At 41.5% G+C, this 144,179-nt stretch overlaps 1 protein-coding gene across 2 annotated transcripts; it reads right to left on the reverse strand.

Moving 5' to 3' along the window:
- Nucleotides 1-1,268: 1,268 nt before the first annotated feature.
- NUDT14 (nudix hydrolase 14) lies at nt 1,269-62,178 on the reverse strand. 2 transcript variants are annotated; one of them, XM_030949953.1, is made up of 5 exons: nt 61,902-62,178; nt 33,334-33,377; nt 18,680-18,744; nt 13,702-13,939; nt 1,269-3,314 (listed from the first exon to the last, which is right to left on the reverse strand). In XM_030949953.1, exons 1-5 carry the CDS (start codon nt 61,980-61,982, stop codon nt 3,074-3,076), a joined length of 669 nt encoding a protein of 222 aa, XP_030805813.1. In that variant the 5' UTR covers nt 61,983-62,178; the 3' UTR covers nt 1,269-3,073. The 2 variants fall into 2 exon arrangements, with proteins under 2 accessions (XP_030805813.1, XP_030805814.1); XM_030949954.1 differs by lacking the exon at nt 61,902-62,178 and adding an exon at nt 33,745-33,812.
- Between the last annotated feature and the right edge of the window lie 82,001 nt (nt 62,179-144,179).

The following is a 144,179-nucleotide window of genomic DNA, read 5'->3' on the forward strand; positions in this document are numbered from 1 at the left end:
AACACTGAGCCCGACAGCGACACTGCATTGAAGATTTTATCATTCCAGGCTTCATTAGAAGTCTGAGTCATAACTTCGGGTTCATTAGATTATTTCTGCATCTCAAAGTCACATCGTAAAGACAGCAGAGATTCTAAGACTTGTGTTATAAATGTGGACCACTCAATTGTACTCAATAAAAGACGCTGATCTCATGGGGATGGTGGGATGAGATCAGCTCAGAGTTCTGCAGGCTGGAGCCAGTATTCATTAGCAGCAAACGGGGACCCTGCTTTATGCTAGCTGTCCACCCTCCATGGATGTATGTGTGGTGGCTCGTCCAAAGGATACATCTAAAACGCAGATGTGATTGTGAGATTCCATTAGAAGAACTTTCTCCCTGCCTGGCTTGGCCAATGTATATTGGATTTGCTCTAATTAGGATCTTTGAAATGAACCCAGATGAGTGAAATGAGATCTGAATTGTTCTGGTTTTATTTTTATAAATATGAATCATCTACTGTATTGAAAAAAATACCCCAACAAGGCCAAGCCCTTTGTCCCACATTTTCAAACCTTCATAATGGCATAAAAATTCTCCCACCAAAATTGACATGGAAAAAGTAAGAGGTGGAAGACACATTTATATTTAATATTGCAGATTCAAACTCCAGATCCCCCATTGCTTCATGCACAGCTTTCAGTATACTGCCGTTTCTGTGGAAAATTCCCAAAATGTGGAAGAAAATGGAAGTAATCCCATGACTGTTTTGTGTGTTTGAGAATTGCAGAATGCAGGGATGGTGAGGCAGAGCACAGCGATGGAGTCCAGCATCCCTTGGGGTGTAAAGGCTTCAGAGCACTGCAGCCCCCAGGAGTTTGTGGGTGTGTGCCCAGTAGAGCCCTGGAGGAGCAGACTGGGAGGGGGGACAATGCTTCTTGTCTGGCTGCCTGCATCATGGAGGAGTGCTGAGGGAATGCCCAGCTCATGCCACTGCCCTCCCTCACCGTTACCCACGAGTAACAACTGCCTAAACACTGGAGCCTGTAGGCTGTGTTGGTGAGGTCAGCTCAGAGCAAGCAGAGCACTGATGCCACCCTGCCACCCCTGTGGCTTCCTCCCCACACCCCTCCACACTGCCACATGTCCCCCTCTTCCCACAGGGTGACCTCCAGCTCTCACCCCACCCCTGAGAAGCAGCAGGACCTGGGGCCAGGTTTTGGCAAGCCTGGCACTGCCTCAGGGAGGTTTGGTACATTAAGAGGCATAGTCACAGCACCTTGGAGGGCAAAATATTTTATTTTTCCCAATTTCTGCATTATACAGAAAAAAGACCTTTGACATGTATGCACACAAGCTGCTCTGTGGCCAGTAATTTTGGTGGAATCAAACAGAAACTTTGGTTACTACAGCTTGGAATAAAAGGCATTATTTATTCTATGGACTGTAGTAATTCATAAAGGCCTCAGCAGCCATCAGGACACAATGTACTAGACAGAGCAGTGGAGACCCCACCTTGAAACACCTTCCAATGTAAATACATCAGACAGACAGAATTTATTTGCTTCTCACAATAACTCAGCCTTTGACTCACCATGGACCAGGCCCAGCTCAACACAGCTGTGTCTGAACTTCCACAGATAGCCTGACTGCACAGGCAGAGGCTGCTCCTTCTTCAGTGGCTTTCCAAGGACCTTTCCTCCCTATCAGGAGGAGAACCAGCAAGCAGCAATTCAAAAAGCTCTTTTTAAAAAAAACCTTTTTTATTTATACACCTATTGAGATAAGCAGTGATTTAAAATCAGCCACTGGACACCATCAGACACCTCTGCTGCATTTATTTCAGCTGTTAAGTTCAAGTTTGCATATTTGCAGTTCTGTTCTAAACACACTTAGCACCTCAGTACTCCTGGAGGCATTTATAATGTGGGCATGTTGATTAAGTCAGTGAATAACATAACCCAGTATATAATTAAATTGCCAGACTTCATTCTGTTTCATTCATGCTCTTAACAGTTTCACATGACAAACAGTCCACATCCAAACTACACTGATAGAACAAGTACTATATGTTCTAATTAGACCACTTTATTAAATCAAATTAAATCAAATTATTAAATCAAGACGTTGATTTAAAAAGCCATTCCTCAGGACGTCTGTGCAGGTTGCACAGGCTTTCATGTAAACTGCACAAATCATGATAAAATCACAATAAAGCACTTCCAATAATTAGATTCCAAGAAGTGTTATCTGAGGGGTAAGTCCCATTCCTCCCATTTGGGTGGTAAGGAAATTGAGACCACAGCAAGCCTCAGAGCAATCCCTTGTGTTAATCACCTCATCATCAAATTAAAAGAATTCGGCCTCTCTGGTCCCGCTCTAGGGGACAAAGTTTGATCTGACTTATCAACTACTGCCCATAAAGCAAACAAAGAAGCATGTGTTCCAGCAGAAGCCCCCATCCTTCACCCCTCCATCACCATCAGTGCTGCCCAGCATTGTGATGGGAACAAACAGGAGCACATCATCTTACAGCTGCTGCATTGTCCAAGTGACACGTCAGCAGGAATTACAGACCTGGTTGCCTATGAAACAAAGGTTTGCATGTTCAGAAATGCAAAGGCCTCCTCTGCACAGGAGCCATACACACAGAGAAAGCTGCTCCCTCAGGAACCTTGTTAAGGTATCTGTGACTATTAAGGTTTGCTGCTTTCTTTAAAAAAATATCAAAACTGACAATGAATACACAGTTGCTATTATGTAGACACGGTGAGAGGCTCCTGAGGCAGCTGTGCTGAGGGCTTGGGCAACTCCTCAAAACAGTGCTGTGAGAAAGGAGATCTGGACACATTCACTTAACCTTTGCACAAAAATCAACATTTGCCTCTCCAAGGCAAATCCTGGCCCCAGTGATTCCAGTTAGTATTTTGCTAATAATGGAAACTGTGTGAAGATTTTAATTCAGATTATACTTCTAAGTTTATTTAAAGAAAAATTTGTCCTGTGAGAAGTTGAGTTGATTGAGGCAGGCAAATTTGCAGCTTTCTGCAGGCACAGCACCAGCAGAAAAGCTTTCCTTAAAATCATGGTGCTTTACTTTTTGGGTAGTTTAGGTGCTATGTTGTTGTGGAACCACATGAAGCTGAAGATGACGCCCATTGTCTTCGGGAAAGTCTCATCATAAGCAAACTTCATGGATTCTCCTAAAGGTATTTCCACAACTTCAATCAGCTCTCCTTCTTCAGGCTGGCCACCTCCTCCACTGGTTCTCATCTGGTCGTTTACTTCTGCATAAAACAAAGTCTGCCTAGAACCTGTCACACCAACTCCAGACCTGCAAAAAAGCAGAGAGGAAACTCTGGTTTAACTAGAAAGAAGGCATCAAGGAGCTGGGAATGCAAACCTGGGTCCTTCACGTGTGAGACACAATTACTGAGACAGAAATTGATTGCAACTTTCAAGCAGAAATACCAACAGCTTTGAATACAGTTCCATATAAAATAGATCCACCTTCAAATGTATTATTTGGAAATATGTGATTTTGGGATAAAATAAAAAAGGAAAAAAAATATTGTATTGGTGAACTGTTGTCCTACACACACTGAAGTCAACAGAAGTTCTTCCAGCTGACCTCAGGGAGAGCAAACTGCAGGATGACTCACAGAGATGCACAAAAACCAGCAAGAAGCTCCCCAGTCTGTCTGTGTGCTGTCGTGCTACATTTGTTTGCTTGTTTTTACACAAATATTTAGATTTTTTACTCTTAAGAGGATTATGTCCATTCACAGCTGGAGTCCTCCACTCGAGGACTGGATAGGTAAAGAAGGGAAAGGCAGTCTGAGAGTCTCTCTCTATCCTTCCTGAACTTTAGCCTTGACCCAAATGGACCACTGTAAGCACGCACATGTCCAAAGTAATTCTGTCTCCCTGCTAAATTTGCTTCAGTGGATTTAGTTGAGGATATTTTAGATTATGTAGTCTTTCTTCAGCTAGACTGCTTGCTGTGTATTATACTTCTTATTTGTTAATCCTCTATTTCCTTAGGACTATTTAATTTAGGTATTATTAAATAAGGGATAAGTAGATAATCCACTCATTTAGTCCTTCCAAGAAAATATTCACATTGTAATTGCAATTTCTTCATTTCACATGATTACAAGCGACTTTTCACACTAAATCTGGATCCAAAGTTCACTGAAACTATGAATGAGGCATTAGGGCAAGATGAAAAATTAGCTTCCATATTATTACACATACAGAGGATTCTCAGATTTGTAGCAGTGTTACGATCTTAAGAGCATATATCCAGATTTACCCAACCATTAGTCAACTAAATCTTTCAGTTAATCCAGCACACATCACACCCCAAAGCAGGAATTAAACATTTGTCTCTCAGTTTTCTAAGAACACTGGCAATTATTTTGTTTGAGGAATTAACAGTGACTAGAGAAGTTGGTTTCTAATAGTGACTATTGGTTTCTTACATCAATACACACTTTTAAAAAATATTGAATAGGGAGTGAATCAGTGAATTCTTTTCCTAAAATTACTTCTGATGCATTCTGTGACTTTGGACAAGATGTGTCACCCCTCCAGGATCATTCCTGTACATCTGTGTAAAGAAACTTGACCATCTTTGGCATTTTCAGGAACTCTGAAGGTTGATATTGAACCTCTTTCATTCTGTGCTCATAATTTTATTCCAGTGTTAGGACTGGGGTTTTTGATTCATGTTTTAACCAACTGTAAAATTTGCAATACAAAGAATGCAGTTTGCTGGTTGCCACAGGTTCCATGAAAAACACAGTACTGTGCATAATATATTTAATGTCCTGTTATTTTTTTTTATAATGAGTATCAAGTCTGACACCTTCCTCTGGGTGCCCCACCTGGAGAATGGAAATTATCCTAACTTGAGTATTTCCATGTACACTTGATATTATATAAAGGTTATATACAAACCCAGCAAATTTATATAAGAAGTACTCTACAAGAACATTCTGGCTTGATTATTTACAGCATAATCTCCTTCTATAGCACCTGTGACCATTTCCTTATGAAATAGCTACAGCTGTGAAATCATTTCACTTTCCACACATCTTTTCTCTAAAGTAAAGGAAAACCAATTTCCAAGGTGCTACACTGCAAGACTCAGCTCTTGCTACCACAGCTCAAATAGCAGGACTGATTTCCATATGGTGTAATTTCTTTGTACTTATTCACGATACTCCCTAGTTATGAACTAAATATATCAAGAGTGGCTACTACACTTAACATACTTGAAAAGATGAAAGTCCTGGACATCAAGGTCCTTCCTTTGTTATGATGCCCAAAGTTATGGTATTTCTTCACATCTATTGGCATATAATTAACCACAGAAATAAACAAAAAATTCTAACAATGCATATTCAAAGGAGGACATACCCACATGGTCATTCCTTCTTACTTGATTACCTAACTTTCTCTTCTCTGCTGCAACTTTGCCACAAGGTATTAGCTAAAAAGTAATAAAAACTTCCAAGTGAGCTATAAATAAAATTAAAGAATGCTGGTATTAATCCTCATTACATTCTGTTCTACTCTTTCTTCCCCAAACCAGCAAGTCTAACATTTCTAAGCCTACCTAGAATTCCTTCACTATTGAGATGGTGACTTTGCAGACTGTTGCAGGATGTTATTTATAAACATATTCACTGCTTTAATTTGTTGTCTAGTCTCCCTCAAGGGAGTTGACAGTTCCTCCCAATTTGATGATACTAAACTGGGAGGAGGTGTTGAGTCCTTCAAGGGCAGAGAGGCCCTGCAGAGAGACCTCAATGAATTAAGAGAGGAGCAATCACCACCCATATGGAGTTCAACAAGGGCACGTGTTGGATTCTGCCTTCAACATCCTCACGAGGTGCAGCAGAGGGACAGACAGCCATCTCCTCACCCCTGTGGCAGCGATAGGAACCAAGGAAACAGCACAAAGCTGAGTCAGGAGAGGTTTAGGTTGGATATTAGAGAAAGGTTCTTCACCCAGAGAGTGTTTGGGCACTGGAAAGGCTCCCCCAGGGCAGTGGTCACAGCACCAAGGCTGACAGAGCTCAAGAAGCCTTTGGACAAGGCTCTCAGGCACAGGGTGTGACCCTTGGAGTGTCCTGTGCACAGTCAGGAGCTGCACCCAATGATCCTCGTGGGTGCCTTCCAACTCAGTATATTCCATTAGTCTCTGATTCTAAAAGACCATTTCAGTTGTTTCAGAAAGAAGTTGAAAGATCTAGAAATATACTCTTTTTTCTTAAAAGAGGCAAATATCTTACCTTTTTTCACTTGCTGTTTCCTTCTCTAAATGCTCTGGTTTACACTGCCAGTTGATCATTTTTGCATAGATCCACATGGACTGCCCTTCACTAAATTAAATATTCTCCAGTATTGCTTACTGCTGTCTTTCACAACATTTCCAGACTGCTAATGTATCTTGCTTGTCCTTAGAAAATTGCACAAAAATCAATGCTATTCACATTTTATCTGTCTTAGTACCTTTGGCTCTTATAGAAATCAAAAGTTAGGTTTGTTGCTTTGAAGCTTTTCAGGTAGAAGTAATAAAGTGATTTTCCATAGAACCTTGCAAAAACATTGTACATTTCAGTGATTTTGGGCACTGGAAGAGAGCAGAGAGGGAGGAAGTGGGTCTGACTGGTGAATAGGCTACAGGAAAAATTATGTTTGCAGTGTGCTTGCAGGTTTATCTGTCACTGGGAATCTTCTCTGCTTTTGCACAATGACCTGCACTTTCTGAGTATGCTGCTTAAGGAATTTTGATGTGCATTTAATCCTGTTTATACTCCTCTTTCTGCTACAATCTTCTTCTGTCCCACATCTGTGACGTACACTTTTCCTCACCCCAGTATTCCCCACTACAAATAAAACACTTTTGCCATGGTCTGAAATGAGTCACCTATTAACAGATTACAGCTATATTCATTAGCTTTGCATCTGTGGAAATCACAGGGGTCAGCACACCCGAACTGCAAGTGATGAGTTTCAGCCTGGGAAAGCCACCTTGCAGATAAAGGTGCCTTCCTGGGACAAGAGAGGCCTGGCTGGGGGAGGGTGGGCAGGTCTGAACCCAGCACCAGCCCATGGTGAGACTTCAGGCTTCACTGTCAGTCCAGGGTTTAGCACCAAACCCAGCAGGTCATGGCTCACACTGACCCAGACCTACTAAGCCTGGCTTGACCTCAGCTGGCTGTTCCAGCTGTATTCTGATGTGTCTGCACAGGGCTTGATTTATTTGCCACTGCGGGACAAAGGCAAATGATCTACACAAAACACAGCTCGGTTTTCTTTGCCTCTTCATCCTGAGGATTGGTTTCCTCTGAGGAGCTGATGGTCGTTCCAATTAACAGCTCCAGGGCTCACAAATATCCTTGTCAAGTCATTAGGGCTTAAGCTCACAAGCCCTGTAATTTCAACAGAGAGATTTTAAACCCCAAAAGTCTATTAGCACTGAACTTTCTGCATTGCTTCAGACAGTTAGAAACCTCCATTACCTTTGACAACAGCAAGTCTAGGAATGTAAGCATGTCAAAGTAAGGATACCAAAGTTGTATGGTTTTTATCACAATAGTAACTTATATATAAAAGTTGAACACATCAAAACAAGATTGTGTGCTGCCTTCCCATATTTCATTTTGAATAAAACACTCAAACAGTGAGCTTAAATCATGCTATGGCTTTTAAAGCCCTGGGCAACACACTTTCAGGCAATGCCACACCAGAGGAGGAACTTCTGCAGAATGACTGCGAAGCACTTCTCCCCTCCTGCCCAGGGTGGGATGGGCTGGCAGCACGAGGCTGTAATTACAGTATTTCCATCTACTTCCTCCTCAGACCAGGGGAAACACAGGAGGCAGATTGTCACTCCAATCTGTTTTTGAAACACAGCAATATCAGCTACCACAAAGCCTTTGTTTAACTGTTCCCTTTTATCAAATGCACGAGGAAATACACAGTGCTCGAAATCCAGCTCACAAAATGGGACTTTTCACTTGTCCTAAGTTCATGAGCATAAAGATACAGTACATACATTTTTTATCAGAAGTGGGAAACAGTATCTTATGGCGTAAAAAAAAAGGTTTAGTAGTGTCTGAAGCCACAAGTGAGACTGAGTTTGCCAACAGTCCATGAGGTTCTTTCTTCACAATAAGTATGCTTATGTGTGCATGTCCACACACAAACACATTGGTAACTGGGGCCAAAATTCAAAGCTTTGGTTCAGATTAGCTTTGCCTTTTTCTTATGTCTGGGTGCTCACCTATTGCAACCAATTGTCTAATTCATAAGTATGATGTTTGTAAATATTACACTTTTAATTTGAAGAAAAAAGCATGTATGAGAATATAAACAGTATTTATACTCTTCTCCTCTGCTACAACATGGGGAACAAACAAATTGATTTATCCTTGTGAAGACATTACTTTAGTTCAGATTTCTGACAGACAGCAATTAAAAGCTAAATTTCTTGTAATGTGTTAATATTAAACAAATACAAAATCTATACACAATCAACATTCTTATCGACATAGAAATTTATCTTTTATTTTGGTTTTAACCTTACATAGTTAATGTCCAAATTCCTCAAAGCAATATATCTTTTTCTAAGACATAAGCCATCTGGATGCAAAATTTGGGTATAGAGTGAATACATAATTCATGTTTACAAATAAATGTGACACAAATCTCTGTTATTTATGCTTAAATCAAGATCCACTTAGGCATGCAACATGTAAACTGATGATCAGTGACATGCAGCTCCTATTGTCACTTCTTAGGGCCTTTGTACAGTTCTGACATTATGAGCGGCAGGTGCAGGAAAAAAGCACAGAGGTAATTAACATAAAATTATATTACATTATTCCATCACCCAACAGGTGTACTAGCAGGTGATCTTTCTAATTATAATGCACTCTAAGATTTTCAATGCTATTATTCTTTCTACATAAAAACCTGTGAATACAAACAATTTTTACCTCATTGCACAGAGGCTAAAAGCCATGGCACAGTAATTGGAACATCTAATATAAATTCTCTGAATGCTCTTCTTGTACACTTTGGGAAAAAAATCAAATGTAGGAAGATTAAAGTGAGTACCTATTTTAATATAGTCAGTCCTTTAAACTAATCCATCTGGTTTCTTTGCTGTGGGGCTGAGAACCTACAGCTCCTATTGTATCCAGGTCAAAGCCAAGAGTTTTTTTACAGCCTCTGGGAGAAAATAAAGATGTATTGAAGGGAAAAGGAAGTTGAACCAGAAGATCTGGTTCAATTCTACCCTGATGTTCTGAGGTGTTACTGAAGTCCAATTAATTTTATAAATATTCTTCAGGACAACCAACATTTTCCAGAACTAAAAGAAAATACTTTGCAATAGCAACAATAACATCAACGACAACAACAACAACTTAATTCCCTGTCCTTGTCTTGTAAGGAAACATGTCTCAAGGCAGATAGCTGGAAGTATTTCAACCTAAGAAACTAACTCCCAGCACATGGGATTCAATCAGAAAACTGCTGGGATGCCATGACAGAAAGAAAAATTGTAATATCTGGTACATGAGTAAGTCCAAAGTAAGACATTCACTTAAAAAATTTTCTATTTGTGAAAAAAAACCCCAAACATTAAGCGAATCTCACAGATTTCTTTTAGAGCTTTTAAGAATGTTGAATTTAACTTCAACCTTCATGAACTCTCAGTGTATAATTATACTACAATAGGATTAGCTTCATTTTGTTATTTTATTATTGAATCAGGTAATTCCTTTACATCCCTACATCAACCACCTATGCTATTTTTGACTGATGCCATACATACAACTGACAAGAACTCAAGACATCAGCAGCCACCAAAACTTCCTGAAGTCTCCAAAAGTGAATTAGCTGCTGCCATAATTTAAACCAACCTTTTTGCAATACCAAAATGAAGTTACTGGATGCCAAGCACAAAAGTGGAAATTTGTGATGATACTAAACTCACCACACAGGCTGCAAACAATACAGATTCTTTTCAGAATGATTCCTCCTCTGTCTACACAGCAACATGAACCATCTGCATTTCAATTCACCTCCTGTCTGGCAATTTTCTATAATAGGAACAGGTATTTCTGATTTTTGAAGTGTGATTCCTCTGTCCTCCTCCAGTCAAGTTCCTCTAAATATGTTTGTGTTTCTTGTTATCTGCCCCCAGCCCAGCCTCCCTCACTCACCCACACCATACTGTCCTCCTGCTGCTGGAACAATTTGTTCCAAAGACTCTTACTGAAATGGCCTAAATTCCCCAACTCCTGGCTTCTTTCCTGATTCCTCATTGACTCCACAGCTCCTCTGTGGATCATTCAAGGTAATTAAGTCTGAGATCTGCTTAATTCACTGTCTGACTTCCATGTGATGAGTATTAAGTCACTGGAGCTTTGACAGAGCTTAATCAGGGGTCCAGTGGGTTACCTGCATGTGTATGAATTACCTGTGGCAGTACTGGGCCCACACTTTCCAGCTTAGCTGAGAAGCACTAAAAAAAAATCCCCCAAAACCACTGCTACAGGCCCTGATAATAAATGAGGAAAATCCCTGCTATCTTCAGATTACCCCTAACCTCTAGTTATAGAACAGAGAACAGAGCAAAGTCAAATACAATCTAAGTACTTTCCTCATTTCTTTACAGAGAATTCTTCTCTACCACAATGAATGTACTTCAGTTCTCTGCCTATGATTTTTCTCTGCTTTGTTCCTTCATCTCTTCTTCTTCTTTTTTCCACTCAAGGTTTTAATTTTCAATTCTTCCCCATAGTCTAAGTTCTCCCTATGGATTGTCCATGCTCCATCTTTCCTAATCCATTAGGCACAGAAATGTATTGACTCCCCTAGCCAAAACCACTTCTCCCTTTACATTTGATGTGTCTTTGGCTCTTCCTGCCCTTCTGTCAGGTCTAACTCAAATCCTGCTTTTATTCCAGGCAGACAATTTCCTTCTGATGCCCATGATTCCAGAAAGGGGTGCCATTAGGAATACAACTCCCTGCTTTCAGATCAAAGGCTGAGACGACACAGAATATGGACAGGAGGTGAATGACAATGCAGAATCATGGAATATTCTGAGTTGGAAGGGACCCACAAGGATCATCAGGTTCAAATCCTAGGTTTGAGACAGGGGAGGCATTGTGGAAGATAAATTACATCAGTAATGTAATGCCTCTGCAAAAAAGGCAAACAACAAACTCCAGTGTATAAAGAATGATCTGTGAGACTAGGGGAGATAATGCTTCCACTCTACCCAGGAAAGCTCCCACTAAAGAACTCTGCTTCACTTTGGGCACTAAATTTTTAAGAAATGTGCAGACCAGATGGAGAGAAGGCAGAGGATAGCAGAAGGAATGATCAGATATCTAGAAAATATGATCTGAAGAGAAAGACTAAATCAACTAAAATAGTTTTGCACAGGCAAAAATAAAATAAAGGGAACATGCTTGAACAAGGAGGTGAAAGGGGCAGAAGTACTTCATGTCCACTGGGGACAGAGTAGTAAGTGTCAATGTTGAAGTAAAGAAAGGGAAATTTAGGCAAGACATGAAGGGAAAGTTGCTTGTGGTACAGACAGACAGGACACTTCAGACAGAATGCCAAAACCCTCCAAGAGAGGCCACAGAATGGTCAGATTTGAGAGAAAGCACAGATGCACATTTGTCACAACTGGTGCCAGCCCAGCTGAGGCTGATCTTTGGAAGAGGAGCCATCTAGAAAGAGCCCCCAAAACTCTGACCTGAGGCACTGGATCAATAAATAATGCAGAGCAGCTATTACACAGATTGCTGGGATGGGAGATAAGAGTACAAGTGCAGGATGCATTGCAATTGTAATGGCATGCATATGCATTAATGCAATGCTTTATGCCTGTGCTTTGTATTGACAGTCACAGCATGAAACAGCAGCAAAAACCACTTGGAAAAACCTGCTGCACTTAGAAAAAGCCCAGGAATTCTTATATGTAGTGTAGCCATTACAGAAAAAATGTCCTTAGGAGACCATAAATGAACTGATTACTTCCTTTCTTTGCATCAAATCCTCAAGGATCAGAAAGATGCCAATCCTTGGCTGGAGGAAAACAGGACACTCCTAATAGGAATACCAAAATATTTGGAATAAAATCATAAAATTAGAGCACGGGAAATCACACAAAAAAACCTGTGAAATACATTCTTTGGGGCTTCAACCTTTCATATTAATTTAAAAATGTAAAAATTATACTGGCCCTTCTGACTTCAGCATGGATCTCCATGGGCAGAAAGCTGTGTTCACATGGACAGTGGAGGATTATGAGCTCTTTGCAAAGGTCTCAACAAAGAAAACCCCAATTGTATACACACTTCACAAGTCAGTGCAATTAAAAAAAAAGCAACTGGATGAACAACCACCTGTAACATATAAAGACATTTATCAACACCAAAACACAGAGAGTTTTAGGCAGATATAAATCATTAATATTGAGTCAAACTTCTGCACTAAATCTCCAACCTTCTACAGGAATTGTATTGTACTTTTCCTCCTTTGCATTTGTATGCACATACATACATACACATACATATGTATATATCTGCATGCAGCAGCCTGTCAGTGTCACCCAACCTGTGAAATTCTATAGACAGCTTTTGCTCATAAATCTGGAAGACACTTTTTCTTTCAGCAGAACAAACCCTTAATCTGGTTTCAATGAGTTGTAAAAGACAGCTCCTGTGATTCACCCCCTCCCCTCAACAGAAGCACTGCTTGTTAATCCAGCAGGAAATAACATTTGCCAGGATTGACAGCTGTGGATTTGTATTCAATTCCCAAATTAAAAACCAATGACAGTGTCTAGTTCAATGGAGTTGTCAAGTAAAATAAAGAAAGTATAAAACCTGCTGCTTTCTCTGTAAAATACAAACATACATACATTTTGGATAACAATACTAAAAGCTGGGAATGAGATATAATAGGATTAAAGCTGTGTGCAAAGTTTCTCTTTGTTTTTTTTTCACCAGCAACTCACATTTTGTATTTTTCCACTTACATATTAATTTTCCCTTTATTCCTAATAAATGTTTTAAAACATGTTAAAAACAATTTCAATAACTATTTGTAACCCTGCAAAAATAAAATGCAATAATTTTGACAGTCAGATCTGCAAAATCTTCATATATAACAATAATTATTGTCCAATTCAAAGAAGCTTTAATTACAGACCAAATATTATGAAGAGATCTAATACCACAGGTTCTCTGCTTCTGCAAAATCATGTTAAAGGTTAATCAGAGAGCATCGTGGGCAGTTTCTATTGTTAATCTGAATAATAAGAATCAGAGATGGAAAACACCCAGTATAGTAAAGATGGGCTGTTTTCTAGTGCTGTAATAAACTATGAAGAGCCCAATGCAACTTCTTCCTGTTCTAATAGTCTTTGAAATAAGTCACAATGGTATGATTCTTCCTGGGAATTCAATCTCATAATTATCATATTGATTATATATTTCTAATTCCTTACATTTCTGTAAATACTCCTCTCACTTGCAAAAAATTACACCTTTCTTGTACCTTCACAAGAAAGGTCCACGTTCCTCCAACACTCTGCTTAAACAAGGCAAGAGGGAACACTCAGGCCACTTCAGCAGTCTGTGAAATGCTGGATGTTGTAACTTGCTGCTATTTACCTGTAAGAAGTGATCCTCCTGAGGTCTGCAATGGAAACACGATAGCCACACTCTTCCAAAACTTCCTCACAAGCAATTTCTTCTAAAGAAAGGCCTGGCTTGTCCACAATGCCAGCACAGAGTTCATAGGTCACTCCAACCACAGCAGGTAAGGGATTTTCAAGGGAAGGGAAGCTCTCCTTATCCTGATTCTCAAAGACTTGAGGCTGATGCCTTTCTATTTCACACATGTAAACAGCTTAAAAAAACCCCAAAAGAGAAAAGAAAAAGAAACAAGGGGCATTATGTTAGTCTCTTCATATTAAATATAAAACAGGGTGGCAGACAAATTTTGCCTGGAAATTAACAACCATGACAGTACTTAACAAGGAATTCAGCTGTGTTATCTGTTAAAATAATGACACACAAAACTGGAATTTTAAAGAACAAAGGTTCACTTGCCATGTCTGCAAAATTATCCTTTAAGCTCTTATTTGTACTTACATCATCTGAAATTAATTCATGCACACCTTAAAATAAATAAAAATTGAAAAAGGAAGCTAGTTCATCCAAGAAATCAAAGTGCCAGAAGCACCATACAGCTCCCACTTGTTGGGCAATGCAGATATTGGGATTTAATTTAAACTGTGCAGTTATCTTGCAGGAAAGTTGGGTTGCACATAAAGTACCATGTGCACAATGATGAGTCTTTCAGCCTGTCAAGTCAGCTGTTATTTAGAAAGGGTATGAAAAGCATGTATGTTTGTTTGAAAAAAAATATCCTCTTTCGAACATACAGTTCCTTGCACAGATTCCTGTGTGGAGTCTGAAAAGGACTTCTTGAACTAATCTACAAACAGCTGCCACTGTAATGCACTCCTAAAGAAAGTGCAAATGTCACATTTTAGTCCTTATTTAAGCAAAACCTCTCACTGATGTCAAAAGAAATTTTGCCTGAGAGAGAACTGCAGGACTGGATCCCTACTGACAGACAACTCCAGGTCACTGCAACTTTAATATACAGGCGTAATTCCACTTGTTTTTTTCCTTGAAATTTCCTTATGTCTATTCCCTTGCTTTTCATGAAAGGTTTCCAAGAGAGTGTTATAAACCACCCTGAATAGAACTATTTTAAACTTTGAACTTATTTTTATTCCATTAAAATATTTTACATACATATTTCACATACACATAACATGGTTTTCAGATTAGTGTCTCTTTTATTTCCCCTTCTAAATCTTGCAGAATTGATATATAACAACTCAGGTTTAATAGGCAACTTTTTGTCCTTCCAGGTAATGTAGCTTGGTGTTTCTTTAAAACGTCTCTGAAGAAATGTTGTTGCATAACAATGAAGTACCACAGTGTCTTCTTAAGCACTTGGTCTCTGAGGCAGAGTCCACAGCCCAGCAATTTGTGCCTGGGCTCTTTCTGCAGTGCTTGTTTTGACACCTCAGGAGTGCAGAATAGCAAGATCTGCACTTGAAAGGGAGATGTCCAGATAAGTCCAAAATCCAAAATCTAATCTTTCTCCAGAAGTTTCAAACTTTCAAAGCTGCTAGTCTTAGGTACATCCAGGTCTTTGAGATTCAAATAGGTATGGATCAGAGTTTCCATTTTTTACTTGAGACACATGAGTTAGAGCTCAGTTTTTTTTTTAAAGTGTAGCATGAAGCCAGAAAAAAAAATATTCTCTGCCAGCTCTAAGGGACAGCTCCTTGAAGGGTGTCTATTGTCATTATTCCAAAAACTTCTAAAAGCTAGGAAAATTATCATAAATGACAGCCACATCCAAGATTTCTCTGAGACAAGCCAAATCCTCTGAAAGTTTAATTTCTTTTTTAGTACTGACAAACCCGTATCAGATAATTAAAAAAGGAACAACACATGCATCCCATTAAAGGTTTAGGCACTAAAACAGGATGCAGGTAAGAGTGTGGGGTACAGACATATGAAGCTGTGACTTTAAAGTATTAAAAGTCTTCTGTATCCCTGTCATTCCATCAGGCACCTGACATTCTCCTTCTCCCTCAGCACAACTGGGTTCCATGTAGATAAAAACCTACATTCCCAGAAGGACCTAATTCAGCAGTCCTCTTCAGAGCAAAGTCCTGTGATATGGCCACACTTCAAGCCCAGGAACAGTTTTTCTCTGTAGATAAGGAAGAAAAGAAGCAGTACCAGCCACTTCTGTAAGAGCCCAAATATTAGAGCATTTACCAAGGAGTCTGATTATGAATTTAGTATCACCTGGCTTCAAAGGTTCAACCTCAACTCTCACAGATAAGCAAAGCCTAGAAAGCCAAGCTGCCTTCTAATGTCAGGGAACAGAGAATCTCCCATAGCTCCCTTGAAGGTGCAAAACTGACCATGCAAGTGATGCACTGAATGATAAAGAACTGGATGGAAAAGTGTGTGACCTACTGGTTAAGGCACACTCTTCACAGGGAAACCTGTGACCCTCCTCTTCCTCACCACAGGTTGCCGTCTTATTGTAAATCCACAAAGAGGTTGGAAAGCAGAATCCAGAAGCCCCAGCACAATCACCCACCCATTTGTCCCATGTCTGTTGTTCCCTTGTCTTACAATGCTTCCTTGGCCAGGAACTGCCTCTGCACCAGGGCTGGGCAGTCTCCTCCAAGGCCAGATGGACACGGCCACGAGCAGCAGCACAGTGAGGAACCAACCTGTGCCAGGGCAGCTTCTGGCTGCTCACCAGGAAGAAAGACAACAGAAAGGGTTGTCAGGCTTTGGAAAAGGCTTCCCAAAGAAGTGATGGAATCCCCAAGGAAGTGATGGAATCCACATCTGGACTAATTACCCTGGAGCCACTCAGCTGTAAGAAAGTTTCCACTCAGAAGGGAAACTCCAGTAGAATTGTTCTCACCTTCCTTTCTGTAATGTGGGACAAAGGATAGATGGTTCAACCAAATGGAGCAAATAAGATCACTGCAGTTATTAAAAGCAGCCTTTGTAGGTGACACATAGAGGGACTTGTTTGCTGACCCTAAACAGAAGAAAACAGTAGGGACTAAGGAGCCAGTGGGAAAGCAGGCTCTGGGAAGGTGCTGGCTCCTCTCTAAACTTCTGACTGTGCTTGTGTTTCCTACGTCCTGAAAGGGAACATGGCTTATGATTCAAATCTTTGATACTGTTTATTGTAAGTCAGTGGAAAAACAAACAACACAATCCATTGAAAGGCCATTACACTTACAGTTAATAAACCAGAGCACATGTTCATAGGTCCCAGCCCTAGCAATGTATCATTTTATTATATTTGAAAATGTGTGGTCAGTTGCCTACCAAAATGAGCACTGACCAATACCTTTGCAAATTAGTCATGGGCGAGGTACATATACAGAGATACATGCTTATCTTTCTTCTCCCTGCTCCTCCCAAATGTGTGATTTCATGATCATTGAAGATGATCTAATCCCAGAGCACACTGTTTGCCTCACTGTTGTGTGCTTCTGCCACCCTCAAGTCAGCATGAACTCCTTCAGCTCCCTGCTCCTCAAAACCTCCTGACTGCAGCCATTCTGCTGTGGCTGCATAAGGGCTGCTGCTGCCAAGCAGAATGGGAGGGATGAGTGCCTTTACAGGCAGCACAGACATCAGCGGGAAAAGCTGCTCCTGCCAGCACAGCCTAGGGAAAGGCAAGCACACATGGCAGCAGCACACGTGCAAGGACGTGCCTGCAGAGCGAGCGGCAGCGGCTCCCTTCCAGCAACGAGGGATCGCCTTCCTGGTGGGACCCTGGTGGGACCCTGGTGGGAGCTGGCAAGGAGAAGAGCCTCAGCCTTTGTCTTGGTTTTGTGGAACAGGCACCAGGGCAGACAATAACCATGGAATGGAGATATAATGATAAATATAGGGATGTGAGTAAGGGCAGGGCATGGTTGTGATCACTGAAGTGCTGTGGGGTGTCTGACTGACCACTGTGCCTATGGCCAGGTGTCTGAGCAGCTCCAGCTTCTGGAATGGTTTCACTCCAATCTTTTCAGGCTGATTTGACACTTTCACAGAGATAATGCAATGAATGTGTCGCTGCTCAGCACATATATATACATGTGTGTGTGTATATATATATCTGCATGCACCCACTTCTCCCTAAGATTGCCTCAAAGAGAGCAAGAGCTGTGGGAGCCATTTATTTGCTGGCAAATAAAAGACAGTGGATTAGTGATGAACAAATAACCAAACACTTTATACAAGTCAATTAGCACTTGATGAGAAGGATGCACTCTCGATGTAACACTGCTGCACAGCACTGGAGAGGCTGTAATCACTGTCAGGAAGAAAGGGCAGTGTGACACTACCCTAGAAAGTTTTCTACAAAGTCTACCATGAGCAGTCTTGAAATGGTCTCTTAGCAACAGTCAGTGAAATACCTTGTCATTTCTTTTAATTAAAATGCAGCGAATACGCATTTCGTTTTTAACTTCCAGAAAGTAAATATTGCTTCAAGTTAAAATAACTGATAAAAAACTCAGAAAAAATATATATTAACCTAAATGCATAATAACTGGTAAAATGAAGCTGTCCACATACTGGTGAAAAAGCATACAGTCCTGAATCTCCCTCATTTCAAATTCCCAACTATACAATGCACAATAAGACAGTACAAATAAAAAGAATATATAAGACAAAACAAAACAAAAAGGAAAATACTATGCTTCTGTACAAGTAGGTCAAGAAGGAACTTCAAATTAAAGCAATTTCTTGCACGATCACTGTAGAGCTGTTTGTAATGTCATCCAAAAAAGGACAATAACCAGCCCAAGAGCAGAATGCAAGACTATCCTGATCATTCGTTTCATCTGTAATGGAAATTTCCCTGGTTAGAAATTCTGACTGACTGAAAAGGATGGGCTATCATACAAAGAAACAGAATATAGAACAAAGATTTTATCACCACAGATGCACCAACTTTTAACTGCTAAACCCTTAAAAGCTTGCTTCAGTCGAGAGCAAAAGTAAATGTAAAAAGGAGGATTACCTGGGCGGAACTGCTTCACCACAACAAAGCACTGTCGAGAAGTGTTAAAGATCAGGATTGACACACTGAGGAGGAAGATAAAAAACACCAAAAGATCAATGCTTTATGAAGGATTAATGCAGAACTATTAAACTTACATCTTGTGAATTTAATTTCAACTACATAAATACATGTAAGATTTATTACCAAAGCCACAACACAGCAAGGTCCTTGTCCAAAATCCATCTAGAGGGATAGATCATGTTCCCAAAGCCCATGACAATTTTGCTCAAAATTAAGTCCCTTTTGTCTCCTGGCATGCAAAAAAAGCACCAATCAATTCCTTTTTCCCAATAGGAACAACACCACCACCCCCTCTTCCAGTCTAAGAACAGTGGTACTAGACAGCAAAAACTCCTTACAAATAAAAACATTTTTTCCCTTTATATCAATCTCAAATTAGGACAGTGAAAACCTCAGGCACAGTCTAGTCTCATTCAGAGACAGTGATTCCTGTAAAAGCACAGAGCATCTCCCATTTGCAGCTACTTGCTGAGCTCAGGTTTCAAAACAGTTCAAGCCCAATTTTGTACAAATTTAATCCAGTAGCTTCACCTGCTACATTCTCTGGTTCTTTGGTTGCTTGCAGAACATGCCATGGGGACACCTGATCAGACATGCTCTGGATGTGTAGAGTACTGATGTTCTCTGCTTGCCTAACACACTCCCAGGTTTTACCAGTTTAAGAAAATGCAGACAAAAGTTTTTCTCCTTAGTTGGTAGCCCACTGCCACCTGAAAAAACAAGTGTATATTTTGCTCATTACCATGGCAGCATTCTCTCATTTGTTCTGCCTCAGTGTATGCAATCGAGACGTTAATTCATTATTCTATGAATTCTACAATGGATTAGACTCACAATGGCATATTTGCAGGGTTGAGTCAAACTTTCAACTTGCCTTGTAAAAGAGCTGTATATTTATTTTCACTATTTGATTTAATAATGAAGTCTCAAGCTGCCAAAGAAAATGCTATCTGATGATTATTAAAAACAATGTTAATATTTATTATAATAATATATAAAAACCAAAACAGAAGGGAGAAGTCCAGATGTTAGTATTTATATTCATGCTTGCTATTCTCAAAAACCTGTACTGCATATTGATGGCTTCCTGCCTGGGGAGATGCCATTTGCAGGCAATTTTAAAGCAAAGGTTTTAGCCTTCAGAGAGGCTGGAGGAGAACATTCACTCTGTCTCCTAGCACTAAGGTCTTTCTGGAATATCTGGGAGTTTGCACTGGAAGAAATGAAGTTAAACCACAGACCATAATATTTTTAAGGTTACTTAAATGTTATTCTTTTATTATTTGATTTTTTCTTCCTTTTCATGACTGATCCTCTCCCCAGAGCAGTACTGTCTGAGGGCAGACACTGCTCTAAATAAAAGGGGAAAAGGAATTACTGCCACTGAACCTTTGTTGTTTTGTCCACAGGCACTGCCTGAAAGTGGAGAGAGCAGCAGCCTAAAGCTGCTGATGGAGAGTGGAAGCTTCCTGAAGCAGATGGTTGCCCTTTACCTTTCTTTACATCCACCACCCCAGGCCCAATCTTTCCTTTGGCTTGCCTTCTTCAGCATGTCTCATTAAATAACTCATACCAACTCATTAAAAATGGCTCAGCTATTAGACATTATTTTTTCCTAGGAGTCAATCACTTGAGATTTTTATGGAACAGATGGGAAAATTAAAAACAATCTGTCAGAATTAAGGAACAAGATCAAATTAGCTGGAAAGGAGTAGCAGCAAGTTATTACAATTGTCTGCTTCTCACACCATCTTGAGATGAGAGGGTACAGAAATGGCACAAATCTGTAGAACTTTCTATTTAATTACTTCTAATTTTCTGAGAGACTGACAAACAATTTTCAACAGAAATTTACATCTTTTAACAAACCACAACACACAAGCTCTAATATTTCCTGTCAGAGTTGGAGAGTCATGGAAGAGAAAGTTCAGAATTACACCTTAGAAGGGGGGGTAACCTGGGGATGCCATTTGCTGTTTCATTGTTCACAAGAAACAACATAACATGAAATATTTCTGCAGGTCACCAGGTCTGTAACTTCTGAAAAACCCACTGAAGGCTGCATTCAGGGCAGTTATCTGAGTATTACACAAAGTTAGAACAAGACAGTTCAACTGAGCTGAGTGGAGGAGCCTCACTCCCATTTTCATTGGGTTTCCTATTAATGACCCAAAATGTGGGTTCACATTTGGGTTCACAATGATTGGTCTGGCCTCTAAGGAAAATATTTATCTGCTGGAGTTTTAAAGCATCATACAAAGAATTCAGTACAAAATCAGTTTAAGATTGCTATTTTTACAGATGATAGAGGCTACCAAAAAGAACTACTACAAATCCATTAGCAGGTCCAAATACATCTTTCAGTGGTGCCATACCATGGAGTATTACAGAGGTATTTGATGCTTCAAGGCAATTCCCTTCAAAATATTACAACCAGATCTATTTTAGAGTATTATATACACAGTTTTTAAGTGAGGAGTAAACATATAAAAATTAAAACATGCACAAGGACTTTTGTGAGCATCTCCACAACTAAAAGATACAGAAAAGAAATGAAGCCAAAGTTGCACATTTGGGAAAAACACACAGAAGCACTAGAAAAGAAAAAAAAAAAAAGCCCAGCCAGATTCCCTAAAAGAAGGCAGTAATACTATACAAGAATTTAATCTAAACTGGGTATCAAAGGTCCTAATGTAGCAACAGGCTTCTTGTCTCAAACAAGAGCACAAGACCATTTTTTTATTATATTTTACAAAGGAAAACAATACTCAGATATAAAAGGATCATGATAAATCCCAAGCTTCCATCCATGCCTTAAAAGAAGCTGTGCCACCTCTGCACTAAGGAAACACTGTCTCAGCTCAGACCTTCTAATCTTTACACTTTGTGTGGCAGATTACTTTTGCCATATTCCAGAGGTGTGGATCCTTGCTGGCTATTCCTCCAGCAGCTGACTCTGGGGGAAATTTAGAGGTGTAAAAGGAGAGCTCAGGAATGCAAATACACTGCCCAGTGAAGGAGACTTGGCTCCTCCACACCACATCTGTCATGGCTGCATTAGGGACTACAACCAAACAGAAAAAGAACTTATTAAGAGATGACAGCGTGTATAAAGTGTTTTCCAGGGCTGGTGAAGACCACAGATTTAGCCTTCAGCTCAACCTTGTCCTCAGCTTCCCACTGCAGTGGCTCCCACTCACTTTATACATAAAACAAATCACTACTCTCATCACAGTAGTTGTCCCCAAAGAAAGCTTGCATGTAAACAGCTTACTGTGCAATGATGTAGAATATTGTTCTTTCTTTAAATATGAGAACAATTAGAGTAACTTTAAAATATTTTAAGAAATATATGTACCTAAAATGTCACATACAAAGAGCATTTAACCTGTACTTGAGCTGGTCTTGTACTCAAGTTTGCAGTTGAAGTGTGTCTGGTCTTGGCACACAATGTTTTCTGAAAGGGATTCCTACTATTCAGCCAAGGCTCTCTTGTAGCATTTAACCATTTAAACTTCAAAAAAGCCCCAAGTGAAATAGGTATTAGGATTCTCTGATGGATATTTGACTTCCCTAAACTAAGTCAATGTGCAGAAATCAGACAGCTGACCCAAAGACACTCGAACATATGAGTGTAGAACCTTAATTCCTCCTCCATCTTTAAGACTCTTATGAAGAGAAAACACCCACCTGAATACAACCTTTACAGCTGAAAGCACTGCCGAGAATAGTTTAGAAAATGACTCTATTGTGTGCCATAGAAAACTACTTCCACAATTTGCCTTCCCCCAACATAGTACAGCTCTGTATTTACTGAAATCACTGTAACTGATGCTTTGTGATATTCCAGCTCAGCAGACATTTAGCTAAAAATACTACAACTTCACACTCTCAAACCTGAGAAAGGAAGGTGGTGTTTCATGGAGCAGCACAAGAGATGCAGCATTTGACCACAGCAGCTCTGAGGTAGGGGGCAGATGAAAACTGACATCCTGTTAAAATGTGCACACACACATATGGACCATGCAGAGTTAATTCATTTGAAATACATCCCAGAAACTGAGATCAGCAAATGAACTTTACCACAGCTTCTTAAATGTGTGTTTCTAGGGCTATAGTTAAGCCACATGCAACTGCTGACACTTACTAATTGCTTTTCATGAGACAAACTTTCAAAATCCTTTAATAAATAAAGATGGATTCAGTCTTTCTTTATTCTTAGATGTGGCCTTAACGCTGACTTTACAAATGTGAATTTGTAAACTAAAAAATAATTTTAGAAAATCCCCACAGTACAGCAATGGCAAAGACAAAGACAAGACCCCTGTACTTCTGTCAGTGAGCTAAGACTGTCAAGGCTGGAGGACTTTAAATGACAATCCTGTATTAATAACCTAAATACTAATACATTAGGTAAATGATGAGGTAACATAGGCAAAGAAATTGACCTTTCTTAAATCCTTGTAAGAGCAACTCAGGAGCTACTTGTGTCAAGCATGGATATGTGTGTGACACACACAAATTGTGATGAGAAATGAATAGTGGAAGATAAAGCACCTAAAAAAAGACTGATATTAACACTGAAAGCCAGGACTTCTGAGCTATTAACCTCAGCCACTTTCACCTACTTTTAAAGGTTAAAAAGTATCTCAAAATTAGTTTAAATCTTGTAATACTGGTAAATGCTGCCTACAAACAATAATCTCAGCTCCATGGGGGAGACTTCAGGAACTAATGATGTACAATTTCTAAAAAACCACAACAAACCAACCAAACCAAACCACCAAAACCCCTCCAATACTACTAATACAGCGCCTGCAGTATTTCAGTTACCATTCTCAATAAAGACAAAGAAAAAGGAATGGCAGATTCCAAAAGGAGACACAAAAATGGCATGCAGGAATAAAAGCAAGTAAGTGATTTAATCAGCCCCCTTGACTCTCAACAGATATTTGGTTTTAAAAATCCCTTTGATACAATCAGAAGAAAATAATCAAATGTACTGTGCAACCACAGAGGTATTTAGAGATGCATTCATCTCTGCTGGAGAGCATGTGAATATAAAACATACATTTCATATTTTTGCCCACATAGCTCATAAAGGAGAAACTGTCAAGATTTACGAATCATACAAGATGAAAAGTTAGTAAGAAATAAATAAATAATTCAGATATCCCATAATTGTTTTAGCTTTAAAGTATAAATATGTTTTTCTTCTTGAACTTACATGAATTTGGCTTTCTTTGTTCATAGAGGGATGACAAATTGATTATTCATAGTTTTCCATGTCAAGCCTATAATTCCATCTAGTCTTTTTAAAATATTGTATTTGAGAAATACCCCAGATCACAAATAAAGTATGTTCATAAAATGCTGAAGGGTTGGAATGGACCTTAAAGATCCTCTACTCCCCCACTGCCACAGGCAAGGACACCTCCCACCTGACCAGGCTGTTCCAGGTGTTATCCAACCTGGCTTTAAACACTTCCAGGCTTGGGGCATCCACAACCTCCCTGGGCAACCTGTTCCAGTGCCTCACACCCTCACAGTAAAAAATTTCTTCCTAATATCTAACCTAAACTTTCCCTCTTTGAATCTGTACCTATTACTCCCTGTCCTGTCACTGCAGCTCCTGACAGAGTCTCTCTCTGTGGGTCCCCTTCAGATCCTGCACGGTGCTCTGAGGTGTCCACATGACCACGTTCATATTTGTGAATGTGTCCTCTCCTTGTTTGAATCTAAAATGACTGTGCTTTCAATTTGAAAGCGATAATCAAAAACCACCTAAACTTGTTTGAGAGCCAACACACAAAAGCAATTCTCTGGGAGGAGTCAACCTTCAGGGGCCCACTTCATCTTATTTCAAAATTATTTTTTGATGTCCATAAGAAAAAATTGTATGTAGCCCCTGTGCCACTTCTGTATTCAAATCAAGCATCAATTTCACAGCTGGACACATCCTGAAAACTTCTTATGTGGTGTCTAAAGTGCTGTCTTCTTCCTTCTTCCAGCACCTTAAACCAGAGAAAACAGCCCCTTCGTTTCCAGAACAGAGATGTAATAAAGCTGTACCCTTTGATTATTCTGCACTGCAATTCCTTTAGTTTCCCAGAGCTTTAGCTATAATGCAGATAGTCCTGAGATTAAATGTGTGTGCTTGCACAGTCTTTACTGGTTCATTTAAGTCTTCCTTCAAAGCATTTTGCATCTTTCAAAGGCCAACACCAATCCAATTGGCTGCTTAAAATGCAGCCCATTACAAAAGCAAAGCTAAAGCTCCTGACAAAAACATTCATTCACCCTTTCATACTAATCACAGATAAAGTGGATTTGGCAATAGATAATTAGAGATGTCTAAAAGACTTCTGTATGCTGTTGAAATTTGAATGCTTTCTCCAACACAATGTAAATATTTAATACTAAATAAACCCAGAATAAAGTGGTGAGCCACGTATGCTTGAGAAAATAAACTTTTCTTTGGAAAAAATCAAAAGGAAGTTTGGTTTCAGTAAACTGAACTGCAGCAGGAAGTTGTTCATGACACCATAAAGCAGGAAGCATATATTTGGTTAATCATCAGACCAGCATAAAAATGAACTAAGCAGTGGTAACAAACCCATAGACATGCACTTTTAAAACACACTTTGTATCTACTCATAAAGTAGCAATTTGTATTGCCAACCAGAGAATATTATCAGGAAAACTTCTTTGGAATAAACAATTCTCTCAGCAACTTATTTTCACACAACAAAGAAAAAATTAGAAAGAAAATTCAACTGCAAAATAAATAAGACATCAAAGCACACTGTTCTCAATAACATTCCTTAAGTGTCATATCTTGGCCAGTATCCCAGGATACCCTTAGAAATGACACATTGCATCTCAATGGGATTCTTTCAACAAAATATTTTAATAAATAAATTCAGGTTTTATGCTAACTTATTTGATTAAATACAGCTTTACGGGAATTATGTGCAACAGATGTCAGAACCTGATGGGCTTTTGTTCCAATTCCTAATTATTTGTGAAACTGCCATTTAAAAATGCTATCACACAGTAAGACCAATAAACAATTCACCTAAATAGCCTAAGTATGTCTCTATTCCATTCTGAAATGGCAGAAGTCAAAGATTTAAAATACCACCAGGTTTCAAGGACAGCTCACAAAAGAAAAAAGTTCAAGTGTTCTGCACTAAGGTAAGGGAAATGAGCAACTTTGTTTATTACCTACCAAAATCCAAGTATGATGTGCATAACACAACCTTTTGCCAAGTATAACTGCAAACTCAGTACCATCAGTGAGAAACTGATAGTTGTTAACATTTTCCTCAATTTTCTAGAATAAGGTTTAAATAATTCCCTCTTTTCCAAGAGATATTTTCAGCTAAAATTCTAAGATATAGGCATTCCAACTACAGAACATTTCCTAGCTTTTCTAAGATTATTTTTACCCATCCCAAATGCGGGCCATGATCATGCTACTGTCTCTAGGCCATGTACAAACTCTTGGCACCCTTCACACACAACAGGTTTATTTCAAAAGCACCTGAAAGCAAAGAGAAGACTCTTTCTGATTTCAGTGATTGTAAGAGAATGAATACATTAATTTATTTTGCATATTGTTGGAAACACTAGAAAATTAAATCCCTAAACTTGTGAAAAACCCAAGATGCTTCTAATCTGGATACCAGAAACCTGTATTCAGAAATTAATGACTAACCAGCCAAAATTCTCATGTACCTGCTTAGTTATAAGAATTTTCATGGATTTTATTCTTGGAATTAGGCAAATATTCAACTTCCCAATGAAGCAATTCCCTCTAGAAAGATTTTATTGCCATTTTATCCTGCTTCAGTAATACAGCAGAGAAGAGATTATATACTACAGGGTGCTTTCATATCACATGCTTAAGAAGATGAAATGAGAATCTGTAAATTTATGACTTCGTGTTTTTCTCTGATAACTTTACAACATCTCATCTCATGTTTCTCTCATTCCTATGCTTTTATTTAAATTGGATCCTAAGGTAACAACATAGTAACTCATTTTAAAAGACAGTAAATACGCCTGCAGAATTCCTAGCACAAAAGCAGAGGATCTGTCAAGTCTTCACTGTAGAAAACCCCAAAAATGAACAACAAAAAACACAGCATTAAGTGCATTTTATTTGCAAATATTGTATGCAAACAAATCATGTAATTACTTGGGTTGAAGGAAACTAATAGGCTACTACATTTTTTCCTTCTAATACCAGGAAAATTATCATTATCCTGATAACATCCTTGATAGACAGATATCAAGCCTAGACCTGAGCATTTTCAAGGACAGTGATTACAAAACATGCCTTCCTGGATTATCTTATTGCTTATTGGTAAAAACAGTTTCTTAGTGCTTAATTTTAAAAATACTTTCCTCACCATACATCATTTCTCATTCTATCATTGATTACTGATGAAATTAAATTATTCTGGCCTGTTCTGTAACGTTCCTCTACATTTTATGATAACTGGTAATTTCTCTCCTCAGTTGTGATATCCTTTGCATGAACATGCCCAGCCCTCATTCCCTTCTCTCAGCTATTATTTCCCTAAACTTTTCATAATTTTTGTTTGTTGAACTATCTCCAGTTGATTTTAAACAGTGCATTATCTTCCACACTATCTTTGAAGATAATCAAGAAAATTCCACATCACTGACACCCCGGAGGAGACATTACAAAGACAGACAAGGTTTACAGAATAACAGCACATCATTGAAAGTAAAAGGCATATGCCACCCAAGAAAAACTTTTTTCTTTTACCTGCAATGATGTTTAAAAGCTCTATTTTAAAGCTACTGTGATAATTCTTGCACAAAGGAAGCATCTGAGTTAAATTTCATGGCGTCTTATAATACACTAGGACAGAAACCAGAAAAATACATACAGGATTAAGTTTCCATAAAGCCCAAATGATCTGGGATATGAAATAGGAGAAGGAATTTAATCCACTCCTATAATGTGGTCAGGGCACATGACTTCCACCCTGTCTCCATAGCTGCCTGCTCCAGCCACTGAGCGAGAATAGCACCCGTGGCTCCTGCAGGCCACTGGCCCAGCTCTGTGACCATCTCCGGCTGCTGCCAGGGCTGGGATGCAGCCACAGCTGCTGGGCTGTGATCCTCAGTGCCCTGGGCAGGACCTCCTGATCTCTGCCCTTGGCCAGGTAATTGCAAAGCACACAGCCTCCACACCTGCACCTCCTCCTGTGGAGTTATGCTTATTCCAAACCTGCCTGGAGAACCTTCTCCTATTTGCCTGGCAGGAGGGAACAATCAGAGGTGGAGGTTGCTCTGGTTTCCTTCACCCTGTAAACTCACTCCTGATGGAAAACTACACTTTTCAGTTGTCTTTGTAATAGATAAAGTGTAAAGTCATTTCTTCCAAGGAAGCAAATTAGATTAGGAATTAATTTGTTTGAAATGTGAAATAAGTTAATCTCTTTATTTAAAAAAAAACCAAAAAGGCTGTGGAAACCCAGGGCACTGGGAATGTTTCCCTGTCTGCTCTGGGGTGCCCTGACCCCCAGGGGAGCACTGACTTTGACCCCCATTCATGGAGAAAGTTTCCTAGACTTCAAGACAGACTGGAATCCACAAAAGTGTGAAATAGATTACAGAGAGTAGTGTAGGTGTATCACTTGGTGAGAAATTGAGGTTTTGGGATTTTTAGTATGTTGAGGATGGAAGCAAGATGGAGGGCACAGGATTTTCTTCATGCTTCTTCTTCCTTCTTCATGGGTTTGGCTGGCATTTTGTAATTGGGCAGAAAAGTCTGCATTTGCAGGCTTTTGGGGATCATTATTGGGTTAAAAGGGAAAATAATTCAGGTGTCAGTTCTTCATTGGACAGTTTAGTCTTAAAAGACCTTGTAACAAAAGATTGTTGGTCATTTTGTGCCTTCTAATGAAAAGCTGCCAAACTCACAGTAATAAGACTATTTTACTGATATGAAATAATAAAACACTTAAGTCCAAACACTAATTACTGTCTCAAGTGCCTTCAATCCAGACCCAGAAAAACTGACGAGTGGTACACCCACAAAAGGCAAATCTTATAAAGCAGGAATATAGCAATAAACTCTCAGCTTTTTTCATTAAGAATTTTTAAGTCAGGAGCTACTGCTGAGTCACTGTGACATGTTTTTGCAGTTAAAAATGCAGCACGAATGGGGTACAATGCACATGTAGAGCTGCAAGTTTTTTAGTCCAAATCCTTTTTATTCATCACATGATAGAGTTGAGAAGAAATCACATAACTGTCTTGCACACAATTCAGTCTCCTCAAATTTGTTCTCTTTTAAATGCAGTGAACCTTACAGTGAATTTTTCATACTTTCACATAGAGAGGTAGACATAATTTTGTTTTGTCAACTAGGAAAAGGTACAGTTGTGTCCCTGTTCTCAGGTGTTATTACTCAAAGCACAGAAGGAGCACATGACTGTAGACTGACCTTCATCTGTTCCCAAATTATGCCTTTTAAAAGCCTTGAATCTGTTTAAGGGGAGCTGATGAAACCTGAAACGAATGTGGTCCATTGCTTTATAAAGTAGATGAATGTAGAACTTAAGTATTACATTTCAGGCTCTTACTGTACTATATATAGCAAAATTAGGATGAGGGAGAATATAACTGTAACCTGAGTCTGGTTTTAGACAATATTTTTTTGTTACAGGTATCGATGGTTACTCTGTAAAATTTAGTATGTTTCTATTTCTAACAGAAAATCACCACAAATTTGCAGAAGGAAAATGTTCTCCAGATAAAGATTTTAATTTTTAAAAGCCGAGTCCTTAAAAAAATTACCAGCCCACAAATCACACCCCCACAAATTGCTAACCAGTTCTGACAGACCCAAGCCTAAAAACAATCTTGAAATAAACCTTGTATCTAAATTTTCATTGCTTTCACTCTGCCTGATTTTCATCAGGATATGTTTAATAATGACCAAACACGTCATCTTGAGTATTAAAGTGACAATTACACTTAATTAGAAAAGTAAGCAGTGCATAACTGCAGAAAGCATCTTTTGCTGTGTGCCTGACACAACAGGCCAAAATTATGTAACTCTTAGGAGCAACCCCTCAATAAACTTGTTCAATAATTACAGTGGAGAAGAGGTCATCAAGGATTTTTACTTCACTCATTTTTAGTAAACTTCATTGTTGTTTCTAATGACATTGTAAAAAACCTTCCAATGAGCTCTGATAATGTTCATCTGTGTGTTTCAAATAAAAATTAACTTAAATCTAACTCCACAGGACAAGAACAATAGTAAGCTCATTATTTTCCAATAGAAAAATGGCTTATGAATTGACAGAGTCCTTGACAAGTTTACAAATTTTTTGACAGTTTTCAGATGGGAATTGTAACACTCATTAAACATTTAATATGCTTGTAAAATCACAGAAACCTTCAGGATGTAAGTGACTTTTGGAAATCATCTGATCCAATCTCCTGTTAAAAGTCACTCTAACTTCTAAGTTAGGCCTGATTTCTAAGAGCCTAGTGCAGTCAAGGTTTGGATTTCTCTAAGGATGGAGATTCTGGACAAAGCATTCCAGGACCAAACTACCATCCATAGGTATGTCCTTGTGTCGTGGATCTCCCTTCTGTTAGAATTTAAACCTAAATATGGTAAGAAATGCTGCTTCTTTTGTCTATGCTGACACACAGTTCACTTCTGACTGCATAAGTTCTGAAGGTTTGACTTAACACAGTTTATTTTGTGACCGGTAATAAATTGCACATAACTATTTTTGTCTTTAAATGGCAGGGAGGGATTGGGAATAAGCAATTATTTGTTCAACATGAATTACAGCAGTGACTTCAGGATGGATGTGTAGTTCTGAATGATCTTGATCTTAAGAGAGCTCATGAACCACACACTGTAGACTCATGCCCAGATGTGCAATAACTAAAGGAAAGAAAAGAAATAAAAGGAAAAAATAGAAAAGTAATACCAATTCTACTATTTTACCTTGTGCTAGAGTTACACCACCAGACTACATATGGTTAAATGATCTTGCCCTACTGCAACATATAGTGAGATTTTAAAAGATGACTCACATCTAAGGCAAATGAAGTGACTACTGCAGCCCTTGTGCTTTTGTCTTTGTATAATTTAATCAGCTGTTCATCTGAACAGTTCGAAAGGATACATTCATACAACAATAACTTCGTCTCTCTTGGTAAATATATTCCTGTATCTTCTGATACAAATCTATTAAATATTGGCTTATATTGACCTAATTGGAAATGAGACAGAATACTGGGGTCCCAAAGGAACCCAGCACACAAGCTCTCAGTTCACTGCCATGCAGCAAGGAAGTCAGTCTTAAGCATGTTTACTTGTGCTGCTGAAAGAGGATGACAAATAAAGACATGGGTTAGGCACAATGTCTGGTTTTATAGGATTACACATTTGTTTTTTTAATTCATCATCACTAAATTCGTAATACATATCAATTCTACGTAAATACATAATACATACATGTGTTCTTTACAGATCTTTACAGAACATGCTCAGTTCAGGTAAACAGCCCAATTACAGACACTTGGAGCATTTAACAGTCTTACAGCACTTCTGTAAGTTGTAAGCTATGAATACTTATGAAAAAGTATTATGGAAAAGGGATCTTAATTCTGGAAAACATCTACAATCTTCTTCAAGCAGACATACACACCAGGAAATCCTGACCAACAGAACTGTGTCCCAGAAACCTCTCCTTTTCAATATTTATCTTTCATTGACAGTAATGAACCTGTAAGAGCTGTCTCAGCATGAAGTTCTTTATAATCTTCAGGAACTAGTTACCATGACTTTTCCATATAATAAGCCTCACAGCTATTAAAATACATCAAAATGCAGAGCTTTAAAGTATTACAAGGGATCTTGAATCTGACTAATGTATTGGGTAATAACTGCCTTCCTATTCACAAAAAAAAATATTTAAACCCATGGATTTCCTATGCAGGAAGTTCACATTACTACCTTTGGTGTCAGAAGCCGCAATGAATTTCCTTGTGAAAGAGTGTTAGACATTCTGCAGTTCCACAGTAGTCACTAGTAAGTTGGGGTGGCAGCTGTTGTGCATCTGAAGCTAACAAATGTTATGTGACCAGAGATGACTGGCATGACATGTGGCTGTAGCCTTTTTACAAAGTTATGTTCTCAACTATTTTAAAAATGTCCACAAAAGTCCTTCAGAAATACTGTTCCCAAGAAGTTCATGGAAAACTGATCCTTTAATACTTACCCCACTCAGTTAGTTGCATATATTCACACATTATCACACAGTGATAAACTAAAGTTTAAACAAAAATAGTCATATAAATTCATCTGGAAGTCATGTTCTCAGCACTGTGACTTGAGGATAGATTCACTTGCTTGAATGGGAATATATTAAATTTCCAGCAATCAATTATCATTTCAGCCTTTGTATCTGCCATCAAAAATTCAGGCACATGCCCATATGGACAGACAAAGTGCAAAGACAGAACTGTCTTCCAGGCAAATTCCAAAAGCAAGTGTGAAGTTCAGTATTGAAATATCACTCCCTTTTCTGTCCTCATTCTCAAGCACTACAGGCATTTTAAATCCAACTAATACTTTCCCAATTCTCCTGAAAATTTTACCTTCATAATCTTTATACAGGTAAAAACTGCTACTAGAATTTTATATCCCTCCCAGGCACCCACATGCATGTAAAGACTCATGTCACAAAAAGAATCATCTAAGGACTTAGAGGGTTCCAACAGAGAAGGATTTCCCAAAATGCAACTGATTTTAGTTATTTAATGCACACAAAAAACACATCTCTTGATGTGGCTCTGGTTATGTCACAATTTATTTTAGTGGTTTGCTACATTTTTACATTTAATAGATTTAGAAAAGCTTTTTCTTGGAAAAAGTTGTTACCCTTGCTTTTTATTTTTATCTTCTAATGTCTGAATTTTCAGCAAACAGATGAAATATTAATACTTTTTGAAAGACATATAAATATTTTAGATTTTAATAACACTGAGACTTGGTCTGTTTTATATACACCTTATTTGTTATAATCTTGTATGAACTGATCTTTGAAGTCAGGAGTTAATTGCTTTTCTCCTCTGATCAGAGAAATACATTTGGAAAGACAGAAGAAACTCCTTCCTTCAGGTAATAAATTCCCACTTCAAAAAGAGGATTTCATACAATCCAGACTTTCAGTTCCATCTTTTATGTAATCATTAAAATGTACAATAATAATGTAATGCGTAAATAATGTGTACAATAATGTGTTAATGCACAGTTTTGTGTTAAAACTCTAATAATGGAACAGTCAAGAAAAGACAAAACTTACTGAAAACATCATAAACCACAAGGAGATTTTAAAATTTCTGGTAATTCTGTCTTAAACAGTAGAGAACCACATGTAAGTATTACACAAGAAGTGAGAATTGAAGAGGAAATTGGAGGAAAAGGAAACATCAACAACACTTGACCAATTAAAGAGAATACCGTACGAAATACAACAGGAAGATAATGGGAAATAATGTGATGCCATTGTTACCTGTCATGTGTCCTCATAAAATCCCAGACCTTCTTTGTGCCATTCTGGGGGGGAAAAAAATTGAAAATCAATCAAATTAACTCCAACTGAAAAATTACTATAATGAAATTTAATATAACTTGAGAGGCATTTCTTTGAAAACTTAGTATATTTAGTTTTATTTATGAGGCCAGTATTCTGGATTTTGACAGTTAGTATTACAGACACTGGAGCTGTCTTAGGACAGTTCAAAATCTTAGACCCACAATAATATGATGACAACTAGCAGACATTTATTGCAGCCTTCAGGCCCAGTTTTGGCCAGAGTATCAACTTCATCTGCCCAACATAACTATTCACAGTGCCAGGAAGCCATAAACAGCTCTGTTTTAACCCACAGGTACATTATTCCATGTCCAGAAATGCTCTTACCCGGAGAACAGCTCAGCCCTTACCTCCTAACTAAACCCATGTGGGACCCAGGAACAAGACACCTTCCCTCTAACCCCTTACAAGGACTCTTTGGTCCCTTACAAGGACCAAAATAGGAGTTTTATCCACACCTCACATGAAGGGGTCACACTCCACTCTGCACAGCAGCTGTTCCTCTGCACTGCTGGTGGTGCTGAGGGCTTGAAATCACAGCACTCAAGAACAGGGAGACATAAAATGGCTGATTTTCTCAGGATGGGCCAATTCCTGTCTTCTGCCAGCTTAAAAAGAACAATATCCATTACAGCATAGCTGACAGTGATCTCTGAAAACAAGTGTTCTTTCACAATTATAATGAACACATATACCTTGCTTACATTTATATTATACCTTCTATAGTTACCTATAGCAATTCATACGCATCAGTTAATGGAGCTGCATATAATCCTTTACTCTGTTTACTGAAGTGTGATGGTGTTTTCAGCTCAAATACAACTCAAGAGATTTCACTCCCAGGTTGGTTTTAAGTCTGTGTAAGGAATCAGTATGAAATCAGAGGAAATTTTTGTGGTTGATACCTTTTTCTTATAAGCAACACAAAATCAAGACCTGCTGAAGACCTACACACCTAAAATATGTTTAATGTGAAAAGCAGCACTTGACTTCTATTATAAAGTATGGTTAAATGGATGATCAAACCCTGAGCAACTGGTTAATGATTTAAAGCAGGTAAATGTGAGCAATGAGAGAAGAATCAAGTTCAGTTGGTGGGTAAAGGTGCCAACCAATATAGACAGGCCCTTCAGCTCTATTACAGATGTCATGGCTACCAAGTACACAACAGCTGGTGAGGATTAGATAACAAGGACTCTGGTTCAGAGATTAAGCCCCTGAGCTTTATGAGTTTACCAAGCTTTTTGGAAGAGGGACTGCCTGCTTGCTAGCTGGGTTTTTCTTCATTCCCACAACTCTAATTATAAACAGTTGTTCACCTCAAGAGAAACTCTAATCCGTGCTTCCATTGGTGTGCGCACATACCTTATGTTAGCACTGACAGGAATCCAATGTGTGCAGTACAGGAGAAGCCCTGTCATTGTTTAAATGCAATGTAATGTTGAAAGGAAAATAAAGACAGCAAATTCTTAGTGTGAACTGAAATATTAAAGCCATTGCTTCCAAATTTGAGTGGATATCCAATTCATTCCACCTGCTGAGAGACACAGGAACAACTCTGATAGGACTATGATAAAATACACAGCTGCAACATGGGCTGTGTTGTATGGTAAGATAATTTAAGGTATTAAATGTGCAAGGTCAGCTCAATTGTTCTGTAGGTTTATTTCTACCTGTAAGCAAGGTATCTGGGGGATTTGTTCCCCCAAATTTGTTCTGCTTTGCAGATTGCGGAGATATTTTTCATTTAACACAAAAGAATTGGAAAACTTTTGGTTTTCCAACAATTGGTAATGTCTTCTGCATGTAACTTCTTATTGGTTCTCTAGTCTAAACCTTCCCCTGCCCCAAATCCCAAGCTGGTGCTACCATCAACAATTCTCCCTTTGTAATGTCTACTTTGGAGAAGTGTGGGTGTCCAGCTGCTGGAGATGCCAAAAAAAGCCTGAATCAAGTCTCTCCTTGCATTAATTTAGACTGTTAGTCCTGTGATACTGCATTCTAACATACAATCCCACCAACAATCTTCCTAGCCCTTTCCTCTTGCCATCATTTTGCAAATTATAGAACCTGATCGCTTTGGAGCACTTATGAGAGAGTTTCAAATAGCTGAGGAAAATTACACCCTAGAGAATCATCCTCATACAGATGGGATCCATCAGAACTGAATGACCTCTTCCCAAGCATGAGCTCTATTACCATTAACAGAGCCTACCTCACAGACGTGCACATAATTTTTAGCAGAAAGTAAAAGAAGGAACTCAGTACCTAAAAAGAAATTAATCAGAAAATAAAATCTGTATTTTCTATTGTCTAGGCCCAGGTAAAAAACTTTCTCCAGAACATGATTTCATTAGACTAAGACCCAGATTCAAAACCAGCCACAGGGTAAATTATTTTGAGTCAAGACATTGGTTAATATCATACACTCTGACTGGACAATGCTTACCAAGCTATTTTCTGCCTACATTTGAATTAAAATTTTTTTCATATGATCAAGTTGCACCTGTCCAAATAAATAAATCAATAAACAAATGAAACATTCCAACATCTCTTTGTTTACAGTGGCAGAAACTCAAATGAGCCCCATTCATGCCCTATTGTCGAAGTCAAATGTAATTTGAACCCAACCGAATGGAGTTGAGTTTCTATTGTACCCAATGCATGGTTCTTTCCTAACAGACTGGTAGGAAGGTTGCTAATTATTAATAGCATGCAAACAGTTACCAATGGTTCTTATGCTGCTTTACATACTTCACAGAACATTAATTCCAGCCAGCTTCTAACCAACTATATCAAGCTGCATGTAGTATCTCTATCTTATCTTTGAGGCAAAAGTATTACTTGCTGAACTGATCAAGATTCATGCTTTTAAAACCCAAGTGGCTATGATTACTTGTTAAACTGTTCCACTCTATATATCCTGGTCTTTGACAAAGCTCTGCTATCACCACAGTTACAGACAGCTGCAATATTAAAGGTATCAGTGGTCAACATCATTCCTGAAAAAGAGAAGTATCTTTGTGAAACACAAAGGATCTCTCAAACTCTTAACATTTTTCATTTTAATAAGCATATGTAATTGCATTATTACAAGTAGTTAATTCTCCAATGTCCAATAAGGAACAATCACAATATCTCTCAATGCAGTGAGAACTGAGTATAAATGATTGCGGGGAGATCTAAGCATTGATGACAGGAAGGATAAAGAATTATTTTATGATATTTGAGAAAGATTTAAAAAATTATGCTTCAAACAGGAAATGTGTCCTGTGATGTTTATAAAGATAAATATGTCAGAAGTATTTTACATTAGTTTTAATCTGTTCAGAATAGCAGTTCTGATACTGTAACAACCTTGTGTAACACATAATCGATTTGGTAAATCTTTAATCACAAAGTAATCACACTCTAGTTCTGTGCTCAGTGATCAGGTTCTGCGATGTTGCAACACTCAACTAGTGCATATAGTATGTGTAAATTAATAAAGCTGTATTCCAGGAGAGGCAGCATGTGAGACAACCTCGTTTCACATTACACAGAAGACAGATCACTTACATAAGTACTAATTGCATAAGAAAGCCATACCAGGTCAGATGAGATGTCCATCTTGCCTGGCAACCTGTGTCTAAAATTGAAGAACAGAGAAAGCACACAGCAGTGCTTCCCCAGAACACTCTTCAAGTCTGGCAAAAGGCATCAAAGGGTGGCAAAAGACAGTGCCTCAAAAAGGCACCCAAATTAAACACAGTCCTCCCTCAACTCTAAATAGCAAGCACCATTTCAGTACTACCTGAATGTGCAAAGTGTGTCACAAGACCATATTGTCTGTAAGACTGACTTGGTAATGGCACTGGTAACTTAATCATAATTAACATAGGCTCGCTCCCAGCTTGACAGTCTGCACAAGGAGACTCACTGCCTTCTGCTTCAAGTGATTGCAGGACAACCAGGCACTGCCAAGTGCTCTCTGCTAGACAAGGGTTGACAGTGACTGCAATATTAGCAGATGTGACTCCTACCTGGGCAGAGCTGTTTATATCACCCATACTTGATCTTCACATTGTCCTGCTATCATCCTTGAAATAATTTTAGACTCTTCCTGCAGCAGTTCAGTACCATAATTACAAGCAGAAGTCTTTTCACACTGTCTGTAATGGATAAGTTGGACTTGTCTGCAGTCTATTAAAATACCATTCTTTTTACCACATGCCCTCTAGCTAAAATGCTTTAAGAACCACTGTACCAGGGATGCTGCTGTCCTTTGCTTTTGTCCACCACCTGAGGCAATAAAATATCTGAACAGCAAGGTCAAATCACTGCCAGAATGCCTAAAGGATAACTCTTGCTTGCTAGAGGAACTCACCTAAGACTTAGCCCAGGCAGGCCAATAAAGAAGAGAAAAAGGACTTGCTGTGCAAATGATGTAGAAAGAAACATTCACTGGCACTGACTGTAGGGTGACACTGGGTATGCTCCACATGTAACACACTCTGACACAAGTCACTGGAAGTTCCTACTCTTCACTTGGGGCAGCTTCAATGCCTTCCTCCTTCTTTTCCCTGAGAGCAGTGCCCATGCACACTCTGTCACCTGAGAAGAACCAGCTCTTGAACCAGCTCTTACATGAGGTAAGGTGTCTGCACAGGTACCAATACTCAGCACTGTTAGACTGATCTGATACCATCCTGGGCTTTCAAAACACCCCCAGCCCAAACAAGCCAATCTCCTCAGTCTTGCTGTGGTGTAGAGCCCTCCAGGCACTCACAATTTCTCTGCAGATGCAGCTTTTTCAAATGGAAGGAATAAGTACTTAAACACAATTTTACAGAGAGAGGTATAGGCCTTTCCTCAAGGATCTTCCCAAAGAATGAGATCTTTTTCATAAGTAATTTAATTGAACTAGAGCTATGGTATTCCAGTTATAAGATGCTACTGAGTATCCAGGTGAGGAAGAGAAAGGACAGGAATGATGTAGTCCATGGCACACAGCTTACAGTAATCTTGGTACAGTGCCACACTAAGGGCTGACACAGCAGAAGTCTGTAAAACCATGAATCACACAGAAATGGTGAATGTGAAAAAAATATTCACTATTTCTCATAATATAGAAGCACTGTGTCATAGCTGGATACCTGAGAAAAAGACTGAGATTTTTCTGGGCACTGATCTCTGATCTGTCTCATCTCAATGAACCAGTGCTCAAGTTCTGCAGGTGCACAGAGAGGTTTGCCTTGCTTATGTATAAAAGAATTAACTGACAGCTTCTGAAACAGCTGCAGACAAACTGCATTACATGTATGTTTTAAACGTGCAATTAAAGGCTTATTCTTAGATTTTGTTAGAAGTTTTATTCTGAAGAGTAAGCCAAAAACATGTTGGTGTAACAAGTGAAAGAACACTCACAAAACTGCTCTAATGCTTCCTTTAACTTTGTGCAATATTTTTTTCACAACATCACAAAAGGGTGTATAAAATAAATCCTCCATACACAGGTTTACAGTAAGAGATTTCCTGTAGTTACTCTGTTGGGAGTTTTATTCAACAAAACAAAATTTACATTGGATTATCACTTATTTATTGACTTCTTGAAATGAGCTCTGGACAGACAACACATAAGGGCAGGAGAAATGATCTTTACCCAAAACTGACTTAAAGCTTCTCCTATATTATTTGCCTTATACAAGTATCTAAAAATTTAAAAAGTGACCAAATCAAAGGCACTGTCTTATGTCATTTCCCAAGTTTATCCACAGACTTCTGCTTGGGCAGAGAAAGTTTAAGTGGCCAAGAACTGTAGAGTTACACCAAAACCACCTCAGTAAAAAGGTTTGTATCTTTTTGTATTACATATTTTTGAAGAGAAAGGTAACAAGCCACGCAGGCAGATGACTTAAAATGCAGGAGACATATGTCCAAAATATGTCCAAAATAAGCAAATTAACATCACATATACCACTAGAAGAGAAAGAAAATAAATCTGTCCATGACAATGATTAACTTCTTTCTGTTTACATTACAGGAGAGACAACATGAGGTTTGGCAACCCATTGTGAAAGGCACCAAACACATATAGTGGGAACAGTTCCTGTTCAATGATCTTACAATTCAGTTAGAGCCCAGACAAAAGTTGATGTAAACAAACAGAGGCAGTTAAGACAAATACATTCTGATTTAGATAAGCTACATGCACTACTTATGAGGGTTAAAATGACAAACAAGTTGTGATCCCCCAGTCTCTACCATTTGGAATGGGTTTAAAGCAGTCACCCAAGAAGTAAATGTTCCATATTTGTGAAAAAATCCAACTGGAGAAGTTGAAGCAATTATAACATAAAAATAACTCTGCCCTCATTGCTCCATTTACTCTGTTTCCACACTCCTAAGACACAAAAGCAGTTAATGTCCTTAATACAAAGGGATAATGAGCATTCTTCATGTAATAAAATAATTATCCTATAGGTGCTGAAAAACAGATAACAGAATTAATTGGCAAATAACGGTCTTAAACCAGAATCAGCAAAGTCAAGCAAGAGTGAGGTCCTTGTTTAACGATTTACATGGACCAAAGCAGTAAACTCCCTAGAGGAATAATCAATGGTTTGCTTTTTTTCTGCTCTCAAAATTTTTTTAAAGGTTTGAGGGTTATGCTTTTCTTTCAAAAAGTATAAAACTTGTTTTTCTATTGCACTTATTTTCACATTCAACCAATGTTCTGAAAATGTATTCACACAGTTTAGTACCAATGTGCAAAGCAATGCCTCTATCTGGAAATTCACCGTGCATTCTCCTGTGGAGGTGTCAACTTGTTGCCCAGACGTTCACAGCAAGAAAACACTGAACTTCTCATTTTATTAGATGGGGTTTTGTGAGGTTATTCCACATGAGCAGTCAAGAAACAGACTCACGAAGACAAAAATCTGCACCAACACAGCCAGCTCCTGCTACTTCCTGCCACCTTTATTTCCTTAAGTGGTCTCAGCATAATGCTTTTCAGCCATATTCACCTTTTTATGACCAGTAAAAGCTGTCAAGAGATAAATTTGCAATAAAAGCAACTCAGTAATTCAGAATTTTTTGGTTTATAAAAGATATGGTCCTACAACAGAAAAGATGTGTGTTAGCTGCTGCTTCTCAAGTCCCAGACGCTGGGTTAAACAGAATGGATTTCCCCTATGGTAAAGCCATAAAAGTTATGTCCTCATTCCTCTGCAAATGAACCTTTCTCTTCCTTTCTCCTCTCACTACTGAAGAAGTGCTGCTACCAGTTGAGGCTTCCTTGTTATGTTTCTTTTTCCAGCCTAATGGAACCTGATGTCACATCTGTAGTGGTTTTCAGTGGCAACATATGAGCATTGATAACCTAATGTAAACAATTTCTTGTCAGCTCAATTATTAATTCTGGAACTCTCTGTTCTATAGAATCAATACAAAATGTTTTCAGTGCCCACAATGATGTGCCTGCAGAAACTGCACTTCTAGGACAAACTCAGGACTTTACTCTTTTCACTTCACTACCAGACACAACTAGTCACCAAATTACCTTGCATTGTCTGAACATTTTTCATAGTATTTTCAGCATATACAAAAGTTATGTGAATGAGAGAAAAATCACTCTCAAAATACAAAGTTTGGAATTCTTTTTTAAGAAATAAAGCATTGGTAGTCATCACAATGCTGTGAAACCTGTATGAATGTCGTGGGTTTACAGGAAGCAGGTTTTCTGGGAATGGAGTGGCCAGAGGCCAATAGGTGTTCAGATTTTAAATTGACACCAGGCTTGGCCACTGAGGGTGGATGCGCCTCTGAGAACACAGGGGTTAGAAGCAGAGCACTGCGTTGGGCTCCCTCTTTGATTTCTGGCCAGCAAAGAGGAGGCCTCCCGCCCGGCTTCGAGCTGGGGGGGAGGAGAACACCTGCGCCCGGCAGAGGTAGGCCTGACCCTCAGGATGGAAGGGTGGTGGGGGCACCAGGAGGTGTTGGGCAGCCCCAGGAGAGACAGAGGAGAGAGGCCCCGAGAGGGATTTGGCAGCCCGCAGGTTTTGTGATATCGGCCTGTGGAGAGGAGGGGAGGGGGGTGCAGCAGGGAGGCCTGGCCGAGTGCAGGAGTTTGTTAACCCCTTTCTGACAATGAAGACCTCACAGAGCATTTGGACCTTTCCCGGAGGGGGATGGAGTGGATGATAAAGAGGAAATGGGCAAGTGAATGACAGTCGGAGCAGTGAGTGAGGCAGAGAAGAAGAGGCGGAAAGGGATGATGGAGTAGCTGGTTGCTGGACTCTTTTTGGTACAGCCATGGAAGAACCGTTCTCTTGAAGGGGGGGTGGGGGGGGAGACTCAGACGGGGGTTTTTGGCCAGGGGGTGACAAGATGGGGGGGGGCCGATGTGTTTTTGCTGGTCAAAGCCCTTAAAAAAAGAGAAAAAAAGAAGTAGTTTTGTTTTTTGTCTTGTGGGGGGGGTGTGGGGGTGAGAAGGAAAGGAGCCACCCGGGCCGGAGAGCTCTCCCTCTTGAGGGAAAAGGAAGGAAAGCCCGTAGGGTTCTTTTCCTTTTGGGGGGGGGGGGGGGTGTGAAGAAAAGGGCACCACGCCCCAAACTGGACTGGATTGAGTAAGGTGATGGGGAGAGATTTGGGGTACTGGGGGGGGGGGAGGAAGCTTTGGGGTTTAGGGTGTGTGTGGTGTGTGTGGTGTGGGTTTTTTTTTGTGTTTGTTTTTTTTCCTAAGGCCTGCTTTGTTTTTCCTGGCCTTACAACAGGTTTGGGTGAAATCAAACTGAGATAGACAGCTGAAGCAATTTTAGACTATTGTCACTTCCAAATGACAATAAAATACCTATTCAATACCTATTCAATACACTTTAAAAGCTTTATTGCTTCCTGTTGGATATTTTCATTGGATTAATGAGTCAGTGGGGTGGATTTTTGTATACAGAAGGTAAAGAATTGCCATGTTGTATCTAAAAATCTTCATCCATTAAAAAAAAAGTGCAAATGAATATTCAAGGACATTTAATATTCAACTTTTTAATTTAAAAGAAAAATCCTGTCTTGAATAGACTACTTTGCATCTGAAATCTGTTTGAAATAATGACTTATAATTTTTTTGTCTACTTGAAAGGTTTGATTTGTAGCAAGCAGGGAGAATGCTGTCTTCTTTTTATATAATTACAGACTTCATAGAAAGTTCTGCATTATCTTTCCAAATGAAAGGAAGCACTTTCAGCTAGAATAAAACCATGAACTCAGTTACAAAAATATTAAAATCAATAAAATAATTTCAATTTGCATTAGTTGAGTGACCTTTTTTTTTCCTTTAGAATGTACACATCAGTATTAGGGAACTGTCTTATGCTGGGCTCTCTTTTAACATAACTGCTAATTCAAATGTGATGCTGAAGTCACTCTCTCCTGGGGTGCAGTCCCAAAACGTGTAAAAACCAGGCTGCCCCTTTTCCTACCTCACCTGCACATCTTTACTCCACCCTTACCCCACCACTGATATTTGTGTAGGCTGGTTCTGGGAACTCACATAATCAAAAAGAAATTTTTTTTTGCTCTAGAAAAAAAAAAAAACTGATGAAAGAATTATTTAGTAGAATGAAAGTGAAAAAGTAATAATGAAAAATTATTAGTCAATGTGAATGCAATGCAATCATACAGACTGCAAGTCTTCAGCAGTGACTGTTAATTAGAACAGCCTTGGTCCTCTCACAACTACTGCAGGAGGACAGAGATGTGTGTGATAGGGAGTGCTCTACAGAGAGACACAGGCACACAAAAAAGCCTAAATTACCATTTCAGTCCACACCCACTAATCCACTCCATCAGACTGCACACGCTGGAGTAAATGAAGCCTCATCTTCAAAAGCAATTTGCAGAATTACTTGCTGATGTTGAAAAACTACTTCAAAAGAGTTTAAGTGTTATGGAATTTTACTGGGTTTTTTAAACAAGCCACTGTTTAAGCTCAAGAGGAAGGGGGGAGAGTGTTTGCTTTTTAAACAAAGCTTGTAATATTTCATTACTAAACTATCCAGAGTGTTTATTTTAAAAGCATCATGATTACAAATAATGGCATTTTTCAGTTTTTAACTTCCCTATTCACATATTTCAGTTGGAAGTTACTCAGTTTAGTGCTCTTGTAGAGTATCCACCCAAAATTACACAAACTGATGACATTTTAACAGAATTAAAAGTGAACATTCTACCTGAAGCTAAATACTAGGGCTGCTAATTGTCTTTAATTGACAATATGAACAGTTTCAGAAGTAAGACTGACCTAGTGAAGTCCATGCAGACAAAACACCCTTTACTCTACAGGACATCATGCCAGATGTCCAGCAGTTCTGGGCAGGGCAGGACAAAGTTGCTGGGGTCTCACTCAGCTCATTTTAAGGCTTGACCAAGAGACTGGAGTGCTCAGCTCTGTGTGACAGGCAACTCTTTGATGCATGGGTTTCTTATCTGAAATTAGCTAGAAGACATAAAGGTACTTCTTGAAGAAACCTTAACATCTACCAGTGGAGACCACACCAGGAATACCTCAAGGGACATAAAACCTAAGGTCAGAGACCGTAATTTTTACAACCCATATCAATTTTCTCTTCAAAGAGGAGGTTATTCTGGTAGGAGTGTGTAATGAAACTGCAAACAGATGGTTATAGCAATAGAGTTTACTGTTCAAAGGTGCAATTTTTTCACACTTTGGGAGGTAAAGTAAACAATGGAGAATGCATTAATTTATTCAACTGTTAATGCAATACTGGGCCAAGCCACTTTGTTCATTTTATGTACATCAACTGCCAGAACAATTACAACTAAGATACCTGATGTGTAAGTAAACTTTCTCCTATAATCCTCTGGAAGTTTACTTTTCAGGTCACAGTTTGTTTTTTTGTGTGTACTTTTCAACAATGGAGTTGTTGCAGTTTACCTTGGCATTCAGCTATCATTAAGATCACTTACCTTTGAATGAAATTTATAAAACATGAGAATTAAGCATATATAAGTACATTAAATACAATCAAATCTCCTTTCTCACCTTGTTTTTCTGTTTTTTAATATACATAATTATCAGGAACAATTGCATGTACAGATCAAACACACTTTATTCCAAGGCAAATCCACAGCAGTGCACTGAAATCTATACTACAAAGAATAAGGACATTAAGAAACACAATATGCACAAAGGTCAAATTTATGACTTTTCTCACATCATTTTACTGCCAAGTCAGCATATAATTTAAGGTTATAAGTTGAGATACAGATGGGGATTTCCTAGTATTAAGTTAAATCCAATTCTGTACAAAGGAACCAAGAGCTAACAGGTAGAGTCTTCAGATTCCTCTCTCATTGTATGCAACTGATAAAATTTAAAGTGAATATTCAACTGTTCTTTTACATGAATTCCTTTTATATTATTGAATTTTGCTGCAAGTATTTCTCCATTTTCACTACTGTGTTTTCCCTTTGAAGTTTGTAACACGCTTTCTTATTTTGCAGGGATAAAAGGAACATACGCCTTCCCTATTTCCAAAATTACTCACACTATTTTTTTAGAACTCTATAGGAAAACATAAAACTTTTAACTTTGACTGGACATAGATAAGAAAAATATTCCTAATAACAAAATAAGTTTTAACAGAGATAATATAATTTGGAAATTGCACTCAGCTGATGTGACAGCAAAATACTTTACTGTAAATAAGTGCTGTACTTTCAAACAGATGTATTACACATCTCACACTTGCACCCATACTTGCTGAAAACCTCCCCACTAAAGGGCTTTTCTCTAATCTTTTACCAATATTTTTTCTGATATTGTTTAAGAAAAAATCTCACACAATTTGCAGTAACTACAATAGGAGGCTGAGAAACAAAGGTCCAGGATGCACATCTGCTGGCTCCAGCTCAGAGAATTAAAAGCCAGGGAAATACCTCAGCCAAAGGCTGCTGAGAACTGCTGGGTGTTCTGTGCCTCAGTACTTTTTCTGGAGTTTTCCTTATTTGTATATATTATTGCATATTGTTGCAGTTGGAAACAAACAGACAAACAAGCATGGCCTTTGTAGTTCAGTAATAAAATTAATCTGGGGAACACAGACATGGGTTCACAGCCCTACTTCAAGTTTATAATAATTAATTAACAACTCCAAAAGATGAGATTTACAAAAGCACTTTTTAGCATTCATTAACCTTCACCTTTAAGACCCTCACTAGAAAGAAGGAAGAATTGAATTTAGACTTTACTGTGGACTACTGCAATTTCAGCCAAATGCCAGAACTCCCCAGTTGCATCTAAACATCTTTATTGAATAATGTAATTTCTGTGGTGGGACTTAGACTGCAATATTTGTCTAGGATTACAAAATTATTTCTGTTCTACTACCTGATGGAGCGTTAGTGAAATTAAGTGAGACCAACTCCTGAAAATTCCTCTGGAAAACGGCACTTAAACTCCTAAGTTAATATAGACAATATTTCCCAAACTTCTAAATTTTACTGAGACTCACATAACTATGAGAAAAATAAATTTTGTTTAATTTTGGTTTTTGTTTTTGTTTCTGTTTTTTTTGAGAGACCAAAAGAATTAAAAACATTTCCAGGAAACCTGTTTTCATCTTTTCTTGTCCACTGGCAGCTGCTCCTTTTGACGAGTTCCCAAGATAAAGGGCCTGACTGAAATTTCAGACTAGTGATATTTAATGACAGGCAGGGGCAATAATTCTGCACTCATCATAACATACCTAGATCAATCATGTCTGTCTGTAGTAGCTGTTTCAAGACAGAGTGAAACTCAATATAAAGTACCCATTGCAAGTTCGAGACCCCACAGTGGATGAGAATTCTCACTGAATATTCTTGAGCTCCTTCCTGTACTCATCCTGTGCACTCATCAGTCAAAATAACCTTTCAGCCCCTTAGGAAGAGGATTCTCCAAATGCTGCACACAGGGCAAACACTGCTTTGGTCCACAGGTTCCTGACTGCCTGGTCAGTTACTGGTACAGCACAGCCTCACGTAGGATCTCTGACTCAGAGAGATTCACCCCCCTGGCTTAGCTGGGATTTAGGGCTTTCACCTCATCCCTGCAGGCACAGCAGGCAGAAAAGCAAACACAAGTATAGTAGGCAGAAGGAGTAAATGAATCTTAAAACCATCAGTCCCAAGGCAACCACTACGCCTACAAGCATAATTTCTTCATCTTTGCTACCCTAGGTCATGACCCTCATCCAAGAGAGGAAGGAAAGAAACTGTCCTTTCATCATTAATTTTGCTATGTCATTCAGGAAAACAACACTGACAACACCATAAAACCACAGTTTAACTTGCCACTGGTACTTCAGCCAAAAGCTAATCACCACCATCAATTGTCTAATATTTCTCATTACCTCTTTAGTCATTCTAACAATTCATGGCAACTTATATAGGATCTGATTAAAATCTTTTCTGGCTGACAAAGAGCCAGCAGGAAAATAAAACTATCCCTCTTCTACCACAATACTGGGCCACTCCACATTTAAACAGATAATAAATCTGCATTCAAAAACAATGCATTTGATGAATCCTGCTCTAATTAAAAAAAAAATTAAACAAAATAGGTGACTGTGTCACCTGAAGCAGAATGCTGCTAAGAAAAATCCTGTCCATAGACTGTTCTATCATTAAAATTGGATTAAAAAACCCTTCAAACAACACAGAAAACAATCCATCATACATAACTGCCAAGTTACTTGGTTTTCCTAATGCACCTGATAAGCAGTATCATGGATCACATGGGTATGATTTTAAAATGGTTCACAAATCTATTCATTTATATATGTAACTTACAAAGGACAAAATACAATTCAATGAACTGTACACCTTGCCTTATACACCAGGCTGGTACCTGCCAACAAAGACCCAGCATTAACAAGCTTGACCAAGGTTAGTAGGCAGCACTTGGGACATCCTGAGTCTTAACAAAGTTGGGAACAAAGCCAGGAGCAGCACTGCTGTGTCTCCATGGTGAAGTAAGAGCTGGGAGGACACATCCTATACAGCAAACCTCACAGGAACTCAAGGCTACCACTTCCCCTAAATATGTTCACAGACACAGTCCCGGGATTTTGCGCATATCTCCTCAGCAGCTCTGAATAGTGTGAGCACATTAAAACTGTTTCTTGGCTGCTTCTGTTGGCTCCTTCAGGAGAACACCAAGAGACTTTAAGCCCTAAGACTTCATTCTGAGCATGCAATGGCACAAACTCAGCATATACAGAAGAGCCTAAATCTTACACAAAGAATGAAGGAAGGTCACAAGTTCACCCCACAGGGTCAGCAGGGCTGGTCTGAGAATGAAGATTCAACATTCCCAACTACTACAGGCAATTCCACACCTTACCTTGCAAGAGCAAGACACACTTTTCTCACTAAAATGTACACATAACATACCACTGCAGAAAGTTGTTTCTTCTTCCTTTCATCCTCTCCTCAAGGCACAACTGTTGAGTGTGGTTTATCATCCCACTTAGGGCAGGACTGGAAGGCCTGGCACTGCTCTATCCCATAGGCTGCAGAAGAGTGTACAGACAGAGGGGAGGGAAAACACAATACCAACTGGCATTCATCTAGGTTTTTTCAGAAATACTTCAAAAGCAAATATCCTGACAATTTTTTTGTTTAATGAAATAGTTTCCCTGACTTTTTCAGCCCCTGGGTGTGATTAAATCTCTACTCTACCACCCCCTAATGTAATTCTTACACTTAAATCTTAACATTCATATTATAACTTTAACAAATTAATCTTTCTCTATGGAGTGTCCCATAATGCTCTCGGGAGGCTCATATGTTCCCATGAGTCCTGTCAGATTTCTGCCAAGAGGTTTGAACTCCTAGACAGATCAAAGAGAAAGAAACGAGATAAAAAGAAAGGTTCTCCAGACTGACAGGTCAACCACCTCTCCTGGTCAAGAAATAAGGGTGGTTTACAGAAACAATAAGGGAGACATTAGCGTTTCAGATTTGGTGGAACTATCCTGCAAAATACTATAGCAGTAATTTCCATACTAATGATTACTGACTGGTTTCACTGAATTGGAAGCCAATATTCATAGAATGATTTGGGCTGGAAGAGACCTTCAAGATCATCAGTCTCCAGACCCTCTGCCATGGGCTGGGACACGTTCCACCAGACCAGGTTGCTCAAAGTACCATCCAGTCTGGCCTTGAACATTCTAGGGCTGGGGCATCCACCCACAACTTCCCTGGGCAACCTGTGCCAGTGATTTACCACTCTCAGCCAAGCGTTTCCTCCTGATAGAAAATCTAAATCTATCTTCTTTCTGTTTAAGGACATTTTCCCTTGTCCTATCACTACATGAAATAATCTCATACTGCTTTTTAATTTATCTGAAGAGTACACATCAGATGAGTTACAGATAAAATTTCAGGCTGTACAAACTGCAGTGCTATGGAAATGTCACTCTGAAGTGCAACACAGCTTTGCAAAGTAAGCCAGAAATTGCCTGTGTCCAATATTTTCAAGTGTCAGAAATGGTACAATGCTGAAAGCTGAGTGCTAAGTGCAGACACACATATGAAATTCTACAGCAGATTTGCCAAAAGATTTGATTTTGAAAGCCAATTTTTCTTCTAATCCTGCTGCTTCAAAAGCTCAACAAGTTTAAGTGGCATAATGATAACCAAAATGAAGCCAAAATGAAATTAAACAAAGTCAACAGTGATAGTTTATTTCAGCAGTTCTGGATAAGAATACATACAAGAGCTATATAGCAACATAGCCTAATTTTTTTTAAAATACTACTTATAATGTTATTGTCAATACATAAATGTACTGTTTGCCCCTATTTTTCCCCATATTGACTTCCAGCTCAGTTTGTCAGATATATAATTTCTGGTTAAAAACCACTGAACTGCTGCTACTCCAACAAGCTTACCAACTAAGTAAAAAAAAAGTTACTCAAATTGCTTTTGAATTTGCTTAAACCAGGACTGAATAGAAATAATGTAAGGGATGGCCTGGCCTTATCAATGAGAAGAGCTAAAATGCCATTTTATTCAGCAAGGCTGGAATTTCACAAAGTTACAAAAATTCATAATGGGGATCTTAATATCTGGCCAGACCCACTTATTGTCTAGAATCTTTTTATGCAGCAAACCAAAATGCTATATCCATTCTAAGTTCACAAATAACTATTACAGCTAATTAAAACATCATCTAAAATGACAAATATCATTGAAAACAATCCTTAAAACAGTAACATCAAGTGACCATATTCTATGTAGTTGATTGGATGCTCAATATTCTTACTCCTTATTTAAATGATCTCGTACAGTATGAAAATCTTACAGATTTCACTCAAATAATGTCATGCTTTTTGGTGAAACATACCATTTCTAAGCCTTATTTGCAGAAAATCCAGTAATTGAAGTCATCACATATTAGGCTCTTTGGAAAAACAATTTTCTGCATTTCATATAATCAGATCTGGAGTCCGAATCATGCATAGATGTAGCTGTTATACTCCAGAAGGAACTTGTGAATTAAAATTGGAATTACAACACTGCATATTTTTGAAATCTGAAGATGGATATTGTACTTTATCAGCTTGCTGAGGAATTATTCTAGTCTTTAAAAAGAACTGTTTGTATTTGCTTACTAAAAGTGCACCTTGATCATATGCAGCATGAGATCAGAAAAAGCATCTGGTTTAAAAAAATGAGGCTCATAGTCTCAGTAGAAATGCTGTTTTCAATGTACACTTCTTTTCTTCACTTTTTCATATTAGATCTAAAACACAACAGTAAAAAACATACTATTTACTGTTTGGGAGGACTGTGGAGGGAATTATCAGTGGGGAGAGGAGAGGAAAATAAGAGGGCAGGTTCCAGAAGAAACATGCAATTACTAGATGATATACAAATGCACTTTGCACACATTGAACACACAGAACAAATATTATGCACTGCAACACAAAGAAAAACAACTATTTCAGAGCTAGATAAGAATTTGAAGCACTAGTTAATTAAAAATACCAGAAAAGGCATCCTTTATGACAGACAGAAAATTAAAAAGCACAGTAACAACCACCTACATATTTTTATGCTTTGGTACTTTTCCATCTATACATGATGAAAAAAAACGCAACACTCGTGGAAAAAAAACATCTTGCAGATATACAGAGGGTCACAAAAGCTATGAAAGAGATACTTAACACAGGTTCCCGAGCAGATGACAAGCCATTAAACTTTCACCTTTAGGTAGTTATGATGATCCGGTGTCTCTTTTATGATATCAGCCATTTTTTAATTAAATCTACAATGTGTTTAACAAGCAATTCTTCCATCAATCTTTGATGTGTTTTACTTATAAAGCAATGACAGTTTTCAGTTCAGACTCCTTAAAGTTCCAGAGAAACCATTTTCCACTCACTTGCTTTGAAAGCCATTAAAACAACTTGATGAAGAACAGCAGCAGGGGGCTAACAGAAGCCAAAGCTTAGGAACAATCTTTGGATTTTTCTTCTAAGACTTTCTCACAGACCCTCCTCACAAAGATCCTCAGGGCTTTTCATCCTCTCCTTCCTCCCCACCCCCTCCCAAAAATCAGTTCAAAGTGACAGATGCAACTAGCTCCAGACTCTGCTCTTTTCTTAATTTCACTTTTACCTCTCAATTTTGATAGACTCAACTGAAATCTGATTCCCCCCTGATAAGAGGCAGTCCTCTTATCATCTTCTCATTGGGAAAAAGTAATGCACAGAAAGATTCAAGTAACTTGTGAACATCTTCTAATCTGTCATCCATTCTAACGGAGTGCACTACTAGTGAGACTCTACCTATTGCTTAAATACTACTGGCATTCAGTAAATTGATTGAATTAGTGATTAACTGATTACTGATTTATCTACAGTTCTATGTGTTACTGCAGGATTTCCGAAACTTGCATGACAGTGACCCTATAAAATATAAACTAAAGAATTTAAAGAACTGTGCAAGCTGGCTATAAATGATCTTTAAAATGGGAATTGCCTGTAACAAATGGTAAATTCCTTGGTTATAGTTTCATGCAAATGCAGAAATCCCAGTTTTATGGAAAATACACCTATTAGGACAGTACTTATGCTAATTAGAATCAGTAGAACAGATTTTTTAATCTCTGTTTGGCTGTGCTCACCATAATTTTATTTCTTTGATTATGGCTGGCTGAAGGACAAATTTCATTGGTTGCTAATTTTGTGGAACATCTGTAACTCCAAAGCTCTACCAACTCTTCAGCTGCTGTATTCAAGTGATGTCACTGCAGTCAAGATACTGAACATGGATTTTCTCAAATGTGAACAGCTATTTCCATGAAGCAGGGCTATGGAACACAGCAATCCCAGATTCTGTTTACAATCCCTTGTTCTTTTACAAATGAGAGCTACAGTTACAGGACACATGGCTGGAGCAAACAGGGACTGAAGGAGGCCAGCCTCATGTCTCCTCAGCTGGAGGACAGGGGCAGCTTATATGAGGGATTTGAGGTCAGGAAGGACAGATGGTGGGCATTCCCATTACAGCTAAGTCACCTCTTGTCCTTACAGCATTGAGCTTTGTATTTGCCAGTTGGTGACTCTCACAGTTTGTGTTTCTACATTATTTTACCAAGCTTGTATTTGTAACTCAAACTGTGAGAATACATTGTGGAATACATTTCTAGATGTCTTGTGAACAAATCTGATTGGTACTTTCTCAGAACATTAACAATTATACTTTCCGCTTGTCCTCCCTTCAGCTAAAGTAATACATTATTAAAATGTTAGTGTGAGATGTTTTTTAATGAGTTTTTCTTTACAGAAATTTGAAAGAAAAAAATCTCATAAGAAATTCCAAGTCAGAAAACTGACATACAACCCTGTAAGAGAACATGCAAAAAGTTTCTGTTTGCTTTCTGACATAACTATACCATAAATATTGGAAAAGGATCCATCAAGAATATAAACTAAGGAAGTCCAAGAAGGAAAGAAACAATACCCTAAGGAACAGGAGGAGTTATGTATGATATTCTACAAGCATTCAATCACTTTACAGAATTGAAAAAATGTTAAGGCTGGAAGGACCTCACAAGATCACTCAGTACAAGTCTCTTAACAGTGGCAGGATCAAACATATGTTATGTGAGTGCTATGTAATACATGCCAGATACAGAATATGCTTCTAAGCATTACCCAGTCAAAGCCTCCATTCCAGGCTGCTCCATCATTCAAACTATTCCACCATTTGTGCAGTCTCATGACTAAAATAAACACTTTCAATCCTATATATGTAATAGCACTTTAAGATTGTTATGCTGGAAGTACATGACTTAGAGTTTATCATGAACTCTCTTGCAGAATAATAATTTAATTAAAATTAGCATTACTTCTTTATATATTAATTTTCAAGAATGTTTACTTCTCTAGCAGGGTAAACTTTTCCCATATTTTCTATTTCAAGAGAAAGACCATATCTCACCTTCAGGAGTTTAGCCTCATTTCCCTATAATGTATTCATCACCACTCAGCACATCTGTCCCAGCAAATCCCATTTCCTGTTCTATTCATGAGGCTCAGCAACCTGGAGCTTTAGTGATTGCCGCCACACTTTTCCCATGGCCTTCTCACCTCTCACCCCCCCACGCACCCCGCTCCCATTGTTTATCATCTGTTCTCCCCTGCTGCAAACTGCTGTCAGATGTTCACTTATCCCTAATCTTACTCACTGCCTTTGATATTCTTTCTAATCCAACAACCTGTCAACTGGGGCATCAGCCCATGTCCACGCCAGCTGCTCTGTCACAGGCTGTAAGATTCCCTCTCTGCTCCAAGAGGTATTTAAAGGATCTTGACACAGCAACCTCAACGTGAAACAAATAATTAATGCTGTTTTGATCAGTGATCAGGGCTTTAGTGTGACATGAGCTGACCACTAAGAAAAACTGAGCTTTACTTTGTTTAAACTTCAGTAAACTTTAGTGTTACTATATTAACAAGATTTTGATCAATGTCTGAAGGACGGTACCAGAAAGCTAAGTTCTTTAACTCTGGTTAAAAATTATGAAGCATAATTAATCTGAGTGCAAGTCAGAGGGGCAGATAACATTATATGCCTGCTGTGTAAAACATGCTCATTTATGCAGTATCAAGTTGTATAGAGTTTTCAAAGCATGGGAGCTGACCTTTTATGAGTTACAGCTGAAAATACAAATGTATTTTAAATACTGCAGCAGTTGAGATAAAATTATTTGAAATACACTTTTTTTCAGAAATAGAGTAGGATAGTTTCATCCCCTATAGATCATCAAACACTGACATTTTAAAGCATACTGCCATTTACAGAAAATCTAATTTCCACAATATTCAGATTTGCTATAAACACTTAAAATTTTACAGTGCTCATCTGCTTTAAAACATATCAAATACACATAATGTCATAGCTGAGATTCTGATTCAGATGACATATTTTTTGTATGAGGAAAAGTTTCTGCTAGTTAAGCAAACACATGAATTTTGATCCAAACTGAAAAACAAATACAGCATTTAGCTTTTGGAAGAACATGAGCACTGTTTTATTTCTCAGATCTAAATGCAATTTCTACAAAAGAGATGGTACCAAACAAGACAAAAAAAGCCTACTTTATACCCTGCAGTAGCTGTATTTCACACATAAAAGTATAATAAAACTTCAGTGATGGATTTTATAACATGGTTCATTCACTTAGAACTAAACCACTTTTATTCCTAGGGCTTGTCTATACCAGGACATCAAGAAAATGAATCTGAAGTAAGTACCTTGATGAACTTGAATTCTGCTACTTAAACTCCATTAAACCCCTGTGTGGACACAGTCATCCAGTTTAGTTTACTGCTCCCTTAGGGCACACACTGGAAAGTTAACGTGGATTAAGGTAGGGTATGAATTCAAAGTGCAATCGTACTTTGAAAATGGTTTAACGTAAACAGAACCAGACTCTTTGTTGTAGAATGAGACATGGAGTTAATCAGGAAAGTCCTGTGCAGACAAGTCCTTGACATGAGGCTACTGGAGTGGTATTGCCAGAGCTGATGGTTTTCAACTTCTTCATTTCAGATCTGGAAACATCTTCCAGGGAAGCTGTAGCACATTAAGCCTGCTAATAATTGACCTGCTTTTCTTAGCTGCCTCATATGGATGACCTGCAAGTATTCCAATGGCCCTCAGTGAGCAGCACATCAGAACTTGAGAAGTACAGCTTAGGCTCACTGCAACTTCTGTACCTCCTCCTACACTCAGTCTTAACTTCACAGTTACTGTGCAGTAACCCAAGTAGTCTGATGGCATTAAATGAGATTTTACTGATCGTTTAAGTAAGTGCAGACACATTTCAGCTACAAAAGGTGCTCAACAAGGCCTTATTCTTTCCATTATGTGACATTTGCTGTCACAAGTGTGTTAAATCATAGTATGACTGACCTAAAAATACGAAGTTTTGTCACTGTGAACTACTTTTCATGCATTTACTTCAAAGCTTACATTCACTTGTCAAAGCATGCTGGATAAAGAAATTAAGACTAACATGACATAATTTTACTGAAACAAAAACAAGTACTAGTGTTCTTTTCAACTACTGCTCTTATTAACTAATGCTTCTCATTTCCCCTTCAGTAATTAATAAATGTCTTATACAAAAATAACTTGTACAAATTTTCAGAGTTGAATTCAAAGCATATGGCAGAGTCAGAAGCAGACATGCCTAGATTCCTGAGTTCCTTTTCTTAAATCTGTGTTCTAATTGCAGAGAACACCATTTCCCTCAAAGGAAATTATGTTCCCTCAGTACTCAGCTCCCTAATGCTGTCTTTGCAAAAACTTTTCTTTCTTTTCTTTCACACATATGAAAGAATTTTACTGCACCTCAACCACATTCACTGTTAACACAGCAGCAGTCAGATCAAAAATCACTCTCATCCAAGATCTACCTCTGACAGAAGCCAAGATGCCCAAGTAAGAATATATTGTTAAAACACTCTCAGACTCCTGCAATTTGCAGCTCAGGGACTCCCTGAGCTGGAAGCAGTATGTTTCCATTTAAGATTAATACTCAACACTGACATAACAGACTTGACAAGCTGAAGAAAATGAGACGAACTTCACAGGGGAAAAATGTCATCTCCTTTCACTGCACTACTGCTTTAAAAAAATGAACTGCAAATAAATGTGCTACTTGGTAACATATTTCCTACTACTGGAACCTTTTGAAGATTCAACAGAAGACTTACTTGTTTGAACAGGTAACTTAAAAATCTGTTTACTCCCTCAACAGCATAATTTTTAACTGTCAAAACAGAAAAGAATGTTTTATGTTTATAAAAAAGCAGACGGAAGTTCCACAGAATATTTCAGGCAGCTGGGCACATTTATGTTGCTATTACCATATACAAAAATTCCTAAATGCAAAATAAGATTGTTAATATTATTGTTACACTGCCCTGCTTTGCTTTTTCATCTTCAAAGTTTTCATGGCATTATTGGTAGAGGGCTCACTTCTTTCTCCATGCATACACATATTCTAATCTTGATGACATCTCCAAGACAGTTAAAATTGTAAGACATGGTGGTTGCTCATGGTCACAAAAGAAAGCAGTAGCAAACTCAGATCAGAAGAAATTCTTTCTTCACTGATGAACTGCACCCTGCTCATGAAGCACATTTTCTACCCATTACAAAGTTCATGAGGTGTTAAAATCTACAGCAGCCTTGAAATTTGCTTTAGAACTACTCAAAACTCAAAGACATAATAATTTAATTCCCTTAACAGTGAATGAAAAATATCATGCACTAAAATGAACTTGAAGGGAGCATTTTTCATGTTTAACTTTAAAATAAATTATTCTTAAGGATTAAATCAATAGAGGAAATGTGATGCTAAGGCACTGACCTACTCTGAAGTGTGGAAGGAATGTGAAGCTCAGAAAACAGCACATAGTTCCAATTTACCATTACTGACTGCATGGTTCAGTCAATATGCATGGAGTTTTTGAGGTTTATCCCACCCACAGCATCGAAACAGATGCCCATTCACCATTCCACAGATTCAAAACACAAACTCACTCACACACAAACACACTGGGAAAATTACTGACAGTTGGTTCTAGTCTGGTGGCAAACTTCTAAAAGTTCCTGGGCAGAAGGCACATATATGTTTATAGAATGCAAGGAAACAGCGGCAAGAGCTGCCCTGCCAGAACAACTTTCAAAAACAAAGGCATATGAGTCTGGGAGAGATCCACAAAGGCTTTGATATGTGAGCTCTGGACAAAAGTTTCTATAACAGCTCAAGGTATTATTCCAGCAGCTAGATGCTTCCCCCCAGCTGACGGATGCTGTGCCTCCCCTTTGAAGGGCGCTGTCCCTAGCACAGAGGTCACCAAAAAGAATATGCAAAGGCAATTCACTTAGTTCTGTGTAAAACTCAGTGATTTGGCTTAAAGGGCTGATGGCAGTGGGTTTGAATTGGAACAACAGAGCAAGAGCTGCAGCAAAGCCACCTTCTGCTGGTTCCCAGGGGGTAAGAACCATTAGCACAGGGAAAACTTGAATGCAGCAACTTTTTAAGTTGCTACAGCAAGATCCACCATAGCTCTGTCAACACCCTGTGTAAGGGTCCAAATCCAACATGCAGAACCACTGAAATCCCTCCCTGCTCAGGTGCTGATTAAGATTTTCTTGTATCCAAATCCCATTTGGATACTTCATGCTGCTCAAGTCATAACTACTCTCCTGAACTGTTGACAACTCAAGAGTTGACTTCATGACTTGGAGTCTCAGCTGAGTTCTTAAAACTGGTTTGGTATTTTTTTTGGTTTTGTTTTGTTTTGGCTTTTTTGGGAGTGTTTTTGGTTTGGTTTTTTTTTTTTTTTTTTGGTTTGGGTTTTTTTTTGGGGGGTTTGTTGTTTTTTTTTTCTTGTCTAATATATAGGCTAGTGCCTGGCTAGCACACACAAAAGAGAGCTGAAGATTTACACACAAATGTGTTTCCCAGCAGTGAGCACACTCTCCTGTGATGTGGGAAGCAATATTAATTGAAGTGAGATCTTGCAGCCTGACTCTACCACATCCCAGGGAAATGCCCTAGCCCTTGGGCATTGAGTTAATCTCTCATTAGCCATCCCTCTGGTCTCTTGAATAAATTATTTATGAAAAGCAGAAAAACTTCAATAGGAAAAAGTGAAAAGAGATTTACCATGGAGTTCCTGGTAAAGAAGCCAATTCTTCAGGAGGTGATGTATGTTTAAAAAAAAGCCAATTTAGATAACAAATCAATTTGCACTTTGGGGGCAAGCACATGTTAAAGCTAGACAGATGCTATCCTCTATGTGAGAAAAATGAATTTTCTTCTCTAACTACCAAGCAGAACCAAAATATATAGGAACACAGGGTTCCTACTGACAAAATGAAGAGAATATTCCTCAGGTGAAGTGAGGTACCTTGTCCATATCTCAACCCCAGGCCACATCACTTCAAACATAGTTGATTTGACTAAGGGCCCCACCTGGAGCAGGGCTGACAGCTGAAAATCCCAAATAGAAGCTGAGGCCCCTTTTGAAATTCTGTCAGATACCCATTTTGAAGAATAGAATCTTAATTTGTACTTTACCCCTCCATACTGGCCCTCACCAAAATCTGACTGCAGTTTGCTGAATTCCACAATTCCTTGGCTGCACTTCCATTTCTACCTCTACACTACACAAAGACAGAACTAATCATTTAAATGAGTGACTGGTACAGTGATTTGTCCAGCAAGCCAGGCTATTCTCCATAGCTTGGATGCCCAACATGAAGCTGCAGGGTGCCTCAATCTGCAAGGTTTGAAACCTGGAAATCTTTCAGAAGGGTATACAACTACTTTTATGCTCTACAGGAAAAATTCAGAGCTCATTGCTTTCATTTAAAATACAGATGGGCAGAAGGAGAGGATGATGAAACACTTCATATGAAAAGCTCTCAGGGGAAGAACAGAATCGACCATGGGCATAAACTGCTATATGATTTTCCACCATTCCTTCTTCAGGAACTGCCATGACTTCTTACAATCCTCACTTCAGTGAAACAGCCAGAAAAGGACATTTTTCTCACAGACTTTTGGAAGAGTATTTCTGTATGGAACCAAATACAGTGTAAAGGATGACTCAAGCTCTTACAACACAGGGGAACTTGGGACTCAAGCACAAACCTACAAGGACAGTGCTGTGGTTTTTTCTAACATGACAGTAATTGCCTGACTGGATTCTATGTAAACACAACTCTGTTCTTGTGTTGGTCCACAGCTCCCAGTCTGAGCATCCGTATGTCCAAGGAAAATACTCAGCCGGCCAAAACATTAATGCAATCCTTGGGCCTGCAACTGTAAATGTGTAAAATGCCTCTGAGAGCAGGCAGACAATGATCTGACTCTGTGGCTGCACTCTTCACCAGGTGTGACCACAGCCTCCTTCAGATGTGTAACCTGTGTGGGTTTACAAAAGTATTTCCAGAATCACAGAATATTCTGAGTTGGAAGGGACTCATGAGGATCACTGACTCAACTCTTGAGTGAATGGCCCATACAGGGACTGAGCCTGTGACCTTGGTGTTATTAGCATCATGCTCTGACCAAGTGAGCTGATTTACTCAGCATTTTGTTTACATTTCACTCCCCAGATGAATCCTCTTCTGGTGTCTTACAGATTTTGAATGGTCTGTAAAGCTGCTAGAACAGTGGTTTGCAACTCAGTGGGGTGCAGGTTGAGTGGATAATATCAGACTAGCAGGGTATACTGAATTATAAATCACCTACCTAATTTACCTTTAAAATAATAAAAAATATGTTTATCTTAAAGACCTTGCTGTATTAGATATAATAGCAGGACTCAAATTATCTCCACACAAGTAGCATAATTTTGATATGAAATGTCTAGAAATCAATACTGTTACTAAAGCATTCATGAATGCTTAGAAATAATCTTAAAATCCTACACTGTATGTAAAGATTATTTCAATTTCCTATTTGCACAGAAAAGCAGTAGTTGTGAAAGAAAACAAATTAATAAAAAAACCTCTCACTCTCTATATGTCCCTGGACAGAAGCTTTATGTTAAATATCAATGCCTATTTTAGGAATATACCTTTTTGAAAACAGATTTAAAATTCTCAGTCTTCAAGGCCCCAATTATCCTTCATTAATATTATATGAACACCAAAAAATGCATCAATGACTCTTTTTCAGACTACAGTGAATTATAGGGGATGTGTCATAGCTCCACAAAATGTACCTATAAGACCACTCCAAGCCTTCCAATTACATCATAATTCCACATATTGCATAATTTAAGTATCCAAATTAGTTTCAGTTTTCACAGTGCAACAAATGCCATTATTCAAGTTTTCCCCATTAGATTATTCTGTTATCCAGAAAGACTTTTTTATTAGATTTGGGTCAAGTTCAGCAAGCAAGTGCAGGGAATTCATGGATGGGGGAAATTAATGTTACTTAGGAACAATTAGGAACTAGGAAGAAGAAAAGTTTCTTTTCTTTTTCCAGATAGTGAATTAAAATAGTTGGACAAGGGAAGACCTACTCAGTATAAAAGCATTAAGATCAAGGGCTAGATTTTGGAAATAATTGTCAGTTTTAGAGGAGTGGTGGAATTTTCAAAATTCTTAAGCACAACAAGCATTTAACTCTCTTGGATTTTAGACACTTGACTGTTTAATGGGGTTTTGAGCAGACCTAAATGCTTTTGAAACAATTAGTCAAATGAGTGAAAATATTTAGTATTTCCTCTGGTTAGTAAGTCAGTTTTAAATGCAAAATGGGTTTCAGTAAACCTAGGGCCTGTTTCTCAGGCCAGGTACAGACAGTTGTGCTCACACTGAGCTCATGCTCTCAGTGGGCTGGACCCAAGCCAGCCTCTGCACAGATGCCATAGAAACTACATTTTCAAGTTCATTTTAAGACAGTGCTGCAGCCAAGAGAAACAATCTCTCACCAGGCCCCAAACACTCATCCCTAACTACCACATTACCACCTCCCCTCTGCCAGCATAATGAACTGAATCACTGATCTTGTCTAGCTTAAAACTGACTTCTTTTTTTGGCTAGATTAGGATTTACCCTGGTCCAGCTCACTCAGCTGCTGCACAGACACTTGTGCAAGGAGAGGAAGTAGCAAGAAGGGCAAGTCTGCTTCATTTAGTGGCAATGCTGATCTCTGTCAATTCACAGCACATGACCAAACATATCCTTATTTCTTCTTTACAATACTCATCACATCTAAGGCACATCTATTCAATTAAATGTAATTTTGCAATACTGTTTCAAACATTTTAATTAAATCCCGTTTTTCATGTAAATAGAGCATGACTCAGAAGTGAAAATTAAATTAAGTGGTAAGACCCATCACATGTAAACTAAGCCAGCAAAAATTCAGAATGTGAAAGAATGTTTTTCAGGTTTACTTCTGATACCTAAAAAAACATAACTCAGTATAAATCTCTCAGCTGTTCATGAATCAAAATGATTTATTTATCCCAATAAATGAAAAGAGAGCTTTCTTTAGGAAAATCATGTATAAAATATATTTTTTAAAATGTTGAAAATCAGCTCATCTGCTTTGATGAAACCTATTTGAACCCTTGCTTTTAATTTTCTGTAGTTTATCTCACTTTTGGACTCAGTAGATTCCTCTTCTGCCTTTCCAACTGATGTGTTTAGAAGCAAAGAAAAGAAGGAATGAGAGATGTGTTTTCCACCATCCATTTCTAGGGCTGTCCAAACTCCTTCATTTCCCCTTCCACCACTCTGCCTGGGTAAATAAAAGCTCACCCAGGACCAGCCACCAAGCAGGCCCAAGGAAAGCATCCAAGGAACACTTTGTGGTGTGACAAGTGACTTTCCTTTCAAAGCTCTCATTCCTGCCGCTGTTGGGAGCGCCAGCTCTCAGTGATCCCGTGCAAGGTGACTCATGTTGATACAAACATGATACGGGACAGGATTTCCTTCCCCACTTCCCACATGCGGGCCTTGAGGCTGTTCACGGAATCACAGAATAGTCAGGGTGGAAAGGGACCTCTGGAGATCACCCGGTCCAAACCCCCTCTCATGGCAGGATCACCTGGAGCAGGTGACACACGAATGAGTCCCGCTGGGTTTGGAATGTCTCCAGAGAGGGGAACCCAAACACCAGCACGGGGTGAAAGTGACAGTGAAAGTGACAGTGACAGCCCCGCGCGGGCGGCAGGCACAGGGGACACCCATGGGGACGCAGGAACCGCTGTCACACCAAGGCAGTGACCCTACGGTCTGTCGGGCCGAGGGAGCGCCGGGGACAGCGCGGCCGCCCCGGGGGTGCCATGAGGCGGCAGCGGCGCTGCTCCAAAATGGCGCAGGCGGGGGCTGAGGGGCCCCGCCGGGACGGGGCACGGCGGGCGGGCGGCGCCACTCACCTGCCGGTAAGAGAGGCGGAAAGGCCGCAGGTAGAGGGAGGAGGTGCAGGGCTGGACCGCCAGCTCCTCGATGGCCTCCATCCCTGCCGCGGGGGCAGCGGCCGCGGCGTGAGGAGGAGGAGGAGGAAGGGGAGAGGCGCGCGCAGCCGCCGGCGGACGGGCCGGGAGCGGCACCGGAGCTGACGGACGCGGCCGCGGCGCTCTGCGGCCTCTGCCCCGAGAGAGAGCCGCAATCACGGAATGCTGAATTTCACCCCCCCAAACCGGGACACAGGAGCCTCGCCGCCTTTATTCACAGAATCACCACGGTTGGAAGACATCTTTAACATCATCCGGTTCACGCGTCCGCCCAGCACTGCCCCTGTAACCCTTAAACCAGTAAACCACGTAGCTCAGTGCCAGATCCAGACACCTCTTGGACTGGTGACTTCACCGTCTCCCTGGGTAGCCTGTTGCAATGTCTGACCATTATAACAGTGAAAAAAAATGTTTCTAGTGTCTATTCTGAATCTCTTCTCTTCTAGCTTAAGGCCATTTATTCTTTTCCTTCCACTGCAGGCACGGAAGAAGAGACCGGCCCCCACCCACCTCACTACAGCCTCCGGTCACGGAGTAGAATTATTCTCCAGAAATACCTATTCACCATCCTGTTTTCTCTGGAACTTGGCGGATTTTCTCAGAGGGTCAGTTATTCCCACACTTTACACCAAAATGTATGGGGTATGCCGGCACTGAACTGAAACCCGACCCCCTCCTCCAAAGCCTTGATGCGATCTAAGTGCTCCCAGGTTATCCCGCTCCTGGACACCAGCGGGCTTTGCAGGATGAGCACCTTGCTGAGAAAAGCACAGTCCCTTCTGCCTGCCTGCTTGTGTGGTGCTTTCCTGCTAAATGGAGATTGTATGAGTGGTGTGGAAAATGCAGGTACAAATACAGATTCGTGGATAACCTGCAATCCATCACTCGATGCATCTCCAGCTTTCCTTTTCAGTCAGCTTCCAGTACTGGCCATGCACCAGCCCATGGCAGAAGAATAAAAGCAGCTCAGTTAGGCTCCCCTGGCTGTTTTCAAGTTATAAAATAGTTATCCCTTCTTCTTTTATGTAATTATTTTTTAAGCAAAACACTTCTAGATTTAGCAGTTTCCTAGTTTTTGTAGACATTTGATCACAGTTATGCAACATTAGGTTACATTACTCTGGGTGCTTTAATACTCCTAATAATTATTTTCTAGGTTCATGAGCAACGGAGCTCACAATTTGTGGTGGTTGTTATCTCTCTGATTTGTGATCACTTTCCATGCAGATGTGCCTATGTACAGCAATTTAGGTGCCACATAAATAAAAATACTTGTCAATGTGTTGGCCACACTGAGAAAAATCTAAAGTTTCTTGTATATTTTTTCTTTTTTTGTCTTCCTCTGTACTTCCATTGCATCACTAAGAAAGTTTATTGTCTTGTCTTGTGGTAGTAAGAATTTCAGCAGCCTATCTAAAAGAAACAGATCCAGCAATTACAAAACTCACTAAGAAGCAAATGAGGCAGCACTTACATTGCAGAATGCTTACCCTCAGTTCTGATAACGCAAGTGGCAAAAAAAATGCTTGGTGGGGCTGAAAAGTGTGGTTTTAAAAGTATGTTTGCAAAGCTATCATAAAAAATAGGCAAGGAAATGTATTTTATTAGCTGACTTCAAAAATATTTGTGTAACTCTGTTTGCATCACTGTATATGTCTACATATTTCTGTTTTTTTCAGAATGATCTCAAGGTCATTCAGAGCTCCTGGGAACTTAAGCTATATTTTTCTAGTAAGTTATTTCAGTCTTCCAAGTCCAATTTAAGTATAAACACAGTTTCCATGCACAGCAGGTTTACAGTATCTCTGTTTGCTTATGTTAAAAGTTACCGGCTACCCAGGTCGGTTCAGCCAGTCAGATTGCCCTCTTCAATAAACATTCTGACACCACTCTCAGGTTTTGAGTGTGTGTGTGTTTTGGGGAACGTGTCACACCGTGTGATGGATTGCTTATTCCATTCCTAGGCTGAGGTGGGAAGCTTGTGGGGTTGTGATGTGTCACAGACCTGATCTCATTAATGTACCTGGAGCAGTTGAGCACAGTGTCACAGGGAAATGCATTTTGGGATGCTCTGGTGTTGCAGTTGCAATGGAAAGCTGTCAGTTCCTTTGTTGGAAAATCTTCTTTGTGAGTATGCCAACTGAATTGAGGATTTAACAGGCTGAGATTGAGGAGTTGCCTTAATGTTCCTGTTTTACAGGTGAAATCTGAGCAAGAAAATAAATAGGAAAAATATGTTCTGCATAGTGGGACTATCATTCAGCACCTGGACCTGAATTTCATTACAATTCTTTATTAAGGCTTAGATACCCTCTGCAGCAAGTGGTTTGGCATTTGCTAGTGCAGGAACAATCCCAAGAAGGAAATTTCTCTCAGCTACCATTTATTCAAAGGGCCAATAACAAAGGGGAACAATTTACTTTTGTATGGGTGAGACACACTCCTGCTTTCCTGTTCCCTTTCACTGCTTTTGTGGCTGACTGGCGCAGTGACACCAGCCGGGCTGAAGGTGCACTGAGTTCACAGCAAGGATTAGGAGATGATACAGTGCAGAGAGGCTGCTCAGCCCCTCAGCTCAGGGACCAGGAGAGCTCTCTTCCCACCTGAATTCCAAAGGACGTGGCAAGTTTGCTCAGTAAACTGCCCCAAATACTTTGTTGTGTGTTCCTTGACATCCCTGTGTGCTTGCTCCTTTTTAAAGCAGAAATACTAGCAGTGGTATGTGTCCAGAAACTTGGGAAAACAGACATCCATAATTCCAAAGTGTTTAAGGACTGTGTTCATGCCTATTACCTTCAATGAGATATTTCCAATACTTAAGTCCATGTTTAACTTTTGAGTTTGATTAGCATTATTCCAGTATCATTTACATTTCTACAGTCCTGTCCCTAGTTCATCACTTCCCAAACTTCTTACAGCCTGGATTACTTTTGGCTGTCACAGTTTCTTTGCAGGGCACTGTCCAGGTTTATCATTGCTCTTCTAATCAAAACCAGCTTCCTCTGATGTCCTTCCACGAACCAAGTGCCTTATGCCATCACATCTTCCTTGCCAAGTGCGACTGTTAACTTGACTTCCAGTAAACCAAGAATGTGTCAGAATGACAGGTTGCCTTTCACTATATTGAATACATTCTTTTTTCTCCCTTAACAGTGGCTTCTGGATTGTTTTCTTGTTATTAAAAAAACCAAAAACACAGATACAAAGTTGTGAATGCTGTCTTGGGTAGTTTGCTCATGGGTTCTTCAGTCTCCTGGAGCTGCTGATCTCCTGCTGTAAAATACTAAAATGTAGATGTTTGTCCCTAGGCTGTAATAGCTCTGAGCATGGTTTGTGTAACAGTGTGATAAACAGCCCAATGAAGAAAAGCAGAAAGTGTGACTAAAAATTTGTGTCTTTCCTGGAAAGGAGAGAATATCAGCTGGCAGAGAGGGAAAAAAGAGAAGTATTCTGTCTGGAGTAAAGTGTCTTAAAGGAAGATTCACTGGGATTTCTTACAAAAAATGAAATGTCAACATTAGTGTTAAAAAGGAATTCTTTCTGCAGAGTAAACTTCTTTGTTTAACAGACTTCTCTTTCCTTCAAAGCAGTGTTTGCTCTGGGTTACTTCGTGAGTAACTTTTATTACCAGCAAAGTACCCAAACTTTTTTTTTTTGTTGCTCTTTTAAAAAATCCTCTTGAGCTTGGAGTTTCTGCCGGCACAGTCCTTCCCTTCTGCCTGCAGCCCCGCGGTCCTTGGGCAGGCACTCTGCAGAGGGTCAGGTTGCATCCTCATTAGCAGTTTGTTTTATTGCTGTTTGCTTTGGGACACAACCGGGAATGTTTCCGTCTGCTCGCCGTGGCCCCGGGAGCCAAGCACACCTCTCAGAGCCTTGGCCCAGGCTTACAGTGAGTGGACACCCAGGAATGTCCCTTGCAGTACTTCCCTCTTCCCACTGGAGCTTAGCGAGGTGCCTGAGCTGTTGGGTTCACTCATGCAGAGTTAGGCAGCACATTTTCCATAGTGATTTTTGTGTGTGTACGTGTCTGTGTGCACTTTTAATCTCTGTCAATCCCTGCTAGGCTCACTTTGTTCTTTGACATGCCATGGCTCATGAACAAATCATCAGGTCCTGAGCCTTTCATCTCCAGAGGACTCCTTAATATATTGCAGAGTATCATTACTTTTGATATTTGTGAGTACAGTAGTTACTAAGATACTACAAGTATGAAAGCTTCAACAACTAGAGGCATGTTGACTTGCAATTCTCAAATTCCATTTTAAAAAAATATTTCTAACCCTCATGGTTGCAGGGAAAAATAGGAAATGCAAATGATGGAAATGACAATGATGGCAAACTTAACGGTTTGTGAGCTGTTAAGTGGAGGTGATGCCACATGTTTGATAGAAGGGCTTTGCTGTTGGGGTGACAAATAACCTGGATTCCTGGGCAGAAGAATGCCAGCAGGGGCTGCTGAAGCCAAGAGGCACTGGATCCAGCTGTGTGCTCACATCAGCCCCATCCAGCTGGGATGCCATCAAAGCTGTTGTCTTCTGCCTAGAAACTGCTCCCAGAACTTCTTCCTCTGCCTCACATACAGTTTTTGTTAAGATCACATAAGGGTATTAGGAGAGTTGAACACCTTTGCTGTACAGGCTTAGTGAGAAGGATGGATGAAAGTGTCCCAGATGAAGTCTATTTTGTAAACTCATGTTGGGAATCCTTATGGTTGACAGCATAAAATTGTATCCTCTTCATGTGGGCCATCCTTGCATCGCCACAAAGATGTTAGTTTTGAGTGCCTTTCTGGGGATCAGATGCATGTTCTTTCTGTAATGAAGTGGCTGTTGTGAAGTTTGCCTTCTAAAGCTTACCCCTTAGGCTCCTGGGGAAAAGCAAGCCTGAAGCTGCCAATATCTAACTTTTAATTATTACTCAGTTCTGGGGCATAACCACCCTGGTTACATTCATGAAAGTCAGGAATTGTGCTTATGCAATTCTTTTGGCATTGTAAATAGAGCCCTAGAGAAATTTGTTTTGATTTTAGTAGTAACTTTCCTGAGAGACAACTTTTTGTTTTAATAGATTATTTACATTTCAATTACAAAATACAAAATTAGAGGTCCACACTGCAGTACATAATATTATGTTCCAACAATTTTGTTCACCATCAATTGGTTCAGTGCTGCTTTAATCCATGAATAGCCTCAGCATGAAGAACTTGGAGTAATTATTCCTGAATTTGGTTTGTAAGGACTAACAGCATGATCAAGACAGGCATGGTGTGTGGTATTCCTGATGTGCATCACAGAGAGTTAGAGGAATATGTCAGTTTGTTTCCCTTAGATGTTTTGATTAGCTCCACCTTGTTTTCAGAAAAGTGTATCTCTTTTAATAAGCACAACCGTCTTGGTCTTTACAAAGTCAAGAACTGTCTCATGGCTGTAGTAGGAAACTCACCTACGTCTAGTTAGAATAGTGTCATTTCCCAGAAGAGCTGAAATTTATCCATCTGCTTTGTGAAATGAAGGTCTGATAAGTAGCGCTTTTTTTTCTGCCTATCATCAATAAAAGCCTTGAACTAAATATGGCAAGAAAAAAAATTAAACATATTCAGTATAAATATAGATACAGATATCATGACATGTAAAATTGGTCTCTCTAAAAATAGTGAAGGAAAAAAAGCTCTGCAACATAAATGTGTAACTAATATGTCAAATAGGTCTTAAGTTATTCACAATATAATATGACAAGTTGCAATATGGTATAAAGTAGAGGAGGGGAGGTGAGAACATGGGAAGTAAATTCTCATTCTTAGCTTTTCAGCTGGGGGAAGAACAAACACACAGTCTGTGAAAAAAAAAGAAACAATATGCATGCAAAATTTAGATACTTTTATATTATATTAATTACTATCCAACAAATGTTGCCTACAGCTAACAGAGTGAAAATGATTAGAGGGAAGGCTTTGATTTTTCAATAAACTTCTCTCTAAGGAGGGAAAAAAGAAAATGATAACACCATGTTGTTTGTGTTGTATAACCATGTACAACCAATATCTGGATCTCATTATGCTGGGAACTGTTCAAATGCAGGTAGAAAAATGAAGTCTTTCACCAAAAAGCAGCAAAATAATTTGCACACAAGAACAAACAAGATGAATGTACGGTAATAAGGAACAGCTGAAGGAGAGCAAAAGATCATGAAGGATCTTCTTTTGTTTGCCACATATGTATGCAATAGAGCTGGAAGGAGAAAAGTATTTTGATTTCTCAGGGAACCTTGATGTTCCAACAGTTTGAAGTTGCCTGTAAAAAAGGACTGGAGCTGGAGCTGTTGGATACTGGAGTGCTGGCTGTAGCCATGAGCCTGGTGTCTCTGAGCTCCCCAGTCACCACAGCACTGTGCTGTGCCTGGTACTGTGCCCTGGACTGGGGGCATTACAAGCCCAAGGGTCCTTAATCTTCAGGCAATTTGTCTAGCAAGATTTCTTGGAACTGTGGGAGCTGGAAGCCCTGGTCCTCAGGAGACTACCAGCTGGGCTGCTCACAAGCTGGGGCTGGCGTAGCTCCAGTGGAAGATTGCCTGTTTTTCAAAGGAATTTAATTGAATACTTGTCTGGATGAAATGTTTCTGTTTGGTACATTGAGACATTCCAAAATAAAAATATATTCAGAGAGGTTTTTTTTTCCCACCAGATGTATGGAGCAGGTACATGGTTTGTATTTGAACATATTTAAATATAAATATATATATATGTGCTTTATGTGATAGAAAGGTAGAGAGACACAGCTGGCCATTTTCCTGCCTCCTCTTCATTAGACATATTATATCATTTTCCTGTTTATTTCTATTGCACCAGTGATTAGGAACCCAGAGCTCTATGGTGGTCATTGGTATCGAATCACAGAACAAAACAGCCTAAATGCTCTCATGAGATTCTTGGGGTTGGAAGTGATTGGAGAAGAGCAAAGAGGAAAGACAGGGTAAGCACCCCACAAATTAGTTCAAGGAGTTGTAACTTTTCTTCAAAAAACATGTGGTTGAAGGACAGCACAGACCATGGTTCTGTGAGTGCAGTGGCAGCATGGGATATGTGCTGGAGATATGGAGCAGCAGGATTTCATTATCAGAGACTTGATGTCAGGAAGCAATATAAGGGTTGGACTGAGTCAGTTGAAATGATTTAGCAAGTAATCTGCAGGTAATTGAACTGATTTGTTGTCGAGGGCTAGCTGGAAAGTTAGAATACAGGTTTTTAAAAGATTGAGTCTGGAAGAGATTGGATCTCCATAAAAATCAAAGTTCTGAAAAACAAAGTCCTAGGCATTTTATACTGGACTCTCAAAACTGTTGGCACTGACCTTTCCTAACTTGGGAAAGTGCCTGACTTTGAAACCTTGACTTTTTTTCTTTTTTTAATAAATGTTCTGCATACTTTTCAATTCTTTAGTTGTAGTCCAGAAAAAGAAAATTAACCACCAAAATCAACCCTTCCTCCTCTTTCCTATTTGTGATCTATCTTGCTGGAATTATTATTTTGCTCTGTGTTCTTGGAGGCTGCAGAGAAGGTTTCCAGAGCGTTTCAATTGGAGATGTGGGCATTAGTATGCCCACAGTAAAACTGAGCCCGAGGATATCCAGCCCTAATCTCTGTCGATCTCCTGGAGCAGCCTATTTTCATTTTACTTTTGCAGTGCTCCCTCTCTTAATGCCTCTTCCTTGCCTGCAGCCACTTCATTAGAAAGGCTGTGGAGCAGGAGAGGCGGATGTGTTTAATTCTGACAGGTGTCAAGACCAAAGGAAAGGCAAAGGCAAACTCTTTGTTTGGCTCCCTGCTCCTATGTGAGGAGTTTGCAGCTCAGCTGAACATGCTGCACAAGGCATGTGGTGTTAGGGAATGAATTGGCTTTGCTGGGCAGGGGATATCAGTGTTTTTAAACTGGTGGGGATCTATTCACTGCATTGCCTTTTTCCTGAGATTAGATTTGAGATTCTCATAACTAAGCAACCTGAAGGGAGAAATTGCCCTCCTCCATGAAGATAAGGAATTATATATTGTTTTAACCACAGTGCTCTCCAAAAACTACTACAGTTTTCTGCTTGTATTTTAAAGATATACAGTCCATGTTTGCTAATATATCTGCATGAGAAATTGTGAGGACTTAGAGGCAGTCTTTGGCAGAGACAATAGAACAGGCTCACAAACAGGTGGTTTTCATCACTGGGTGCATAATGCTGTGAGTATGTTTTAGCCCCTTGCCTGATGCCCTAATGCTGCAGAGGAGGCAGTTCTCTCTGGACGTAAATCAGGATGCATTTGCTGCAGAGGGTAACAAAGTGCTTCCTTCACTGAGGCATCCTGCCTGGTACCTGTACAAACACCTCTAGGCAAGCAGGTAAACAAACAGCACATAATCTGTCATTGCTAAGGACAGCACTGCTGCTCTGTGTACACGAGAAAGGAAAATACGTTTAGAATGAATGTGGATATTCTGTTCTTCATTCATGTGTGACTGAATTCTAATCTCTTTTAGTGTGCTGTAAATCCAAAATAACATACTGAAGTCAGTGCAGTTCCTGGGGATTTGTGCTACTGTAAATGAGAACAGAATAAAGATTTTTTTTCTCCTTCTTTCTTGTAATGGTGAGAAGAAAAGCTGGATTGTCAGCCTGGCTATGCTTCTTTGCTTTGCTGACTTTGTCATAAAATGGACATCATTTAAACATTCTTTATTCTTTTATATTTAGAATATAGCAGAAGGAGAACCTTGATGGTTTTTTATTTTACAGAAATATAAACATTAAAGTCATTTTTCTTTTACACGTGACTTAGAAAGCATAATTTACATGAAAGGACCCTATTATATACTCTGTCCTGTATTTGTTTATCTAATTGAATAGAAGAGCATTTACTGCAGTTTCAGAGTTAAGCCAATAAACATTTGTCTTTGTATTGCAGCAGTGATGTTTGACAATTAGGTTGGGTAACACCCGTTTTAACTTGGGTTTATTTTATAGTATTGACGAAGCAAAACTCCAAGTACATTTTCACCTCCTTGCTTGCACTGTTGTCATAAGGTAGATATTTGGCAAAAGATCCAGAAAGCTTTTCTTACAAGCTGCCTGTGTTATTTACATCATCCTTATTCCCTTCACCATATAGATCATCTCACAACTTTACATTTTATTTCACATATCCCTGGATATCCTGGATGCCTGGTGTGTGAAACAAGATGTAGAGATATGAGCAGAGGGATTTTAAATGGACCTACCTTTATATATTCCCAGTTAAAATCAAGAGGAAAGCAGCAAAAACCCAACTGAACCTTTTTCTCTTATGTGCCATGCTCACACCAAAACATCTGTCCATCCACTCTACCTGCTTCAAATCCAGAACACCATGGTTATAGGGGTGTTAAATGCTTATTTTCACTGTCAGTTAGAAGATGCCGTTGGCGTACTTAGACATAAAAATACCTAAAGACTGGTATATTATTTTATTTTTGCTCCATAAATGGCATTCTGGATTGTGCTGCCTGTATCAAATAGCTCCTAGAACATCCCTCTTAATCAGTTCCTTTTGGGAGCAGGATCGTCGGGCTTGTTCTGAAGCCATGCCAGTGCCAGCAGTGCATGGGGACTACAGATGAGAGCTTTGTTACAGAAGCATGAGATCAATTCACCATTCCAGGCCATGTAGTAAATGCATTCCTGACTGGATGTTACATCGTTTTTATGTTCCTGGGACAGCATTGTACTGTGTCTCCTCACTGAAAGAGCCATGTTCATTAGATATAGGAAGTCCTGCTAATCATCCATAACGCAACATTAACAGCTGCTGGTAGATCTTTGTGTGCCCACTGATCAGGGGAGAGCTCGCAGGAGATTTGGTGCTTCTTTGCTGTGATTGTTTTCCTCAGCATGCTTCAAAATCTGAAGTTCTGTGCAGAGAAAAAAAAAAAAGGTGCAGTTAATCCTTAATGTTGTGAGGAAAACTTTTAAAACATGCACCAGATGGAAATCAATGCAGTAGTGTCTGCAGGCAGACACATACACTGAGAAGCAATCTGAAGGCTGACACTATTTGGATTAAAGGCAAAAGAGCTGCAAAGCAGTCACACAACTTAGATATCATCAATGCAGTACAGGGGCTCTGCACTGAGCCCTGTCTTGTTTCACATGGTTGATAGCTTTGTTTTTGCCAGTGGCTCAAGATAAACCCAATTTTCTCTCCTGTTGATTTGTGCTCCCTTTCTTTTGTATAGACAACTTCCATTACTTCCTTTAGCAGTGTACACAGATAGCTGACTCAGGAATGGACTGACCGGAAAAAAAAGTATTTCCAGTCTATGGACAATAAATTTTTATTTCTCCACTTGTTTTCTGCCATTTTCTCACAAGAAGAAAAAAAAAAGATAGAAAAGAGCATAACTGATAAATGGTGAGATGTTTGCTTTGAACTATTTTGATCTATATGAAGCCCTTACACTGGAGTTGATTAGCCTAGTGGCTGCTTTGTGTATAGTGAAGTCTTCAGGAATCTCTGCACTCTGCAGAATGCCAACAGTTATTCCTTAGCCCCAGCTTGGGATCTCTGACACCTCTTTGTGGGTGAGATATAGCAGGATTTCTACAGATTATTCTCCAGAACAATCCATTGTTCATGCAGGAGTCCTGTGTGTCTGGCTCCCATCTAGTTTATGGGACGGGCTCTCTGCTGACAGTGTTGCTGATTTTGGTAGAGAAAATATTAATCCAACATCCTCCTGGTAATACTAAAATAAATTATAAAATAAATCCCAAGGTGGTTTACAGAGTCTGGAAGGAAAATTACATAGCAAATCACATCTTGTACCCTGGAAGCCAAGTGGTTTCCCAATGTCAGCAGCAAACAGGGGATGTGACTTCAGAGAGCTGGATATTCCATGTGACACGGAGGGGATATGGGCCAAAAGCACATGGAAGCCCCTTCATTCCTGGTCCTTCCAACACAGGAAAATGCCCATAAACCATCAGAACCTGCTCAGGAGTGAAAGCTCTGCCAAATGAATAGTGCAGAGCTGGTAGCAGCTGCTGGCTGAGACAGGAAGACAGCTGGTGTCTGTGGATAGTGCCCATGGGGGGAACTGCCCTAGGAGGTGGCAAAGGTAAAGTAGAGCAATAATCAAAGAAATGCCCATCCTCTGGGTGGAGGTGTTTGCATGCAGCACCTTGCTGCACACCTAAGTGCCTGGCAGCTCGAGGTTGTTGATACTCTGCAAGACCATACATGGTACCATTTGCTTTAATAGTAGCAATTAGTGGCCCAGTAGAATAAACAATGATTTTATGAAAATGAGGACTGATCCATTCATGGATGGATCTGGAACAAAGATTGAATCCCATGCTTGTCATCAGTCAATGCTCCCCTCAAGGTGTTCATTGTTCAGCCAGATTACACTGCAAGATCCATGCAAAAGACCATGCATTTTTGTACATTTGCTGCATTGCACAGTACCCTGGGGCTCCAAAGCAGCTCTTTGCTGTCAGTAATGCCTGCTGTATACCCTAGTGCAGGCAGGCAAAACAGCAGCCCCCAGAATCTCTTCACAAAATTCAAAAACCAAAAAAACCAATATCATGGGGTGTCTCTGTTTTGCCCAATTCACCCTTGCAGGGAGATGCTCTATGGCATTGCAATCGTCAGAATTTGCAGTAAGAAGCTGCAGTAAGGCAAGTTTAAATGAAAATTAAGTGTGTTTCCAACAGTGAGCATCACTCACCAGGGTAGCACAAGCTCCAAGAGAAACCACCTCATGGCTGGTGGTTTCTCACACATCATATTTTTTGGTAATTTTTAGACAAGTTGATAGATTACACCTAGTTTCATCTGTTACATACTGTAAGCAAAGCAAGTAGGGATTTGTCTGGGGAGAAGTGCCTGGCAGAAAACACATTGGTTCCAGTCCTCCACCACCTCCTGTATCCTCTTTCTTGGTGTCCCTCCTGTGTCCCCAGCAGAGAGCCTCAGGAGGTCAAAGTGCAGGGCTGGCACCTTTTGTGCCTGCAGCTCAGTGACAACAGAGCTGCTCCCTTGGTATTCAAGGTGATGTAGGTGAAAGAGGACTTAGGCTTCATGTTTCTGCATCTTCACCCTTCCTTTTGTACTTCCCTCCCTTGAATTTGGGAGTTCAGCACTGCTGGGAGAAAAGGCTGGGAGATCTGGCTTTGCGGGAGATGAATTCTAGAACAGAACAGGAGTCCTCAGGCTCCAGTTATTTCTACCTGGTCACAGAGAATAAATTTCTGCTGATACTGGATGATACATCCGGACAGGACAAGATGCTTGAAGCCCTCAAATGTTATCTGCTGTCAGCCAACACCATAAAAAATGTAGCACTTGAGTTCCAAATCCTGGGAATTGGCCCTGAGGATTCACAATAAACAAGCATTTCAATTTCCCTGCACTAGGAGTCTTTAATGATTTTGTGTTTTTCTTCACAAACATGGAGGTGAATCATTTAGGTGAAAGATGGCTCTTTCTTATGATTGTGATTTCTTGTCTTTGTCTACTTAGACAGCCAGTACTATAGGTTAAAAAAAACACATCAGATTTGCTTTGCTATCCTTAAACCTGGAAACAATGGATTCATACCAGAGGATGAGACTGTTGTGAAACTGAAGATGAAGTCTTGGCTTTAGCTGCAGAAGTAATTTTAACAGGCATCCACATGTGTTTAATAAAATCAGATTTCCACCTTTCCAACTGGACCTTTAGTCACAGCAGCATATTTTGCAGTTCCCACTCAAGCCAAGCAGTATGTGATAGTGAGGACACTGTTGTTGGAGCAGGGAAAGTGGAATCAAACAGCATGGAATCCATCTCACCCTTCTCAGCCAACAAACTGAGCAGGAAAGTGTTAAATGCTGTATGGGAGCCTGCCAGTCATCTTTGCCTTTATTTGCAACTCAAGCAAAGAAGTAGATCCTCCAAATTAGGTCATCTGTTTGCTTCATTCTGAAAGATTTTTATTAAAATTAAAAGTGTTGTCGGTTTCTTCTCCCAGAGAGAAAAGAAACATTGGCATCTAAAGTGGTGGAAGACAAACACTTGGTGCTGGGCAACTTGATTAAAGTGTATTCCTTGTAATGAGCGGTGCCTCCCTTATCCTGCCATTGTGTTCAGACAAGAAAAAAAAAAGGAGGGCCTGCCCTTTCCCATTGTACAGTCACATTTTCCAAGTGCAGTGAAAATGGGTTTTATAAAAAGCTCTAAAAAGTTAAAAAAAAAGAAAGTTGAACTCTGTCTTTTAGTAAACCCCTGAAGCAACTCTTCAATGAAGGCAACCTTGTGCACCTTGGATGTAGAAAACTGTTGGAGCTGGTGCTCTATCTAACCTATCAGAGAAGGAAGATAATAGTGATAAAAGTGGTCTGGGATAAATGTTATCAGAGCTTTGCTTAAAAGTTTGCTACTAGAATCAAAGCTGATTTTCACTTGGGAAAGGTAATAAAGGAAAGAGTGATTTGCAGCAGAAGACTGTGTTTATACTGTTATATTTTTATCACTGCCATCACCAATACCAACATTAGCATTTATCTGCCAGGGTACATTAACCAGCAGTCCACTAATACATTAACAGGCATTATTAGCTGTAATAGCCCAGTTCAGTCAGATGTAGCAAGAGAATCACAGAGTCTCTGCATCATGTTTGCCCTTATCCAGAGAGAATTGCTTGTGGGCATTCACCTGTGTGCAAACTGGGCAGAAAAAATGAAAACTGTGCATTGTATGCTTACATTTTGGAAACATTAAAAAGAAGCTGTAGTCAGTAGAACTACATACCTATCCTCAAAAATAAAAACCCCAACAAAGAAAATTTGAGACTCAGGCTAAGCCATGTCCTCAACTCTGTATTGTGGCACTTCTATTTGTTTTAAAGATTCAGCATGGATTTTCCTTGGTATCTTTGTGTGCTGAGTTTTACTGTGCTGGTTCCACCACCAGCAGACTCAGTAAACAAGGATGTGCCCAGGGAAAAACAGACATGGTTAAAAAGATCTGTGCTGCCAGCCAAAATCTGATGAGGTTAGTTTGGGCTTCTAGCAGCCAAAATAAAACAGTTGTGCAGGGCCAAGAATTTTGAGATAGTGAGGGCTAGAGGAATTCTAAATATGCTACAGAAGTGGAAGCAACACGACTTGGCAAAATCCTTGGTTGAGATAGAGAAACAACATTTCTCTCTAGCCAAACAACAGGGTGGTGTTGAAAGAGAGAGTGAGATGGCAAAGCTCTTGGGGAGAGAGAGGATATCCAGGAAGGAGTGTTTGAAACTTGGGCCCAGATGGAGATTATAAGTTAGCTCTAATGAAACACCCATTTGCTCAGATATTTGGTTCACTGTAAATATATGACCTAAATTTCTTGACCTAAAATTCTTCTTTAGTATGTTCAAGAGATCTGAGCTGACCAAATAGTTCTGAGATCCAACAAAAACACAGCACTTTTGAAGTATATATAGATAAATATAATATATATACCTCCATCCATACTTACATATATGTGTGTTAAATGGACATAGTTTTGACATAATAGTGGAAATAATAGAGAGAAATATTTCATACTAGAATAGCATTAAACAATTACAGTAAAGAATCTAATTTCCTTGTGCTTTAGTTCTGTATCGACACATTTGCTTTTAGGTTTTCTTCTTTTTCTTCCTAATTTTAGGGATAATTACATTCCCTGTAGCTGCTTCACTAATAGAAAGAAATTTACCTATGCAGCCTGCATCAGAGAAACTTAAGATATAAATACTTGTACCTGTTTGGCAAGAGAATTAGCAAAGTGATGCTAATTGACACTGAACACCTTGAGGGGTGATATTTTTATAGTCACCAATTACACATTAATATGTATTGATTGAGAGGCAAGGAGTGCATACATCAATTCCTCAGCAAAAAAAAAAAAAATGCACTCAGCCAGCAGAGCATTTTTGCTGTGTGATTTTCTTTGGTTTTAGCATGAAGTCCAATATAAAAGGCAGGTACTTTCAGTTAATTAAAATTACACATTTTATCCAGGAACACATCAATAGATAGGCGTGTAAAAGGTAGAGATGTTATCTCACTCAAAGGGAACATGGGTTTGGTTCACTCTTACTCTTTGAATTTGTGTTTGTGGCTTATTACCATTGTAATCAACAAAATATAAATCTCCTTCCAAGTGCCTGCTTGAGCCTGGCAGCTCCAAGGGAGCATTTTACATCAGGACCCTTCCATCCAGACCCCCGGACTGCTCAGGGTCTTTTTTAATTCCTGTGTTGGAGCTGTCAGAGCTCACAGATGCAGTGTTGTGGTTAGTCAGCAAAAACCAGCCCCGTGTTGCTGTGCTGGGCTGCAGGAGCAGGAGGGATGCACGTGCCCCTCAGGGCCTGGAGCCCACCGAGGGCGGAGACACAGCTCGTGCCAAAATATGCAAGGAATTGAAATGAAGGTTCTCCTAACCCTATGCAACGTGCATTTTCAAAAAAAATGCCTAGATCTCTCATCAAAGTAAAATGTAATTAGGGATATTATTGCATGCCTTCTTAATTGGAACGGCTTGTGACAGAGAGGTGTTTGGGAGGATAACAAAGCGCGGACGTTGTGTGTGCACGGCTCTGGTGGAAACTCTGCCCAGCACATCCATGTGCATGCAAAGCACAGGAATGGGGAGGGTCACTGGGACTGCCCCCATGCCCAAAGTGGTTCATGTGCAGAAAGAGCTCAGGGCTTATGCTGTAATCACACTAAGACACTGTTAAGGTTCCTCTGGGCTAAGCAGGAATATGTCACTCCCCTGTGAGCAGTAGGGAGTACTTTAACAAGTCTTGTGCAACTGTAAGTGACACCTTTTCTCCAGAAGTATGAAGGAATTATCAGCCTTCTGCCCTGTCTGGAAGTTAATGTCCCAAATGCAAAACTGGCCATGTCAACGAAAGGATGAACCATTGTGCAGCCAGTTCAGAAAACTATTCCTGTGAGACCCAGCCATGAGAGTGAGACAGCAGCAAATGGATGGGAAGAATTCCCACAGACAGGGTAGTGGAGAGAGACCATAGATGGGATTTGGGCACAGTTAGGGAGGGGTTGACACTGGGAGGTGAAAGATGCCTTCATTCTTCTCATGTGGTTGGCTCTGCACTGCCATAGCCAGAGGAATAATACCCCAGGGGACTGCTCTCCCAGACAGTCTGGCCACGGGCCAGGTATTAATTTCTCTGGGTTCCTGTGTGGAAGCAGGGAAAGTGAAGAAAAGTGTTAGAAATGAAAATAAGATGAGAATATTAATGATGTTTGCCATGAGCTTCTTCTTAGGCAATGTGCTGCTTGCACACCCCCAGACTAAATGTAGAAACAAGTTTGGTATTTTCACATGACTAATAACATAATTTTTTTGTTTAATACATTTCTTGGTGGAAATGTAGCTGGAAAGATTTATTTTAATGTGGTGCATTGAGAAGAGCTGTTGCCTGATATTCAATAGTTAAGTTGAAGTATCGGACACGGGAGTAATAAAAACCTACTTGCTTTGATCTTGTAGTTAAAAAATGATTAAAGTATAGAATTGCATGTGCTGACATTAGACCTCCACCCACAGAGAGATTTAAAACTGTCAGGGGAAAAAGGAAAGTTGAAAGACAGCTTAAATATAATAATTCAGAAATTGAGCTGCTTTGTTATTTCAAAGATGGTCAGAGTAAAGGGGATTTTTCATACCCTGTTTGTTACACTAGATCTAAGAACCTTATCCCAGGACATTTCCTCTTGCATACAACCAAAAAGATGAAAATTGCTAAGAGGAGGTAGCATAGGAGAGACCTGCATTTCCATACTTTGTGTTGAACTGAACTCAGTGAATTTACAGCCTTGGGGATTCCCTCTTCCTCTCCTGGTACCTCCACCCTGTGCAGGGTGACCTCTGCCCTCCCTTCTGCATGCTGCAAATAGAAAAGATTGCAGAATTCAGTAATGAACAGTTTGCAGGGATGAAAAGCTTTCTTCTTGTAATTGTATGCATATTGTCATCTCCCAGGCACATGAAATTACCTTGTGGAATTGCAATTATGAACTTATTACTGGTTTATCTAATTGTTAAAGAATACAAAGTTGCATTTCTGGCCTCTGACATCTAAACTGCTCCAACAAAGGCACACCCTACACCCACACACAATCCTGATTTAAGTCAGTAGGAAGCCTCTGGTTTTACATAAGCATTTTGCAGCCAGTATAGAGACTTACAAAAATGTATTGGCTGATGCTTGCATGATTACATCTACCCAGCCAGGTTTTTTAATTCTTTTGTAGCAACAGCTTTGCTTATGCAAAGTCAATATTTGATCTTGAAGTGTCCTTGATTATACAGATAATTCTGATTCTCTGGCAAATTACAGACCCTTAGCGTTTTGTCAAACATTCTTCAATAAAAGGACTTGTGTGATTAAAAAAGCCACGGTAGCACTCATTGCAAATGACCCTGGAGATCAGACAGAACATTAGATCAGTGAGTTGGGTTTCACTAAGACTGCTTCATTCCTATTAACATGATGATCCTGATCAGAAACTGCAGAGTGAATGATGTTAATGCTGCTGTTCTCTGAGAATAAAGACCCAGAAATCACACCATGTCATCTCTGAGACATGAGATATGCTAGGACAAGGAGATTCCAAGACAGCTTTCTGGAATCAGCTTCATTTATGCAAGGATGCAACATTTTTGCTTTTGAATTGCCTGCCATGTTGGCAATGCCCTGCTGTTCTTCTGCTGTATTCTTTACCAGATATTCATTGCTGAAGCACAAACTTCAGGAAACATGTTGGTTTTTGGGATAAGTAGGATTCTTGCAACTCACTGGTTCGACATGCACTGCCCTTTCCAATACCAAAATTTAAATACTGTGTGTCCAGCTGATGGGGTGGACAAGAAGTTCATTTTGTTCTTCCAACCAGTAAGGATCCAATTGCCACTTGAAGAGGTCCAGGACTCCTGCAGGACAAACTCCTGAGGCACAAGAGCTGCCTTTTCAGAAAGCCATTCTCCTCATCCATGTGGATAAGAGAACCTTCTAACCATGCAGAGATCCCCCTGTGTTGTTTGCTGAAAGGATCATTCCTTTCCTGATCATCTGCAAAGCACACCGAAATCCACAATGAGAGCTCTCTTCAGGTGAGAAAAATAGTGTTAAACTCTCAGATTCTTCTGTCTGAAGTCTGTTTCCTGGTTAATTTTGAATTTTCATTGCTTCATGAGATGGAAGGACAACAATCTGGCATGATGAGGCAGAGTTTGCCTCTTGGAAGTGCAGGTGTGTTTGCTCTCCAGCACCTCAGTCCCTTGGGGCATTGAGAAACTGGTTTAGGATCTTCCTTATCCCTAAGTTAGTCTTAACAACAATTGGAAGTAGAATTTTAAGATACTGGTGTAATAGGGGATGTAGTAGCAGTACATAGCACATGGATTAGGCATAAATGGGGAAAAATAAGAAAGTTCCACAGAAAATCATGGCAAAGTAGATCTCCATGTTTGGCCATCTTCATCTGCACTGACTCTGGCTATAAGGAAATATCCAGTGGGAAATGGGCTCTCAGGCAGAGCTGTCACAGAGAGGTACCCAGTCAGACTTGCAGAGAACTGAACATCATGTGCCTTTGGGCTCCTCTGAAAATGGAAAGAATGAGGTGTTTACAGATCATTTCAGACAACAAAGGTTTGTCTTGGGGTTCTACTACAGCAAGGCAGAAATGGACATATTTTAAATGCTCATATCCTCTATGCAAAAAAAAAAAAAAAGCGCTTTCAAGTTAAAATAGCAAAGAACATCTTGAAGCTTATATCTGTGGAAATAAACCTTCCAAACTAATAGTAAATGACTATTTATAATTGCCTATTGGGATGCCTGACATCAGATGGTTGTACTACTAACATGAGAACGGTATCTGACAGGTTGGGAAAAACACATGGCAGAAGATGGGAATATTGATTCGTAGGCAAAATTTGGAGGGAGGGGGAGGGAGACAACAGCCAAGAATGTGCTTTACTTTTTAAGAAAGTGACATTCCTACCACCAAAACAAAAACCTGAGAAAGAAAGCACATTCCAAAATGATATCATCACATTCCTTCTATACGGACAAACATGCGGCGCTGTAGCTGCTGTTTCCTGCGTTTGTGATTTCCCTCAAAGAGTGTTTCACTGAGAGAGGTTTTCAAATAGGAAAAGAAATTCAGTTTCAATGTCCTTAAGAGCCTCTTAGCAAAGTTAGACTGTCTCTCTGAGGCCAAGACTGGCTTAAACAGCAGCATCTGGGTTGGCTAATATGTCAACTTTGTAAATTTGTGATGGAGGTAGAAAGTAGGTTTTCCAGTCTTCAGTGACAATTTTTAGAGAATATCCACATATTCTGGTAGATGCTTTAGGCTGAATAATAGACCCAACATGAGATTTTAATTTGTATTGTACTGAAATAGAATCTGCAAAGCGTCTTGATTTCCAGGTTTGCAAGTAGATAGGAGGCCTGTGAGGCTTGAGAGGATTTGTGTTAAATTGACCCACTGAGTGTAGCAAACCACAACAACACCTGACCAGGGATGTGGTGATTCTCCATCATCAGGAGACTGGACCAGGCCACATTTTTTTAAACCACCAGCAACCACAAATGGAGACCACAGGGTTGAGAAGAAACTTCTGCGTGAATTTCTTCACCTTATATTGCTCTGAAGGTCAGACTGAATGACCATGAGATCCTGAGCTGTGAGTGCATGGGCTGCCACAGCCCGGGATCAGCGTGGGGCTTTGCCTGTGCTGTCCCATTCTAGGTGGGGAGAAAGGGATGAGGAGATTCAGGCTCCCATAAATTACAGGCTGTCAGATGTCTTAGAGCAGCAAAGCAGGCAGAGTCTCACTGCAGCTGCATGGCAGGGACTTGCTGTGGGTCTGCTCTCCTCTGAGTTCCATTCTGGTATAACTCAGTGGCTTCCCACAAAGTAAACCCAAATGTAAGTGAAGGGAGAACAAATTCATGGTCAATTAAAAAAATGAAAGTCTGAGATTCCTGTGCTTTTTGGACTACAGACTGCAAAGCCATGGCTCAATGTTATTGTTCAGTGTGTAATTCTGAATTCTGTTATTGCGAATAACAGTGTTATTTAAAAACACTGAATTTCATCATCAACCATGAACACCTGGGGGATTTTTGTAACTGTTTCCCCATAATCCTACCTTCTATTGTTAGCATCCTAAAATCAGCATTCAGGCACAGACACTGTCCTCTTGTGTGATTTATAACAACCTAGTCCTTCCCTTTCCATTTCTGTTATCTTTGCTATACAACATCTCTCTCACTGATTTCAAATGCAAGTTTTGAGGGGCAGGGTCTGCCTTTGTAAGTGTGAAGAAGTCTTGTTCTCGCTCAGGGTTGCAGTACAAACCTGCAAAATCATTATAAATATTATAAGAAATTATATTTATTTTTGAAAGGACAAATATTTACCCAATCCTTGACTCAGGTCAGTAGCTCAATCTTTATACCAAATAAGTGCATTTTGCACAAGTGATGCCAAATTTTTATGTCTTCATAAACACCTGGGTCATTGTAAAATCTCTCTTGGTTTCAAGATTACTTTTTGGGTGATGAACATCACAGCAGAAGCCTGATGGTCCAGCAAAGAGAATTGCCATGACAAAATTGTGCCCCTCACAGCCTTTTCCAAACCATTCCCCTGCTGATTGCAGTTTCTCTCCAAATGCTATTCTGCTTTTATAGAGTGTGTGAACCTCCTCCATCCTGCTGCCCCCAGACTGGCAGCTGCTCCTTCTGTCCTTGAAGCACTGAGGGAAGCTGTGACTGGCATGTAGCTCTTCCTCCCCTCCAAGCAATGATGAGGTTGTATGGCAGATCCATGTTTCCTTTGTTATCTTTTTGTTTGCAGAAACAGGGGTTTAGCCTGAGCAGGTCTGCAGAGGCATTCAATTAAACAAAGACATTTTATTTTAGCCTCTGTTTAATGAAGAGGAAACCAATAGACAATCTTCTCTTCCTCTGGGTGAGGAAGGCATTGACAAGTGCTATATTTAGTTGTGAACTAATGCAACCTGCAAAAGGATTTTGTCCAACTTACCAGGAAATGAATATCCCTTCATTTCTATCAACTTGAACTTCAGAGAATGTGAGCATCTCACACTACACTGGAAACTCATGCTCCTAAATGCACTTGAGTTTTAAAACAAAACAAAACTCCAAACTAAAAGTAGGTGAAAAAAGCAGCACTTTAAGGCAAGCAATTCTTCTGTCTCAGACATAATTTGGGATGCATTTTCTGGCACTGGAAGGCAAGGTTACTTTTTGTTCTTCTTCCTCTCAGGGCTGATAGCCATGGGGAAAGGATGGCTGAACTGGACTGGATGAGGAGCTGTGGGCATAGCCTGGGCACTGGAGCTCCATCTCCAGGGATAAGCATTGACCTCAGTTTTGCCCGACAACAATCCTGAGCTGCAGGATTTTGATGTATTTATTGCTGCTGATGATGATTCATAAGACACTTGAGAAGACAACTAGTTCCTCATATCCCAAAACAAGTTTCCAAGTCTGGGTAGTGTAGCTGTAAGCTGAGCTAATTAAAGATAATTTCTTGTATATGACAGGAAAATGCTGATAACATCAAACCCTAATGGAGGGAGATGGGAGAATTTCCCTGAGCTACGTGATTGCTGCTGAGAAAGTAGAGCTTGGCAGATGGAGGAAGATGGAACTGATTTCCAATTTAGCCTTCTATTAATGTTTTATGGATTTAAATTTAGCATAGTAATTCACTCTTCTGTAATCTTTGCAGGTCTCCTATTTCCTTTCCATGAACTGCTAAAATGAATTCTGTAAAAATATCTGTGTATACACATATCAGAAGTCTCTCCTGTCCAAAGGAGGAACAAGAGAATCTCAGTACAAATTCCACAGCAATTGTCCTTCCTACTATATGAGGCTCAACATCCTCATTCTGTCAAAACTTCCTCTGAGCACTGTGGCTTAGATCCAGGTTTGTCTGGGTCCAGCTTCTCAGGTATAGATGGGTAAGAGTGAGCAGAGGACACACATTGTTTTTATTCTCTTAATCTCTCTGAGCAATTAGGCTTTGGCAGAGAAAGGGTGAGAGATGCAGCGAGAGTCCTTTCCTCCCCACTCTGCATGGGCTTGAGCTACAGGCTGTGTGATTTTATCCAGTGCATTCCCATGGCACTTGGGGAGTGCTCTGGCAGCAGGCCATCGAGGCATACTGATGGCATCCCAGGAAATCTCTTCAGAGAAATGCAGGAAAGTGAAATACATATCCACCCACCCTGGGCACTGGGGACTGTCTGAGAGATGGATGCTGATTCATTCTGCCAAAAAAAAACAACCCAGTAGATGGAATGCCCAGCATGAATTACCTTCTGCCTCTCTTTTCATTGATTATAATTTAATCATGTAGTGAGCTGGCTTGGACTCAGAAACCTGAGATTTAGGCAGATGAACTTGGACAAAAAGCACTCAGCTCCAAGAGGGAAACACAAAGTTATTTCTCTCAGGGCATGTTTCATCCCGTGATTGATAAATGTGTCAGTGTCCCAGGCTGAATCCCTGGGAGCATCCCCATGGTTTTCACACTGCCAGGCCCGATTCAGGCTGAGGGGCCAGTGGCTGAAGGATCAGCACATGCTGGCAAGTTAATTGGGGTTTTGGTCATACTGGCATGAATCTAGAGCAGCTCTCCCAAAGCCAACAGCAGCTGCTCTCTGTCTGTGCCACTGACACTTGGAAACCAGGGAGCAAAACACTGTGAATTTGGGAGACTCAATTAACAGTTCCAAAAATGTGGAATCCTATGAGGTAGTGCATCAGCTGAGAGCAGGCAGAAGGATTCCCAAAATATAAGCATGATTCTGTAAAAAATCAGTAAGAAAACCAGAGTGGGGAGGGAATTTTGCCCAGCAGGGTGTCTCCAGCAGGAAGAGAATCTTTATTTGGAGAAACATGACTTTATTGTGTCGATTGTAGCACTTTGCCTTATCATGTGCTGTTGCACAAAGAGAAAAGAGGTGTCTGCAAGAATGCCTAATATGCTGAGGCTGATCTAGGTGTGACTGGGTGTAAAAACACAGTCATTTCAGAGCTGGGGTAGCTGCTGCTGGCGATTTAGCACTGCATATCTCAGGGTCTGTCTGCTCCGACCGGCTTCCTGCCGCTATCCACCATTATGTATCAGCAGGAAATTACACTTTTATGAGTGATTTACCTTTAAACAAACACTGCTACACAAACAATATGGTATTGAATTTGGTGGTTTGCCTTTTAAGTATTACAGTGAAAGACTGTAACAGCTGTCTAAGCTGATAACTACTACCTAGGGTAAGAATAATGTTGACTGAGTTATTAGTCAATTGTTTAACTAAATCTAGCTGCATCTCTCTCTTTTAACTGTGTGGCATTTACAGTTTCTTTAAACAATATGGTCCCTTGAAACATATAACTGGTTCCTTGGGTGGGAACTTTATGGATAAAGAATTGTTTTGGAAGTCAGATCGTATTTTTAATTTAAATTTTTGTATTTCTGTGTTTATTCCTTTATTTTTCATAGCCAATGCCTGGAGGGAACAGTCTCCTAGAAGTGAATTTCACTGTGGCTTGCTAAATTTAGCAGATGAGTTGCAACCACAACTTGTGGCTAAAGGTGACTGGACTGCACAGCTGGATGAATTTTGGCAGAGCTGGATTGAGACAATGTAATGAAACCACTGCTTATCTCCTGCAGTGGCTTTTCTAAGAAGGTTTATCTTAAGATGGGGGGTCATTTTGTAAGGTGATGAATGCCTGCAGCCTTCAAGAAGACTCTCAAGCCATTGCAAAATAGGACACAGCATGTGTGGAGGACGTTGACCTAACAAAATTCTTATTCCCTTTTTGAACAATCAGGGTTAACGTCAAGCCCAGTTGAGACTTCCAGACTTTGAGGCTCCACAGTTTGGCCCAGATCCAAGGTCCAGTTAAGTCACCTGGAGATTTTCCACTGACTTCACTATGCTTTGGACTAGGCACTTTGAAAGGCTATTCCCGTGAATTCAAATGCCTAAAGTCAAACATGGCTTTATACAATTGAAAATCACCTGCTTTGTATGTTTTCAAAGGCAGCTCCACCACTCAGCAGTAACAATGTAGAATTGGGTTGAAAGGGTGAAAATAGAGGTGGATGTGAAGTGACTCTTCAAAAAGTCTGTGGCAATGGTCCAGCTCTGCCACACTGAAAATGAGAAGTTTTAATGCAGACTTTTTATGGTCATTCCTGAACCTGATTTAAACGGAAAAAAAAATCTTGTTGCTATTGCAGAACAAGCACTCTCCTCGTGTTTTATAGATTTGAACAATCCTCTCTGCATTCTTTGAAAAGAGAAACACTTCAATGCTTCAAGGCATTCCTTTTGTTGTATCACTTCTACTACCATTTTAAAGCCAATTTTTTGATATGAGCTCTGGTGATACTCTGGAGTTGGTCTCTACCAACAGCCCATTTTCATCAAATCACACCTGGAGTCGTTTGCCCATTGCAGGAAGGATCAGTGCAATGCCTCAGAGACAAACTGTTCTCTGCAGCTTTGCACCTGGCAACAGCCTGGTTCCAATGAACCAGCTCACCCCTGAATTCATGTACAATCTACAAATAAAGGCAATCTCATGTCTTTTGTCCCAACATTATTTTTTTGAAGGTACAGTTCCCCTTTGCCTATAACTGCTTTTTGTAACAAAATTCCTGAATTTTTAGGTTGAGCTTATATCACTGTCTTTATGGTTTTCTTCTTTCAAAAAAGATCAGTTTGGAAAATTCTTGTACAATTATGTGGGTTCTGATGTAAGTGCCCAAAAGTTTAGAGGACTAGGCCCTTCTTTGTCTTATTGCATGGATGAAAAGGAAGAAAGGAAAGGTGACAGAGGATTTACAAAGCCTCATGATCTACTTCTATAGCTTATTTTCTGCCCATGTCTAAGTTTCTAAAGGGTCCCTTTCTTCATTAGAGGGCTAATTATTTTGTCTAGCGAGCCAAAGCATAGATGAATATTGGATTAACAGTGCGCACTAACTCTCCCTCAGCAGGTGGAAGGTTTGATTCTGATCTGCTTGGTGGTGGTGTAAAGGAAGAGTCATGACCTGGAACCAAATGAATATGGAAGGGCACAAAGGAGGATGAGATCAGAAGGAGTTTCAATTACTGTCTGGGCAGCTCCCCGCTGATGTAGCCGTCCTTGAAAGAATAATAAACTCTTACAGTTGACATTTCAGGTCCTCATGTACTTTGGGGCACAAGAGCTATTGGTCACAGAGAAAATAAATTATCTATTTTCAAGATATTTTCCATTTTTGTTGTTTGTTTTTTTGTTGTTGCTTTGTTTGGTTTTGTGTCCATACCAAACTGGCAAGAACTGCAGGTGATGATGAGTATGAGGTTCTGAAATGCACAAAAATGGCAGAACAGCCTTGAACACAAATAAAAAGGAGCACTTCTCTGTAAAACAAGTTGTCAAAAGCACTGCCTCTTAATGTAGAACAAAAAAATAATCTTTTCAAACAGTTTAATGGCCAGGATGAATGAAAGAATCTGTGTATGCTTTACAAATGACCTGATTACTGCCAGCTCACATGCTTGCTCTGCAGTTGTAGTACATTAGAATTTGAAGTAGGATGTTGTTAGCAACTCTTTGCGTGGGGTGGAATTTGAATCAAAAGCTATAAATGACCTGTGACAGCAAAAATGAAAGTGCAATTGCTTTCTCACATGACCTGTTTCTTTTAATGTCATTAAACTCAATCAATGATTAACCTTTGGTTTAACAGTGCTTGTCATTTCGTAGCAAATCAAGTAGAAAAAATGTTGTCTACCTGAATAATTCCCTAGAAAATGTCTCTGAGGCACATTAATAGTTTGAGAGGTGAGAGGCTGGCCTAAATTTGAAGTGCAAAATCACTGAGTGCAATTGAGGGAATGAGAAACATCTGACTATCCATTTGGCTTGCAGAAATCCTGCATACAAACCCAGACCATAGGAAGACCTGGTGTCTTCTTGCACGAACAGGACAGTGTTTGACTCACAAATAACACACAAGAAATAGCATTGAATGATTTCACAGAGCCTTCATCTCACTAAGATTGTTTTTTGCATAATAACTTTATGTAGTAAATATATACAAACAGTGTGTTATAATCCAAGATTCTCTGGATATGGCTGTGTTTTTTTGATCTTCACTGAGATCAAATGAATTATGTTACTTTTCACTGAGTTAAGTTCTAGTTGGAATGAATTTCCTTTTGGCAACCAATTAGGATGTTTAAAGAATTTACTTTTATTTCTCGATCTCAAAAGTATTTGTGGACAGTTCACATGGACAATATATTACTGTGCCTAACTGCCTGTATAATTATGTCATTTGCATATGCTAACAAGGTATAGGTATGGTGTTTTCACATGCCTTTTATCCAATTAGCTCATTGTGCCCAGCAGTCTTGTGTTCTGTCCCTCTGTCACCAAATTATTAAGAGTTGTGAATTGAAAATGGTTCCATTCATATGGTGTGTCTGTGCAGACAGACCTTGCTCAGAAGAAATGTGGTTTCTGCTGTTTGCAATCCTGATTTATTCATTACACATGAGGGGAGGGTGTGCAGGGCCCCCAGATAAGCTGGGGAGCTTGATGTGGGAGATAAGAATTGATTGAGAATTTCACAAAAAGTTGTGCTCTAAAAAATACAGAATTCCCAGGATGACTTCTTGTGCTCAACAAGCACCTTTCAACGGAAGGCACATGAAATAATTAACCTTTGCTTGCTTTCATTCATTTTACTCTCAAAAGGAAAAGTTGCACATGGTGAGATCTCTTTCCTCTTTTTTCCTATATCCAAGTATTCCAAAGCACTTTGTGTATCATTTTTCGTTCAATCCCATTGAAGTGGGATTCATTCAGGTGATTCAGCCATGCTCATGTGCCTTCATGTGCAGAATCATACCCAGCTATGTTTTCTTTTAAAAGAGGATTTGCATGTAGATTTGCACCAGGGGAGATAAAAATTTTCAGTAGATTTCCTTCTTAAAATTTTGGCACAAAAAATGTATGATCCTGCACAAGGATCCTGGTGAAATCATCACCCTGTTAATAGTGTTGCAACATGATCATACTGTCATCATGGTCACTGAAGTCAGAGCAGTGTTGGGAAAGTATAAGGAACAAGAAGGTTAAGTTTATTATCCTCAGTGCTCTTTTCTAGCTTATCCTTTTTTAAATTGTGAATATTGCCAAAGAAAACTGCAGAATCACTTTAGGAACATCTCCTATTTTATTGTCATATGAGTACAACCTCATTGACTCAATGACAGCCTAATTAATCACTGGAAAAATGAAAAGGAGAGAAAAAAGAAGAAAAAACAATTTGCAATCAGTATGCAGGCAAGAAGGAAATAGGTTAAAAGAAGGGTGGAGAACATGGTTTTCAGTTACTCTGATTTCTCCTTTTCCTTTCTTTCTATCCCATCCATGCCACTCCAAGGAAAGCAGCTGGCATCTGTAGCCTGTTGTGCAGATGGGTTGAGAGGAGCACATATTCCACGATGTGTCTGGCACACTTCAAAAGTGGCTGGTGACTGATTGTGTATTTGCCAGCAGCCAGTGATTAGGGAGCCTTGCTGTAGCCATGGATGTCTGGCAGCACAGGGAGTCCAAGAGACTGAGGGCATAAGGGAACATCACATTAATGTCTCTCAAAACCCTGGCCACATATGCAGCCACGTGGTAGACACAGCCTGCAGGGTGAGCATGTCCCTTATCCAGACTTGTCAGGTTTTACAGGAGTCCCAAGTTTTTGTTTTTATTCCTAGATGTATGGAATATTCACTGGAGTATGTTGTTGTGCGTGTACACCTTGTGAGAAATGATGCTTGGCCTGAACAGCTTGCAGTTTTAATAGGCAGGAGCAGCAAAGGGCTGGAGACAGAAGATTTTCCCATTCCAGGAAAGGAGGAAGGTACTGAAACATGGAGAAATAACATTGTGGGGTGACAGGGGAGCATTGTGACAGTGGTGAGAGCTAAATCCCATTATTGCAAGCCTTTGTTGAGGGTTTTGTTCAAAATGATTTTTTGCCTATATGTACAAGGCACACCCTTGACTTGCTGCCACTTGACCCTTTCCTCCAGCAAGGCAGGGCTCTGCTCACCTTGAGCACAGGTCAAATGCCAGCCTTGCCAGGGTTCTGTGCCTCTCCTCAATTTCCAGCGTGTCCTCGCTGTCATCACCCCTCTGCAGCACCTCTGGGACACAGTTCTTGCTTTTTCGAGGAGGCACAGGAGCCACTAATCCCTTTCACTGTCTGCTCCCTGCCCACCCAGCCTGGTGTAAGACCAGGAGGGAAAACAAGGCACAGGCAGGCAGATGGCAAAGGACACTGAGAGGATGCTGACGTGGCTGGAGCAACATTCCTGCAAAGAGCCAGCTGCTGGCAGGCAGCTTTGCCACAGACTTTGCCATGCAGGCAGGACATGGCATTGCTCAGGAACTCTCTGGAGCCTCTCCCTTGTTTTTCTGGAATGGTACCAGCACAAAGCTGCAGCAACACGCTGGTGATTGAGGCCCAGCATGAATGGTGGGGCTGGACTGGTAATTTTGCTGCATGCCAAGAGGGACTCTGCCAGAAAATTCACCGCCAGCAGCATACTTGCACCACATTCAGCTTTACAGACACCTTTCCAAAACAAATATATCTGCTCAGGATGAAATTCAGTTCTTTGTGAAGTGGCGTCAGGCTCGGCTGATTGGGGTTGTTTATGGAAAGTCACCAGCTCTCCAGTGGTGAGTTCTCCAGCATGAAACCCACTCTCTGCATTCCTCATTGCAAAATTAAAAGCCCTCTTCCAACCTACACTCAGGACTCAAGCTTGTGATGATCTTCAGGAGAGGCCAAGGCAGGATATCTTCCTCCTTTTCCTCCATCATTGGATGATCTTTCTTACAAAGATTTATGCTCTTCCAGTGCTGTGCCCCTGGTGAACTCAGCTGGTCACTAACCCACCTCCAGCCTCAGTTTCCCATCAGATAATCCCAATGCCACCTCCTGCCCAACCATTTGGCTGTGACAGACCACCCATGGGCTGCAGCAGGACCTCAGCCAGCATCCAGTCACTGAAAACCAAAAAAAACCCCTTTACTCTGACCCACTCTTACACCTCTTCTGCATTGATGCTCTTCCAGATGATCCAGAAACTGAAGGAGGATTGGGACACCACTGACAAATGTGGTGGCTCCAGAACTGTCCAGGTGGCAAGGAATGGCTCTCTGCCTCTGCCCTGGGCACAGACAAGGACACTGCTGTGGCTGCACCTGAGCAAGACCCAGGACCAACCTCTTTTGCCAGAGGTTGCATGAACAAAATACTTGCATGAACAGAAATAAAACAGGTGACAGAGAATTGGGAGGATCAGGACTGCAGATCAGTGTTGACCACCTTTCTCTGCAGTGGGAACACCTGTGCATCAGACATGGAACCTCAGTCTTTGGTCAGTCTTTACACATTATTCATGGTTATAATTTGCTATCGTACACCCTGATATTGCAACCTGTTGGCTGACACTGCCATGCCCAGTGATTTCATCAGGTATAATGGCTACCACCAGCCTGAGCCCTAGCCCAGAAGCCTAGGAAAACCAGGATATTCACCAGGTGCTTTTAGGAGAGAAAGCTTCCCACATACAAAGCTTGAGTTAGTGTATGAGGAAAGAAGAGGAAATGCAAAGCTGGCATAGCCTCAGCTTGGAAAAACTGACAGTCAGACAGCAGTCCCCAGGGAAAATACCCTAATTTGGGAGAGCAGGAGGAATAGCTGTGGCTTGTTTGGTGCAGGGTTGGGAATGCAGCCAGGCCAGTGCCAGGGCTATGGTGGGAGCAGCTGGGGAGGGACAGGCACTGCAGGGCCAGGGGCTCCACGTGGGCATGGGATGTGGCCTCTGGGGCTTGGCATCCTGGAGAAGCCTCTCTGGCTGATCCGAGCAGTAACACAGAGGGAAGCAGTGTGGGGGCTTTGCCTCACACTTGCTTTCTGCCTCACAGAGGTAAACTATTCAACCCTCTGCACTCCAGCCCCTCCGGGGACTTGCCACCCAGCTCGAGAGCAGGCGCATTAATAAAGCAGCAATATCTGCGCCTGCATCTAGATCTAATCTGAGCTGCTAAGTGAGATTTGCTGCTTCCCACCCCCAGAAGCATCTTGTCAGTAGTTCTGGAGCTCAGTTCTCCACCTGCAGTTTGAACATCTCATAGAGTGGTGTTAATTTAGAGCCCATTCCTCCACTGTTCTGTTGACCAGTTTTAGGGAAGCCCAGGTGATGTCCATCCCTTCAGGAAAGTGTGTCCATCCCTTCAGGAAAGTGATGCCTTTCTTGCTTTCAGTGGTTAGTTCAGAATGATTCTGGCTTGCTGGATAGACAAGCCCTTGCTGGATTTTGTCAGCTGAGGGGCAGCACTTACCTGCTTCACTTCCATTAATTTGGCACATCTGTGTTTCCACCTGAGGTTGCTGTCAGGTTTTTGTCATGGTCTTGCAGCCCGATCTCTGTGGAATCCTCCAGAAAGATCTGGATGGCACACAGGGCCAAGCAGAGTCTCTGCTTCCCCGAGTTGCCTTCCTGCCACCTCTCTTCTTCTGTTTTGTCTGAGCTGCAGCTTCACACAACAGTGTTTAGTACCTTCAAATTCATTATTTAGCTACATTTTGGGCAAAACACTCTAAATATTAATGCAAACAAGGCCTGTTTCTTTTAACTGTTTCCCTCTGCTTGCTGATAGAAACAAGAGGAGAGCTAATCCCTGGGGACAGCCTGCCCATCTGGAGCATTCAGGCTTTTAGGGTCTGCTTTTCATCTTCTTCCCTGGCACTTGCTTCTTGCAGGGCTGGGCTGCACATTCGCAGGTATATGACATTACTGCTAATACTGCAACAAGCTGGCATTCATCAAGCATCTGGGATGAAAGCTGTCTTTAAAAAGGCAGGTAGGGGCCTGTGCCATGGGAAAAATGACCAGGTTTTCTAATCACTCATATGGAGTTATCTGGACACATGGCTACCTTTCATCACTTAGGCTGAAGCCAAAAAAAAGGGATTATAAAGCCAACATGCCTGTTGAAATGTCTGTGTGTACTAGCTGTCATGGACTTGTTTTGGGTCAAAATAACATGTGTACTTGATTTCTTTGTTTTTAATTTTTCTTTTTTTTCTTTCTTTTTTTTTTACTGTCCTAATTTTCTTGTAAGAATGTGAATAAAGAAGACAAAATTTATGCACAGAAAATATAAGTAATAGTGCCATTAACCAGCATTACTTTTTGAAAGCCATGCATAACCCAAAGCATTATGTAATGGTAGAATACAAATATCCAAGTAATTTTTCTCTTAAAAACTAAACACTTCAGTAAATGGGTTTGAGCAAGATGGTCTAGTGGGAGGTGTCTCTGCCCATGGCAGGGTGGCTGGAATGAGATGATCCTTAAGGTCCTTTCCAACCCAAGAGCATTCTCTGATTCCATGAGCTACAGCTTCCTTGTCACCAGTGCCTGTACCACATAAACATAAAACCTGGAGAGCAGCTGTCCCAGGTCACATCAAGGTCCATCTTGCCTGGCATCCAGCTTTGGACTGAAAGCATAAATAGATGTCTTGGGAAGAGTAAGGAAGCATAAACCCTGTAAGAAACATTCCCCTTCCAGCATGAGCTGCTCTCAGGTCAGGGACTCCCTGAGCAAGGTGTGGTTTGTCTGTTTAGCAACCTCAGTGAATTTCTCTGCTGTGAACTTGTCCAGTCACTGGTTGAACCCTTATAAACTTTTATCATCCACAACATCCTTTGGCAAGCAATTCCACAGATCTACTATCTACTGCATGCAAAACTACCACTTCTTGTTTGGAATCCAGTTCATGCAAAACAGAAAACAACTGACAGTCCATCCCCATCCAACTTTTCTGTGATAATGTTAAGCAGCCATGCAAATTAACAGCAGTGGCATTCTTCAGATTTGGCTTTACATCATCCACGAAGCTATGCTGACATATTGCAGACTAGCAATGCTCATCTTCTGCAGAACTTGCTTGGAAAAGGCACAAACCCCCTAACAGCTAATAAAAGAATGCATTCAAAAGATTTTCTGGCCTATACAAATAACTGAACAATTTGAACAATCCGTAGGGCTCGGTTTTCCATTGCATGGCAGTAATGCTGTAATACTTGGAGAAGCTGTGTATAAAGCTCTATGGGTTGGAAAGGAAGTAAATTCCATTAAAATCCTATGAAGAAAAAAAGGTGCAGCACTGGACAATGTGGTGCTCAAAAATATTCTGCAAGAGACAGAAAAAAAAGAATATATTAATTTAAAAAGTATCATTGTTCAAAGGTATAATGTTAGTCCTTCCAGGTTTTCCTGATGGCAGTGAGTGATAGGGCTCTGCTTTGCTCCCCAGTGAGTCAGTGGTGTGCACCACCCCACAACATTTATGGCTTTTCATTTATCATTGTGCAGCATTTTGTCCCCATTCTTGTGTGTTTTCCTCTGCTTCTGCCATTTGTGCCATTCCAGTGAGGCAATTTTAACTGGGATGTCAGTGAGCAGCAGCAAAGCAGGGACGCCCTCTGAGGAGGGAGCCAGCATCTCCAGTGTCTCCAAGGAGAGATCTGCAAAGAATGGCAAGGAGGATGCCAAGCCATAGAGTGACTCCAGGCCAGAGCTGGGAGAGTCACTGTGGCAAGGGTGGAACAAGAAAAGGAGAAGAGGAGGGAGCTTGCCACCTTTCCTTGCAGGACTCATGCAAAGTACTGATAATGTGTGTTTTATTCATTCCTCACCTTTGTTCTCTAACCATCTCTTGAGAGACATTTCAAAGAAAGGGAGGTGAGGAATAGACTAAAAGTCTCCTTTTAGATTGAGGAATGCAGGCTCCACCCTTGCTCCCAGCTCCATCCTTTTTGTGCTGCTGCAGCTGGGGAGTCTCCCTTGAGGCTCTAACATAAACCTGGGCTTGGTCCTAAGCCAAATGGTCCAAGGATCAGGGGAGCCATTTTCTTCTCCAAGCTCAGGGCTGGCCTTTCATTGCAGTGCTGGGAGGTCAAAGATCCCTTGGGAAAGGACTCCATCCCTTGCACCACAGGGGAGCTGGAAAGATGTAAGGGTGACAGTGAGCAGCCAGGTGAATGTCATCTCCTTGTGTGATGCTGCTGTGCAGAATGTCCTGGACATGCACAGGAGGAGCCACGACCTGGATTTAGTTCTGTGCACAGCAGCACGGGGCAGCCATGGGAATGCTCTGCCCCATTTTCAAGCCCACACTTCAGAGGAGATGTTGACAGGTGGGAAAGGCATCAGGGAAAGGTACATGAGCAGCCTGAGATCTGGAAAACTTGAAGGTAGGAGACTGAGAACTCAGTGGAATTCTTCTGTTTGAAGGAAGGCTGAGGGGTGACTTGCTTGTGGTCTACAAGTATGAGCATGGGGAAAATACAACAGATCTTCCAAGCAGAAAATAAACCCATAATAAAATCTAGTGGTTGGTTGTTGATGCTAGATACATCCAGAACAGAAGGCAAGTTACAAAACTGACTGTAATTAGCCACTACTTACTGGAGTAAAGTTGGATTCTCAGTTTCTCTTTTAAATCCAGAGTGGATGACTTCCTGAAATCTCTTCTGCAACATGTAAAGATGGAGAAGAGCTCATGGGAGATGATTTTGTATCAGGGTTATACAGCAGTTCAGACGACCATCATGAAGGCTCCCATGGCAAAACTGAATGCACAGCACAGTTGGCCTTCCATGCCAAGTGCCTTTAGTCCTTACTCTGACAACCCTTGCGTGACCCTGGGTGCACTGGGAAATCCACATGCTCCATAGTCACAGTGTGTTTATGTACCCCAGAGAGATGAATGGGAGACATGTTTCCATACTGGGTAATCAGGATTAAATCTCACTGAGATTACAGCATTCAATGTCAGCACCTCTGAAACTGAGATAAAGAACAAGAATAAGTAAAAAAAAAAAAAAGCCCCCTTTTATTTTCACACAATAGATCTGCTATCAACAGCAGCTGACCTGCTTTCAACAGCAGCCAATCTGCTAGCAATGATATTGAAATGTATTGCTGTGTTCAGAAAATGTACCATTTCTGGGTATAGTGGGTGCCCTCACCTAAAACCAGTGTGATCTGGCCAGCTGGGAGAAGTCAGTGTTGGAAAAATGTTGTGTCTGGTCACTTGAGCTTGGAGAGATCCACTGGGCTTCCTGGAGGCTTTGGCACTGTTTGGATTCAGATTTCCACAAGACTAATTTTTTTTTTTTTTAACAATACCTGATGCGTGTGGATTATCACGAGCATGCCTAGGAATAGAGAACCTCGTTTTTAGGTGTTTGGCTGGAAATGTGTCCCGGGTGAGCGTTCACACTCCCATTCTGCAGTGACCTCTGCTGGCAAGGGCAGCGCCCGGGATCTCCCTCCCTCGCTCCCTCCCAACTCGTTCGCGTTCGGGGCATCTGCAAACAGGTTTTTTTTTATTAGCACCTTTATCTGGAGGTGTTCAATTACCCTCCGTGTCAGTGCGGGGCAACACGGGTAAGGTAATGGAGCTGTCATACAAAAGCAAAAAAATGCCATAGGGCCTGTGAAGGTGGTAGTTAAACAGAGATAGTAAAATCTGATTAACAGCAATGATAGAGGAGTGTCAACATACGCCAGTCTCGATGATTAAAAGAGAAAGTAGCTGGAAATTAGCAATTGTTATAGGTAGCTTAAGGATATTGTTATTTTTTTCACCTTTTGAAAGCTCCCTTGGGGCATGTGTCTGCCAGTGAATCACTGAGATGTTTTTCCAGGGCGTAAGGAGTTGCTGTCATGCAGCGACTCATCAGAGATGCCCCTTGCTCTTCTGGAGGGATCTGTGCTTTTAGTGGCAGAGTCTCTGTGGCTGTAAATCACATTAGTGCAATTTACCTCATTGCTTTCTTACCCTGACTGAGAATCTGGCTCCAGATCTTCACATTACAGTTGTCCAAGAGCACCTACGAGCCCTGGGCTGGTTCTTGGCCCTTGGACAAGTCCCCAGTGTTCACTGTTGCAACTTGCCTCTTATAGCTGACTTTTTTTTTTTTCTATGTAACTTGTTTTTCTTTCTGTGATCACCATTTGTTTGCCACTTCAGGCCCATTGTCTTTGCACCCCTGTGATCAATAAAGCCCTATTTCCATGCAGATTGCAGAGAGCAGCAGTGTTTCTAGGTGATATTCTCAACTCAGGGCAGGTGGAAATGCTGAAGTCCCGGCTGCCTGCCTGTCCTGACCGTCACTGTCTAAATATGCAGGGCCAGTTCTGACTGTGAGCAGCAGCTCAGAGCCAGAGCACGAACAGAGCCAAGAGGGCAAAATTAGCTTACAAATTAACATGCAATGTGTAACCCGAGTTTTGGCTGTGTGCTGGTGCTCTCAGAGAGCAGCCAGGGGCTGCTGTCTGAGGAAGAGGATAACAGCAGGGCAGCACAGAGCAGATAGCCCCCAGCCTGCTCTGCCAGCCACCAGTGACTAATCTGACCCTGCTGCTGCAACTGCTAATCTATAAAGGGTTGATGAAAAATTACCCATTTCCCATCACCTGTGTCCATAATGCAAGTAGCTCCAGGTCTTGGGGACATCCTGGTACAGGAGTAGGAGGCTACAAGAGTTTGTTGCCCCAAACCCCTTCAGAGGGCTTGGGGTTGCAATGGCAAATGGAGCTGGGATGTATTCCCTCCCCTGCAGAGGAAGAGGCTCATGAATAATTGTGTTCCCTGAGGAAACTGCCCAGGGCCAAGTGCTGGAAGGCAAAGGAAAAGGAGAGGGAAGCTTTATGACTCCAGCATGGCCAGAATGGTTCTAAGCACCAGCAGACAACTAAGTTCATGTCTGCTGAAATTCTTCTCATGGTGAAACCCTTCAGGCAAACTCCATTTTACCCATCCTTGGCAGAACACTCTGCCACCTCCAAACTGCTCCATGAGGGCTGCCAGGAAGAAGTGGCACATCAAAGCCTGAGCACCACAATTTCTTCATGGGCCCCCTGTTAGACAATTCCCTGGACATTCTGGTCAGAGCCAAACCACCACAGCCCTGTACTGGGAACAGACTACCAGCCCAAGCAGCCTTGCTGCCTTCTACCCCTCCCAGCTGACCCCCAGTATTTTATCTGGATCACTGACAGCCCTGGTTAAATAATGGGGCTCTCCAGGGCCTTGCAGAAGACTCACAGCTCTTCAGGTCTCTTCCTGTGAACTCCTGGGATTTGATGAACTTTGTTGCAGCCAAGGTGCAGGGGAATCTCATAAATCTTCCCCTTCCCTATTGTATGCTGTTTAGTGCATCTTATCACGTTCGACATCTCTAGTTATAGTAATCACTTTTTCAAATGTACTTCTGCCATGTCAGTAATTAATCAAATGCCTTTGTTTCATTAGCCATAATAATACCTTTGGTTTCATGTTCTTAGGTGTTCCTCTTTATAAACCCCTCCTGACGAGTCTCTCCTCCTTAGCACCCCGTCACTCCAGATGCTTTAACATTCCTGATAAGGTGTTTAATGGGAAGACTATGAAAATTTCTTTTCTCGTATCAGACTGGGATCTAAAAGGGTTGGGATCAGCATCAGGTCTGCTTTGCAGCTGCAAATACTGGCTCTGCCCTTTGATCCCTGTAGCTCCTGAATGACTCCAAAGAGCTTCCCCTGCAGCTCCCAGCCCAGCCCCTGGCCCTGGCCCACCCCTCCTGCAAGGTCCTGTGTTGGTCTGAAAAGAACAGGATCAGTCCCTAGAGGTAAGGTAAACTCCTGGCAGTCTGTAGAGGAAAAGGTTATGAGTGAGCAGATCATGTGGATTTTGGTAGAAGTGGAAGAAAATGAAAAGGATGTCCAAACCCAGCACTGTATCTGTACTGATAAGACAGCAACAAAGGTGAAATCATTGCATGTCCCCCACTGAAAGCTGGTGTGTGGGGACCTCACCTCTCACAGCAATGTGCACACCCAGCTGGCTGCTGAAACCTGGTTATTCAATATCTCTAACTCTGAAATTTGTGCCACTGCTGTACACTTCAGAGTCGTGCTGTACAACAAGAACTTTCTCCTCCTCTCAGTTTCTTTTTTCTCCTAAGATCATTCCTATTTTTTTCTTTTACTTTTTCAAACAAGGAAAAAAATAATTCTGGCATACTTCTGGGAGTATAATAATTGTATAAAGTCACTGGCAAACAATCTTTGCCCAAACACGCATGCAGAAGGTGAGTTCTCACAATTATGGTTAATGCAAAATGAAGTCAGATTATAGAGGCCTCCAGCGTGATTTCTAGCATGATAATGATGAGAAGATTAGGCTTATCACAGACAAAGCCTGTGTGCTGAGATTTTTAGTAATTCAAAAACAGCTGCCCTGCACTTACACTACTTATCTGCTGCACGGTGTTCACAAACGCTGTAGCTTTGCAAAGCGAGGCAAAGGAGGGATTTTCTGCACTATTTTTCACTCCAAAACTGCAATGGTGCAGGCATCACCACCATCTCCAGCCCGTGGAGCAGCTCTGTGGGCTCAGCTGGGAAGCTCCATGTGCCTTGAGGTGCACAGGTGCTGCTCATTACCTGGGTGCTCAGGCAGTTTGGTTTTTTGGTGGGTTTTTGTGTTTTGGCTTTTTGGTTTGGTTTTTTTGTTTTTGGTTTTTTTTTAATTTTGGAGCGAGGCCTTATCTGAACCTCCTACAGCTCTGTGCTTCTGCCATGGGAAGGCTGGGAAGTCTCGGAGAGCCTGGTGTGAGCCTGGAGCAAGGCTCGCCCCCTCTTTTGTTTAGTGAGGAACTCCAGAGCAAAACCCAGAGCTGTTATACCCTGGTGGAACGTGAAGTCGGCAGAAACTGCCCAAGTGCTGGGCATGGCATGGATCCAAAATTCCTTACACGTCCATATTCCTGCTCCATATGGCACTGGTTTGTGATGGGGACTGTCTCAGAAGAAATGAGTCTGAGTGTGGTTTCCTGCACCCTGATGAGGCCTGCCAGAGTGCTGGTCAGGTCATGGCAGCTCTGTTTTAGCTCTTTGTCATTGCTTTTCTTTTGTAGCTCCAGCAGGACCCTTGACCTCAAGTTTCTCAGCTCTGATCGTTGTGTCTGAAAACTTGTGTCCCTTTGCCTTGATCCCAGTGAGGGTCTGTCTCGGCTGGCAGAGAAAACCCTGTGTTCTGGATAACCCAAATTTCACAAGACAGCAGGACATAAAGGAATGCAGCCTCTGAGCAGCCATCATGTGAATGAGCCCAGCTGGAAGGGAGCCAGGCTGCAGGAAGGGCAGTGCTGAGTCAGGCTGAGGGGTCACCTCGACTGCATCCTGTCCGTGACCAGCCTGTAGCCAGTGCTCAGCAAAAGAGCACAGGAGCAGGACAAGTACAGAGACATTTCCTCCACTTCATCCTTCCAGCTTCTGGCAGTCTGGAGTTTAGGGACTTCCTGATCCAGAGCTGAAACTTCATCTCTGCCGTCTAGGGGCCTTTGACTTTTCTCTCAAGAATTTTCTAATTGTATTTGGAGCCCGCTTATACCTTTGGCCTCCATGACATCCTGTGGGGCAATGGGTGTTACAAAGTGCGTATGTGTTGGGTGTGTTTGCTTTAAACCTGGTGTTTCATCATGTAAAGTCTCTCCTCACATGATGGGAGACACATTTTTAACACATTCTCCAGGACATTCCTGATTTCACACACGTCTCTCATCTGCTGTCCCAGTGGTCTCTTCACCAGCTGAGCAGTCCCAGCCCGTGTGATGCTTCTTTATTTTGAAGATTTTCCATAGCTTTGATCATCCCCGTTGATCTCCTGTGAACATTTCTGGCCCTGCTCTGTTTTTCCTGGGCACAGTGATCAGCCCTGCCTGCAGGGGTACACACCATCAATGTACACAGCAGCACAGCGATGAGAACAGCTCTCTTTTTTTCTTCTTTGTTTCTTTCCTAGTAGTTCCTGATGCTCAGTTTTGCTTTCTGAGTGCTGCTAGACCCTGAATTATGTACTTACAAGCACTATGCACACTGATTGCAATGTCTTTCCTGAGAGGAAATAACTAATGTAATGTCCATTACTGTATAGACATTATTAGGCTGTGGTTTTTGCCCTGTAAGAGACAGTTTGCATTAGTTATCAGGAAACTTTTATTTGCTATTTCATATTTTGCTAATGTTAGATCACAGTCACTGGTAGAGCGGGATTTTCTGTGACTCTCCACAACCAGCATTAGCTGTTTCACTTTTCAAAATCAGCCTTCAATTTTTAGCAATTGGGCAAGATTAGTACAGGGATAATACTTAGGGTCTCATCCTTAAGGGAAGTACTGGATAAAACCCACCAAACTCTGGGGTTTGTGCCTAAAGGATGCTCTTCACAGGACCAAAGGTGTGTTGGACATCTCAGAAGGAGAGATGACACCAACACCTCATTTCTTGAATTACAAACACCAATCCTTGCCTCATCCTGCTCCGGGGAGTACAGAGTTGAGATACCTGATTAGTGAGCTGGGTGTAATGCAGATGCTCTGGGGCTACTCCAGGCACTGGAATGAGTCCAGGATGTGGGGTACAGCAATGGGCCCTGAGCTCTGCAGGTTGCAGATTGGATTCCATCTTGAGATTAAGTTTTTTGGATTTTTTGGGTTTTTTGGGGTTTTTTTTTTGTTTGTTTGGTTTGGTTTCGGTTTGTTTTTTTGGTTTTTTTTTTTGGTTTTTGTGTGTGTGTGTGTGTGCGTGTTTTGGGTTTTTTTTTTTAAGTTATTTTTATTGCTTTTCTTTATGAAGCTTTAAATATCCCAGAATGCTTATGTTTCAAAGGCATGACTCTTCTGAGTCTGGTCTTTGACAGTGGCAAAAAATATGTATTTGTGACCTTGAATCTCTCAGGTCATTTATTGGTTGTCTCATTCCATGAACTGGGATCTTCTTCCCTCTACACAATTTGACTCTGTAAATCCTAGGGGTGCTGTGGAGGAGCCATTGATCTATTGCCCTGGGAAGCAGGGGAAGAGTGGAGCTGGGGATGATTTTTGAGGCTTACATTTGATCATAGTTGGCTGTTGCAGGGTGGGAAGAAGAAGCTGGCTTTCCCTGTGACAGATGCTGGGGAGGCAGAGCCAGGATAGGTCGTTTCCGATGGGAGCTCATGGTATGAAATAAATAAGGGGAAAGTGAAAGACACATTGTATAAGATGTGCAACTGGCAAGGTGCCAGCATAAATATTCATTGAGTATGTTAATTAGCAACTATTGCTGTTACTCATTAACTAATTTATTCAACAAATAGCATTCAGGCCACTCTAGAACACTGCATACTGTTACTGCTAAAAGGGGTATCAGTTTCCCTGGCTGTCACCTGGAGACACTGATACCCCCCCATCTTTGCAAGTACTTTGATGTGTGGAGATGAAAACTGCTGCAGGGGCCAGTGGAGCACAGTGTGTCACTTATGGAGCAGGAGAAGTCCAGTCCCATTCCCAGCAACCTGCTAAGAGATTTAATTCACTAATTCAACCTCAACTGGAGAAGAATGGCAAGTCCATGACAAGACTTCTGTTAGGAAAACAGCAATAGTGTGTAGGTAGGAGAGAGTCTGCAAAGAAATGGATGGGCTCCTCTGTGAATTGATTATTTTTTAAAAGAGAGGAATTAAAGGTGTCATAAAGAGTCAGCTTTGGTTGTTTCCACCAAATACTGCAAGTCCTGCCTGTCAAGACTACTGCTGGCAGCAAAGATTTGCAGAAGAGGTTGGTGTTACTGAGTGGCTGGATGATAAAACAGAAATGGAATTTAGTGTTGGAAAGTGCAAAGTAATGCACTGCAGAGAAAAACAATCTGAATATTACATAGGTAATGAGGGCTTCTAATATACCAATTACCAATCAGGAAAGGGAAACTGGGGTCACTGGGGACAGTACTATGAGATTATCACACCACCAGTGAGTGCTCAGTGGTGATCAGAAAGGCAAATGGGATGTTGGTAATTACAGGAAAGAGAATACAGGGAAAAATATTATTAAGCCATTACTCCAATCCAAGTACATTCAAATAGCCTGGTCCCCCCATCTCAAAAGCTCAGAGCAGAACTATATTACATCTGTAACTGTGACAGAATATAGTGTGATATTTATGGAGAAATAACTTCCATGCAAAGACTGAACAAATAGAAAGGAATCTACCTTATGGGGAAGAAAGTGATGATGAAAGGCAACATCTGAGAAAAAAATGTTTTCCATCCCAAATGGCACAGAAAAGGTAAATAAAGACAGCTGTTCTTACAATAGAACTGAGACACATGCAAAGAAATGATCAAGCAGCAAACTCAAATAAGAAGAAATACTGCTTCATACCACATCTAATGGGTTGGTGGAACTCCTTGCCCAGGGTGTTATGGGGGCCAAGAATATAACTGGTTCCAGAAAAAGAACAGAAACAATCATGATGAAAAATTCCTTTAGAGTCTACTAAAGCAGAAGTTGAGGGAGTTGTTGGTTGCCACAAGCTGTGAGGAGGCCATGCCCACAGGAGGATTACTGCATCATGCCCTGCCTTGGACTCTGCAAACCTGCTGCAGGTCACCGTCAGAGAGAAGGTCCTGGGCTGCCTGGACTCATGGGTGGCCTTGTGTAAGGGTTTTCATGTCAGTGCCCTGCAGTGAGGAATGAGGTCCCTTTGAGGTCCCTTCCACATCATCTTTTCTAATTGGACTTTGGAAAAGAGCCAGAGGATGAAGAATCCTGATCAGTCTATCAGGATTCTATCAGTCTAGCTATCTGCATACCTACCTACCTCTGCACCCAGATAAAATGTGTCACTTAGTGATGGCTTTAGCTTCATGGTGTATCTTACAACTAAGACAAATGCACCTTCACAAGCATTTGAGACACCAGTGGTGTGCTGCAATACCCAGCAGATGTGGATTGCACCACAATCTACCACTCACTCAGATAAAGTGGTGAGCTGCTCCTTGTGGGCTGCTCCCACAGCATGAGCTTTGCAGCAAGAGACTCAGGCAGCAGCACTTGTAAATTCAGGTGGGCAGTAGCATCCCCAGGTACTGTGCCTGTACTAGCAGAATTTTAGAGCATCCTGACAGGAATTTCATAGAATCCTAGAACCCTAGAGTGGTTTGGGTGGGGAGGGACCTTAAAGATCATCTCATTCCAACCCCCTTGCCATGAGTAGGAACACCTTCCACCAGATCAGGTTGCTCAAAACCCCATCCAGCCTGGCCTTGAACATTCCCAGGGATGGGCCAGCCACAACTTCTCAGGCCATTTGCCCATTCTAACTCTGTTCTCAGGCACAGCACTTAGACCAGGGTCCATTTCCAGTAAGTGGTTGCCATGTGAACAGCTTTAACCAGGCAGTCCAGGCACAGGCGCTGCCTTTCCCAACTGGCTGCCCAAGTGCTGCTGCCCATGTTTAATTTACCAGTGTTCATGTAGCTTCTGTGCCTGGATCCAATTACAGGAGTAGGTCCACAAGCACAGGAGAGATGAATTTGTGAATCAAAGCAGTGCAAATTTATTTCCTATGAAGGGCAACATTTTCATGTGAGGCCAAAGGTAGAGCAGCTCCTCAAAGAAAACCCCGAGTGATTCTTATCTCAGCTGTAAGGAATCTGTGCATTTTGGAACTACACCATGAATGACAGTAGGATGCTGAGCTGGAAAGTAAAGAAGCTGGAACAGAGGTTTGAGGACTCTGAACCTCAAGAAGGAATGGCCTGGAGGAAAATCCTAACCAAAACTAAAAAAAAGGAAATAAAAGAGCAAATGAAAACATAGCTGACATTTATGCAGTACCTGAGACAATGACCTCCTAGTAGAACTTCTTAGAACTGGTGTATTTTAAATGAAATGTAAAAAAAAAAGTGAAGTAGCAATTAACTAAAAAGGCAATCCAAGTCCAGCCCCTACAACAAGTTGCAATATGTAGAGAAATATGTATGAAATTCTTTGATGGGGGTTTAAAGTGTGAGATAAAAGTGGTGTTGAGAAAACAGTATTCTCTTTCTCCTATCTGGTCCATCACCACCAGGGACTGTAGGTTGGTCATGGTAACTGCACAGCGTTTGGTGCTGCTGCTTTTTAGGGTGGTTGAGACTGAAGGAAAAAAATGTAGATGCACACTGTTCCCAAAGTGTTGGATGCATTTTATTAAAGCATGAAAAATATCAGTGAGCCTGACATTACTCATGCTCAAGCTGACAAAAAGCACTGCAAAAAAAGTTAATAAAAAGCTGGCCCTGTCCCTTCAGTAGCAGCTTGTGATGACACAAACTTTGTGAGGAGTGTGGAGCTGTTCTTCCTAATCTGTGCTATGCTCTGACTTTGGAGCAGGGCAAATCCACACCAAGATTTATGCACAGAACCACCACATTCCCTGGTGTGGGAGCAATGGGATGGATCTGGCACACGAGTTCATGTGGCAAAGGAGTCCCTGTGTGATGGGGAAGAGCCAGGAGATGTAGGAGGACTCCACAGCATGGGAGTAGGAGTGGAGGGGCAGGAGCTGGGCCAGTAATGCTCAGGCTTTGCCCTAAGACATTCTTGTGGATCCACTTCAGGAAAGCTCTCCCTTGCTCTTCTATTTTAATATGCTCAGAGTGTTTTCTCACATCATACAGGCTCTTTATTTTTATTATTATTGCCAATATTTTCCACGTTTATTTTTAATTTGGTGCAATGGCTCTTACCCAGAAGGGCTCTTTTTAATAAAATGAGGAATCTTTTCTCTTTGGATAAAGTCTTTATGGGAGAAGAAGATTTTAAAGTAGTCCAGGGAGGGAGGGAAAAAAAAAAGGCAATTATTTTCTTTTAAGGAAGAGCAACATGTATCTACGAATCAAAAAGATTTCTGCAGCCTACGCTTAAAAACCCTGGAGAGTCCCTTGCAGGGAGGATATCACCTCAGGGAGAGTCCATCCTCTGTCCTTCCAACCCCCCCATGTGCTGGTTTGGGTGCAAATGAAGTTTACCCTTGGGTTGGAATAGCTGCAAGCCCTGGCTCCAAACCCAGCCAGCCTCTCTCTCCCCTCCTGTGGGAAGCTGGACAGAGCAGTGCACACAGGCTGGACACCACATGCCTCCTCCTGCTCCCAACCACACATGGAGATGTGCTGGGGCTCCATTCTGTTCTAGATCAGCTCTGGGAGCCTGTCTGGGGACAGACCCCCTTGGCCCATCCAGCCTGACATCCCTCAGGAGCACCAACTGCAGGCGGTGTTTTCACTAAGGCGCAGAAGGAAAAAACTGAGCAGTGTGGGATCACAGTTACTGCTCCTCCCTTGGGAATTCAAGGCATTATTTTGGATGAACCCAGGCCAAAAAATTCCATAACTGTGTTTGCAGCAGAGGTGAGGGAAATGAATGGTCCTGAAGGAAATGTATTTCAAATACTGGCAAATACTGTCATTTCTAGGTGATGTCTAACTCTATTGCAAATCCTTCCTTTGTCTAGTACCAAAATAAAGAGTGTTCTGTAGTAGCTGGTTATACAAAGCAGACCAAAAAAGCACTGATTTTTCACTCAGAGCAAAGACAGTGCTGTGGGTGTTTTGTCTAGTGCCATGCATAAAGATTTTTTAATGTCCCCCAAGGAACATCTCTTTAAAGCAGCCTGTCAGCTTTACACTTTAATCCATTAAGCTACAAAATACAGATAAATGAACAGAAAAATACCTATCTTTAAGCCACTGTTGCTTAATCTGCTTCAGTATTTACATATTTAGCAGCAGACAAATAATGGGCTTGCTCATTAGCAAGAGTTTGTTTTGTGCCACTTTTATTTTCTTTGCAGCTTTGTTGGAACCTGATCACCCACCCAACAATACACTGGGGGAGCTAATGTCATTTCATATGATTTAGCTGCAAGGCACATCTTGGATTTCCAAATGCTTGCATGCATTGTTCCATTCACAGTATATGTTGTCCCACTCCCTTTTGAATAAGGACAAATATTTTTACATATGCAGGTCATCAGCCAGCTCAGGCCCATTCTGTTTTGACTGGGTGCTGAAGGACTGTACTCAGAAACCAGTCACATGGATTCCTGCTCCTGCCTCATTGTCCACACTTCCCGACAATCAGTCAGTTGTCCTGCCTGGCTTTTTTTGCCTGGAGCAGCTGAGTAAAGCCACATGCTCTCTGGATAATCAAACAGCTGATCCTCGGGGCGTGCGTTGCCAATCGTGACTCAGTAGATATGGAGACAGTCGCTAGCTGCCCTTATGATTTGCTCCTCGTGGCTCCTGAATAGGCAATAGCACAAAGGGATGAGGACAGACATTCAGGTCACATGCACAACCAAAACCATGGCAGGGCAAAACTTATCTTTGCATGTAAGCCTTGAGCCAGGCCTTCATTTGCTGCACCTGGATGTCACATCCTTGAATACAGTAGCTCTGCACCTACCCATTGCACCCACAGACCCAGCTCTTCCCCATCGTCTCTTTCAAATGCTCATCTTTTGCAGAGGAAGCTTGCTGGGGATCCATTGCCCAGTCTAAGGACAGAACACATGCACAGAGACCCCATTCTTCCCTTTAATGAGATGCCATCTCCATTTAACTACTTTCTGGCAGAATTTTCAAGCGTTGCAGATCTCACATTCCAATTACATCAGTCGGTATTTTGCTCCTTGGCAGAGGCCACTGCCTTCAACAGCTTGCTGCATTCACCACCAGTAGCAGTGATTACCTCCAAAACAGGGCCACAGGCCTAAATAAGCAAGTTACATGCAAGGAGCCAGATCCTTGGCCCAGCTGGGGCCGCTTTGCCCAGCTCCAGCAGCACAAAGCTGTCACCAAGCCAGCCCAAACAGCTGTTGGAGGATTCCCTTGGCGCAAAAGAATTCCTGAATGGCAAAGAGCCACTAAAGCAACTCCTACACAATCTCACTCACTGGTCCCCAGAAATCCCTGACAGCTGGGGCGGCACAATGGGGCCAGAAGCACCTGTTACCATTCAGAGCGGCCCAAAGGCTGCTCTATAGGGCAATGAATAGCAAAAGGAGCACCCAGGATCTTTGGGAGCCCTTTTGGGAGAGCACAGAGACAGGCTTCATCACCTCGCTGCCGCAGCCGGAGGTGCAGCGTGGGAATGTTTGTTGGAGGCACTGGCAGAGTCAGGAACTCAAGGCATTCCGTGTGTGGCTGTGCTTTCTGACCTTTGTGTGTGTGGAGATGGGGAGACAGGGAAGAAGGAAGCCTGGAGGCCTGCAGGGGGAAGGATCCTGGAAGCAGAGCCAGGTTTCTCAGCCTTCTCAGTGTGGACCCACCTCGGGTGTCAGCCTTCTTCTCGAAATTTGTAGCCGTCTATTATGAAAGCAAATATTATAACTCGTCACCTTATTTAATTTGGCATTTCAGGTCAAACCCAGAGTTTTCTCTCAACCAAGAATACCAGAATCTTTTCCTTCATCCTGTTTGATCCCACAGTCAGTTCACCCTTGCTAATTCCTGCTGTCACTGGCCCCCAAGTGTCATCATGCCCCCAGCTCATCTCTTGGACAAATATAACCCTCTCTTATTTCGTGTTTATCTGCCACAATGTTCCTCCTGATCACAGAGTCATGGAATGGTTTGAGTTGGAAGATCATCTAGTCCCAGCCCCACTGCCATGGGCAGGGATGTTGTTTACTAGGTTGCTATTGACTAGATCACTGATGCTCTTAGATATTCTGTTCTACTCAGGTTTTGGTGTGTGGAGATGAAAACTGCTGCAGGGGCCAGTGGAGCACAGTGTGTCACTTATGGAGCAGGAGAAGTCCAGTCCCATTCCCAGCAACCTGCTAAGAGATTTAATTCACGAATTCAACCTCAACTGGAGAAGAATGTCTGAATTTCACTAATTCTTTGGCACATGGGAACTGATGAGTCCCTTAAAAACACCGAGCTATCCCAGGAGAGGATGCTTCTTTCTGCAAATGACCATCAAATTTTGTGTTCTGTGTCCTGTGTTTATAGAGAAGCTGTAAAGCAGAACGAAGCCTCAGATTATGCTCAGGTTCAGGGGCTAATGTTTAGGCCAATTTTTCTTTTTCTTTTTTTTTACTCAGGATCAATTTGTGTCTGAATTTCTAAAATCTACATAAATGGTGAACAGTGAAAAACAAAGAAAGCAGTTGTTATTTTTATTTTATTATACACACACCCACCAAATTCCAAATAAATAAATAAAATATATTCAGCTCTATTAATAATATTTTCCTAGTGCTTATCCTGGGATTCTTCCCAGTCCTAGACAGATTTCACTCAAGTGACAGTATCAGCATCAAGATTTCATGCAGCATCTGAATGGAGCATTGTCTCTGTGCTGTGCTCTTAACACGCTCTTGCTCTTATTAATTGGGTACTTAATAAGAATTTGTGAGGAATCCACCTTTCATATACTGCCAATGTGAAAGGGATTAATATAGAGGAGATCTAACAAAGGAAACAAAGACAAGCCCTGACCCAGAGACCTCCTAATCAAGGATTTAGACAGTACACAACAGGTGAATACCCCAGTAGGATAAATGGAGACAGGAAGGAGGAATGGAAGACAAGTGCATTTGCCTAAGCTAATAATCACAGTGATCTCAAGAGTCACAGGTGGTCACTAGCTGAACCCATGACTCAACAGCCAAAAAAGTTTAGTCCAAAAGCTCACAAGATGAACGTGCTCTATGTGAGCACAACTCAAAGCATTTAAAAGCCACTGGAAAGACTCCCATTAATGAGGCCTGAGGAGCTGAAATATTCACCTCCTGGCTTTAATCATTATTGGATGCAAAATTTGTGGATGCAATAAAGACAGTGGTTTTATGGCATGTTCTAATCCCTCAGTAACTATTCTCAGCAAATACCTCTGTGTTTCTGAGGTGATAAATTACCTCTTTCCCTCTGAACCACACAGGCTAATGCCCTTTGGGACTCCACTTTTAGTAGCAGTCCCTCCTGACACCAGCAAGCCACAGGCAGCAGCTACCTTTCATCTCAAATGATATCTCTTCCTGCTGTATTAACAGATTTCAAAGCAACACTTTTCAACCTCTACTTGTTTTTGAAGATTGGAACTTTCTGACATTCAGGGGTGTCCTTAAAAACTTGCCTAACCCTTCCAAGCACAGTAGGTGGTCTAAGAAAAGCTATTCCTACTCCTGACAAATTTTGACATTCCTAGCTATTCACTGGAAAAGTGTAGATTTTTGCCTTTTCGGGAAAACTTGTTCCAAATGCAAAGCAAGCTTAGCATTTTAGTTCATCGAGTCAATGATTTTCCATTGCAGCTCAGAATAATGCAGGTGAGATCAGGTAAGCATGCAATGAGGGAGAGATTAAAATTGCTGTAAGTTGGTGATGAAAGACCATTCATTCAGACAAGGATATGTCACCAAGCATCTTTGGCTTGGACAGGTTATATATGCTCCCTGAATATATGCCAGAGGAGCATTTCTACCACAGAGTAAAACTCTGAGAACAAAGTCCTCAGCAGTTTTGTGCAATACTGCACTAGATATGGCAAAAGTAACACACAGAAGTAGCCAAATTCAAAGCCAGGGGACACAGACTCTCAGCTCATCTGTGCTGCAGTGTCACCGGTGCAGCCACATGGGGCAGTGCACAGAGACACCCCTTCCTCAGACAGGTTTTTACAAACAGAACCCTTTGCTTTACTGTTCTGGGATAACACATGTGCCCCTGGGCTGGGGGTGGAGGTGAAACAAGTCACACTGCCAAAAGCACAGCTCCCCTGATAGGAGCTGCATTCACAGTAAGGCATTTTGCTGGTGGAGAATACTGTTCAAGCCTCATTGGCAGAGTAGAGGGATGTGGACCTGATCCGAGAGAAGCTGGCAGGTTTGCATACTGTGTATTATTCCTTTCCAACCTTCTCTTCTGAATAAAAAATGGTGTGGAGTCTAATTTCCTCTCTGAATAAAACATGAATATAGATAAGACAAAGTAAGGACCCAAAGACCACAGCAGCACACTTTCTTGTTCTCCTTACTATTCAACATCATGGCAGCTCACATATAGAGCAGCTCTAGAAACCATCTGTCATTGAGCAGTTCTTTATTCAAATGAAATCAACTGTGAAGTAATCATGGTTCTCATTTTTATTATCTCTCCTTACAGTGAACTTGATTAAAATCCAGCGCACGGTATGCAAACAGGCTGTTGTAAATTTGTACTCTGACAAAAGGGGAAAGTAAGTGATCTGCCCACATGCCTAGAACTTTGTCATTATACATGGGGACAAAAAAAGGAAGGGGCATACTGGGTTGCACAAACAAGTTTGTCCGGACACAAACTGTCCTAGTCCTATACAAAGGCCACGTCTGCTGCATGACACCATCAGAGGGGCCGAGGAGAAGCTAATTTTACTAGCACATTTAAAAGGCTGGGGCATGCTCTGAATAAACCAGATAGCCTGGCTTCAGCAGCACGTGCTATAAAGTCTTTTGCCCAGGAGGATGATCTGAGCTTCTGAGGAATGAACTCAAAACAGACGTGATTCTCCTTTCACTTCTGGCGGTGTAAATGGGGAGTGATTCCATTGTATGGCTGGTATGAATGAGACTGGGAAAGAGTCCCAATCAGTCAATCATTCCCTGCTTTGTCTATTCATTAAACCCCTCTTCTCCTCTGCACAGATGGCCAATGTACTATTGTACTCTAAGAACTGGCCAAGTTAAAAAAACAACACAAAGGAATATGCCTGACAAGTCAGCAATAAATGTTTGTTTTTCAAAAAAAAAAAAAAAAAGGGGGCATATTAGCCTGTTGTACAGATAAGGCTTAACCTGTGCATGTACACATATGTGAAAGTTGATACAGATCCATATATATGTAGATATGCAGAACCTCTATTACACACTGTGAGTGCATGTGTATATATACCTCGCCCCAACGCCCACAGATTTCCCAGCACAAGGCAAAAGGTGTGATTTTTTAAAATCACAGTAGCTGCTGCTGTGTTAACAAACCTTTCTTTGTGCTTTGGAAGCAGCATGGGCCGGAGAGTGAGACTGCAAGAGACATTAACTCGGTTCAGCAGCCTTTTGCAGCCCCCTAAGAGCAGGAGCATGTCCAGGAGTGCAGCCACGAAGCTGAGGCTGTGCCCCAGCTCCTGGGAATGCCAGCTGAGGCAGCAAGCACTGGGCTGGGAAGGCAGAGGATGAAGAAGGATGAAGGGAAGGGCAGACAGGGGATGCCATGTCAGTCCTGCCACACTCCTGGGATATAACCAGAGAAGAGATGGTGCCATTCAGTGGACCCCAGCACATCTTCAGAACCAGTGAATCAGGGTCTGTGGAAGATTGGACATTTAGGTCAGCTCTCCTTAGCCCCAGAGTGCTCAAGTATGAAATCTTTGTACCTTCTTCTAGCAAAATCCTGTAGAATAACTACCTGGGATAAATACTCACATGGGTCTCAGTTCTCCCCCAGGGTCTAAGGAATTATAGGAAGGATGCCTTTCCCACATGCCCTTAAGAGATACTACAAAATTAAATCCCTACTAAAATCTTAGAGCTCTGGTTAGTCACAGGGACCCACAACAAATTTGGTGGCTGTAACGTTCACAGGGTGCACAGTTGTATTTGCCAGCATTTGATGGGGTTTCCAACATAGCACACTGCTGAAAGGGTGATCCAAGTCATCCTGAGTGCTGTGGGCTGAGCAAATGCACCCACCACCTGCACCCAAGTGGCTTCTCATTAGCTGGCACGCAGAGATTAATCAGCAAACTTCTTGGACAGCTTGGGTCATGCCAATGGTGGCCACAAACCTGTGTGGGGATGGACTATACTGGCTGTGCAGGAGGCACTGGCTGTGCAGGAAGCACTGGCCACACTGCTTTAAAAAAAGCAGATGGATCTGGTTTTTTTTAAAGCACTGTCTGGGACACAACTTGCTTGTGATAAGAAATACCAGGGTTTGTTGCTGAAGTAAATCTCTCCAGTTGATGGTGTTTTCTCTTGAGCCTTATTCAAGTCAGCTTTGGCACCACCCACGAACAGACTGTCTGTCTGTAATGCCCTCAACTCATTTAATTTGCCATTGCCAGGACTGAGGGTGTCTGTGTCTAGGACATGAACAATCTTCCTAGCATGGGTGCTCCTTGCCTTGGCACCCAAGGACCCATAGTCACAAGCTAGGCACAAGTCACATGTCAGTTGAGATGCTGCTTCTCATCCCATACTGAAAAGACCATGTTCTTCAAGATTTGGAGGCTATGAGGGGTCAAAAAGGTGTTCTCCATCAGCTGTTTCTTTGCAGGAAATGTGCTGAAGCTGGTGCATCACTGGAACATGTAGTAGATGTACACAGGGAACAGGGTCGTTTGTGCTGCTGACTCTGCTCTCCTCAGGCAGGACACCTGGCACTGGTGTCACTGCCTAAATCATGAGCTGAGAGTTATAGGGAACTGTCTTCCCTCCCTACAGGGCCTTTGATACCCTGCAGACATAAGTCACTGAGAATGGATTTCATAGCCTTATACTTAGGCCTGATAAGACAGGACGGCTTTGTGTAAACGAATGAGTTTTCAAGCCATTTTGGTCTGAAAATTTGAAGTATTCTTAGTGAAAAAATAAGCATAGGGAGCATTTCTTACATATAACAGGATGTTCATGGTAGCCCTGGTATATGTCATTGTTTCCTGTGCAAAAAGTATGTTGCTGTAGTTCTTCAGTGAAGGAAATTATGGCAATAAAGAGAAAATAAGGGAAAATCTGAGAGAGCACAGGGCACTTCTGAGTATGCAGAGAGCAGCTGCAAGAACAAAATGCCTGTTTTGTCTGTGATAGGTAGGAACTCAAATATGCAGCACCCAAGAAATAAAGGGTTTTACTCAGGCAATAAACAGAAGATGATTACTTTGGAGCTGCACATAAACGCTGAAATTCCTTGGCAATGATTTCATACCTTTTCCTGAGGCACACTCTGCTGGTATGTAAAACCTGTGTCTTCCCATGTCCCACAGGGATTTATGTTTTTGTTACTCACTCGAGGTGGGACTGTGGGCAGGGTCAAGCAATCCACCTAGAGGTGAAAATGTGGGAGCAGCCCTCCCTCCAGCTTATTCTCTGGGGGTTTCATTTGCTGCGTTTTTAATAATGAAAACCAAACCAAAACAAGAACACAGCATCTGAAGTGTTTAGAAAACACAGGGCCCCGCTGAGATGAAAGCAAACTGTGCTCCCTCATCAGGTGTATGGAAGTCTGCACCCTCCTGTATTTATCTGCTCCCTGCTAACCTCAATTCACCTTCATGGCATCCAGGGAATCTTTGCTACAGGGCTCAGGTATCAAAGCCTTCACTTTCTGAGTGTCTCGTGCTTCATCAGATTAGGGCGTTGCACATCCTTCCATTGATCCGCTGGGCTTTGGATGTGGGTCCTTTGTGCCTTCTCCAACCAGCACATCTCAGCTTCTCTCAGAATGCCTGCCTTATTTTGGACAGAGGCAGCCCACCTCTCATATAACCTTGGATTCTGTAAAAATACCAACACTTGGAAGCAAGGCTCAAGGGGCCTCGCAGGAACCTGTTGGGATAACTTGACCCTCAGCTGATCCACACAGAATAAGAGCAGCAAAAGTGCTGAGCTGCATGGAACAAGGGGAAAGAAAGCTTTGGGGTTCTCCTCAAACTCTAAACAAATAATTTATTCTGCTGCTGAATGGCAGGGACTTTTTCTCAAATAATCTAGAGGGTAATCTAAGGGCAAAAGTATGGGAGGTTTGGATCTGTCTGAACTGCAAGCCCCCTGACTGGGTCAGAGAGCCCTCTGAATTCAGGATACACACAGCTGCCACACAGCACTGGGGAGATGTCTTCATGTTGAGCAGTTGAGGAAATAAGACATCTTTAACAAAACAAGATATAAATCCTGGCTCCTTTCATTAAGTATATATAATCTGGGTACATTTATTACTTGTGTAAAAGACTGACTCACAGGGCTGACATGAGGCAAGTGCATCTCTTGGGAGCTCTTTGAAGGCCATCACTGATAGCAAAGAAGTTCTTAGTTCTGACTTGAAATGTCCTCTGCTGTCCCAGACAAGAGATTCTCTTCACCAGTCATCACCATTTCCAGTGAACTGAACTGTAGTTTTGTAGTCTGTGCAAACTGGAGTCTTCCAGGGAAATGAAAATTAATATTACTTTTGAAAGTAAATTAAAAATCCAACTTGCAGAATTTCCCTTTACATTGTATTTTATTTCAAAACTCAAATTTCCTTTTTTGTCAGTCTGTACATCTCCTTAAGGCACATTTTAAAGCCTAATCTCACATTCTTAATTTTCTCAAGTAATTATATGCATGGAGTCCCCATCTCTCCATAGTTTAGCACTGCAATAATTATTTACAAGATCAACTGAAGATGACCTGACATGAAAAAAAGCAGACCTGAAAAAGTCTTACATTCCCCCAACCTTATCTTTGTTTTCCCACCGTTATCAGCTGGATTAATAAAGAGATGCTATCTCACCTTCCAAACAACTGCCTTGTTTATGTCGTTAGATCTTCATTACTTTAGCAACTCTCACATCTTGTCTTCACCCTTGGAAAGAGAGACATTGCTCCTGCTGCTGGCTACAGGTTCTGTGCTAAAGCATTATCACTGCCTGGCTTTGTGTCACTCTGGCTGCACAGGGAGCTAATTTGAGCAGCTTTAGAGAGAATCACAGAACATCTTAGAGTGGCAGGGACCTCTCAGTGTCACCTGGTCACACGCCCACTCACAGCACAGCCAACTTCAAAGCCAAATGCAACTTCAAAGGCAGATCAGGTTGCTCAGGGTCATCCCTGGCTGGGACTGGAGTGCCTCCAAGGATGGAGACTCCACAACAGTCGCTCTCTGAAGCACTCATGGCTCTCTTGATGCTGTGGGGTACCTGAGTGCATCCCACCATGCAGCTATTCAGCACTGACCTAGTAGGAGTTTGTGTGCTGGGCAACACAGTGCTGGTCCTTGGTTCTTCAGAGGATTTGCATTCCTTCTTGAAAAAACAGTTACCCTCAGTGCTGGAGTGACTAGTTAGGATAATGTGAATTGCTGCTACTTTCATCTTCATCTTTGTTCCTCTTGGTTTCAGAAAATATTTCCTGCCCGTTTGTCTGAGCATTTCTTCTATTTTGATATTCTTTTTAGCCAGGAAAAAGAAAAAAGAACCCCACAAATTCCAATAAAACCTCAAGCACTGGAGCTATAATTAAAAAAATAAAAACTTATAAACTTCAAAATGAACCTGAGGCAAAATCATAGAGCGAAAAACCCATGTGCTTAATCCAAAAACTGTTTGCCTGCCTTTGCTTGCCTCCAATTTTACCTGATCTTCATTGACCTAAAAAAAGTTTTCAGTTATTTTGCTGCCTTGCTGCACAGTTGAATTTTGAGCATTATCTGTGGTCTCCGCTTTTTTGACTCATCCACAGTGGCTTGGTTTTGGTTTGAGACATCACTGGGACATTCATAACCTCTGGACACTGTGGAATCAACTGAGTGAATAAGAAGCAGAAATAGTGGAAATGATCAGGAGACATTCTGCAGTCAGTTTTGGCCAAGGGAAGGAGTTTAAGCATGATTTATAGGGGGAAAAGTGTGCAGGGTGTGTCCTGCTTTAGAAGACTATTAAAGCAAATCCATATTTGTAAATGGAAGTAATCAGATACATATAAAAGAGCACAGTTTGCTCTTTCTAACATTAATGCCACTAATAGTAAAATGAAAGCATATGTGTTGTTGGTGATGCTTGCCAGTATTTCAGGGTATTGATTTAGGACTGTACAATATATTTCAGTGATAAGAAATCCAAAAAGTCTACATCGAGTCAGGTTAAGAAATATTCTAACGTTTCTGATAGATTGTTGATTTCACCTAAATTAATTTGTATTTTGCTGCAACAATTTCTCTGCTAAAACCTTCCAGGTTTTAAGACAGCAGCTCATATTTTCAAATGAAGCACTGACATTTTCCACTGAACATTGTGTTAAAAGCAATTTCTTTTCCACTTTTGTCAAGCATTTCCAGCAATACATTGCCAGTTTTCTGCTGACTTTGCGAGAACCAAAGGCCATTTGAAAGGATTTGGATAAAAGTCTAATACACTTGCAATTGCTTTACTCCCTCTCAGCTGTCCTAATTCCTGTAGTCCAGATTTCTGGCCCTTCCTGATGAGTTGAATGTAACATGACTCATCTCCTTCTTGACCTACCCAGCTGTTCTTATTTCATTTCCGTTTGCTAGGTCAGAGACAATCAGATCATTTATTTCAACCTTTCCATGATGAAGGGAAAACAACATTTCAAAAGGACAACATATGATGACCAACGACCCAATTACATAGGCTCATTCACGTATTTGTTACCCTGGATTTTGAGTAGGACTTGGTTATTTGATGTTGATTGATAATATTTGTAGGTATTTGGATACCAGAATATCAGAGTGAGCATGACATATCTTGCTCATTTGTAAGGTCAAGGAAAAATTCCTCTCTTTAGCAAAACACCAGAGCTCGGTATGATACAGGGACTTTTCATCTTCCTTTGAAACACTGATTAGCAGCCACATCTAAAAACAGGTAACTGGCCCTAGTGAGCCAAAGGTCTAGGTTTTTACTGCAGTCTCTGTATATATCACTACAGAAATATCAATATAGCTTAAGGCCAGCCATTCAGGTTTCTATCTGCCTGCAGATTCTTGTCATGTTCTCTTTTGCGAGGTCTCTCAGAGGAATTTGTCATGGTAGGATCAGCCTTGTCTTAGGTGAAACATCATGAAGAGAAGATAACAGGATGGGAGAGTTAAGCTGGGCAGGAAAGAAGGATTAATGAGGGGAATGGAAACCAACTGGAAAGAGGAGATTATTTCTTTCAATAGGTTGGCCAAGGCAGGCAACACTTTTTTTCTGTTTTTCTGTGGCTTGATGTCAAAAACTCCATTATCTATGAGCAAACAGGAGAAGAAACAATTTGCAAAACATGAACACCTCATTTTTATGTGTCTGGCATAGACCTTCCTGATTTTTTCCCCCCATCTATGTTATTTTCCTCTACAGTAATGAAAAAACAACCTAATGAAAGAGAAGTAGACCAGGACAGCAAGATCAGTGTGTTGCATCCACCAGTCCTTCCTTTCAAAGTAGAAACTTCTGCTTACTTCTGGCACTCAAGAAAAACCTATAAAAAAGAAAAGACAGACCTTGTTCATATGTAAGGTCGAGTAGGAGGCCAGCTCTTGCTTGCCTTACTCTCATGAACAAGCCAGCTGAACTTACATATTTGGTGTGAACTTTAAAGTGAGTGAAGCTCTGGAATGTACTCCTGATTTGCAAAGGGAAGTCAATCCCTAAAAGGAACTTCACTTGGATCCAGGTGCCCCTCGTGTGTAAATACAGATGCAAAGTGGTGGTAAGCAATTCTCTTCTATTGTGTAAATTAGCAAGTTCTAAGGTGGGGATTTAAGGGGAACTTTGTCCTGCAATGGATAAAAGTGAGGGAGCTCTTCAGTACAGAAAAGGAGCCAAGGGAAGAATGTGCAGCTAATCCAGACGAAAGACCTACAGGCAGTCTTTAAAAACATGTCAGTACAACTGCCTGGGAGGTTTCCAAATGGGTGCCACATCTTGAACATCTTTCACAGCTTTATATCTGCCTTCGGTATGGAAATGAGAGAAGGGAAATGCTGATAGGAGGGCTGAGAGGAATAAGTGAGGTTATTTGAAATGCAGTTGTTGTTCTCTGGTGTTCATTCCCTCCTCCCCTTAAGCCCCCCACAACAGTTTCTCGTTTTTACAGAGAGGAATCTGCCCTGCCAATTGTCTGGCCCCGAAGGGCAGGGCTAGGGATGGGTTTGCAGCCCTAGATCTCTTTTGAGACGGGAGTTCTCAGCATCAAGGTCAAAAGCAGGGGTCATGATCCCTCGCCTGCCTGTCTTTCACACTGCTCCTGGCTACATGTACTTCTTTTTAGACATGGCAGATGGTGAAATACTAAAAGTACAAAGGATTACCCAAACCTATTCAATAGCTGAACTATTTGTGTATTATTGTTATTTTGGAGCGGGGGCGGCTTCGAGACACCCTCACTGTGTCTTTCACTTTAAGCTGCCCTTAGACATGTGAGTTTGGAAGTTTAATGGGAAAAATAGTGTTCTTTGCACTGTTTCAAAAGACTGCAAAGCACCCCCCAAATGCCTTTTCTGCAAATTTTCACATAAAATCTATGACTGTTCATCACAGCGGCAATATTACTGCTAATTTGAAATGAGCTGTGGCTGTCCAGATCATTACTCATAACTTAGCAACCTGTGTTTTCTTTAGGCTAAAACTCTGAAATCTGAATGAGGCCCTAAAACTTTGTTTGAGAGTAAAATTTTAGTGGAGTTCTTCACAAACTAGAATTGTTCAAAATATTCTGTGCAGCTTTGGTGTTGTGCATCATGTGTAAGCAGAGGAGATTAGAAAGTGGAAGGAGAAGGCTGCCTGCCTCATTCTGTTAGAATGCTGATAATTTCTATATTTTAACATTTCTCAGTGATAGCCAAACATAGAGTTTGTTACTGAATTCTGACTTTGAGAACACAAGAGTTTTTTTGAATCAAACCAGAAAATACCTTTACTAATTTCACGCATTTTTTAGAAGCCTTTAACAATTACTGCACGGGACAGACTGAGCTGCTGCTGTGTTGATAGTTGTGATGGAGAATGGTTCTGGGACTTCTAAATCTTTCCAAACCACTCACAAGTGTCAACATACTCTCCATTTCCTTCAGAATTGCCACAGCTGGGATGGAAGTGTGTGCATGAGGACATGGCAAGAGAAGGCCACATTCATCTTATCATTAAAAGAAAAGGAAAAATGGGGGGAAAGGATTTGGGCTAAGATTTTATGGTGTTTTAGCCATGCTGCTCACAGGCTGTCATGCCTTCAGGAGGAAAGTAAAACCAGACATGCTCTGGTGTCACTGTCACCAGAAAAATGAGAGCAGTGTCTCAGCAGCCATGTGAGGAGGAAGCCACTGCTCACAGGTGTTTGGTGGAGGTCTCAGAGCTGCCAGCATTGCTGGAGCTCAGCACACAGTTCTGTTGTCTGGCTCACAAAGACACACAGTTGGCAGCTGATGTAAAGGGAGGGAGCACTTGGAAAACCCAGAGCCAAACGTGGTTCTCACAGACATCAGGGCAGATCTGACATGGTTCCACTGCTAAGTGAAAGTTTGACAGTGTTGATAGCTCTTTGGGCCGTGTTAGCAATCACACGGAGCAAGAATGTACCTTGAGCAATATCCAGCACCTAAACACAGGCAAATCTGAGAGAATTGTGCTTCTGTTTTTCTGCCACACAAACAGAAAACTTCTGACTAGCATGAAATGACAGTAACACCAGCAAAGTGAAAGGAAGCAATTTTGGGGGCAATGGAAGTGTCACCAGGAGTATATTGTTTTGTGGATAATTATTCCATGGTACAGACCACACAAAAGGCTCTGGGGTACCTTCAGCTGTCAAATTATGTTTGCTGTTAGCAGAAAGCCACAGCAAATCTGAGACCATAATTTTGTGCTCGTGTGGCGTTGTGAAAGCTCTCACCTGAGCAATCAAAAATTTCCTCCTGAATACCCACAGCATTATGCAATGCAGTCAACTTTTAGCATGCAAAGCCAGGCATATTCAGCTGAATGCTGTGGTGTTTCACCTCAGGGGCATAAACAGGGCTTGTTCTGTCAATCTCAACAGAAGATGCTGAACATACTCATCCCATCCTACAACCTCTTGGGATTTTGCCTCCATCATACAGAACACGACAGAACTGAATCCCCTCAGACCAGTGTTTTTCAAACCATAGTCTTATCCATGTGCACAGTCTAAGCTGCATTTACTGAATGCAAGTCATGGATCCACACACAATTTCTAGAACCACAATCAGGCCCAATGTATTTAAATAACCCTGGCTTTAACGTAAAGGTCAAAGGAAAAATGAGTAATGAACTAATTCTTAAACAATGCAAAATTGAGGAATGTTTCTGGTGTGCAATGTATGTGGCTGTTATCCTCCTTGTGCCACTAGAGTTCATAAATACAATGTAAAGGAAATGTCCTTTCATCTAATATTAACAATCAGAATCTGAAAAAAAGACCATTGACCTTAACATGAACAGAATTCAAATGAGTAATAATTTCCTCCAATTTTAAAAAAGCTTTCAATAAATTTATTGTTTTTAGTTTTCATAGGGCTTGGCTGGTGTGCTGGGAACACTGCTATTTGCTTATCAAGCTTCTGCCCTATATATTCCAAATTAATGAAAAGCTCTCTAGCCTGGTGCTGGCTGTGATAGGGCTGTGCTCATACATGCTCTGTTGAAGGGTAGGTGGAATATTCTGTATTTTCTCATGCACTATATTTCATTGTGGATTTTTTCTGTGTGGGTGAGGGGGGAAGTGGGTTACAAAATTAGGACTTTATTTTAGTTGCAGTGTAATTGCTTCAGCCTCCTTTAGATGTTTTGAATAACTCGAGAAGTAACAATGCACAAAAGCAAGGGAAGCAATATGAGAAGTAAGCCTTTACCCAGCCCAGTTAAAACACTCTGGCCACAGTTTACAGAGTTGGGTGCACAACATTAAGCACCAATACTTGCACTTGGTTCCCAAGAGATGCTCCCTCCACACCCACTGGCCCCACTGCCTTGGTTCTGGCATCAGATTCTTTCAGCATGGCTGAAACACCCATAAAATCTTACCCCAAATCTCTTCCCCCCATCTTTTCCTTTTCTTTTAATGATAGGAAGAAAATGGCCTTCTCTTGCCACGTCCTCATGCACTCACTTCCATCCCAGCTGTGGCAATTCTGAAGGAAATGGAGAGTATGTTGACACTTGTGAGTGGTTTGGAAAGATTTAGAAGAGCACTGAACTCATAGAAAGAAGTGTTCCAGGGGGTTGGTTTCTGCCACACCTGCCTGGCACATGCTCATGGACTGATGTGTCTGGGTCTGGCCACTGCTGCTGCCCAGGTGTCCCCTGGCAGCACCCACACTCTGGACTGGTCCTACAGGTGAGCAGGAGATGCCCACATAAACAATTCCAACCTAGCTCCTGACCTGCCTCAGGCAAAACAACCTCAGAGCTTCCCCCATCGTGAGAGGGAAGCAGGGCCTCTAATTTATCCTTTTCCTTCGAGGAAATTATTTCAAGGGCAGAAATTGTATATCCGTGGGCACAAAACAAATCTCCCTCTTGTTCTTTCTGGGGCTGTGGGCAAGTCACTGCCTATCCCAGGGACAGGGTTTTGTTCTGGTTTAACCTCACTAACTGGTGTGCTGTGGAGAGGCTTTGCATAACTGATGAATTTGGGTTATTTTAATGAAATTGCTGCATTACTGAATATTATGTTTGAGCTTGTTGCAGCCTGGAAGTATCCTTGAGATGTTTCCACTCTTCCCATCCATATCATGGCAAAATATTCTGCAGCAAGGAAAAGAGGGTCTCATTCCAGGCTCTGATTGAATGCCAGAGATTCAGAGAGTGAATCTGGCCTGGGATCTGAAACTCTGCAGTCTGAAGAGAAAGGAATACTGAGATGGGGAAAAAAGAAACCAGGATGTTCTCACTTTTAAGAAATTGTAAAGGGGGAAACGAAACTGGGGCAGAAGAAAGAAACAGGAGGGTAAGCTTTTATAGCAAAGGAGCTGTTCCCACAGCAGAGGATCAGAGAAACTGGCTGCAAAAGATGGAGAAACTGATCCATGATCCATGGGAAAAGCCAGCAGCTGCAGTGAGGGCCATCCTGGGACACTGACCAAAACCTACAGAAGTCTCAAGAGTGGTGAACTTCAGCTTGGAGCTCCATCCTGCTCTTCTACCACTTCACCTCAATCTTTGTAGCTCTTGCACTGGTGAGGATGAGGGATCACTGCTTTTAGCACACTTTGTAAAGTCTGGGGCAATTTTATCAGCAATTTTTCCTTCCCTGAAGGAATAAGTTGAAACCCACAGCAAGACTGGAGGTAGGGAAGTGTTTGATCAAGCAGCTGGACATCTGTGGGGCTGCCCACACAAGGGACAGGACAGCTGAACTGCAATGCCCCATTTCTAGGATGGAGTTAATTACCAAAAAAAAGAGGGGCTAAAGGAATAGCTTGGGAATGATCAGGTCACTTGAACTGATCAGTTTGTGGAATAAATACAAATAAAAATAAAAAACCCCACCAATCCAGCAGCCTCTTTCACGGGGAGCCCACGAGAGTTTTATGACTCTTGCTCGGTGTTATTGTGATGGACTCGGTGCTTTTTTGCCGGTGATTCTGACACGCAGGGCAGCCTGAGCAAGGGCTGGGCTCCGCTCGTGAGAACGGCCAGGCTGAGCCCTGCTGGGTTTATTTGGGCTGTAGCGGCACCTAAAGGCAGCCGAGAGCCTGAGCCAGCCTGTGGCAGGCAAAGCATCGGCCTGAAGATAAAATCCCTTGCCTCTAGATGAAGTAGATGAAGGATAAAATGCTGTTGTGGGGACAAGTGGGGGCTGAGCTGAGCAAGCTGCCCCCTGGAAGTGGAAATGTATGTTTATTTACTTACTTCAGTAATTAGGGATTTTCCTGCCTTGCACCTTTTGCACTTGTACTTCTTCCAAAGCTGGCCATGGGTACTAGGCTCCTTTGGTTTGTTTTGCACACTATGAACCAGATGCTGCTTGGGAACTGACACAGAAAATAATAATTTTCCTGTGGTGAAATGATGAATTGGGTGACCCAACCTTCCAGAGGATGCACCAGGCCAACATCTCCTGTGGGTGATTCAAAAATGCCAATAAACCAGCAGATATTTACTGCATAGATTGCTATGAGTTTGGAAAGTGAGCTCATTTCTGACCTATGAGAAACATCCAGCTGGACAATAAAATGTTTCCCCAGCACTTTTTGTTGCTGTCACCCGTTCTTTCCATGAGAGACATGTGAGCTGGGACTAGTTCTGATGTACTCACTGCAGTTCCCCAAAGCCCAAAGAATGGCTCTGATTAGCACCAGCCAAATATCTGGGTCACAGACTTTCAGGGGAGCCTTCTTGTCTCAGAGCTATTGTTAATGCTTCCTGTTTATTGCAGTTCAGCACAAAGCCTTGCAGCCTGTCCACAGAGCAAAACAGCCAGAGGAGCTGAAACACTCTTTAGTAAAGGTCTCCTGCCAGCTTTTGCATGTTTCTCGATGTTTCTCGTATCAAAGACAAGAACTGAAGCCTCTGCAATGTGCCCAGTGCCAGTGTCCCCTCCTTCCAGGTATTTAAGTATTAGTTTGAGCACTTCACAGAGGGATTTTGGAGTAACCACATCTCTCTGAACAGGCTTTTTTTACCATGCAGAAGATTAGATGTGGGGACTTTAAAATTTCACTTGCTAAAAGCAGATCTAGGATAGTGAGTTGGCAATTTTTCAATACACTGTACAAAGAAATCCAGAGGGCCTGAGGTTTCCCAAAGGACAGAACCACAGCCAGGAGCAGAGTTAGGCACAAACCTGGAGAAGGAATAGGTAAAGCCAGAGGAGTGAGAAGGACAGAGTGCAGGGAACAGGGCTCTGATGGACAGGTAGACTTAATCATACTTGAATTAGTGATGTGTCAGGCTCCACAGGGAGCACTTCCTTCCTCCCCCATGCTGCTATTAGTGAGACATTTCCAAAGGTACAAAGTGCCTGGTGTCCATGATTACTCAGCAGGAACTACCATTAAAATTGCCTTTTAATGGCACCAAATGTCATTTTGTCCTGACCAGAAACACAGTCTAAGACCTGGTTCCAGTTTGTGGTGAGAATTGCTCTTGCTCATGGGTCAAAATCAAATTGAACTGGTGCTCAAGGCAAAAAATGGAGGGAAAAAAGCCATTATTAGGGCTAGACAGTGCACTGGTGCTGGCAGCAATGGGTTTATAAGCCATGTCATGAACTGCACCACAGTTCCCCTCAGTCTCTTGGCACAGCTGTAGAATATCCTGATTTTTGAGCTGTGGGAATTGAGCAAGGTGCACAGAGATGTGAATTACCTGGCCAGGGTATATCTCCAGCCCTAATACTGGACCTGTGATGTGGACATGGGCAGAAAATACACAGACTGAAGAAAATGCAACACAAATCTCTTAAGATGGGGAGCTACACAAAGAAAGGGAGCAGAGCCTGCCTGTTCAGTCTTCTAATCCAGGAGCTAGGCATGGCTTATGAAAATGGCAGGGAAAGTCTCTGAACAAATGAAGAGGCACACTACAGATGGTGTAGATGAGCTGTAGAACTTCTTGGTGTGGGATGTTGTTGATGGAAAAGCCTGCAATGGAGGCAAAAGGAAGCTACACAAGGTCATGCAAGAAAAATCTGTTGAAGGTTACTGAATAGATAAAGACTACTCCAATTTAGAATATCCCTGGAGCAGGAATGGCTGAGGGCTGCAATTACTCAGCGTATCTCACAGTTCCTTGACATGCTCCTATAGTCCTCCTTAGGCATTCACTGTTGGTTGCTGTGGGAAGCAGTATGTTGGACAATATGGGTAATTAATCTCAACCAGTATGGCCATTCTTAGAGTTAAATGCAATTAAAAATGAAACTGTGCAACAAAGATCAGTGTCTCTAGTGTGATACTAAAAAGCTGTGACCTCTCTGAGCACCTTCAAACTCCAGGCAGCATCAGCAAGGACAAACTGAGGGGAGATGGAGGTAATTAATTTTGTCATTCTGATGAATTAATACTCAGGGGTGTCACAGCACTTTCTCTTAGCATTTGACTGAAAAACACCTGGGATATATGGGGATTGTCATGTTTTGACATATTTGATTTGCTTTGGGTTTTGAGCTCTATTCCTTGGGCAGTTTGGACAGAGGAGAGGCAGGTTTGGATACAAACCCTCTTTGCAAAAAGAAAGAAGCAGGACTGAAAAATCATCCCACACAGAAAAACACAGACCCCAAACCTGCTGCAATGGCTTGAAACAGAGCCATCTACTGACTCACACTGATACTGCCTGTCTCTGCTCCTGGGAAGGGTCCTCAGGACCAGGGGCATCCTGCCTGTGCTCAATGGGGACAATGATTCACTGGAGAGAGCAGGCTTTTAATAGCAAAGTGCCTGAGAGTTACACAGCCAGGGGAATGGAAGCAGAGATGATTCCTTGGTGTGGAACAGCAGGCTGCCTGTCGTGGAGGCCAGATAGTGTGATAGCTCTGAACTCTAGCTGAAGAGAACAGCCACGAGAATGGTGTTATTTGATGAGAGCTTGGAGCAGATGGGCAGTGTGGTTAATTAAAAGGCTAGGGATAATGTTTCCTAAATTAAAAAAAAAAAAAAAGAAAAGAGTAGTTGGAAAGCATTTTAAGAAACCACAATCTCCATGTACAGGATATCTCAGAAGGGAAAAATTGAGATAGTGAAAATTTATAAAAAAAAATTTCAAAAAACTAGTGTGTTTAAAGTATGGGAATATTCTCACAAATGAGATAAGTGCTCTTAAAGCAGATTGTGTTGGTGATTGGATGGCAAGGTTAGCAGCAATGGCAAGGGAGTAGAATAAGTAACCTGGGAGGTTTGATTATTCCTACGTGCCTAATCTCCATTACTGTGAAGAAAGCTGATCCACACAACACCACTGCAGATCTGGTCTGGGGAATTTGCTATCTGAGAGATCTGAAGAGAGTACTGAAGATCTATGCAGACTCTGAAAAGGGCAAGAGAGCACATCTGATCTGGAGTTTTTGCTGCTGAGCATTCACACTGTGGTGGTCCTTGCGGGTTGTGGTACTTCAGAGGTGCTCAGGGTTGCATTATCAGCTCTCCTGCTTGTTCCTGCTGCTGCAGCTTAATTTGCTCCCCAGTCAGATAAAGGTGCAAGCAGAGGTGGAGAAAATGTTTGTTAATGGAGCTTCTTTGATGCCATATTTTTATAGGTATAATGTATGATTCAGATAACCCATATCTATCCTTTTCAAAGTGCCATATCTTAAAGATTCATTTTTTTCCCTCAGATACTTCTAGGCTGACTCACTCTCCCCTTCATGGGCTGGTTGCACAGCCCACAAATTGCCCAGGCCATGGTGGAAACTACCTGCTCAGGGAGTCTGGGGTGGGGAACAGGTCAGGCATGGGTAATGTTGGGATAACAGGAGAGAAATTCATGTGAAAAGCGGAGGCTGGTGGGATGTCAAGGAAGAAATCTCTAGGTTAAACTTCCTCTTGTAGTATTCACTACTTAACCCTCACTGGTCCTGAAATAATTATGGTTTTGGAAGCTAAACCCCAGATTGTACATGTGACAACGTTGCAGATAAAAGCAAAGCAAAGCAGACAAAAAGAAATACCAGAGATTTAGATTTTCAATGTGTAAGATGAAGATAACATCTATCCAACTATGAAAAGAGCTAGAAATTAATATTGTCCACAGACTTTTCAGTAATAGTCAGGGTAAACCAAATTATACTGATGTAGGGCTGCCTTAGAACAAAAGCATTGCAAAGAGTGTTTAAGAAATCTGAAGACTACCAATAGATTAATAGAGTTGCTAGAAGAAATGGAAAAGAAATTAAAGTATGAGTAATGCAAACAAATTTCTATGAAATGACCATTCTTCTTGCCCACTTTGGCAGTTAACACGGCAATTATGCTTTCTATGTGGACAGTCAAAATTATTTTAAATTAGCACAGAAGCTATTTTATAAGCAAAACTTCATTGGATCAGAAGTTTCAGGCTGGTAAAAATAATAACTTTCATGTACTGTAGGTTTGGCCTGTGGTCCTTACTGTACCAGACGTCCTTGAATCAGGAACTTGGCACAATTAGGGCAATTAGTCATGTTTGAGTAAGGGAGCAGCCCAGGTTATATAAGGCACTTAGACTGGACCATAAATAAATGAAAAAAATTGTGGTTAAAATGAGAGTTTTGTATAAGGATCAAAGTGTCAGAGGTTTTAAGTGGAATTTTGGCTCTGTTGACAGTGATTGGGGTTTTGCATTTCACTTATGGCCCATGTGCCTAATTAGACTCCATCCAAGGCTTTCTATTGGCCTAAAATTTGAGAGTTAAAACTGTGCACATGGCATTATTTATGTGATCTTTTAAATTTTCATTTTAACAGGTCTTGGAAGAATAATCTGTGATAATTTCTGAACTATAATGATGGCTAATTTAAAATTTGATAAGTCTGACTTGGCCCATTGGGAAGTGCTTTATACTTTTATAATTCATGGGAATGATATGACATTTCTCTGTCTCATTAAACCACAAATTTAATTGTACATCGTTGAGCTCTTGGAGAAAAATTAACTTATGTACCCCAGAAGAAATCACTTCTTACTATGCCAGCTGCAGCTGCAGTAGATAGCAAAGGATAAAACTGTCTTGCATTCTTCCTTAGTCTTTAGGGCAAACACAAAGGAATGGTGTAGCTATGGAGAAAAACTAAACAACAACTTGCAAAGAGGGTAAAGAGCCTTTTCAGCAGAAACAGAAGTCAGGACATCCCAAAAAGCTTCTGCAATGAACTCCGTCACACCAAGTGAATACAAAACATATTAAAATCTGGGCTTATATATTTTTTTGTTTTCCCTGCAATGAGAAAATGAGAAAGTAAAAGAGAAGATGTTTAGTTTTATGCACAAAGACCAATTGAGAAAGGAGATTTTTAATAACTCTTCATTCTCATGTGTTGTGAGTTTACCAGCTTCTACAAGTTTATAAAACTTTGTTTGGAGCAACTGGCTTCTCTTCCCATAACCCAGTGCAAGAAACTTGAATGAAGTGATAGGAGATCTATCACTGCTTGACTCCTCCTGACATAAACATGAAACAAATATCAGATTCCCCAGCAGTCCTTATTTTGGCTGCTTCCCAGAAGGTGTTGTTCTTTCTGGAATTTATGAAAGATGATAGGCTGACCCATGGAGGCAAATCATCCACTCAGTAGTAAAATCATGAAGTGTACTTTGTGTGCAGAAGTGGAGATGGGTCAAGTGGTCTCCTGTAATGTGAGCATTGGCAATCTCAGCCTGGGGCAAGAATGGGAATAATGTGTCTTACAGCACTTCAGGTCATTCATTTCAGCAGGGAGATCAAGTGTGCAGCCAACAGAGGCTTCTCCCTGCTCAAAATACTTATCTGCATAAACACAAACCAGCTGCAGCTGTGTGAGCACTGGCACCTATATTAATGCATAAAAAATCCTCATTTAACAAGGACCAGTTCAGTATATTCTTACAGAGCTCAAGAAGGGGACTTACTTAATTAAAGGAGTGACAGAACACTATGAAAAGCACCCATGAAGACTTCTCCCAGGTTTGAGACCTGTTTAACTAAAAGAAACATAGTACTGCAAACATTAAAAAAAAAAAAGGTAATCCCTAAAGACTCCTGTCACTACCAGCCAAAGCAGACTCAGTGGCAGTAACTATGAACAGTAACTGAGCATTAACTAGGGTTCTAATTCATACAGCATCCTTTGCAAGGATGATGGAGAGGAAAACATCTCAAAACATTCTTCCCCGTGGAACTGCATAATCACCTGTCTTTCTTTGCTTCTGGCTCAGTGAGAGCCACATCCGACAAGTCACACAAATATTTGTTTATCTTGAAGTGAGTAAGTGCTACAAATGAAGTGAATGGGATTACTCACATGCTGGGAGATAAATATGTGCTTTGCTGGAGCAGAGCCACAGATCTCAGGAACTTGGGCTGAGCTCTAAACATGGGCTGCAGAAAGATTCCAATTCTTTTACTAGATATTGCACTACTGGATTCCTTCTGTAGTAAACGTGTCTGGCTGCCATTTTCTGCATATTTCATTTTGAAATTGAGAATTTTGCTCTGTTATCTGTGGCAGGTAAGACACAATTATCTCCTAGCATGCATAACATGACACACCCTCGGAGAAGAAGATAAATAAAAATAATTTTAAAGAGTATTTCACTGTATTTTTAACCTCTTTGCCTGCTCTCTCACAGACTTAGCAAATAGGTGACTGTCCCTGGCAGTTGAGTCCTATCACAAAGAAGCCACTTCTGGCTCAGGAACTTCCTGAGCCATCACAGCAAGAGGGGGGTAGGAGAGTGTCCAGGGGAGGATTTCTGTATGCTTGGGATATCATTCAGATCAGCCAGGAGTATTGTAATGAATGGTTGTTCTAGCTTAGGCAGAGAAACTAAGCTTGAGGAAATTACCTGTGGAACATCTCCAGCTTCCTGTTCCTGACCCATTCTGAGCATAATTCAAGGTTCACACACTGTGTTCATGGCTGTCATGACCTGAACTGTCATGAATGAAGTGGTGAGGGAGCAGACAGCAGATTCACAAGCAAATAAGAGCTGGAAGACAGAATAGGCCTGCTGTGAAGGGATCAACAGGAATGCCTGGGAGGATGGAGGGAATGGTTAGGTGTAAAAGGTGAGTAACAGATGGAGAAAAGGATTTAAGGAATGTGGATCGTCTGAATTTGTCTCAGTTCTGGATTTGCTGGGGCATATAAACCCTCTTACATGGGACTCATGTGGGTTGGTGTGTGGTCTCTTCTACCTTCAACACTACAAACAAATGTGTGGAGCACTTTCCCATGGTCTTGGCACACATCCTTGGAAGGGGTGTCCTTCAGCCCCTCTTGCCCCACCAAAGGTGCTTCTGTTTGAATGCTCTGGAGAAAGCTTTCTGACTGAAAACATCCCACTCTAACACTGGTGGCTCCAGCCAGAGGCCTGCTGGCAAATCCTTGCCTTCTTTCCAGGCCTGATGTCCCAGCAGGAGCTCAGGGTCCCCATGGGGGATGATCTGACACCATCAATCCCCACATGCCCCAACAGCCCTGGGAAAGGGGAGGGTGTGCAGAGTGGGGCCTGTCAGGGTGCACTGCCATGGTGCACCTCAGCACCCATCCAGGGCTGCATCCCCTGACAGAAATGAGGCCCTTGGAGCTAACAAAGGCACTGGAGTCCTTACTGCTCCTTTGCATAAGCATGTGAAATTAAGGGCAATTATCTGTGGCATACAGCACAGGAAGCAATGTTTAATTAATGCCTAAGGGAGGCACGTGCTGCTTCTGGAGACAAGCAGTCCTCCCTCCTGTCAGGTCACCAGGGCTCTTCTGGAGACATCCAGGCCTTCCTCCCCTCAGGTCACCAGGGCTGCTCTCCTGGAGACATCTAGGCCTTCCTCCCCTCAGGTCACCAGGGCTCTTCTCCTGGAGACATCCACCCTTTCCTCCCCTCAGGGCTGTTCTCCCTTAGGTCCCAGTGCAGAGATGGGCCTGGTGCCATGGGATGGTCCTGCAGAGATGGGAATTTGGTATCAAGGATGCCAGGCTGAGGTGACACACTGAAAGGCCTGGGTGTCCTCTCACACTCAGGGAGTTTAGTGCTGTCAGCAGGAGGTGGCCACTTCATGGGGTTTTTGGTTTTGTGGTTTGTTTTTATTTCAAGTGGCACTTTTGACATGAGGACCAACACTCTGCCCAGGAGCTTGTGCAGTGTTTGTCCCACAGGGCAGGAGGGGCTGCAGAGGTCAGGAGAAGCAGCATCAGGGATGGTGGGCAGGCAGGAGTGGAGGCACTGGCTGTGCTCAGAGGGAACAGAAGCTTCCAACACCAATCCTGGCCATGAGTGCAGAGCAAAAGCTGAGAAATGCTGTCCCTCCTCTCCTGCAGACTTGCTGGCCAGCACTTTGCTCTGAAGAACAGCACTGACTCACCAGCTGCACTGAGGGCTGGGCACTCAAGGTCCCAAAAGCATCCTGATGTGTCCCAGCGCTCCCACTGCTCCTGCCAGCTGACTCCTCACTGCAGGACAGCCTCACACACCAGCCTTTTTGGCCCGGTCCTGCATGCTGCTGTGAGCTTTTTTTGCATTCCAGTTTTCCAATGAATTTTGTGAGGAGGGACATATTCCCCCACTCCTCCACCTCATCCTTCCCAGGGCTGTCAGTGCTGCATGCAGCTGACAGGACCTGGGCTCTCAGGGGTTTGATCTCCTTGCCTGGCAAACCCCAGAAAGCTCTTCCTGGGATGGGCACTCCTGTCACAACAACTCAGACACAGTGCTAAGATCTATCACATCCAGGTTTGCCTTCAGAAATGTGGTACTGGGGACAGTTCTCTTTATTCTAAATGCTTTTCTTCACCAAATGGTTTAACAGAGGAATAGCAGGGCACTTTAAAAGAAGAAAATATCATAAATATATGCTAAGGATGTTGAAAATGGATGCTCTGATAGCAGAGACTTTTAGGCTCTGGTGTAAGATGACAATGTTGAGCAATTGGCAATTGGCCTGTTAATAAGCTGCTGGCAGCATTGCTGCAGATGCTGGCAGGCTCTAACATCAACCTACATTGAAAAATATTTGCAAATGCAGAACAGAGACAGCTGGTTTCAAGTTGTGTTACAGCTACACTTAGCAGCTAAAAAATGGACCTTCCATCCTCTCCTGAGGTGTGTGGTTAGGGGGAGATGTATCAGCACTGCAGCCTTGGCAGCTCCTCTCCATTTGGAACAATTAACATGGAAAAAAACATGTCAGAAAATCAATACTGTTGAGGATTAATGAGCCAAAGCATGTACTTGAAGTGAAAATGTTTGCAGTTTTTCTTTAACACAAAGCCCCGTGTAAGATAACGACCAAAGGGATGAGTGGCAGGAAGGCACTTATTCTGTGCTGTCCCCACTATCAGAGCAAAAGGTGGCACAGTCTGGTGTGTGAGGGTCTTCTGCAAACCAGTCAGCTCAGACACTGCATGGTGAAGTTGATGTTAGAGATAGGAATTGAGTTGGGCTTATTCACTGCACCTTTCCTTTCCTTTCCTTTCCTTTCCTTTCCTTTCCTTTCCTTTCCTTTCCTTTCCTTTCCTTTCCTTTCCTTTCCTTTCCTTTCCTTTCCTTTCCTTTCCTTTCCTTTCCTTTCCTTTCCTTTCCTTTCTTTCTTTTTCTTTCTTCCTTTTTCCTTTTTTCTTTCTTTCTTTTTTCTTTCCTTTTCTTTCCCCTTTCCCCTTTCCCCCTTTCCCCCTTTCCCCCTTTCCCCTTTTCCCCCTTTTTCCCCCTTTTTCCCCCTTTTTTCCCCTTGCAGAGGTTGTAGGTAATTTGCTATTATTTCTCTCTGCTGATTTCATTCAGACCATGGTACCGATTCTTCCAGCTGTTAGCAGAGGCCAGCTGTAAGAGTCCCTCTTGCGTTGTCCCTCTTGTGTTTGTCCCTCTGTCCCCTCTGCGTGTCCTCCTGGCGCAGCTGCGCATCCAGCTGCGCTCTCAGGTGGGAGTGAGGACCTGCAGCCCTGCTCGGGTCCAAAGCACAGCACCCCCGGATTCTTTCCCCACCGATGGCGTCCTGCCGGCCCCTCGCAGCGCCGCTCCTGCTCCGAGGTGCTGCGATGCTCCGAAGGGACAGAGGATGGCACTGCAGCATCGCCTGTCCCCTCCTGCTGCATCTGCGGCGCCGCTCCTTCCCAGAGCTCTGGCCCCTGACTTCAGCTTCACTTTACTGCGGGTTTTGCACCCGTTCTCTCTGGGAACAGCCCTGGGAGAGGACATAAACAGGTCCCGTCCGTCGCTGGCACGGGTTATGTACAGATAGAGCCGCGTTCCCGTCATTGCACATGGCTGTGCGAGGGAAATGCTGGAGCCTCCCCTTGGAGCGCACTTTCCTTCCCCGCGATCGCTGCCTCTTTTCCTCTTTCCTTTTTCTTTTGCGTTCATCTGTCTTCATCAGGGTCTGTCGCATACCACGGGGGTGACGTTTTACTGTCAGTTTGTACAACAGGCAGTGCCTCTCCTGACACCGCTTAAGACCACGTTTTCTTTTTACACAGCTACATCACATTGGCAGCATGTAATCATCCCATAATAACCTCATATGCACAGGTCTTTATCTGCTTCACTCAACTCTAGCAGATGAGTTCACAGCTTATAGAAAAGGTTTTGTCATCAGCTCCTCATTGCAAGACCCTGAACATTGTACTGTGAATTATGTACTGTGAATTTCATAGTGTTTTTATTAATACTCCAGTTCTTTAAACTCACTCAGTTTTTCTCATACTGCATCCCTAATTCTTTTCTCCATGGATGATGGCTCATACCTTTCTGTCATCAAAAGATGCCATTAATAATGCCCTTAATATTTATTTCAGGTCTCTAATGCAAATATTACTCATTATCCCCTCTGTTGATCTCAACTAACAGCTGTTCTCTGACATATTTCTCACCTTAACATCAGCCACTGCCACATCCCCTTAGCCAACTCCTTCTCCACCATAACCTTTCCATAACAGTATTTAAGAGTTTCTCATGGCTTGCTCCCAAATTAAACCCAAACAGAGGTGACTTTTCACCCTGCTTTTGAACAGGGCAATGTAAGGTGAATTGGGCACAACACAGCAAATCCAGCCTCCATTTTAGTGTCTGTTCATTATCCATTTTGTTGCACAGAGCAGAACTCTGAAGGCTTTGCCAGGGAAGTGGTGGTGGAGTGGTCAGCCCTTCCTTGCAGCTCCCTCCTGCTCTCCAGAGAGCCAGGGAATGCTGCAACCAGTAACTCCTGCGTGCTGGCTCCTGTGCTGCCCTTGCTGGCAGAGAAACCTCTTTGCTCTTAGAGCAGCCAGCTCACAGACAGAGCTCCAGGAGTGATCATGGAACTGTGCTCAACCGACAGCCTTCAAACCCTGCTTTGGCCACAGGGAAGGGCATAGCGAGGTGGGGTGACTTGCTCGAGGTCACTGAGCAAAGCTGAAGCCAATGCTCCCCACAGGAAGGGTGGGAATGGCACACTTCCTTCTTCTTCACCTTCCCACTGCAACATGAGGCCACCCAAGGGCTGCTGCTGGCTGCTGGCTGGGCTGGCTGCAAATGAGAGCAGGGCTCTGATGCACACAGACATCCTCATGGGTTGCAGGCACACACAGAAAGGGCTTGGCTTACATTTTAAACTGTTGCTGCTATTTTAGACCAGTGTGCTTGAATCAAACTGGCAGGCTCCACTGAGAGCTTTTCCAGACAGTAGGGAGCACACTTCCTTTATTTTTCATCAGCTCAGCTGGAGCCACCCAAAAAAATCCTCTGCATTTCAAAAGAGGCTATAAATGAAATGCTTGTGATGTGGCTGCACCAGCTAGACAGGGAGCTCACTATGTGAAAGAAACTTTATAGCTGCACTGCTGATGGGGACTGGCTTGTGTGGGTTTGTGGCAAACCCTGCTCCATGGCCCAGGGACATGATTCTGCTCTGCACACTCTGGGGCCACCACTTAATTAAATATTGCACAGCTTAAAATCTTTATAGGATTTCATTTTTAGAATATGTAGAAATTTCTAGCCTAATGTACTTATGATTCAAATATATGCAGTTAATTGATGTTTCCTGTGGCTTCCAGATGGTCTAAAAGGAACATTTTATATTGCCCTGATTACTAGCACAAGAAAGAGATTTTAGGAAGGAAATGGAGCACTTCAACCTGAGACAAGTATTTGCAGTACAGCAGACAGGGAGGTCACAGAGAAAAGGAAAGGACTCTCTGGATGTTCTCCTCTGTCATCAGGATGTCATTCTTGCTTTGGTCTCATTCTTGAATGATTTTCAGTATGAGGAAATATAACTAATTTTATGTGTTCTTACCTGATAGAAGAGGAAAACAACTGCTGCAATGACTGAACTGCCTACATGGAAATTATAGGCAACTTGGGCATCCATTTCTCCATGATGGAAAGGAATGTGGTGGGTGCGGCATCGTTCCTGCTGGTGTCTCACAGAGACAGCAAGAGTCTGCTCCATGCATCTTGAATACAGTGTGATCAGGAGGAAGGGCAGAACCTCCCTTCCTGCTGCTGTTCTCTGGAAGTACCTGCTGTATTAAAACCAAGCGCTGTTGGGTTTGACACTAAGATTTCAGAGGTGCTTAAAGCTCATTCTTATGGCATACTCAGAGGCACCTCAGCCTTAACAAGACTGGTCAGATTGCTGTCTATCCTTTACCTGGGCCTTCTGTTTTTAAACTGAAGTGATAACAGTCAAAGTTCACTGATACATCTACTTAGTAATCAAATAATCACTGACTTTTTAAGCAATGAAATGACTGAGTTTAGCTCTGAGTGAATGCAGCAGATTTGATGCAAGCTCTGTCAGAGAAGTACAGTCAACCCAGTTTGAAATAACTTCTGAAGACACAACAAAGGGAAACATTTTAATATTCTCAGAAAATTATTTGAAAATTCATTCACATGAATGAATGCTCTAGATGTTGCCCAGAGAAGCTGTGGCTGCTCTGTCTCTGGGAGTGTTCAAAGCCAGGCTGGATGGGGCTTTGAGCAAAGTGGTCTGGTGGGAGGTGTCCCTGCCCATGGCAGGGGGTGCAATGAGATGACCTTAAAGGCCCCTTCCAACTCAAACCATTCTGTGGTTCCATTATTCCATGTACTTCGTGTCCTAGAAGTACTTGATTGCATAGCTGAGGAACAGAAATAGCTCTACCTGATCCATCATCCCTTTTAAGCACTTCAGTTTAAAGGTTGGGGTGTTAGGCACTCTCACTGTACACACTCTTCTAAAAGGTAAAAATGTGTTTGGGAAACAGGGTCATGAAGCATAATTCAACCCTGGGAAATGCCATGTAGATCAGAGGCTTTCTGTTTTAGCTGCCCTAAGACAGAAAGAGGCCCAGTTCTTGCCCAGCCAAACAGTTTGCTGTGATTATTTCACACTGAGCTGTGTACAATGAATCACACAGCTCCTACACTCATCTGCACCCCGGGTCACCCAGTGGGGATTCCTCTGCTGCTGCCATTCAAGGCAAGATGCTATAATAAACCTTACTAATAATACTGCAACTTTGTCTGCAAGCACTGTGCTGAGTACAAGGAAGCCATTTGTCTGGAAAAGGGTGAAAAAAGTTTGGACAAGACAGTTTCCTCAGCTCTTGCTTGCCTTTGCTTGCTATCAAACCACTTTCAGCTGTTTAGTGTTTGTTTTGTTCTTTTGGTTTTGTTTTTGTTGTGCTTTTTTATTTTTAAATATTAAGGCCTAATAATATCTTTTAGGAAACACACAAAAATATATTCAAAAGGCCAAAATAACTCATTTCTCCTGTTTCTCCAAGGCATCCTCTTCTTGACTGGAGTATTTCTGTAGGGCTTTAAACAGGGAAAAGCATACACTCTCCAAGGCTTGCAAACATGTATGTATTTCTCTGCTGATGCACACAGGGGCAGGAGAAGTTAGCATCTAAAAGCAGGGATGTTTTTGCTGCTTTATCCATCAGGACTCTGATCACCTCCTGATAGTCCAATTAGTTCTGTTATTAAGGACAGAGTAGAATTGGGGTTAGAAGGGTGCCAGGTCAGAGCAAAGGTTTGCCAGCTCTCCAGATGAGTTATTAAACCTGACCTCTTTTTTTTTTTTTTTTGTATTTATTTCTTGCTTTTGCCTGGACATCTCAGGGGACCAGGGTGAAAACCCCAGACTTGTAATGTGGCAGTGAGTCCTGCATGTCCTTTAGTCCAGCCTGGCTGAGTGGGAGCTATGCAATGAGTCTCCATTAAGTGTTTCTGATTGAATTGGTCTGTAAGAGGAAGGCAGCTCCTTTGCTGAAGCCTTTGCCTCAGTCCCATTTGCTGCTTGCCCTCCATTCCCCAGCTCCCTGATCTGGAAAAGAGAGGCAGAGCACGGGGTCAAGAGCTGCCCACACAGTCCCTGCCCTGCTGCCCTGCACTCCCCCAGCCCTGCAGCTCCTGACAGGCACAGCCTCCTTCTCCTCCAGCTCACAGCTCCAGACAGGGGGGATGCTGCCAGAGCAGCTAAAGAGGATATGAGAGGGGGCTGTTTTCTCCACTGATGGTCACACACTGCTCAAGATTCTGTATCTGCCCAGCTGGGCAGATTTATGGGGAGCCAAGTGCTTTGCCCCAGAATTACTGGATCTTGCCTGGGCATGGGATTTCTTTTCACAGAGATGCTCAGACTAAATTGTTTTGTGGCGCACCTTGCAGTGTTTTCCCTTTTTTTTAACCCAGAAGCATCTCATGCCAGTGTGAATCTGGAGCCAGTTCATTGGCTCAAAGGAACAACAGGTTTGCCTGAGAGCAGAACCAGGCCTCACCACAGACCATGAAAAATTTGGGGTGTGTGAGGTTCCTACACATTTAAAAGTTGCATCACACAGGCTGGGCCAGATTATCTGTCCTTTGCTTCCAGCTCCAGAGGAAATAGGGAACAGCTTGATCCTTTAGGGCTGACAAACCCCCTCAGGACCAGGCTGACCACAGAGCCTGAGGAGTGGGTAAAGCCAGCTGTTATGGCAGGCCCCAAAATAGCATCTGAGAGGAGGACATGTGGCCAGGCACTGCTGAGCACTGCCTGGCTGGGCTGGGAGGGCAGCAGCCTCTTGCTTTGGCCCAGAATAGAGCAAACACTCTGGGACTGCTTGGGAAGGAGAAATTATTTTCTTCCTACCCTTACCAGAGAAAGGGGCACACTGTGGGAACAGCTTTGTATTTACAGTAAGGATCACAAAGCTCAGAGTGTCCAACAGAGATTAACTAGCCAGAAGTTGTGAAACTGGACACAAGAGGGTCCCCTCCTATTGGAAAGGAAGCTGTATTGTTTTCATTGTTATAATGAAGCATTAATTTCACTAGGTACCAGCCTGTCGTCCCTCCCAGCACCAAACTGGGAACTTTACTGAGCAGCTGGAAGCCACATGGCTCTGTGTGGTTTTTTTAGCAAAACACTTTAATATCTTACCTCTGGATCCTTCCTAGGCAGGTGATATCAGTGATGGGGGGTCAGTCAGCTGGACCATGCCTCATTTGCCTCTTTTAATAAATAGCACTTTCCTTCGTCTTCAGTGGGTTTTGGTTGCGTTTTTTTGGGTTTTTGTTTGTTTGTTTGTTTGTTTGGGGTTTTTTTTGGTGTGTGTGTGTTTGTTTGTGTGGGGTTTTTTTTGTTTGTGTGGTTGGTTGGTTTTTTTTGCGGGGAAGTTGGTTTTTTGGTGGGTTTTTGGGTTTTTTTTCTGGTAAATAAAAGCATGAAGAGACTCAAACATGCCCTGGACTACCTGGTCCAGGAAACAGCACACCCTGTGTTTTCTTAAAGAAGTCTATCCGCCCTTCCCCTGGCTCTGCCCTGTCTTTGTACTCAGCCCTTTTTCAAGTAAGGTCACTTTGTCTGTGAGGCTGCATTTGTGCTTAGACTAATGCAATATTATTGTCATCACACTAATTTTTCTTCCTTTGTAACAGTGCAGTGTGGTGTGGTGCTCATCTCTGATCTTCTCTGCACACCCCATTTTTAAAATCAAATTAGAATGGATTTCCCCAGCAGCACATGTACCACTGAGGTAAACTGCTGCAACAAACAATCCTGGTGCTGGGCAACTTTTCCAGAGAAGTTCTTTCTGGCTTGAAACAGATGTGCAGTTGAACTTGGTCCAATCAAGGCAATCACAGCCCTGTGGGTTCAGCTGCCTTCTCCTGCTTGACTTGTACAAGCAGATCCCAGCTGGAATTTGGGTCCTTGCATAACACAGCAGCAGCTGCTGCTGGTCTGCAGCACCTCATCCCACTGCTTGCCATGGAGGCTGTGTTCCCATGGCAAACCTTGTTGCACAAGGTCAGGCATGGTCCCTGTGCTGGGTTGTTGGAACTGGGAAGAGCAGGGATGGTTATTGCCTTGTCTCTGGGCCCTGGAACTGGGAGCTGCTGGTACATAGTGAGACAAAGGTCTGGAGAGCAAACACAAGAATGGTTTGGGATGAAATCCATCTCTTTCTGTGAACTGGATGGGATTCTCACTCCTGTTACTGAGTATCAGCAAATGGCATTCATTTCTTCAGCAATATATGCTAATTGGAGCTTTTAAGTCATTAGCAGCTCAGTTTTATTACAGCTAGACATGGTGGGCACCGAACTGACTGTCTGACTCTGCAAGTCAGTCCCAGCCATGACAAGTCTGCATATCAAGCACTAAAACATGGCTGCAGCTGAAAGCTCTTTAGTGGTTTTGCTTTTTTAATTTTCTTTTTTTTTTCATTCCTGTTTAAATGAGTTAGGGCTGAGGCAACAGCACTTTTATTTAGTTCTGGTTATTAGACTCTAAAGTTTTCTTTAATTAAAGCCAGATCCTGATGCTGTTACTTCTGTTACTGTTGAATCCACCCAAACTCAGAGGGGTGACACAGGGAGTAAAGAGTGACACAGCTTGAATCTGGCCTGTGGACATTATGAATTCCTTGGATGTTGAGAGTCTCATATCATTTGCCTGTGAAGTGCTGTGGAGCTGTGTAAGCAATAAACAAATAAATAGAAATTTTTTCTCATCCCTTTTTTTAATGTTTATTGTCTTACAGACTTGGATAAAGCAGCATTTCCCTGTGTTGCAAGAGCAGTAATGTCCTGGACTCTCAAGGAGTTACACAGGCAATATTATGCACCTGACTTAGTTAATTAACAAAGGAGAAGCCACGTTGTGAATGCTGCGTTTGCTTCCCACTGGCTTCTTCCATGCTGTGCCTATCAAAAGAGAACAGCAAACATGTGTAGAGAAATGAAAGAAGCCTCTTTGATTGTGTGGACTTCCTAATAAGTGGCACTTTGCATTTTGTAGATCAAGGTCTGGAAATAACACTGGCAGTAATTATGCACATGTGGCATGTCACCTTGATGCACTGGTGTGGAATTGAAGGGGAGAACAAATTTACGTAACTAATCACTGACAAACAAGATAAAGTGATTGCTATTAGCAAGTTAACTTTTCTCTACAATTACCACCCTGTGCTATGTGAGATACCCCACCTAGTTATCTCTGTGAAGAGCAAGGAGGGCCTGCTGTGCTTCAGATATCAGCACACTGCCTTTTTTGTGGCAAATCATAGAATATCCTGTTAATTTACTTTTCATCCTTGGCTGTGAAACTTAGAATCATCCCCTGGGAAGAAGCAGAGAGAACAAGGCTCTTTCCCTCTGGCATATAAATAAATTGGGATTATGCACAAATATAAGTTGCAAAACTTGTTGATGGTCTTTAAAACTGGGCTCATTCAGAACACAACATATGGGGGGCCCCAGACAACAGGTTTTACATGGGATTTGAAGCTGGATTATTTAATTATTTTCAGGTTTTGAGAGGACACATTTCCATGCTTCTATTTTCAGCTACTAAGGCTGGAAACACTGTCTTTAGCTGTGAGATTTTTCAGTCAGTGACTGGGATCCCAGATGTTGAGGTGTTGGCATTAAATACTGTGGATCTCATAATTAAAACTGGGACTCCTTGCATGATGTGCTCCTCTTTGTCACCTGAATGATTCCTGTCTCTGGCAAACACACATTTCTCTTTGCAAAGAAGGTGACATATGTTTCTGTGTCTGGATGTGGATGTGTGCAGCTCCTTAGATCATGGATAGGATTGCTGAGATGTTGTTCTCTCAACACTGACCTTCCTTTCCCCTTCCAGATGCTTCTTTGTGTCCCTGACTTTTCAGTTACACTGTGAAGGGAAATGCTTTCCACCTGCCAACCATCTTCTCCACTTAAGGCATCCTGCTTATCCCTTCCGGTGGTTCCCCTCCTTGGTTTTGCATGTAGGACCCAGATGTGGCTATTCAGCAGACCAAGAGCTTGGAAAAGTTTATTTTCAGGTCAGTGGCACCCTCATCTCTGGGTCACTGAATGATCAATGATGCTGTTCTGTGGAGTGAATGGAGCTGGAATGAGTGCAAGGTGCTGCCCAAGTGGCTTGGCTCCATGGAGAGGTGCCTCTAATTCAGGGCTTTCCTGGTTTGCAGAGCTGGGACTGAGATATTTTGGTCTGTCTCATAAGGGTTAGGGGACAAGTGGACATAAAGGTACGCTAAAGATCTTCATGGAGTCTTGGAACATCATGCAGTCTTTCTGAGTATTTTTTATTGTTATTGTTTTTCTGGTTTTATTTTTAGCTCTGCTTGGAGAAACAGAACTTTCAGTCCCATTCGTTGAGAATAAAGAGAGTCAGGCCAAAAATATTTCATTAACTACACCATCATCTTTCTTCCTTCTATCTGGAATGGCCCTCAAAGAAAGGGAAACCAACTGTGGACAATTAGCACAGACTATGCCAGATAATTGAAAAAAAATGGAGCAAAAGAATAAGTAGCAGAGATGAAGAAAAGGAACATCTTGCTCCATAAAAAAAAAAAAAAAAAAAAAAAAAAAAGAAAAACCAGAGGATAAGGCTAAGATAGCACATGGTAACCTTGTAGTTCCTTTTTTTCTGCTGATTTTAGAGATAGGAGAGCTCTGGAGAGTTAAGGAAGATCATTAACTTTTGATGAATTTTGGTGATCATTGCTGTGGGAAAAGCTTTATTTGTCTGTGGTAAGAAAAGAATGACTTGGGTTTATATCAAGTTTATGTCAAGAGACATTTTGTCTTTATTGCACATGGAGGAAAAGAAATGGGGTCTGTATGGAGGACATACACTGGCAGTGATTTAAGTAATTGTCTCTGGAAACCACCCCACCCCCAGACTCTTGAATGAGCCACTTCCCAAAGCAGAAAAGAAGGCAGCAAAGAGATAAGAGAATAGAAAGTCAGTGTGACATCTGTCTTGCATGTATGCTTATGTTTCACTTGCTGATCTGTGAGTTTTTCAGGCACAAAATGACTAAATTTCAACAAGTTCAAATCATGCCTCGGATAATCCTATACAACGAGTTGTTTACCCACTCTACTACAGGCAAGTAATTTCAATATTGACAGATTGGCTAAAGCCCAAATTTGATATGCTGCTATTAGCATATTTTTACTGTTTCTGTGCTTACAAAGGAACCAGAATGTTCCCTGGCAGTCAAGACTAATAAGTATGCAAATCATGATCTGTGCTTATAGGCACGCTCTTTTTTTGGTACTGAATCATTATGCCAATTTGGCACTCTCCTTTCTGATCAGAGATAAACAGAGCTGCAGGGATTAGGGTGACAGATAATTTCTCCCGAAAAGATGCAGAACTGTGTTTAATCCTCCTTGCTCTGCACAGCGGATTTGCTTGAGGAGAAGCTACTGACTGAAGGGCCAGCACATGGCTCTCTGTGCCAGAATATGTGAACCCATGAAGCTTTCTACTTTGTTCAGGTCACTTTGGAGTTTATATCTTCAACAGCTAAGAAGCAGCTTTATGTCTAACGATTTTAGGGTCTGAAAAGAGGTTTACAGTATTAAGGGATCTGTATGAACCAAGAGCATGTGAAACAAGATCTTAACACAACCATGTGTAGCATGCATATATTTCTCAAGTTTGCATATTCCATATCTGTGCTCGCCATTCGTCACCCTCTCTCTGTGCTGATCAGACTTTCTGGGTAAATCCTACCTCTTGAGTGTCCCCTACAAACCATTCTTCCTTTTATTGCCAGGCGCTGTCACACGAACCTGTGTGACTTGAGCATCTCCGTGTTTTCTAAGGGAAATGGCATCACCTTTCCTGTTCATTTCCAGTGCTGTTTTTTAACTGTGGGGCTTCTCCTCCCCTCCTTCAAAACAGCACTTTGAGAGTGGACGTCTGAAAACCAGCCAGCCTTGTAGGCATTGCAGCAGTGGAAGTCGCTGGAGTACATAAACAGACAAAATTACACTGAAGGTTACTAAGGAAGATCAAAAGGAAAACTTAGGTCTCTTTTCATGTTGCAGGTATTTCTTTTTCTCAGCCTCAACCAGTCCATCCTCTCTTCAGCCCTTTGTTATCTGCCCCGGGCTGCTCTCTACTTACAGTAATAGCTGCTGTTTAAGTCCCACAGTAGAACTCTTTTATCTCAACTAACACTCCTTTGAGAGCATCAGCAGAAGGGCTGCTAAGTGTCATCCCTGTTGAATCTAAATGGGAGTCTCTCCTGTGTTTGAATATCAATGTCTTTGATCTGGAGTCAGACCACGTAGCTGATGGTTTGGGAGCTTCTCGGTGTGTGCTGTTGCTGATAATTCCTTTTATAATTCTAGTCATTGTCTTCTCACTTGGAGAGCTTGGACACGCACTTTGCTTTTCTGTTGCCTATTTTTGCATAGAGAAATAAAATGGCCTTATTTCATTATTTTGCTTTTTTCCCCCTGGTATAAAATGGCTTCATTTTATTCTTTTTGGGCCAGATGCAAGCC

Source organism: Camarhynchus parvulus, chromosome 5 (genome assembly GCF_901933205.1).
Source record: "Camarhynchus parvulus chromosome 5, STF_HiC, whole genome shotgun sequence".
Classification (NCBI taxonomy): Eukaryota; Metazoa; Chordata; class Aves; order Passeriformes; family Thraupidae; genus Camarhynchus; species Camarhynchus parvulus.

Coding starts and splice junctions, on each gene's coding strand:
- NUDT14 (XM_030949953.1), bottom strand. CDS start 61,982: ATGGAGGCCATCGAGGAGCTGGCGGTCCAGCCCTGCACCTCCTCCCTC. Junction 33,378..61,901: donor TCCGCCTCTCTTACCGGCAG/GTGAGTGGCGCC, acceptor TTTCCCCCCCAG/AATGGCACAAAGAAGGTCTG. Junction 18,745..33,333: donor TTTATGAGGACACATGACAG/GTAACAATGGCA, acceptor CTTCCTCCTCAG/TGTGTCAATCCTGATCTTTA.